At 33.2% G+C, this 144,179-nt stretch overlaps 9 protein-coding genes and 2 long non-coding RNA genes across 12 annotated transcripts; 2 read left to right on the forward strand and 9 right to left on the reverse strand.

Annotated features, from left to right (window-relative positions):
* Positions 1-8,649: 8,649 nt before the first annotated feature.
* On the forward strand, positions 8,650-12,670 carry LOC107610335 (formin-like protein 3). The gene is made up of 6 exons (XM_016312396.3): positions 8,650-9,263; positions 9,532-10,120; positions 10,212-10,701; positions 10,803-10,987; positions 11,112-11,347; positions 11,435-12,670. Exons 1-6 carry the CDS (start codon positions 9,135-9,137, stop codon positions 12,320-12,322), a joined length of 2,517 nt encoding a protein of 838 aa, XP_016167882.2. The 5' UTR covers positions 8,650-9,134; the 3' UTR covers positions 12,323-12,670.
* Positions 12,671-21,377: 8,707 nt separating this feature from the next.
* Positions 21,378-22,023, forward strand: LOC148547116 (uncharacterized). Its single transcript, XM_088495305.1, has 3 exons — positions 21,378-21,548; positions 21,626-21,769; positions 21,976-22,023. Exons 1-3 carry the CDS (start codon positions 21,378-21,380, stop codon positions 22,021-22,023), a joined length of 363 nt encoding a protein of 120 aa, XP_088351431.1.
* A 1,016-nt stretch (positions 22,024-23,039) lies between these two features.
* Positions 23,040-25,084, reverse strand: LOC148547117 (uncharacterized). Its single transcript, XM_088495306.1, has 2 exons — positions 23,804-25,084; positions 23,040-23,654 (listed from the first exon to the last, which is right to left on the reverse strand). The coding sequence occupies exons 1-2, from the start codon at positions 25,082-25,084 to the stop codon at positions 23,040-23,042; spliced, it is 1,896 nt and encodes a 631-aa protein (XP_088351432.1).
* An 11,739-nt stretch (positions 25,085-36,823) lies between these two features.
* Positions 36,824-38,296, reverse strand: LOC107612114 (protein VASCULATURE COMPLEXITY AND CONNECTIVITY). The gene is made up of 3 exons (XM_016313938.3): positions 38,130-38,296; positions 37,454-37,659; positions 36,824-37,267 (listed from the first exon to the last, which is right to left on the reverse strand). Exons 1-3 carry the CDS (start codon positions 38,232-38,234, stop codon positions 37,090-37,092), a joined length of 489 nt encoding a protein of 162 aa, XP_016169424.1. The 5' UTR covers positions 38,235-38,296; the 3' UTR covers positions 36,824-37,089.
* Positions 38,297-42,208: 3,912 nt separating this feature from the next.
* Positions 42,209-42,904, reverse strand: LOC107610334 (basic helix-loop-helix (bHLH) DNA-binding superfamily protein). The gene has a single exon (XM_016312395.3). It carries the CDS (start codon positions 42,902-42,904, stop codon positions 42,209-42,211), a length of 696 nt encoding a protein of 231 aa, XP_016167881.2.
* Positions 42,905-49,992: 7,088 nt separating this feature from the next.
* On the reverse strand, positions 49,993-50,838 carry LOC148547118 (uncharacterized). Its single transcript, XM_088496596.1, has one exon. It carries the CDS (start codon positions 50,836-50,838, stop codon positions 49,993-49,995), a length of 846 nt encoding a protein of 281 aa, XP_088352722.1.
* Positions 50,839-53,861: 3,023 nt separating this feature from the next.
* On the reverse strand, positions 53,862-66,318 carry SDG2 (SET domain protein 2). Of its 2 annotated transcripts, XM_016314286.3 has the most exons (20): positions 65,973-66,318; positions 63,242-65,746; positions 62,782-62,838; positions 60,871-61,998; positions 60,258-60,625; positions 59,646-60,176; positions 59,452-59,552; positions 57,947-58,937; positions 57,748-57,819; positions 57,110-57,220; positions 56,907-57,007; positions 56,587-56,686; positions 56,403-56,498; positions 56,043-56,210; positions 55,824-55,949; positions 55,631-55,684; positions 55,096-55,343; positions 54,899-55,007; positions 54,485-54,787; positions 53,862-54,314 (listed from the first exon to the last, which is right to left on the reverse strand). In XM_016314286.3, exons 2-20 carry the CDS (start codon positions 65,625-65,627, stop codon positions 54,138-54,140), a joined length of 7,227 nt encoding a protein of 2,408 aa, XP_016169772.1. In that variant the 5' UTR covers positions 65,628-65,746; positions 65,973-66,318; the 3' UTR covers positions 53,862-54,137. The 2 variants fall into 2 exon arrangements, with proteins under 2 accessions (XP_016169772.1, XP_088353717.1); XM_088497591.1 differs by having other exon boundaries at positions 55,824-56,210.
* Positions 66,319-72,020: 5,702 nt separating this feature from the next.
* Positions 72,021-72,806, reverse strand: LOC110265650 (putative NAD(P)H dehydrogenase (quinone) FQR1-like 1). Its single transcript, XM_088496877.1, has 2 exons — positions 72,338-72,806; positions 72,021-72,258 (listed from the first exon to the last, which is right to left on the reverse strand). Exons 1-2 carry the CDS (start codon positions 72,562-72,564, stop codon positions 72,021-72,023), a joined length of 465 nt encoding a protein of 154 aa, XP_088353003.1. The 5' UTR covers positions 72,565-72,806.
* A 12,392-nt stretch (positions 72,807-85,198) lies between these two features.
* LOC148547119 (uncharacterized) lies at positions 85,199-87,687 on the reverse strand. Its single transcript, XR_015896915.1, has 4 exons — positions 87,543-87,687; positions 87,390-87,443; positions 87,165-87,302; positions 85,199-85,476 (listed from the first exon to the last, which is right to left on the reverse strand). It is a non-coding gene; the product is annotated as an uncharacterized LOC148547119 (long non-coding RNA).
* A 10,901-nt stretch (positions 87,688-98,588) lies between these two features.
* Positions 98,589-99,374, reverse strand: LOC148547120 (putative NAD(P)H dehydrogenase (quinone) FQR1-like 1). Its single transcript, XM_088496876.1, has 2 exons — positions 98,906-99,374; positions 98,589-98,826 (listed from the first exon to the last, which is right to left on the reverse strand). Exons 1-2 carry the CDS (start codon positions 99,130-99,132, stop codon positions 98,589-98,591), a joined length of 465 nt encoding a protein of 154 aa, XP_088353002.1. The 5' UTR covers positions 99,133-99,374.
* Positions 99,375-111,838: 12,464 nt separating this feature from the next.
* Positions 111,839-114,287, reverse strand: LOC148547121 (uncharacterized). Its single transcript, XR_015896916.1, has 4 exons — positions 114,143-114,287; positions 113,990-114,043; positions 113,765-113,902; positions 111,839-112,076 (listed from the first exon to the last, which is right to left on the reverse strand). It is a non-coding gene; the product is annotated as an uncharacterized LOC148547121 (long non-coding RNA).
* Positions 114,288-144,179: the final 29,892 nt, after the last annotated feature.

Here is a 144,179-nt window from a genome sequence, read left to right on the forward strand (position 1 = left end):
CACTAGGAGTTTGTTTAATTTGGAGGCCAAGAAAGAAAGTAAGCTCTCCCATTAAACTCATCTCAAACTCACTAGTCATGAGTTTTCCAAACTCTTCACACAAGGACTCATTGGCCGCACCAAATACTATGTCATCCACATAAACTTGAACCAGGAGAATATCATCATTAGATGCTTTAATGAATAAAGTTGTGTCTGTGGTTCCTCTTTGAAAGTGGTTTTCCAATAGGAAGGCACTAAGCCTTTCATACCAAGCTCTTGGAGCTTGCTTAAGGCCATAAAGAGCCTTTGAGAGTTTAAAAACATGATTTGGAAAATCTTTATGTTCAAAACCGGGGGGTTGTGTGACATACACTTCTCTATCAATAAAGCCATTAAGGAAAGCACATTTAACATCCATTTGAAACATTTTGAAACCCTTATGGGCAGCATAGGCAAGAAGCAACCTAATTGCTTCCATTCTAGCCACCGGAGTAAAGGACTCATCAAAATCTATGCCCTCTTCTTGATCGTAACCTTGGACCACTAATCTAGCCTTGTTACGAACAACTTGTCCATCCTCACCAAGTTTATTTTTAAACACCCACTTAGTACCCGTAACTTTCTTACCATCCGGATGAGATACTAGTGTCCAAACCTCATTCTTGTCGAATTGAGCAAGCTCTTCTTGCATTGCCTTGACCCAAGATAGATCTTCAAGAGCTTGTTTGACATTGTTGGGCTCCATTTGAGACAAGAGGGCAAAGTTGTTTGGTTCGGATTGCCTTTTGGTGGAGGATCTTGTTGTTACTCCTTGAGAGGGATCACCAATTATGAAGTCATGAGGATAACCCCTCATAGACTTCCATTCTCTAGGCTTCCGAAGTGGTTTTGAGCTTTGATGAGTTTCTGGTGGTATCACTGTTTCAGTTTTTCGTGTTTGCTCAGAAGATAAAACGGAAATATCTCCTTCAATCTGACGAGACAAAACTGGACTGGCAGATTCTTCATTTTGAGCAGATTTGGGATTTTCTTTGCTTGTTCCAGCTTCTTCACCATCTGAATCATTATCTATCACAGCACTAGGAATTAAGTTAGAATCACAAAAAGTAACATGTATGGATTCCTCTATGGTTCTATGCTCTTTGAGATAAATTCTATAAGCCTTGCTTGTGGTGGAATATCCAACAAACATTCCTCCATATGATTTTGGATCAAACTTTCCAAGGTTTTCTTTATTGTTAAGTACAAAGCATTTGCATCCAAAAACATGAAAGTACTTAAGATTTGGAGGGTTTCCTTTCCATAGCTCATAAGGGGTTTTCTTTAACCCTTTTCTAATGATTGTCCTATTCAAAATGTAACAAGCTGTATTCACAGCTTCAGCCCATAAAAATTTAGGAATCTCATTCTCACAAAGCATGACCCTAGTCATCTCTTGAAGGCTTCTATTCCTTCTCTCAACTACCCCATTTTGTTGAGGTGTTCTAGGGCATGAAAAGTTATGAGAAATTCCTAAGTCATCACAGAATTTTTTAAAATCTTGATTTTCAAATTCTCTTCCGTGATCACTTCTCAAATGAGCAATTTTTAAATCTTTTTCATTTTGAATTTTCTTGCAAAGGGTTGAGAAAGCATGAAAGGCATCATTTTTATGAGCAAGGAAAAGTACCCAACCAAATCTAGAGTAATCATCTACCACCACAAGACCATAGTGTTTACCTCCTAAGCTTTGTGTTCTTGTTGGACCAAAAAGATCAATGTGTAACATCTTTAATGGCCTTTTAGTAGAAATTCCATCCTTTGGTTTAAAAGAAGATTTTACTTGTTTGCCTAATTGACAAGCATCACAAGTAAGATCCTTATCAAATTTGATATTTGGAATTCCTCTAACCAAATTTTTCTTAACTAGCTTAGAAATTTGGTACATGCTAGCATGACCCAACTTTCTATGCCATAGCCATTTTTCAGATTCAAGAGATGTAAAGCATGTTACATTTTGTTCTTTTAAGTCCTCAAGAGTTAATCCATACACATTTCTTTTAGCTTCAAATAAAATATCCCTAGTTTTCTCACAAACAACCAAGCATACAAATTTCTTAAAAATAACTTCAAAACCCAAATCACACAGTTGGCTAACACTAAGTAAATTATGTTTCAAACCATGTACAAGAAGAACATCATTTATACAAGATGAAAATTTTTTACCAACTTTCCCAACAGCCACTATTTTTCCTTTTGCGTCATCACCAAAAGTGACAAGTCCTCCATCATATTCATCAAGCTTTATGAAGAAGGTTGTCTTTCCGGTCATATGCCTAGAGCATCCGCTATCCATATACCACATATTTTCTTTACGTTTGGATGCTAGGCACACCTACAAAACAAGCTCAAGTAACCTTAGGTATCCAAATCTTCTTGGATCCTTTCACGTTAAACCATCTCCTATGTCCCAAACCATTGTAATCAAAAACAACTTTGTAAACTTTATCACCAATCATTCTTTCACCAAAAAAACATTGAATGGGAAAATGACCGTTTCGGTTGCATAGCCTACAAAACCTTGGAGTTGCTGTTTTGTTAAAGTATGTGGGATCTTGAAATTTTGTATCATTAGAGGATGAAGCAATGTTTTCAAAATGAGATTTTTCTGCAGATTTATAAAACCCCAGCCCAGCTTTATCATAAAGAGGTTTTTGACTAGCCAAAATTTGATTAAGATTTTCAGAACTTTGAGTGAACTTGGCTAAGTCTTCCTTAAGCTTTTTAACCTCTTTAAGCAACTCTTCATTTCTTTTAAAACAGTCTACATATGAAAAAACAGAATGATCACTTTCACAGCTCCTTATTTGGGCTCTTAACTGCTTATTTTCTTCAACAAGATTACAAGCAGTTTCGGCCTCCCTTACTTTTTCTTTAAGAAAACTGTTTTCAGCTTTAAGAATGGTGATTTGTTGTTCAAGATCTTGGTTATCAAGTAGAAAACATCTTATTTTTTCAGAAAGGTGGTCTATCATAAGATGAAGATCTTCAGTATTAGGGTTATGAAAGACTACCTGATCTATGTGATCTGCCAAAAGACATGGTTGGGACTTGGTCTCGGTTTCCTCATCATCATCATCTGAGTCATTTTCCAAATCTTCCCATAAAGCCATCAGTCCCTTCTTCTTTCCTCTTTTCGGCTTCTCCTCCTTCTTTAACTTGGGACAATCAGATTTGAAATGTCCTAATTTCTTGCAGTTATAACAAGTTACTTTGCTGAGGTCTTTCTTCATTTTCATTGAGCTGCTGCCTTTGCCTTTGAGCTTCACCATTTTCCTGAATTTTTTGGCAAACAAAACAAACTCATTTTCAGAAGAATTATCACTGGATTCATCATCTAGAGGGTTAGTCACAGAAGAAAAAGCAATTCCTTTCTTTTTTGGATCCCTTTTTAAATAGGTATTTTCAAAAGCAAGAATGTTTCCTCTCAAATCATCACATGTCATGGAATCTAAACTACTGCTCTCAGAAATAATTAAGGCTTTTGTTTCCCACTCTTTTGTGAGACATCTCAGCACTCTTCTCACAAGCACAGAATCAGGATATGTAATTCCCAGAGCATCTAAGCCAACAACGATGATGTTGAATCTTTCAAACAATTCATCAATGGACTCTCCTTCCTTCATTGCAAACATTTCATATTCTCTGTTCAACATATCTGTCCGAGTCTTCTTTACAATGGTGGTTTCTTCATGAGTGATTTGTAATTTATCCCAGATTTTCTTTGCCGTTGTGCATCGTGATACCCGTCGGTATTCCTCGAAGCTGATAGCACAGTTGAGCAAGTTAACAGCCTTGGCATTTAGCTCCACCTTCTTCCTATCTTCCTCGGTCCACCTTGCTTCTGGTTTAAGAGAGATTATTCCTTCAGCACTGGTGATAGTTGGAAATTGAGGACCATCCAGAATGATTTTCTAAAGTCTGTAGTCTACTGCTTGCACAAAGATCTTCATTCTCTCTTTCCAATAGGTATAGTTTTTCCCATTGAAAAGAGACGGTCTGTTGCTTGACTGTCCTTCAGTAAGGTTGTAGGACACCAGATTAGAGCCACTGCTTTCTGCCATCTGGATCTTTTCTCCAAGCTGCAAAGCTTGATCTCTTTGAGACCAAGCTCTGATACCAATTGATGGTTTCAGTGGCTAAGAGAAGGGGGGTTGAATCTTAGCCCCCTTTTTGCTTTGTAACACTTGCTGGCCTTTGAGATCACTTTAGGAGACTTTTTGATTTTTGTCTCGTCCCTAGCCACGAGACTTTTATTTTTATCTCGTCACTTGGCACGAGACTTTTCTTTTTGTCTCGTCGCATGGCACGAGATATTTTTTAGTTTGAGCTCCTGTGCAATAGAAACAGAATTGGAGTAGGGAAGAGAGAAAATTACACCCAGATATATCCTGGTTCAGCTGCTAAGTGCAGTGCAGCCTACATCCAGTCTCCATCACAACCATGATAGAATTTTACTATAATCTTCTTGATTACAGACTATAAAGTGCTAACTCAACTTATAAGGGGATTCCCACAGAATCATGAAACACAACATAGATGAACAAAGGAACTCTAAGACATCTATGGCTTTTTCTTTTAATTTTGCACTCTCTGCCTTTTTCCGCTCTATGGCTTTTTCATACAAACCTCACTGTTTGCCTTTTTCTATGAGACTCAAGACATGACAAAATTAAACAGAAAAATACAAAACAGAATACATTGAAGGAGAAGAAAATCTGTAAGCTTAGGTAGCTCTGAGAATCCTGTGCCTTACACTCTCACTGCTTACTTCTAACTCCTTGCTCCAAACAGTGGCTGTTCTCTCTTTTTATAGAAGAGGGAAGCCTCCACTTTTGAAGCCAAAACCCAAGCCAACTTCTTCTTCTTCAAGAAACAGAACCGGTTCGGCCACATAGAGAGAGAAGAGATAACCATGCAAAACTCAACATGCAATTACCTCTAGTCCTTCCTTGGTCACCACTCTTCATCAATCAGAGCTCTCCATCCTTGGCTTGCTCTCCAAGATGGATTTTTGGCCCTTGACGCTTCATGATGATGATGACTTCATCTGCTTCAATCTCTGCCTCTACCATCACTTCGCCACTCTAGCTACTTCCTGTGGTGGTTGATCAGAATCAAAGACAAGCCATGCCTCCAAGAATCTCTTCCTTACTGGCCGAATTTTCTTCCTTCTTTTTGAGCATGAAGAGCTCGAGATTACTTCACCAAATCTAACCATATTTGGTGAAAATCTCAGCCACAGCACGCTTTTATTTTGTTATGTTTTCTTGCCATCATTGTGATGGTCTTGTAGCTTGCTCTTTCTTCAATTTGGTAGCTAAGTTTTGCTTTCATGGTTTTCTGTGTAATAACCGAAGAAGAGAAGCAAAGATGAGAAAGAGGAGAGAGAAATTTGAACACTAGCTAATGGGTAATGATAAAGTGAAATTAAAGTCCAACTTCCCTTGCATAAGGTAGCGTGTAGAGTTACTGAACCCATCAAATCAATTTCTCTCTCTCACATTTATGTTTCCAATGCTAGCAAATTAAATTTGAAATCCATCCAAAATAAAGAAATGGGATCCGTGGGAAAGCATGAGGCAAATGATAACATTTGCTTTCCTGATGGATATTGGATCAAGCATTGGTTCTTGTAGCATCAAAATTAATTTGGGCTTGTAGCAATAATAGCTTCAATTTGGCCCAAATAAAACGCAACATTGTTTCAGCCACTATAATCACAATTAGATTAATATCAAGGCTGAGTGTTCATAGGCATATTGGGCTTGCACCAGAATTTCATTTTCGGCCCAATATTAAAAACCTGCAACAAAATTATATATTAAATGAAAATTAAATTAATAATTTTGTAATTAATTATTTTAATAATGTTTAGTCATCACAAATATTTATTTAGAGTTTTCCAAACTCATCAATTTGTGAATTGAGTTAGGTTCACTTGATACTACTGTTAAGTATTCACCAAATTTGAACCAAATTCGATTCATTTTTGGATCCAAATGAACCTCAATTAAAATGAGGTAAAGAAAAACCGCAGCAACAACAACAATAAAAGAATGACGATTGAGAAAAAAACACGCGATGAAGAAGAAGGAATACGAAAAAGAAAAAGGAGGAAGGCGAAGAAGAAGAAGGAAGAACACGAAAAATAGGAAGAAGGAATGCGAAGACAAAGAAGGAGGAAAGTGAAGAAGACGAAGACGAAGACGAAGAAGAAGAAGAAGAAGAAGCGTTATTGAAACGCGCGTTTGTACACGCGGTATAACGAAAGTGGTTTTTGTTGAGTTTAGACCTGCATACTTGGACTTGGATACAAAAATATTTGGATATGTAGTTCGACTGTAAAAGAATAAAACTCTTTTTAAAATGTCTATTCAAATGTGAAATAAATTTTGTCTATTAAAATTTTTTTTAAAAAAAAATAAATACTTTTTTTCAAAAGCAAATTGGTGCACGAATTGTAAATCACGCTTTTTACAACTCGTACCACTAACCAGCAAGTGCACTGGGTCGTCCAAGTTATACTTTACGTGAGTAAGGGTCGATCCCACGGAGATTGTTGGCTTGAAGCAATCTATGGTTATCTTGTAACTCTTAGTCAGGAAAACAATAAAATAATTCACTTATCAAATTTGATTGCAAAGAATAAAAGGGCAGAACACAAATTATACTTGTATGCACTGATGGAGAATATGTTGGAGTTTTGGAGATGCTTTGTCTTCGGAAATTCTGCTTTCCTCTGTTTTCTGATTCACGCATGCACGTCCTCCTATGGCAAGCTGTGTGTTGGTGGATCACCGTTGTCAATGGCTACCATCCATCCTTCCAGTGAAAAGGGTCCAGATGCGCTGTCACCGCACGGCTAATCATCTGCAGGTTCTCAATCGTACCGGAATAGGATTTACTATCCTTTTGCGTCTGTCACTACGCCCAGCACTCGCGAGTTTGAAGCTCGTCACAGTCATTCAATCCCTGAATCCTACTCGGAATACCATAGACAAGGTTTAGACTTTCCGGATTCTCTTGAATGTTGCCATCAATCTAGCTTATACCACGAAGATTCTGATTAAGAGATCTAAGAGATATTCATTCATTCTACGGTAGAACGTAAGTGGTTGTCAGGCACGCGTTCGTGGAGGAATGATGATAATTGTCACGTTCATCACATTCATTTTGAAGTGCGAATGGATATCTTAGATAGGAACACGCATGTTTGAATGGAAAACAGAAATACTTGCATTAACATTCATCGAGACACAGCAGAGCTCCTCACCCCCAACAATGGAGTTTAAAAACTCATGCCGTCAAAAGGTACAAAGTTCAAATCTAAAATGTCATGAGGTACAAAATAAATCTCTAAAAGTTGTTTAAATACTAAACTAGTAACATAGGTTTACAGAAAATGAGTAAACTATGATAGATAGTGCAGAAATCCACTTCTGGGGCCCACTTGGTGTGTGCTGGGGCTGAGACTTAAGCTTCTCACGTGCCTGGGCTGTTTTGGGCGTTCAACGCCAGGTTGTAACCTGTTTCTGGCGTTGAACTCCAACTTGTAACCTGTTTCTGGCGCTGGACGCCAGATAGCAGCATGGAACTGGCGTTGAACGCCAGTTTACGTCGTCTATCCTTGAGCAAAATATGGACTATTATATATTGCTGGAAAGCCCTGGATGTCTACTTTCCAACGCAATTGGAAGCGCGCCATTTGGACTCCTGTAGCTCTAGAAATTCCATTCCGAGTGCAGAGAGGTCAGAATCCAACAGCATCAGCAGTCCTTTTTCAGCCTGAATCAGATTTTTGCTCAGCTCCCTCAATTTCAGCCAGAAAATACCTGAAATTATAGAAAAACACACAAACTCATAGTAAAGTCCAGAAATATGAATTTTGCCTAGAAACTAATGAAAATAAACTAAAAACTAACTAAAACATACTAAAAACTATATGAAATTAACCCCAAAAAACGTATAAAATATCCGCTCATCACAAATCTAGACAGACCTATATTATCTAAAAGAAAAGTATAGGTAACCAACAATATTTTTGAACAATGATAATTAAAGGGTTAAAAGAGTAAATTAATCTTAAATTTAATTAGTAGCATTAAATTAAAATGTAGTGTATTTTTATTTAATTGGTAGTTGTTCATATCGTTCAAGATGATCATTATTTACCTAGCACCCCCTTATCTAAATATTTTACCACCACCCCTATACATAACTCCTAGTGTCATAGCAGAAGTTATGCTACTTATTGATGAAGTTTTTTAATATTGAAGGAACCCACATAAACAAATATTCCACAAGTCTATTTTTTCCTAATGCGCAAATGAAGTTTTCCCATTCTAAAAAAAAAAAAAGGTAGTAAGATAGAAGTAGAGTGGTAATAACTAAAAAGAAAAAATAAGTAGCAATTTTTGGGATAAGAAGATAGGAAATATAGGGAATGACATATATATCCAATGTCCATTATCCAAATTGTAAATAACAAAAAAAAGACATAGTTCTCCCCACGTCTCGTACGTTAGGACTTCAACTTCCCGCTTTGCATGTTTGTTTCTTGTTTCTTTGTTTCTCTATCTCTATCCTAAGACACATTCCCTTACCCGAAAACAAAACAAACTTTTCCCACAAACTTTCTTCAACGCACATCCTTGAACTGAAACCCTCAATTTTAATCAAAATATATAGCGGAAAAACAATTTTTATCCACCAAAAAATTCAACAGAATCTCAAGGACGCGCTTTGAAGCTCTATTGCTTTAGCATGCATTGCTTCACGTTCGTTGGATTGGTGTTTCACCTTACATACCTTCTAACGTTATAAACAAAATAAAATACATATAAAAATAAGGTTTCATACGTTTGCTCAACTCCATCATCAAATTTTGGCATTCGCGTTTTTCCTAGGATCTAGCTAGGGGCATTCCCTAATTTAATTACCTTGGTGTGTTCTTCAACAAGCAACAAACAAATTTGGAAGCTAATTATTAATAAGGACCTCTTTGACAAGGCTTGTTCTTTTGTCTTTATGAAGAGAGTTGTTGGAGAGGGATTTTTTCAAGCTCAATGAGATGAATTGGAAGTTACACGTTTGTGAATTTGGAAGGAGCAATGAAGTTTACAAGACCTGTTTATGCTGTTTTTTTTGTCTTTCTTCTTTGTACCTTGGCCAAAATCGGCTTTGAAGGGAAACTGTGGAAACCCCAAGAGTTTTATGCAGATCATGGTGTTGTAATTAAGGTATTTATGTTTTAGCATTTTTCTCCATCTTTCCATTTCTTTTTCTTTATGGAAAAATAAAAGTCATGTTTGTGATCAATATTATGAAGAAAATATAGGATGAGATATTATGAACTGTCTTATTCTTTTGTAAGTTAAAATGTCATGCTAGCATTTGTGATGTTTGAAGCATAAATGGTTTAGTCCTCACAGATTCACTGAGGTTCTTGAAGACCTTAATCTAAGATCAACTCAAATATTCTGATGTTTCAATTGTTGGTTAATGCAGGAAGAGCAGGAGTGGATACATTGCAGGAAGGAATTGATAGAGAGGAACAATGATATTAAGGACTATGACTTGGAATCAAAAACAAACTTATTAGATTGCATTACAAGGACACATCCTCCAACTCATGATTCAGAAGAGAAGGAGCTTGATCATGTGTCAGTGTCACAGTTTTATTCCGAAGACAATCGCGGTAGATACTTGCTTGACAAGTTACCTCAGAGTGAGAAGAAACTACCAAGACCTGTTCCTGTTCCATCACCCAAAAAACTGCGTGTCAAGAAGAAGTTTGCCAACTCGCTTCCGCCTAAAGGGATAACACTAAGTGACATTTCTCCTTCTCCAAATTCTCCACCTATAGACTTTTATGTGCTATTTCCACCACCACCAGATTCACCTCCCCCTCCTCCTCCTCCTCAAGTTGATGAGGAGGATAATAGCGAACGAAAGATACCAATTATCATTGGTTCGGTTGTGTCAGGAATAATAATCATAGTAGGCATGCTCTTATGCTATCGTGAGATCAGGAAAAGCAGAAAAGCCTACAAAGATGACAGGCCTTTAACTGTATTAGGCTCAAGTGATGTGTCTGGTACTATTTCTGTGCTGATATATGATGATGAATTGATGATAGTAAAACAATTCATGGTTGCTTCAATCAATGTTTGTTTTTCTTCTTTCAGGTTCAAAGAAGTTTATTGCTTTGGGAAATTCTAATACCAATGAAAATGGTATAATCTATGGAAAGAACCCTTCTATTGTTGGGAATGTTACCACTAGTCCTGAAGATAACAATGCCTCATTGGGTATGGGTGTTGGTGTGGGTTTGGGTGTGGCTGCGGGTGAGGCCTCATCATCAGAAAGCAAGGAACAAGTTCCATTAGGTCCTGCTCCAGAAGGATTAGCCCCTGAGCCGGCAGGGCCACCACCCCCACCACCTCCACCACCTCCACCCCCTGCTGCTGCGCCTCGCCCCCCACCGGCTCCAAAAGCACCTGTTAGGCCTCCACCTGCCCCTCCTGTTAAAATCCTTTCACGGGCACGTCTTAGTAATGTGGAAGAGGATTCTGCGGATGCTCCGAAAGCGAAACTAAAGCCATTTTTCTGGGATAAGGTTGCTGCATCTCCTGATCAAGCAATGGTCTGGCATGAGATCAGAGCAGGGTCATTCCAGTAAGAACATTTTTAAGTCATCTCAAAACCAAGATTTATCATAGATGAGGAAAGTAAAATTGTATTTACCTTTTTTGCTGATCTTGATGACAAATTAACAGGTTCAATGAACAGAAAATCGAGTCTTTATTTGGCTGCAACAACCCCAATAGAAAAGAGTCAACATCACAAGAACCTTCATTACAGTTAATTCAGATTATTGATCCTAAGAAAGCACAGAATTTATCAATTCTTTTACGTGCTTTGAATGTGACTACAGAAGAAGTTGTTGATGCCCTTAGAGAAGGTGACTCACTCTCTAGTCTTTATTTATCATCATATTATGTTCATTTCAACTTTTAGTGTTCATGATATAGCAAGAGTTAGTGCTTTCTGTGTTAGAACATTCTGTAATCTCTTGGTTGAATCAGGTAGCGAGATTCCTGTTGAGCTGATCCAAACATTAATAAAGATGGCGCCAACAACAGATGAGGAACTGAAGCTGAGGTTATTTGATGGAAACATTGCTCAACTTGGCCCTGCAGAGCGGTTTCTCAAGGTCTTAGTTGACATTCCACTCGCTTTCCGACGTCTCGAGTCTCTACAACTCATGCTCACTCTTCCAGAAGAGGTCTCAAGCATCAAGGAGTGCTTTTCAACATTAGAGGTAACTACACTATGATTCAAGCAATATTTTGAATTTGATCACCATATATAGTTATAAGTGCTAACATAGATGTTCTGTGACTAACAGGTTTCATGTGATAAACTAAGAAAAAGTAAGCTTTTCCTTAAACTACTAGAAGCAGTTCTCAAGACAGGAAACAGATTGAATGATGGAACATATCGCGGCGGCGCTCAGGCCTTCAAGCTTGACACACTTTTGAAGCTTTCGGACGTAAAAGGAACCGATGGAAAGACAACACTTCTACACTTTGTGGTTCAGGAGATCATACGTTCAGAGGGAGTAAGAGCTTTGAGAACAGAGAGAGCGAGGCAGAGCAATTCTAGTGTCAGAACAGAGGATTCTGTTGATGATTCCATTGATCAAGAATCAGAAGAACACTACCGAAGACTTGGCCTTAAAGTAGTTTCAGGCCTAAGCAGTGAACTTGAAGATGTTAAAAGGGCGGCAATTATAGACGGCGATGCTCTAACGGCTGCAGTGTGGAAACTTGATCGGTTACTCAGCAAAAGTGAGGAGTTATTGAACAATGATTTGAAGAGCATAGATGAAGACAGCAACTTCAAGCGTTCCCTTGAAAATTTTGTGGACAAATCAAAAGCTCAAGTGTCATGGCTGTCTGAGGAAGAGAAGAGGATCATGGCTGAAGTGAAGGCTACAGCAGATTACTTCCATGGACAAGCAGGGAAAGATGAAGGCTTGAGATTGTTTGTAATTGTTCGCGATTTCTTGGTAATGTTGGACACAGTATGCAAAGAGGTGCAGTTAACAACACAGAAGCCAATGAAGATCTCTCATAAGAAAGAGGCTTCAAATTCGTCGTCGCCGCCAGTATCTCCGAATACTCAGCAGCAGTCTCCTTCTGATCTGCATAGAAGACTGTTTCCGGCCATAGCAGCGCGCAGGATCCATTGCTCTAGTTCAGATGAGGATGAGGATGAGGAAGAGGATAATTAGATTAAGAGGTTGTTATTACCTTGATAGCTTTTCTAGCAAGTTTTATGCATATGCAAGAAGATAAGTCCCCAAAATTCTTGTGCTAAGAATGCAGGGAATTGTATATATCCTAGCTTGTTAGGGATAGCTCATGATCAATGGAAGATGCAAAATGTTTAGTATTGTTGTTCCTCATGAAAACATGCATGAGTGGAAAGGGGGGTTTGGAAGGGACATGGATTAACTTCTTGATTGGTTTCTCCCTTACAAATTTGATGGATCTGGTTGAATGATGCTGCAACCTTTTTCAAGTAGCTAATATTAATTGGAGTGAGCAAAAGCTTCATGATATAAATTCTTAGTGCTCAAATTGACCTTTTATATGTTGTTGATTACTGTTGCTTATCTACAGGATAGTTCAATAGCCAACCTTGTGTCTAACTTTTTAACTATAGAAAATTTTTAGATGATTTATCTGACAAGTATAATTCATCTGTTCTTCTTTTACTTTTTTTTTTCCCTGGTCATTGCATGTTTTTTCAAGTATATCATACAAAAATATCAATTTAGGATATCTGTCAATAATCCTCGTTCAAAATTTAGGATATTTGCACGAGGATTATTCGCAAAAAGCAGAAATTTTTTGGTAAGATTTAACCTTTTTCTAAAAATTAAAATATCTATGTTGATGCTAATATATATAAAAGAAATCTTTTAAAAAATATTTTATTGTGGCGAATTTCAATTTAATCTCTTTGTCATAATTACAGCAAATTTATCGGATGTAAAAGAACGAATCTATTTTTCTATTTATAATTTATAGAAGTTAATATCAATTCTCTATACAATAAATTTTAGCCATCTTATTTATTTTTAATAATGTCACATCGGTATTTCTAGACATACGACGTCTTATGAAAATTAGCCAATCATTTAAAAAAAAAAGAATTAAAAATTGAAAAAAATTCTTATCTATTATTATTGTTGAGTTTGGAAAACTCCAAATTAAGATGATGATCAAATATTATTAAAATAGTAATTAAAAATTATTAAATTGATTTATGCTTCAAATATGTTTAATTAATAATTTCTATGTTACATGCAGATTTTGGTGATTGTACTTAATGCAACTTAAAGTCCAACAATGTTGGCAAATATAATCAGTCTTGTACAAAAATGTTCTTATAATATGTGGCTGAATTATTAGGCAACATAAATTGGGCCAAAAATTTTGGTGCAGTCCAAAATCATAGTGATTGCAAGACCAACAAAGGCTTGGTCCAAAAATTGAAAAGGAAAAAAAAACAAATGCTGCATGCTTCCCACAGACACCAAATCACTCCATGGTTGGAATTCAAATTTGATTAAATGGATTTAATACCTTGGTAACATGAGAGAGAAAATGCAAATGTGATTTGATGGCAATTAAATGTGAGCTACACGTTACAAGGCAAAAAAGAAAGGAAAGTGGGTTTTTAATTGAATATAATTGATTTTAATTCCTTTCTTTATTTCATTTGGAAGCCTTTTTCTTCCTTCTCTCTCATCTCTCTTCTTGCCTTCGGTCACTTCATAGAGAAGAAGATGGAAACTAAGGCAAGTTATCAGAAGCAAAAAGAAGAAGCTAGAAGCAAGCTTGAAGTCATAGTGATGATGGCATCAAGAAAAAGTAAATCAAAGGCATGGTGTGGCTGTGATCTTTGCCACTTATGGTAAGAAGTGGTGAGGAAGTCTCAAGCCTTTCATAACCAAAAATGGAAGGAGATCCATTCGGTCAGAGGAAGAAGATCCTTGGAGGGATCGCTTATCTCAGCTTTTGATCAACCACCACAGGAGGTAGCTACTGTAGCTACGTGGAGGATGAGGCAGAAGTTAGAGCAGAAGAAGCTGTCATCATCAAGAACTCATCAAGGGCTAGGAATCTTTCTTGGAGTGCAAGTCAAGATGGAAGACCCGGATTGATGAAGTTTGGTGCAAAGGAAAGACACAGAGGTAATTGCATGTTGGTTATAGCATTCGGTTTCCTCTCCTCTCTCTCTGGCCGAAGCGGTTTTGGTTGAAGAAGAAGAAGTTTAGCTTGGTTCAACAGTTTCTCATAGCCAAGGTTTGAAGCAAGGAGTGAGAGTGCAAAGCACATAGTTCTCATAGCTACCTAAGCTAACAGAAATTCTTCTCCTTCAATGTTCTTCATTTTGTATTTTTCTGTTTAGTTTTGTCTGTCTTGAGTCTCATGGAAAAAGGCAAGGTTTGTATGAAAAAGCCATAGAGCGAAAAAAGGTAGAGAGTGAAAAATTAAAAGAAAATGCCATAGATGTTCTTAGAGGTCCTTTGTACATCTGTGTTGTGTTTCATGATTCTGTGGGAATCCCCTTGCAAGTTGGGTTAGCACTTAGCAGTTGAAAGCTTGGTAGTGACCAAGTCAAGTTCAGGATTGGGGATTAGATTCTGGACTTGTCCTGGATAGGAAGGGTAGTTCCTAGGGAGAATTGGTGTATGTAATCATGAAGATTATAGTGAAATTCCATCATTGTTGTGATGGAGACTAGATGTAGGCTGCATTGCACTTGGCAGCTGAACCAGGATATATCGTGGTGTGATTATCTCTCTTTCTTCTACTCCATTTCTGTTTCTGCTGCACAGGAGATAAAACCGAAAAATATCTCGTGCCGGGTTAAAAGATAAACCGAAAAAGTCTCGTGGCTGGGTACGAGACAGAAATCAAAAAGTCTCCAGAAGTTGTTTCTAAGACCAGCAAGTTTTAAGAAGCGAAAAAGTGACTAAGATTCAACCCCTCTTCTCTTAGCCACTGAAAACCATCAATTATTATTCAAATAAATCATAAATTACTTATTAAATACAATAAATATACACATTAAAAATATCATAATTGTGTCATTTGAGTTATAGTTTGTTGGCATATTGTATAAGACTCTTATTACTATACTATTTAGTCTGTTTATAAAACATATTACTTAGGACTCTTATTATTATTACTGTATTTCTTAATTTCTTATATCAATTATTAAAAACTCTTTCAAACAAGTTTAAATTAGGCATAATATCTTTTTTATTAGGTACATTTAAATATATCATAATTATAATATTAATTTATAGTTTTATATTATATTTTTAGTATTTTTATTTTAATTCGTTTTTTTAAATATTTGTCTTTAATTATTTAAAAACAAACTCTAGTATAAAAAATTTATGTTTTTTTCTAAAAATAAATAAATTTAAATTTTTGAAACACTAAACTATAATCCAATTCGTATTATATTTTTAGTTGAATAATTATATATAAATTATTAAATAAATATTTTGTAAAACATTTTTAATATAAAAATACTTCAAATTTAATATAAATTTACATAATATTTAATTAATATTTAAATAATATTAAAATATATTATATAATATAATAAATTTATCTCTCTCCAAATTTGTATGGATCTGACTCTAATTAATAACTAAAAATAAACATCATGGTGAAAGTTATACAAGATACCTAAAAGGTTGCATCTTTTCTTTAACTAACACGAATGGCTTGAACATATTGCACTCCAGAAATTATCTCAATTCAACTAAGTATTCTTTAAAAATTGTATAATATTCAGCTTTTTATTATAATAATTTAAAAAAAATTAAAACAAACACATCTAAAAATTATAAATAGATTTAGTATCTTTTTAAAATTAAATACACATTCAAAATACAAACTAAATAAAACTGAAATTTAAAATTTCAATTTCAATTTTAAATTTCTGTTTCAGATTTAATATATTTAATTATTAATATATTACAATTTAAATATACATCCAAAAATCAAATTAGTTAGAATTCAAAATTTTGAATTTAAAATTCTAAAATAAATCTTAAATCACTAGTAAAATCTTCGCTCCGTAAAGATCTAGAGCTGCAGCGCCTCCCCCTCCTTATCTGTGGCCGCTTTCATCTTCTCCCGCGTTGCGCACTCCTCTGCGACGATCTCCTCCTTCGGCGACGCGTACTTCCCCTGCGCACACCCCCGCGCCTCCCCCATTGATGGGCTCCTCCCCGTCCCTGGTCTCCTCGCCCGCACCACGCACAACCGCCCCCTTTTTCCGCGCCTCCCCCTATCTCCTCCCCACGTCGCACTCCTTCTTCTGTCTCTGGTAGTTCTGCTTACAAAATTCTAAAAAAATTTGGTTGAGTTCATTCATGAAGATATGTTATCCCTTTTTTTTCGCTTAATAAAAAGTTATATTTTTTTTAAATTTATGTATAATATTGGAAGTGTCTGTGTTTTTTTCTTTTTTTTTTTTAAATGTATTTGTGATTATAATTTTTTTTATGCACTCATATGTTTGATTTGGGAGTTGTAATGTTAACCTAATTTGGATGTGTCAATACTTAATTTTGGATGTGTTTATGTTGTTCATTATGTTCTTATGTACATATATAAATTTTTTTTACATGAGTTTTGGATGTGTTGATAAAATATTTAGAATGCATTCTTATAATTTTAGATGTGTTTTTGAGTTTAATTTTTTCTGTTCAATATGTAATTTAGAACTACAATGACAATAATTTAGATGTGTTAATACATCATTTTAAATGTGTTTATGTTGTTTATTTAATTTTAGATGTGTTTTTGACATGAGTTTTGAATGTTTTGAATAAAAAAAATAATTGAAGTGAGTTTAATTGATTTTGAAAGCTTCACTGATTTTTTAAAAATTAGTACACGAAAAGTTGTTACGAATTTTATGGTTTGGTTTGCAAAAAATTAATGTATTGCAAGTGGTTACAAATTTCACGGTGATAAGTATTCAAAATAAAAGTAGTTCCTTAAAAATAGGAAATATGATTAATTAAAAAATTAAAATAATAAAATATTAAATTTAAAGGCTGAATTTTGTTGTACAAGTAGTATTTTCCAAATTATCTTGCACACTAATTAAATAAGAAAAATGCTACTTGTACAACAAAATTCAGCTTTTATTCCGCCTTTAAATTTAATATTTTATTATTTTAATTTTTAAATTAATCATATTTTCTTTTTTTAAGGAACCACTTTTATTTTGAATACTTATCGCCGTAAAATTTGTAACCACTTGCAATACATTAATTCTTTGTAAACTAAACCATAAAATTCGTAACAACTTTTCGTGAACTAATTTTTAAAAAATTAGTGAAGTTTTCAAAATCAATTAAACTCACTTCAAAATTTTTTTTATTCAAAACATTCAAAATTCATGTCAAAAACACATCTAAAATTAAATAAACAACATAAACAGCACATTCAAAATTATGTATTAACACATCTAAATTATTATCATTGTAGTTCTAAATTACATATTGAACACAGAAAAAATTAAACTCAAATACACATCCAAAATTATAAGAATACACTCTAAATATTTTATCAAAACATCCAAAACTCATGTAAAAAAACTTATATATGTACATAAGAACATAATGAACAACATAAACACATCCAAAATTAAGTATCGACACATACAAATTAGGTTAACATTACAACTCCCAAATCAAACATATGAGTGCAAAAAAAAAATTATAATCACAAATACATTTAAAAAAAAAAAAGAAAAAAAACACAAACACTTCTAATATTATACATAAATTAAAAAAAATAGAACTTTTTATTAAGTGGAAAAAAAAGGATAATATATCTTCATGAATGAACTCAACTAAATTTTTTTAGAATTTTGCAAGCAGAAATACCAGAGACAGAAGGAGTGCGATGTGGGGGAGGAGACAGGGGGAGGCGCGGGAGAAGGCGGCGGTTGTGCGTCGCGCGAGGGAGGAGACCAGGGACGGAGAGGAGCCCATCGATGGAGGAGGCGGGGTGTGCGCAGGGGAAGTGCGCGTCGCGGGGAGGAGCGCGTCGCCGAAGGAGGAGATCGTCGCAGAGGAGTGCGCAATACGGGAGATGACGAAAGCGGCCACAGATGAGGAGGGAGAGGTGCTGCAGCTCTGGATCTTTACAGAACGAAGATTTTACTAGTGACCTATGATGCACGGACACTGACACGGACACGGGATACGACACGATACGGGACACGCTGACACGTGAATTTTAAAATCTTATAAGACACGGGACACGCATATATATAAAATATAAAGTATTTTTTAGATAAATCGTATTGATATTTTGATATTTTATTGATATTAAAATATAAATTAATTTTTTTTAATTATTTTTAATATTTTATTTTAATTATATTAAGTATTTAAAATATATTGTTATTTTAATAAATAATAATATATACTATAACTAAATTTATTTCAAGAATATATGTTAAGAATAAGACTGGACACGCTGACATGTTATGGTATTTAGGTGTATCTAAGCGTGTCCGGAGAAGAATTTTTTACTTTTTATTAAGACACGGTTGGACACAGCAGACACGCGTGTCGGACGAGTGTCAGTGAGTGTCGTATCCGAAATGTGTCCGACAGGTAGACACGACAACTCAGCGAAGTATCCGTGCTTCATAGCTAGTGATTTAAGATGGTTTAAGATTTATTTTAGAATTTTAAATTCGAAATTTTAAATTCTAACTAATTTAACTTTTGGATGTGTATTTAAATTGTAATATATTAATAATTAAATATATTAAATCTGAAACATAAATTTAAAATTAAAATTAAAATTTTAAATTTCAGTTTTATTTAGTTTGTATTTCAAATGTGTATTTAATTTTAAAAAGACACTAAATCTATTTATAATTTTTAGATGTGTTTGTTTTACTTTTTTAAATTATTGTAATAAAAGACTGAATATTGTAGAAATTTTAAAAGATACCTAGTTGAATTGATTAAATAATTGTGGCTGCGATAAAACCGTAATATGAAGCTGAGCATGCGCCATGAACAAAACACGAAATGCCACCAATATACAAGAAGTGATGGTCTGAGAATCCACAAGAACGTCTTTTTATGGTGGTTTGATTTTGTCCTGAAATGCAACAAGATCATTCCAATAGCAAATGTAATCCTGACCAACAAAAATATGGTTTCAGTGAATAATTGTATACTTATTATATTTTATGTTGGGCCAACACGTCAAAGGTGTCAGTTCCACAAAATACCAGAGCTCAAATCTACTACGGATTAGTCTTTTTTCCTGTGGGATGTTAATAAAAAAAGTGATGAATACAAATAAGGCAAGTCTGAATGAATTGGTATGAAGGTAGAGAGACATTACCATGCTAAAAGCAGGAGAACCATGGAGATTTGCTTGATAAAATAAGCCATGACAAGGCCTTGTCGAGAACAAAAGCAACTGAAGACAGCCAATAAACAGACTATAGCATGGGCTATCCCCAAAAGTATCAATGCAGTGAACCCCATTTGAAAGGCCTTCTGACTTGGTTGTTTACACTCGACTAGAGACAGGTTTACATGGTGACCCTGTTTCTCAAACACAAGTACACAATAGTTATATGTTGATCAAGTATTTGCCAAAATTAATAATATTTGCTAACGGTGTAGCATTGCTCTTATAATAATATTGAAACATACAAACTTATTTTATGTTTACTTTATGTCGTAAGACCGTTACCAAACACAACCTTAAAAAATCTGTGTGTATATATATAGCTTGAAGCATACCTTTTTTTGTGCAATTTCAGCCTGCATGCCAAGAATCCCAGCTACAACATCCATGATTATAATCAGGAGACAAAAGAAAATTCCTGCTATTCTAGTAGGGGCCAATGTTGTGGAAGAATTTAGCTATCTGTTTCTGGTTTGCTTGTCGACAAGTAGTAATTGAAAAATACTATAGTGGAGTGAAAAGATACGTACGGAGCAACAATATTTATATACATGAAGAGTAGGAAGAAGTTGGAACAGGTGGAAAAAGTCTCTTTTGTCCAAACTGTACACTCTAAACTTTAATATACTTTGCGTCACTATAGGTATAAATCTTGTATCTACATCTACATTTATGTAACGCCGTATATTATCCTAAATAATTTGTAATGATTGTGTTCTAAATTTTATTATATTTTGCTTATCCTTTTCTTTCTTTTTGGGTCTTCATGCTTATCTTTTATAGTATTAATTTTATGTTTTATCAGCTTAATATCTTATTTCTTGCTGTAAACACAATTGTAAAATCCAAATCTCCCGTACAAAGATCATTATCTACCCCAAAAAGGGAAAATAAAGAAGGGAGTGTTTTTGATAAATCACTATATTTCCATTGTGATTAACCAAAAAAAAAAAAAGAAAAATTAGCCAGCATAGTGAGAGATATAATGAAAATAAGTCAAAATGGGAAAAAAAATCTATTAAACAATGTAAAGTGATAAAGTAATAAATTAATCATTATTATTAATTTTTTATTTTAGAGAATCTTAATCTTTCAACATGCATTAAATCAGTCAATTAAACAATAATTATATATATATATATATATATATATATATATATATATATATATATATATAAATAAAAGACCAATTCTTTAGTGGCACAAGATTTTGGCAGCTAACCACTACAACAATTTCTACAAATAGCGGCGAGAATTTTGCGGTGATTTTATAATGAATAATGTTGGCAGATATCATGGTGGTTAAGAATGGGATTGCAATTAACTTTATATTTAGCGGCAATTTTGGTGAAACCGCTACAATATGTTACTTATGTTGAATTATTATTTAACTATTTGCAGCGATTTTTTTCCAACCACCACAAAATACATTTAAATACATATTTCAATGTTTTTTTAAAAAAAGAGTAAAGTGTTGTTTTTGTCCCCAACGTTTGGGGTAAGTCCTATAATTGTCCCTAACGTTTAATTCGTCCTATTTTTGTCTCCAATGTTCCAAAAATGATGCAATGTTACCCCATCGTTAATTCCAGTCACAGAACACTAACGGAGATGCCTACGTGGATCCCTTTGTCCACTCTGGCAAACTTTGTCCCTGGTGACCATTACTGAGAATTTGGGAAAAAAATTGGAAATTTAATTTAAAAGGATGTTGAAACCCTAATTTCATCGTGCGTCTCCTGTAGCTTCTCCTTCTCACCATCGCCGTCTCTGTTGAAGTTGATTGCTGAGTCCATGGCTTCGCAGGGCTCCCAGGCGCCGAGTAGTAGCTTTGCTTCAGGTCGAAACAGCAGCCAAGGTCGTCGACGGAGAAGAACTTGTTACTGTGGGGAGAGGCCAGTGCTTGCGACTTCGTCAACGGCAGAAAATCCGGGACGGAGGTTCTGGGGCTGTGTTAACTATGGGGTAAGTAGGAAACTTTGCATCTGGGTATGGCTGTTATTTGGTTTGTTGATTGGGATTTTCTTTTGGTTTTTGCCTAGATTGGAGAAGAGTGTGGGTACTTTGTGTGGGCAGAGTCGGAGCAAGAGCCACAAGTTCCTCGATTGAAAAGAAGAATCACATGCTTGAAGGGTAAAGTGACAACAGTTGAGAGGATGTTGAGAATGGCAGTAGCAGTTGGTCTGGTTGGATGGACATGCGCTATAATTTTGCTGTGTGAAAAATTTTCATCAACAAGAAATGGGAGGTTCTTTTTGTAGTAAGGCTGCAGAAACATAGTGGCTAGTGTAATGTGTTGGCAATGTGTTGTCTGTAATTTGGTGTGTAATGTAACCTGTTGATTGAAATTTTTTGAATGAAAATTTGTTGTTATCCACTTTTATGTGTTTAGTTTACATTCTCATGGTACAAATATGGAGGTAACTGTCAGCAGAAATGATTAAATGAAACAGGGAAATAGAGCAAACATAAAGCATTAAAATCAACCATATGGCATAGATAGGCAATAGTCAGCAACTTAAGATACATACATTCCTAAGTAGATGTCTTAGAACTAGAAATATAAGTCAACATAGATGCTAAACAGTTTTACTATAGTAGCAGTAGCAAAACCAAATTGAAAACAGTTAAACCAACAACCATAGTTCCTAGGCTGATACAAAAGGCAAAATACAAAAGTCGTAACAAGTGAAACAAAGTCATTCCACTTTCTTCCATGCTCTTGGTGGTGTCCTGGCCATGAACCTGAGCTGAGACTGGGTGACCCTCTTCACTGGGCTTGGCAGTACCCTTGTAGTTGTTGGGGCTGGTGCAGAAGCAGTCTGTGAATGATTCACTTTGGCCCTTTTCGAAGCAGCTTGTGATTGTTGGGAGCTCACAGGTGGCTTCCTCTTTGGGTGTGAGGGTGGTTTGTTGTTGCTGCCCCTTTGCTTCCTACTTCCACTATCAGCAGCCTTACCAGAATCTGTCTTGGCAGATAATCTGGAACTTTTTCTGACTCCTTGCCTTTTTCTACCCTTTGAAGTAGAAGTAGCAACATTGTTAACCTGGTGACAAAATAGAAACAGAATAAATAACCAAATACACAATTAGGAAACAGAATAAACACATAATTAAAATTTGTTACAGTTGGATTTGGTGTGACTTTGCGCTTCTTTGGACAACTTCTTTTGTTATGGCCAGAGCACAAACAGTAAGAGCACTTTTGCTGTTGCCCTTCACGAGACAGTCCAGTCCTAGTAGCCTGCTCATCAGCACCTCTTGCCTTCTTCTTCTTTGGCCTCCCAATAGGTTTTCTATAAGTTGGAGGCAACACATCCTCGAACTGAGTTCTGTCCCAAAGGTTTGGCCCATTGACTGGGTAGACAACATGCTGGTAGCAAGAGATGTATGCAGCCTTTTTGTAGTAGTCAGCAACATATGAATCCACATTGAAACACATTTTTCTTATGCATGTCATGGCATGTGCACAAGGAATTCCGGAAAGTTGAAACTTCCTACATGAGCATTCATGATGCCTAAGATCAACCACAAATTTTTCCTTACCCCCTGAATGCTAACCACCTCATATCTATCACGTCCAGCATACACACTCACCCATTGACCACTTAGTTCGGCTTGTTTTTCTACCTTAATCCTAATTCTGGGCAACACATCTCTATTATAAGGCACTATTCTGTCCTTGTTGTCAGCACAACGTTTCATGATGTAAACCCGAATATCCTCTAGCATAGTCACTATTGGCTTCTCCCTAGCCTCAACCAGAACAGAATTAAAAACTTCACACATATTGTTAACTAAAGTGTCACACCTAGGTCTACACTCAAACCTGTGACGACACCAGTATTTTGTTGGAATCTCCATAAGATAGTTGTATGCTCCCTGATCCACCTTCTGTATCTCACTCATCCTCCTTTCCCATTCTTGAAGATAAGTTGCCTTGGCAGCATTCCACATCATTAGCTTCAACTGGAGTCCTGGATATCTCTTCTTGAAATTTGCATACAGATGTCTGACACAAAATCTGTGGTCAACTCCAGGCAGAAGCTCCTCAAAAGTTGGCACCAACCCCTGTTTTGAGTATAAGAAAAGTTGTGACAAAACTTATGAATGTTACATGCTAACTAGAACACTTGTAATTAAGTATCAAACAACATAAAACACATGTAATTAACTAGAACACTTGTAATTAAGTATCAAACAAAATAAAATACATGTACCTTCTGTTGGTCAGACATGAAGGTGCAGGTCCTGATTTTGTCTACTCCTAGGTCATCACACAGGTGCTGGAGGAACCATGTCCAGGAGTCCTTTGTTTCAGCTTCCACAACTGCATATGCTATTGGCAGGATTTGATCGTTTGGATCCCAACCCATAGCAGTCAGTAACCAACCTCCATAAGGTGTTTTCAGAAAACAGCCGTCCAACCCAATTATTGGCCTACAAGCCATAAAACTCCTCCTACAAGCATCCAACATCACATATATCCTCTCAAACCTGGGCCTTAAATCTACCCCTGACACTGGTCTTTCAGTAGCAAATTCAGGAGGCCTCTGAACCTTCAGATGCACTGATGACCCAGGGTTGGTCCTCAGCAACTCATGACAGTAGTCATACAATCTTCTGTACTGCTCCACATATGTCCCCTGCAACTCATCCAGAGCAAACTGTCTAACTCTGGAGGCCTTAGATTTGGTCAACTCCACATTCCATTTTGTGTATGCTTTTCTCATTAGTGTGGTTAACTTAATCTTTGGGTTCTCAGCAATTTTGTTCAAGAAAACCTTACTCAACCACCTTGCATGCATGATTCCAATCTTCAGCTCCCTAGAGCAATTGTGCTTGTTGTTGCAGCTCTTCAACTGCCAACTACGCTCATGCTTCATCTTTCCACAGTATGCATACCAATCACATCCCTCCACACATTCCACCTTAACCCTCTTCAGATCCACCTTTATGAATCTCAAACCCCTGCCACTGCTGACAGCATATGCAGTGGCACAGTCTTTGAACTCCTCCCTTGACACATACAAAGTTTCCACCTCCCAAGTGTATTCACTCATGTTCTTCAACGGCCTGTGTATGGGATACCTCTTTCCCGGGCCATCCTCATCATCACTGAATGGAGTATCCAGGAACTCCTCACTGTTATAACCTGTATCCTCATCACCAAAACCCCCTACAACTTTTTCCTTACCAAGATTTTGTGCAGCTTGCTGTGATGATTGACCATGAGACTGATTGGGTGCAGACTCTTTTTCCCCCTCTTCTGTGATGTTCACATCAACTAAGCCTTCAGCTCCCTCCCTCTCATCATCACTGTCACCAAAATCAAGACTACCAATGCTGTGAGTTGATGCATTCCCAGCAATCGAATCAGAAGTCCATGAGCTTTCACTCCCCCTGGGTTCATAGTCATCATCTTCAGATGTCTCACTCCCCTCCTCATCTTCTTCAACAACATCATCACTCTTTACAACCTCACAGGATCCCTCACTCATAGACCCAACCTCTTCCACTTCAGTAGGCCCATCAGTAGGCCCATCAGTTGGCCCATCAGTAGCTGCCTTTGACCCAACACCAGGGCCATCATACACAACAATTGGGCCAGGCCCAGCTTGATCACCTTCTTCAGCAGGAGCAGTAAGTTGCCCAAGTTGCACAACTTCTCCCACCTCACTTGTCTTGTGCACAACATACACCTCAACCATGTCATCCTTTACTCCAATTCTTGCCATATCCATTGCATCTTTGTCGGTTTTAAGCATAGTGAAAGATATAATGAAAATAAGTTAAAATGGGAAAAAAATCTATTAAACAATGTAAAGTGATAAAATAATAAATTAATCATTATTATTAATTTTTTATTTTAGAGAATCTTAATCTTTCAACATGCATTAAATCAGTCAATTAAACAATAATTATGAAAATTATATATATATAAAAGACCAATTCTTTAGTGGCACAAGATTTTGGCAGCTAACCACTACAACAATTTCTACAAATAGCGGCAAGAATTTTGCGGTGATTTTATAATGAATAATGTTGGCAGATATCATGGCGGTTAAAAATGAGATTGCAATTAACATTATATTTAGCGGCAGTTTTAGTGAAACCGCTACAATATATTACTTATGTTGAATTATTATTTAAATATTTGCAGTGGTTTTCTTCCAACCACCACAAAATGCATTTAAATACATATTTCAATGTTTTTTTTTTTTTAAAAAAACCATCCAGGTATAATCTACTTAAGTACTCACTACTTTTTTCATATGTTTAAATCATTATTACTTAAATAGTAACACTATTTCTAGATTTGTTTTACATACAAAAGTTAATAAATTAAATAAGTTACTTATGTTAACTCATGTGAACAAATTTATCCATAAGTTTTTCTCGTTTACTATATTATCATTTAAATTTGCATTCAAACATAAATATAAAAGAAAAAATTAAAGTCAACGTCTGAATTTATAAAATTAAATAAAGTTCAATTGAGTATAAATTAAATTTAGGCTTCTTCGAAGTTATGCCTTACTAAATCTAAATTAAAAAATTCTAAAAGTAGACAAATATATAAAACTGCGACCCAAACCATTAAATTAAGGGAATCAACATAACTCTTAGAATAAAAAGTCAAAATTTCTCTTCAACTTCGTATTGACCTGACGAAAAATACTTTGTCAAGAATCTATGGCCTTCATGTCTTACAGGATCTGATATGTCATCTCTATATCATGGATTTTTTTCAGATTAAAGTACTTTTTGTAACATATATATCATCTTGCCTTTGTTGGTCTTCTAAAGTTTTATTGTCTTCTTCTGAAACCTTATTGAGATCAAATTACATGGAGATGTCAATTTTAACAGAGGGAATATCAACTAAATTATCTTCTGAATCAGACTCTTTCTCGTCTTGATTGTCACGAATTATTTTACTAGAATATTAAGCTAATATTAAAAATATCAACATGCATATACAAAATAAGTATACTCAGAAAAAATTAAAAACTCCCAAGTCATTAGATAGTAATTTAAAAAAAAAGGATGATAATAAGTTAAGACAATTTTAAAATTAAACACAAATAAACAATAATTATTGGTGCAATGACTTCTATATCAAATCTCAATACTCACCTTCTGCCCCACATTACTTTAATTTTAGCTCTTGAACATGCATGATTTTTTACTGTTACAATCTTAATTAAATTTTTACAATTTATATGCCTTTTTATTTTGACATAATCAAATTATCTTGCACACTAATTAAATAAGGAAAATGCTACTTGTACAACAAAATTCATCCTTTATTCAGCCTTTAAATCTAATATTTTATCATTTTAATTTTTTAATTAATCATATTTCCTATTTTTAAGGAACCACTTTTATTTTTGAATACTTATCACCGTAAAATTTGTAACCACTTGCAATACATTAATTCTTTGCAAACTAAACCATAAAACTCGTAACAACTTTTCGTGTACTAATTTTTTAAAAATCAGTGAAGTTTTCAAAATCAATTAAACTCACTTCAATTTTTTTTATTCAAAACATTCAAAATTCATGTCAAAAACACATCTAAAATTAAATAAACAACATAAATAAAACGTTCAAAATTATGTATTAACACATCTAAATTATTGTCATTGTAGTTCTAAATTACATATTGAACACAGAAAAAATTAAACTCAAATACACATCCAAAATTATAATAATACACTCTAAATATTTTATCAACACATCCAAAACTCATGTAAAAAAACTTATATATGTACATAAGAACATAATGAACAACATAAACACATCCAAAATTAAGTATCGACACATCCAAATTAGGTTAACATTACAACTCCCAAATCAAACATATGAGTGAAAAAAATTATAATCACAAATACATTTTAAAAAAAAAGAAAAAAAAACACAGAGCTTCTAATATTATACCTAAATTTAAAAAAAATAGAACTTTTTATTAAGCAAAAAAAAAAGGATAATATATCTTCATGAATGAACTCAACTAAATTTTTTTAGACTTTTGCAAGCAGAAATACCAGAGACAGAAGGAGTGCAACGTGGGGGAGGAGACAGGGGGTGGTGCGGGAGAAGGGGGCGGTTGTGCATGGCGTGAGGGAGGAGACCAGGAACGGAGAGGAGCCCATCGATGGAGGAGGCGGGGTGTGCGCAGGGAAAGTGCACGTCGCGTGGAGGAGCGCGTCGCCAAAGGAGGAGTGCGCAATGCGGGAGAAGACGAAAGCGGCCACAGATGAGGAGGGGGAGGTGCTGCAGCTCTAGATCTTTACGGAACGAAGATTTTACTAGTGAAGTAGTGATTTAAGATGGTTTAAGATTTATTTTAGAATTTTAAATTCGAAATTTTGAATTCTAACTAATTTAACTTTTGGATGTGTATTTAAATTGTAATATATTAATAATTAAATATATTAAATCTGAAATAGAAATTTAAAATTAAAATTAAAATTTTAAATTTCAATTTTATTTAGTTTGTATTTTGAATGTGTATTTAATTTAAAAAATACACTAAATCTATTTATAATTTTTAGATGTGTTTGTTTTACTTTTTTAAATTATTGTAATAAAAGACTAAATATTGTACAACTTTTAAAGGATATCTAGTTGAATTGATTAAATAATTGTGGCCGCGATAAAACCGTAATATGAAGCTGAGCATGCGCCATGAACAAAACACGAAATGCCACCAATATACAAGAAGTGATGGTCTGAGAATCCACAAGAACGTTTTTTATGGTTGTTTGATTTTGTCCCGAAATGCAACAAAATCATTCCAATAGCAAATGTAATCCTAACCAATAAAAATATGGTTTCAGTGAATAATTGTATAGTTATTATATTTTATGCTGGGCCAACACGTCAAAGGTGTCAGTTCCACAAAATACCAGAGCTCAAATCTACTACGGATTAGTCTTTTTTCCTATGGGATGTTAGTAAAAAAAAGTGATGAATACAAATAAGGCAAGTCTGAATGAATTGGTATGAAGGTAGAGAGACATTACCATGCTAAAAGCAGGAGAACCATGGAGATTTGCTTGATAAAATAAGCCATGACAAGGCCTTGTCGAGAACAAAAGCAACTGAAGACAGCCAATAAACAGACTATAGCATGGGCTATCCCCAAAAGTATCAATGCAGTGAACCCCATTTGAAAGGCCTTCTGACTTGGTTGTTTACACTCGACTAGAGACAGGTTTACATGGTGACCCTGTTTCTCAAACACAAGTACACAACAGTTATATGTTGATCAAGTATTTGCCAAAATTAATAATATTTGCTAACGGTGTAGCATTGTTCTTATAATAATATTGAAACATACAAACTTATTTTATGTTTACTTTATGTCGTAAGACCGTCACTAAACACAACCTTAAAAAATCTGTGTATATATATAACTTGAAGCATACCTTTTTTTGTGCAATTTCAGCCTGCATGCCAAGAATCCCAGCTACAACATCCATGATTATAATTAGGAGACAAAGGAAAATTCCTGCTATTCTAGTAGGGGCCATTATTGTGGAAGAATTTAGCTATTTGTTTCTGGTTTGCTTGTTGACAAGTGGTAATTGAAAAATACTATAGTGGAGTGAAAAGATACGTACGGAGCAACAATATTTATATACATGAAGAGTAGGAAGAAGTTGGAACAGGTGAGAAAAGTCTCTTTTGTCCAAACTGTACAATCTAAACTTTAATATGCTTTGCGTCACTATAGGTATAAATCTTGTATCTACATCTACATTTATGTAACGCCGTATATTATCCTAAATAATTTGTAATGATTGTGTTCTAAATTTTGTTATATTTTGCTTATCCTTTTCTTTCTTTTTGGGTCTTCATGCTTATCATTTATAGTATTAATTTTATGTTTTATGGGCTTGATATCTTATTTCTTGCTGTAAACACAATTGTAAAATCCAAATCTCCCGTGCAAAGATCATTATCTACCCCAAAAAGGAAAAACAAAGAAGGGGGTGTTTTTGATAAATCACTATATTTCCATCGTGATTAACTAAAAAAAGAAGAAAAATTAGCCAACATAGTGAGAGATATAATGAAAATAAGTTAAAATGGGAAAAAAATCTATTAAACAATGTAAAGTGATAAAATAATAAATTAATCATTATTATTAATTTTTTATTTTAGAGAATCTTAATCTTTCAACATGCATTAAATCAGTCAATTAAACAATAATTATGAAAATTATATATATATAAAAGACCAATTCTTTAGTGGCACAAGATTTTGGCAGCTAACCACTACAACAATTTCTACAAATAGCGGCAAGAATTTTGCGGTGATTTTATAATGAATAATATTGGCAGATATCATGGCGGTTAAAAATGAGATTGCAATTAACTTTATATTTAGCGGCAGTTTTAGTGAAACCGCTACAATATATTACTTATGTTAAATTATTATTTAAATATTTGCAGTGGTTTTCTTCCAACCACCACAAAATGCATTTAAATACATATTTCAATATTTTTTTAAAAAAAAAAAACCATCCAGGTATAATCTACTTAAGTACTCACTACTTTTTTTTTAAAACTACATATGTTTAAATCATTATTACTTAAATAGTAATACTATTTCTAGATTTCTTTTACATACAAAAGTTAATAAATTAAATAAGTTACTTATGTTAACTCATGTGAACAAATTTATCCATAAGTTTTTCTCGTTTACTATATTATCATTTAAATTTGCATTCAAACATAAATATAAAAGAAAAAACTAAAGTCAACGTCTGAATTTATAAAATTAAATAAAGTTCAATTGAACATAAATTAAATTTAGGCTTCTTCGAAGTTATGCCTTACTAAATCTAAATTAAAAAAATTCTAAAAGTAGACAAATATGTAAAACTGCGACCCAAACCATTAAATTAAGGGAATCAACATAACTCTTAGAATAAAAAGTCAAAATTTTTCTTCAACTTTGTATTGACCTAACGAAAAATACTTTGTCAAGAATCTATGGCCTTCATGTCTTACAGGATCTGATATGTCATCTCTATATCATGACCTTTTTTCATATCAAAGCACTTTTTTGTAACATGTATATCATCTTGTCTTTGTTGGTCTTCTAAAATTTTATTGTCTTCTTCTGAAACCTTATTGAGATCAAATTACATGGAGATGTCAATTTTAACAGAGGAGATATCAACTAAATTGTCTTCTGAATCAGAATCTTTCTCATCTTGATTGTCACGAATTATTTTATTAGAATATTCAGCTAATATTAAAAATATCAACATGCATATACAAAATAAGTATACTCAGAAAAAATTAAAAACTCTCAAATCATTAGATAGTAATTTAAAAAAAATGATAATAAGTTAAGACAATTTTAAAATTAAACACAAATAAACAATAATTATTAGTGCAATGACTTCTATATCAAATCTCAATACTCACCTTCTGCCCCACATTACTTTAATTTTAGCTCCTGAACATGCATGATTTTTTACTTTTACCATCTTAATTAAATTTTTACAATTTATATGGCTTTTTATTTTGACATAATCAATAAATAAATATATATATATATATATATATATAGTGATTGAGTCAATCATTTTTATTAATATGATAATATATAATATTAAATATTTATGTGAAATCTGTTACACTGGTTAAATTTCTTTGCAGATAAATTTATGAAAACTGCTATATACATAGATGCAGAGCAAACAAATTACTAATCATTAAGTTTATATGAACCTCATATGTTCATGTCTCTTATATCAAACCAAAAACATTAGTAAGGTGACATTTTTCTCTTGGGTCAACAAAGCGTTAAGGTGTTCTAGTTTATCATGTAGTGTGTCTTAGGTAACATGTTTCATGAGTTATTAAGTTTTTCAATACCCATTTTTTTTCTTAACAATGCGACTATAGCTTTTATTAGATATTTGTTTTAGAATTTTTTTTATTTAAATTAGAGTTTTGCTAATATTTGACTAGTAATATCTTTTTTCAAGGTTTGTAAAAATACCTAGAAAATCACAGTACAACATTATACGTGAACTCTCGAATGATGACAAGACTAATGCTGAAACTTAGGGTATTATGGTGAGTGATTGACGTTAACACTTTTTTAGAAAAACTTGTGTTGAAATTAGAAAGCCTTTAATTATATCATTGACCTTTTTGTAACTTTTTCATGGAAAATTATGGGTTTGTGAATTCAATTATAATTCTAAATTAATTCTTTTTATTGAATTTCATTCTAAATGATTTCATCTTGCCTTAAGGTTGGAACAATACTTAGAAGGGCTCAAATATCACGTGAGGAACCATGTGATAGAGCTCCTCTATTTTCGTCCTCAACTAATAGTGTTCCAGCATCCCGTCTTAAGGAATCATTTCGTGCACCACGCAATGATGACGGCTTGCGCCGTCAGGTATAAGTGATGACCCTCAAACTCTCACAGAACACACAGAGACTCGGCATCGCGATGAAGTGGCCGATATACCTTCGGAGGATGAAGATTACGACGTAGAGGCGGATGAAGTTGAGTCGTTTGATGACCACATGGACGACATGTTTGCTACCTAAGAAGCCGAAGGTCAGAACAATGAGAACAAACGCAAAGATACAGATTATTGGAAAGTTACTGTCATTGATAAACTTTGTTTCTCCTATTTTTGTTCATATTTTTTTTTTTAAAATCCTTTACTTCTATGTTTCTTTTGTGAAACAATTATCGTGATTTTATATATATATATATATATATATTTCTTAGAGGACAGCGTGAAAAAAGAGTTTGAGCTTAGTGTCAAGGAGGCTATAATACTTCATCCAAATACAAAGATCATACTCCTAATTTAACAAAGAGTTGCAACCAATTGGATAGGCAGTTGGATTATTAATTTTTAGGGAGTTTGGGTGCTGACTATTTTCAATTTTTCATATGTGAAGAGAGTTGGAAGACAGCAAACAAAGCTAACAAGGAACATGCATACAACATGGTTAAGGTAGATGTTTTAGTTTCGACATATTAAGACAATTTAGTTATCAATTTTTTTAGAGGTAAAAACTTTTCCATGGGTAAATTATATTGCTGGTTAAATTATTGATATTTTGTGTTTCACATATTTAAATCAGCATTTGTATCTTATATGTCATTGCGACTAAATGGCATCTAGATTCTTGTTTTTTTATACCTTTTCATTTTAAACTAGCCTTTCGGTTTTGGTTACTAACAATGACAAATAATTACAGTGGGTCTTTCACTATGAGGATGATGTCTGAGGAAAAATAAAGTGAAAAATTATACAAAAGATAGGAAAGAACTGGAAGGATACAAGACACAACTTATATCATAAGCTTTACAAAAAAACAAAGACTCTTGAGAAAAATGTTAAGCATCACCCATCATGAATAGAAGAAAATCACTAGAAATTGTTCCTTGAATATCGCTTGAAGGAAGAAACAAAGGTAACAAATGGTATTTTTTATTATTTCTCTTAAAACATATATATGTCTACATAAAAGACTCCGTAAATTTTATAATCAATATCACAGTCTCATTTGTATTTGTTCTGTTATTTGTTCATAGAAAAAGTGTAAACAAAACGCTTTAAATCGTTTACACACATACTGGGGGCTCCAAAATATTGACAAGACGAAAAAACGAAAAGGTAATAAATAATTATTTGTTTTAAGATTTTGCTTCATTTTCCTAAATATGGTGGTGTTATTTATATGATTGTGTCGATATCAATGTTATAGGAGAAAGTACAAGGAAGGCCCATTAGTAGAGGAGAGTTATGGATCATCTCTCATAAAAAAATGGCTCCTATATCTATACCGATGCGCGTGTTGTTGGTGTAAGTAATGTTTGAAAAATTTCAACTTCTCTTATTGTATATATCATGCTAATTTTTAATCATTATAATCCTATTTCTTGTATATATGTAGAAAGTAATTGCAAATATTGAGAGTCAAGATAAATCCTCTAAGTAGTTTTCACAAAATGATTCGCTAGCATAAGTTCTTGGAAATGAGCACCCAGGATGAGCTCGTGCCTTAAGGTAGCGTTTGGTGGAGAGACAGAGACGGAAAGACTGAGACTGAGAGACAGAGACTAAGAGACAGGGATTGAAATAAATCTCAGTATTCTGTTTGGTGCAAAATGGGAGACAGGAATTGAAACAAGAATAAAACTCTAATTTAATTTGCACAAAGGGTAAAATTAGAATTAATTAATTGAAATGAAAGTATTTTAGGTATAAAATGTTATTAAAGTTTTAGTCTCCATCTCTAAAAATTTCAGTCCCCTGTGTCCCTACTTTTTTGAGGTACTGAAATACTGAAATTTTAGAGACAGAGACAGAAATTTTAGTACCAGTCTCTGAACTAACAAACATGATACTGAGTCTCAGTCTCTCAGTCTCTGTCTCAGTACCTCAAAACAAACGCTACCTAAGTGTTGGACCATGTCCCTCCCAAGTTTTTGGTAACGCTGCTGCACAACCGTCGAATTCTGGTGTGCAAATTGAAGAGTATCAGAGGACGATTGCAGAATTAAAGGCTGGGGCAGCAGAAGAGAATGCGAACAGACAGACGATGGAGAAGCTTTTGAGATATCTAATCCGACAGCAAGGAGACAATTTGCCACCTGATGTTACTGCAAAGCTGGATTCTTTGGGGAGTACACCGACTTCATCGCGCGCAAGGCCATCTTCTTCTGGCAATCATGACCTGCAGCAAAAATAATGACTTTCAGTCAATGGAATTAGATACTTTTGAATTTAATTTGTTTTAGTGTTTAATGTTTATTTTCTTAAAATTATCTGATTTTAATTTATAAGGAATTGTGCACTTAAGACAATTTCATCATATATATTATGTTTCCGTATATATAATTAAGTTCCTTATGGTATTTTGTTTTTTTATTTTGTTAAAAGTTATTTAATTTAATTAATTTCTAATAAACTAAAGTTGGAAAAACAGACAAAATAAAAGAGGCAAAATAATGAAAAAGTAACCGGAATACTGAATCTGGCGACGGTTCTAAATCGCCGCAAAACGAATGTTGTTTTCGTTTATCTGCTATTTAGCGGCGGTTACAAACCGCCACAAAATTGATAGACATTTTGGCTACCAGCTTTGGCAGCGGATAAAAACTATCACAAAACTAATTCATATTACGCGGCGGTTATTCTAGCCGTTAGCATAAATCGTCGCTAATTGTTTGTCCGCGACTTATCTTTCAGTAGTTATTTAACCACCGTAAAATATTTAGCGACAGTTCAAAACTACCACAATATTACTCCAGAATCGCTGTTAACTGCCAGAAGTGTTATAGTGAACCATGACCATAGGTTGACCCTTCAATAATATGCAACACTTGACATTGATGCTTAGTGTTTGGAAGCGTGTAATCTGACTGAGAAAGCCTATATTAAAGTTAATTAAGTGCATGCGCAGTAACAATTAAATGTTTATTGCGAAGGCAATAACGAAGAAATTTGCAGCTGAAAATTGGATTTTCGTGAGTTGGACTGATTGGATAGGAGAAAAAGGTTTGAAATGAAAAAAATTGTTGGGTAGTTAGTTTAAATTTCAAAAAGGGTGATAATAATATGTTTTCAAGTGTTTCTATATTAGTATCCCATTTATTTAACCATGCCATGCATACGTCCCAAACCAAGAATGCTAAAGAATTATTAGAATATATTATTTTAAATTATCAATTAGTCATCGATATTTAAAAATATAAATTAAAGTATATTGTTAAATTATTAAACTAAAAAAATTAAATTAATAGCTAAAAGTGATGAGCAAAAATAATATTGTCTTCTAACATTTCTTGAATTTAAGACTACTACTATTTGTGCTTCATTTATTCTTTTTAACTTCGAATGGACGAAAATTTTGTATCTCTTTTTTTTCATATTTTCAAAAAATAATATATACGTATAAACATTTATGCTTTTAAATATAAAAAATGATTAATAAAATAAATTAAGACTCTCCGTTATTACAATTTTTTCAATAACTAATGCAAATAAAAAGTTACGAGCTATTCTTAATTACTGGTTAAACATATCATTAGAGCGAAGTTGTTTATTTGTTTGTCTTACATATATTTGACTAACTAAAATTGTTTATTACCTCAATTTATTAATATCACTTTAAATATTTATTCTTAATTTATTTGAATGTTATTAGAACATAAAACTTTAGTTCAACTTAAACAATAATCCAAAATGAGTGAGGATACACATTTTGCTCTTAATTATGTTGTAACATGTAATCTTTGTTACCTTTATCTGGGACGTTTAGTTCAATCTTCAGTGTAGTTACTATCAGCAGCATCCTTCTAATAATACCATTCAAAGTTAACTGTGTTTTTAAAAGATTTTAGAAATTTCGTTTTACACACATATATAAATATAAATAATGTGTTTTTTATATTTAATTTCCATAATCGACATCCAATCATGAATCATGATAAACGACACAAGATTAAAGAAATTTGATAAAGGATATAAATAATTACATAGCCCACTCAAAATAAGAAAATTTAATTTATGTGACAGTTTTTAAATCCTGAAAAGGTTTTACTAAATTAGTAGAAGCTACTTACAAAACGATTATAACAATGTTATCAGTAATTTTTTTTTTAAATGAATCTGTTATATTATTTCAACAAGGAAAAGTATAGGGTACCAACATATATTATCTGCCAACTTATTACCAACAATAATTAATTATTATATTTTAAACACATATATAAAGAGATACATCCAAAAAATATATCTATAAAGACACTTCTATTAAACACAGCCATAAAAAAGATATTTTTATTAGACACATCCACAAAGACACTTCCATTAAATACAATTATAAATAAGAGTTAGCAGAAGTTGGCAGAAATGCTGTTAGTAACGTAGCGGGATTGTTTCAACAATGCCATGCTATTTACCAATGGCAGCATTACCTCTTTCCACGGGTACTCTATCTATCCCTACACGATTGATGGTGAGTCTAAAATTTTAACTACAGAAAATTTTTAGATGATTTATTTGACAAGTAATCCATTTGTTCTTGTTTTACTCTTTTTTTCCCCTAGTGGCCTAGTCATTTTTATCAATAATCCTCATCCTTGAATGAAGATTGTTCAGTATTTCTCTTATTTCTTGAAAATTAAGATGCTAACATATATATAAATAAAAGAATCTTTAAAAAATATGTAAGAAAAAAGTACATTTTATTGTGACGAGTTTTTACTTAATCTCTTTGCTACAATTACAACAAATTCATTGGATATAAAAGAACGAATTAATAACTAAAAATGAATTTAATAGCGAGAGACATACAAGATACCTAAAAAGTTGCATCTTTTCTTTAATTTCCTAGCATGAATGGCTTGGACACATTTGCCATATATATATAGAGAGAGATAAACAAACTCTCATCAAAAGCAATAAAGCACTCGAGAAATTATCTTACACACTACTTAATTAAATGTGGCGGTGGCAGAACCGTAATATAAAACTGAGAATAGGCCATGAACAAAACAAGAAATGCCACCAATGGACAAGAAGTGATGGTGTGAAAATCCACAAGAACCGTTTGAACCGTGGTTTGATTTTGTCCCTATCACCAGCAAGATCATTCCAACAGCCAATGCAATCCTGACCAACAAAAATATGGTTTCAATAAACACTTGTATACTTATTTTATTTTATATTGGGCCGATTTCGACAAAATTGCAAGCTCGACAGATTAGTCCTTAGTATATCATGCCGAGAAATAAACAAAGAAGTGAATACAAATAATACAACTCTAAATCAAGTGGTGTGGAGCTAGAGAGACATTACCATGCTAAAACAAGGCAAAGCATGGAAATTTGCTTGTTTGAAGAAGCCCTATTAATCCCTTGTTGAGAACAAAGGCAACTTAAGCCACCCATTAAACAGACTATAGCATGGGCTAGCCCCAAAAGTATGGCTGCGGCCAACCCCATTTGAAAGGCCTTCTGACTTGGGTCTCTACACTCAAATAGCCACAATTTTAAGTGCTGAACCTGTTTATCAAACACAATCATTGTTGTCTCTTAATTAACATTTACTTCAATGTATTAAAGTAGGTAGTCCTTTAATTTGAATACACTTTTTATATGTTTATAGTAATATTGTGACGTAGAAACTTATTTTGATGAGGTAAAAATTCTTATGATTTTGTATTTTATATTCATTTTGTATCAGTGTTATGAAATTACTCGTTCCAAAAGTTTAAACTGAAAGGAAAAGGTAAGATCTCCTGTTGGGTTTATTTAATTTTTTCGTAAGTCTTTTTTTCCTCTTTTTATTTATGTGATACTTATTTTTTCACCTTTAAAGTTTATCAAAAGTCAAATTCTATATTATAAAATCACTCATTTCAAAAACTTAAATTGATAAGAGAAAGTAACATAAATGATTATATTTCTAACAGACAGTTACCAAATACAACATTAAAAAATCTATATATATAACTATATATCTCACAGCATACCTTGTTTTGTGCAATTTCAGCCTCTATGCCAAGAATCCCAGCTGCAACATCCATGATTATAATCAGGAGACAAAGAAAAATTCCTGTTGATCTAGTAGGGGCCATTGTTGTGGACGAATTTAGCTGTCTGTTTTTGGTTTGCTTCTTGGCAAGTACTAATTGGAAAATAGTATAGTGGAGTGAAAAGATACGTAGGGGGCAATAATATTTATATACATGAAGAGTAAGAAGAAGTTGAAACAAGTGGGAAAAGTTTCTTTTGTCCAAACTGTACAAATAAACTTTAATATGCTTTTGTGTCTTATTTTTTTCTTCTCCGGGGTGCTGGATTCGTTCAATAGAGTGCAAGGAAAGTAGGGTATAAACCAGCTCATAGTATATAGCATGCGTGGCTATAGGTATAAATCTAATATCCACATCTACATACATTTATATACCGCCGTATATTATCCTAAATAATCAGTGTGTAAATTTGTAATGATTGTGTTCTAAATTTTAATACGTGCTTTCTTTATACTATTAATTTATTCTCCTTTTATGGGGTTTGATATTTTATTTCTTGCTAGTTGCTATAAGCACAATTGTAAAATCGATACATCAATTAATAAAAAAAAAAAAAGCGTAGTGAGAGATAAAAATAAAATAAGTCAAAATATATTAAATCAATCAATTGATTAGTCAATTATGGTATGTAACTATGTATATAATAAAAATTAATTATTAATCAATTATAAAATACGTATTTAGCATCTCAAAAAAATTTATTATACTATAATAAATAAGTTTGATTATTTTATTATTATAAATTTAATTATTCTATTATTTTACTTATTTTTTTTAGTTTTTTTCTTCCATTCCATCATTTCTTAAGTTCCACAGGTTAGATTCTTATTTTCTTATTGAGCGAAATTGTCTAAAATTATTAGTTTATAGAGAATTAAAGTGGATTTAAGAATAAATCACGAAATGCTATGGTTCTTAATTTTTTTTTAATTTATTAAAACTAGAATTTTTTTTTTTAGAAAGTCGTATGTATGGTGTGGGAGAAGATCCTTCATATTTTTCGAGATCCACCTTATAATATGGGGTCAAAAAACTAAAATAAATCATTTTAACCTTTAGAAGTTATAAAAAAAATAGATTATCTCTTTCACATTCAAGTTTAATTATATATTTAATAATTAGTTATTTAATTAAAAATATATAAATTAATATGTATGAATATATATAAATATAATTTGAATGATTTTTTTTATACATAATATTTTTGTTAATCAAATGTCATAAAAGTTGCTAAAGTTGCCAATGTGTCTCACTCTCATAATCTCAGGTAAGTTTTTTGTTTTTTCTTTACCATTATTATTGTTTTTTTTTTTTTTTTCCCTATTTAATCAAAGAACCAATGAAATGGCATCACATGACCACGTGAGGTAAGGCATCACCGTTAAAGCCAAGAATATAAGTGAGGTGTCTGTAATGTCGTAAGTAACACTGAACTGTATGTGTTGATGACAACAAATTAGTAAATAACTTTATTCTAAGCGTTATTTTGTGTTATAGTTCTACATTATTATGTTACTTGCATGACAAGTAAATAACTTCGGGACAATAGTTATTAAGTCTTACAAACATTATTTCCCATGTTTGTTAATGTCTAAACATGCAAATTAAAGAATTCTCTAAATTGAAATGTGTCAACTTTTTACATTTACTTTTTTTTTGTATTATTATTCAGCAGAATTTAATTGATAACGAAGATCCAGCCTTATACATATATCGATTTCAAACAAAATTTGAAGTTAAACCTACAAATCTAAACAATAAAATACTTAACTAGCATATACTTCTTTATTTGTTTGCTAGATTTTTATTAGCGAAATGGAGAACTAGCATTAGCTTCTTTTTGGTTGGGGTACACGTAAAACAGCCCATTTCTGACTGTTGGGCCTTCCATATAAAATCATGCCACCTTTATAATTTATTATGTGAGTTTAATTTTGATATGGTAAATAATTTTATATATTTATTTAGTTAAATTTATGTGCTTAAATAATTTTTTAAGTAAGAATGTTAAATATTAATTATTTTTATTAATTTAATAATTCATAATTAATTATTGTGTAAAATTTTTTATTATTAATTATATATAAAAATTAAATTCATATTATATACTTAAAAAACCTTTTTATACACAAAAAGTAATACTACAAAACTCTTAAAAGATTTCACCCAACCAAAATTTTGAATTTCTATATACCAAAATATTGAATATACAAAATCACTAGAGTTTAATTATGATGTATTGATGGTGGTTCAATTCTATTTTTTTTAATGTTCATTTATTAATTATGATGTATTAATGGTGGTTCAATTATTATTTTTTTGAATGTTCATTTATATAATTAATATGAAAATTAATCATTTTTACTGATATAATATTAATTATTTAAATACATGTTTGAAATTATTTTATTTATTAAAATTAATCTTTTAATAAAAAAAAGAAAAAAAAAGAAGGAAATAAGTAAGTCGAATACTAAAATAGGGTCTAATAAATTCAAAAACACCAAGCCACATGATAAATCATTTGTAAATCACTAGCAAAGGAAACAAGATGCTTGGTATAAATTTAAAAAGCAATAAATGAACGAAAAAAATTGAAAAAAAAAAGGTTTAAGTAGGAAGAATAAGAAGGTGTCAGTGATTCAAGTCTTGTAATATCATTAGAAACTGTTGCATAATTTTTTTTTATGGTGACGCTTCAAATAATTAGCACCGGTTTTTAGGAAGAAAAATACTAGTTATTTTTTAACTTTCCGTCTTTATTCAATCTTTTTAAAAATTAATTATTATTTAATTAATTTAAATATTAACTTTTACATATTAGACTATTAATTGTTCAAAAAATCAAAAAAATTATTTATTTTTTATTTTCTCTCTTTTAAAACTTGAATAAAAGAACATATTTAAATAATATCTAATTGATTAGAAAATTATAAATAAAAAAAATTCTAAAACAATTTCCAAATGAACATTTACACATTTTTATTTTTAATATTGGATTAACAATGGTATTTTTTTTTAATTATGAACTCGTGTAGTATTTTTTTTAAAATGTGGGATATTTAATTTAAGGAGTAAAAATCGAACAGTCAAATTTTTAATACAGAAATTAGACCGTCCAATTTTTAAGTACAAAAATCAGATCATCGAATTTGTGTACTCGGACCCTCCGATTCGTGTTTAAAAAATTAAAAAAATTTGGAGTACATCAATTTTTTTTTAATTTTTTAAACACAAATCAGAGTACCCCAAATTTTTTTAATTTTTTAAACATAAATTGAAAAGTTTGATTTGTATACTTTCCAAAATTTAAAAAACACAACAAAAATTACAATGTTAAAATATATCATTCTTCTATCTTAATATCTAAATTTTTTGGCGGAACACTTGAACAGTTTACACTTTGTTCAAAATAAAAAGGATTATATAATTATATTATAATATAAGGAATAGAAACAGGGACGCTTATTAAACAGGAAAATTCAAAACAAAAACGTTGTTTATATAATAAAATTAATAACTAAAATTAATTATTATATATTTATGTATAAATATATATATTTTATAATAATTGTTAATCTTAATTTAGTATATACTTAACATCATTGAAATCAGAGTTATTATATACTTAATTTAACAAATGATTATCCGTGTGAACCGATAGTCACTAACGATTGTAGTAACGAGTAAGATTGTACGGTAATAATTTAGTTGTTATTACGAAGTAATTCTTAACCGCATGCAATAATAAAAAAATCAAACGCACGAGCCACTCACCATGATCATCATGTAAATCTCTAATAAGTCTAACCAAGTAGTATTAACATACGGCACAATACCCCAAGAGAAAGAGACTCTAATTAATAAGTAAACGACAAAAAGAAAATTGAAACGGCATGACAGAAACTGATCGAGAGTGAACACACAGTTAGCAGCAACAAAAAGTTAAAACGACAAAACGGAAGCAGAAGCAGAAGCAGAATAGGAATGACGCCATATTCACACAATCCAAAAAGTTAGTTGAAGAAAGGTTTTGAATCAGACACCATGTTCATGTTGGCGTTCATATTCTGAAGGAGAAGCCTCCGCTCCGAGAGTTTCGTCAGCAACCCTAACTGCTCCATTGAGAAGACGCACAAACCCTTCGACGACATCACCGTCTGCGCCACCGGAGAGTTCACCAGCACCTGCAGCAACTGGTTCCTGTTCAGCCTCTCCAAGTCGCCGAACCCGAACACACAGCCGCCGCCATTGTTGAAGGAGGGTGACGGTGGTGCGTGGTAGGGCATGGATTGAAGAACGGAGACCTGAGCCTGCAAGAACTTAACATAGCTGTAGGCTTGTTCGAAAAGTGTGGCCTGATCCATCTTCTTGTCCCATGGCATCAACTTCTGGAGGCAGCGAGTCTTCTCGCTGAGCTTCTGCCTCCTCTGGCGAGCAAAGTTGCTCTTCGGAGGAAGGGGTTTTGCGCGGAGGGAGGACGGCGGAGACGATGACGATGATGAACACGAAGAGTAGGTGAGGCGGGGGCGTTTTGGGATGAAGTTGAAGTAGGGTTCAAGAGTGGGGTGAAGAGTGAGGTGGTTTGGTAGTTGTGGTTGTGGAGGGTGGTCGGTGAGGAAGGAGAGGAGGGAGGGGTTGAGGTTTAGGAGTGATTGGAGGCTCATTCCTGAAAACATGGGGTCTATGCTGTAGGGCTCCATGGATATCATCAATTGCCAAATTGGAGACTCCAAATTGTCTCTTCATTTATATACATTGGAGAGACACGTGGAGTGGAGGAATTGGATGAGAGGTTAGAGGTGAGGGAATTACCTTTCATATACAGCTGGCTCTCTCTCTCTCATTTAGTTTGTTTCTTTGTTTGTTATATATGTGATGGGCGCTGCTCTGCTCTCCGTACTCATGCATGCTCGTTTCTACTTCTTTTCTTTATATATTTTAATTTCTTACTAGGAGTTTATGGGCGGGGTTTCATTCCCTCCTTCCAATAACATCTTTATTATCTAGCTTCATTACACTTCATTTAATCTCTTTTAATTCTATACAGCAGGTCCGTTACAATATTAATTATATAATAATACATATAAACACAATTACTTTGATTTATTCTTACATAACGAATCCATTCACATATCATTTGAATGGGCATGAGTATGAAATGATTTGCAAAGGAAACGAAAAAAGGGAGGGGGTATATGTGGAATTACGGTAAAAAATATACTTAGAGGCTTGGAATTTGGTAACGAGGATATATATGTGGTGTGTTGATGTTAGCATGGGTGGCTTTACACGTGACGGCACTGGAGACGGCTATATAAAAACCCATATGATCAAGGAATGTTGCACAGCTATGATAATTTTTGTTGTACTAATTCGTGCAATGAATATGTAATTCAATCATATAGCGCTGCCACAGCCGCTCCATTTGTTGTTCTAAAGTGAAGCATGCACTACAGTCTGCAGACAAAATGTCAGAGCAAAAAGAATACACCAATACTCTCATTTTTCGTCTTATATTTACTATCATACCATGCTAGCTATTACCGTTAAATAACACACAGGTGGTACAGGGCAACCTCCTCCAAATCTGTGTATGCCCCAACATAGCATCCCATAGAGATAAAATATGATTGAATTCATACACCAAAAATATTGCCCGACACCATGCTTTTCTAATTCGATAGATATATAAATAGTAAGAACATGTAGGTGGCTTCTAGGGTGGGCCTGCGATTTCTGGTGCTGCGAGAACCAGCTGTTTTATGACATGCCTTAAGCAGATTGGAGTATTTGCCCCCCCAAAAAAAAAGCAGTTTGGGGTATAAGTTGTAGGTATTTTGTGTTGTTTTGTTTTCTACCGGCTAATAAAAAAGTTAGGGATTACCACTTTTTAAGATAATTATCCAAATATTTTCTTAAATTTTGGATCAAATGTATAAATAATTTGTTAATTACAAAAATCATTACCCACTTATAGAAAAAAAAAAGTATTTTTTGTTTTTTCTGTTGCATTTAAAATATTTTTTAAAAAATTTTATTGTTAAAATAAAATATAAAGTATTTACCTATTTTAATTTTCAAAAAATTCTTAACCAGACATTTTAATTTTTAACTAAAATTGATTATACTTTACTCCTTCAATTGATTACTCCCTTAATTGTCAAAAAAAAAGAGGAGAGGATCCATTCCTCTATTCTACTTCGTTGCTCTTCTCGTAAGTTCTCATTTCTTTTTTTTCTTTTTTATTTTATTAATTTCTCTGCATATTTTATATTTTATTAATTTTGAATCTGATTAATATGGCAGTGGAAGGAGAGGTGGAGCTAGTGCAGTATACGAAGATGGTGATGTTGAAGAGAAAGAGAAAGACATTAATTTATGGTGATCTTGACAATGGGTCTTGGTCATAAAATTGGATTATCAGAGACGGCAAAGTTGGAAAATAATTTGAATTCAGGGGCTGAATGTGGCATTTTATCAAATGGAAGATCAGAATTCTTCACAAGTGAATCTCTTTTGAAATTGGATGTTTATAAACTTAAGAATTCTGCTTTCATCAGAGATTAGCATTTAAAAAAAAGAGAAAAAAACTAATTATTTTTTTTATTGCTATTTTAAAAAAGATTGTGGACAAAAAAAGGAAGAGGAAAAAGATGAAGAAGGGAAGGTCTTTCCATGGTCATATGATATGTGAAATAGTGAGCGGAGGATTCTTGTGAATTAGGAGAGTGAGGTTCTTCGTTGGATGCTAGAAGATGAGGAAGAAGATTATAAAAGCACAAAAATGAGGTATTTTTGGCACACAAGAGCCTAGGGATCAATTTGTCCCTTGGATTTGTATCACTTAATGTCCAACTCACCCACTAAATGTTACACGTTGGACAGTTTTGTTAGGATTTAACAAAGCAAAATGGCTCAGGGACCAATACGACTCACGGAATAAAATGTTGGAGACTCGCAGATTAATTAATTTTAGTTGAGACGATAATGTTTGGTATGAAATTTTTTGGAAATCAAAATGAGTAAATACTTTAAAATATATTTTTATTTTTAAAATTTATCAAAAATTTAAAATATGGTCAATTTTATGATACTTATGAGTTGGTGTTTAATTTTTGTCTATATTACTTTTTATGACAAATTTTAAATATTTAAAATTATTTACTTTTATATTTGAGTAAAGTATCATTTTTGTCTCCAATATTTGAGATAAATACTATTTGTGTCCCTAACGTTTAAATCGTCATATTTGTATTTCTAAGGTTTGTAAAAGTGATTTAATGTTATCTTGCCATCAATTACAAATCATGAGTTTTAGTTGGAGTTTTGAAAATCTTTTCTTGAAATTAGAATATAAATGTCTTGGATAGAACCGATGATCCACTCTAAAAAATAGCTCATCAAAAATTGAAACTAATCCCTACAACATTTACATAATTCACTTTTCTAAGGACATAATTGAATCTAAAAACAAATAGTAGGTACAATATTAAAATCGAACACATTCAAGTAAGACCTAATTGAGAATGAATTGATAAACCTAATTAACATCACCGTTCTACCAAATCTTAATGTCCTTCCTCAAAGAAGAGGTACAAACTCGAGAGGCACAGATCAGCAGCGGATGCATCACCGCAAACCATTGGCCTTGGTTCAAGCACATGAAGAACATCGTCGAGAACTCGCTTTTCGCGGAAAAGTTCATCAGTGGCAACGAGGACAAAGCCATCGTAACCTCCTGGACAACTGAAAAGTTTTGTTATATAAATTTTCCATATCTAAAAACTGAATTTCGTTAATTATTTAATATTGACTTCACGGCACGACTACATTAAAGTTAAATGAAACTTTTTTGGATTTAAATAAGACACTTTAAATCTTAAAAGTCAAAACCGGATTAGGCCCAAATGTAACCAATTTAATATTTTATCCTAAAATAAAATTTAAAAATTAAAAAAAAAAACTTTTGATATATTTAAAGGAAAAAAAAGGTACTTTATCAATTGTCGTTAATAAATTTAGAGAATACTTTTACTATAATAACTAATAATTCAATGAGAAAATGATAAAACTTTTTTTATTTAAAAGAATTTAATTTTAATACACTAATAATATAAACTATTTTATATCGTCTTTCAATAACCTCCAACTTTTTAGAATTGACCATTCATGCTAATTGAAATACATGTAAAGTTAGCTTATATTAACATCCATCAAAATTAAATTAAAAAAAACCAATGCATGTGTTTCCGAGTTACATAATCTGACATCAGAAAACTTTTAAAAAAGCAACCAATCACAACATTTGCTCCCTCAAGTCACAAAGGACCAATTTAGACGGCAAAAAATGTATATATATTTATATAGTTTTATTTTTATTCAAAAAAAAAAAAGAGCGAAAATAGAATTGTGTAGCATTAAATTTAAGGCAAAAAAACTAGAATAAACCAAGGAAAGTTACAAATTACCTAAATGAGCCAAAATAAAATTCGTTTCAACAATGAGCCAAATCCTATATTTATATAATTCGAACCAGCATGGTTCGAACTTCATTCAATAATAATTCGAACCAAGGTGGTTCGAATTACATGGAGAGAAGTTAGTTCAAGTAAATCGAACCAAGGTGGTTCGAATTACAGAGAAAGAAACTGCAGCACATAATTCGAACCAAGTTGGTTCGAATTATTGGGGAAACGTTGCATCAAGTAATTCGAACCAGGCTGGTTCTTACACAAAGGCGAATTCGAACCAGTCCGGTTCGATTTAGTGGTAGACAGTGCAGTATATATATGGTTGTAAACGTGAGTTGCTCTCATTAGAGGGTGTAAGATGGCTAGTGAGGAGAGTTTTGTGGTTTTGGTTCACCACAGAGGATCCATTAAGAGAAAAACTCGCTCCGGTGTGAAGTTTACAGATAAGGATCCTCTCTGTATTGTCGTGAAACCAACGACGAGCTATGATGACCTTGTTAGATCTGTGCTGATGAAACTTGGTCTGGAAGGTGCGAAGCGAGTTAAGAAGTTTTTCTATCGCATTCCAATCACTGTCTTGCAGGATACCGTGAAGTATGATTGTTTCACGATTGGTAGTGATGAGGACCTGCAAGTCATGTTTCTATGTCGGAGGCAGTTTCCCGAGGTGAGGACACCAGAGTTGTTGGCAAAGCTGGTTGATGTGGTATCCAACTCAGGGGGTTCGAACCGGAATGCCACCACTGAAGCCGCGGCAGCCGGTTCCAGTTCTAGGCCTGCCTTTGCTTCTTCGTCCGTCCCTGTGTACGAGCCAGCGGTCCACCCAGTCGCCTCCCCGTCTTTTGCTGTTGATCTCAATGATGGAGTAGGCGACGTGGTAGGATCAGTTGATATTCTGCCGAACGCTTTACAGGGAGTTCCACCGGTTGGCGTCGGAGACGGAGTGTTGGGTGATGTAGAGGAGGACGACGTCGAGCCGGATATGATTGAGGATGACAGCGGCGACGAGGTTGGAGCGACTGAGCCTGCATTAGCGGTCGGTGGTTCTAGTTCTGGCACACAGCAGTATCCACCACATTTTTCCTCTTTGGACCTGGATGCCATGAGGCAAGAGGGTGTTGCAGGGCACTCTGTTGGATTCGGAGCTAGAGATGCTGAAGGGACTGCTGGTTTGACAGAGTTCCAGGTTGGTCAGCAATTTCAGGATAAAGATGAGGCCCTGTTAAGTGTGAAGACTTACAGCATCCGGCGAGGGGTACAGTACAAGGTTGTGGAGTCTGATCATTGCCGTTATATGGGCAAGTGTTCTGAGTTTGGGAATGGGTGCACATGGTTGATACGACTGAGTCTGCGGCAGCGCAAGGGCATTTGGGAGGTCAAACGTTACAATGGACCTCACACTTGTCTTGCGACCTCCATCTCGAGTGACCACAGGAGCTTGGATTATTATGTGATTTCGGCGTTTATTATGCCAATGGTTAGGGCTGATGCATCCATCAGCATCAAGGTGCTCCTAAATGCCACGGCAGCACACTTCGGGTTTAGGCCGACTTACAGGAGGGTCTGGATGGCGAAGCATAAGGCAATTGCCCTCGTATACGGTGACTGGGATGAGTCATACAACGAGCTCCCCAGGTGGGTTTTGGGAGTGCAGTTGACGATGCCCGGTACTGTTGCAATCCTACGGACGAGCCCCGTTCGAGTTAGTGGACAAGTAGACGAGTCTCAAGCTTTTTTCCACAGACTTTTCTGGACGTTTCCACCGCTCATCCAGGCATTTCGCCATTGCAAGCCCCTAGTTAGCATTGACGGCACCCATCTGTATGGGAAGTACGGGGGTACTTTGCTCATCGCGATTGCACAGGACGGGAACTCCAACATTCTACCTGTTGCATTCGCACTAGTAGAAGGTGAGAATGCAGAGTCTTGGTCATTCTTTCTCTCCCACCTTCGACAGCACGTGACACCGCAGCCCGGTCTTCTGGTTATATCGGACAGGCATAACGGCATCAAGGCTGCGCTTGAGGCTCCGGACGGAGGTTGGTTACCTCCATCTGCATACCGTGCATTCTGCATTCGACACGTAGCGGCTAATTTTGCCCTTACCTTCAAGGGCAAAGACGCGCGTAGGCTTCTAGTGAATGCCGCATATGCCAAGGCCGAGGTTGAGTTTGATTACTGGTTTGATATTCTTCGGTCTGAAGACCCGGCGATGTGTGAGTGGGCGAACCGGATTGATTATTCCTTGTGGACTCAGCATCGTAATGAGGGACGAAGATTCGGTCACATGACGACGAATATCTCCGAGTGTGTGAACTCAATCCTGAAGGGTGTCAGAAACCTCCCTGTATGCTCTCTGGTGAAGGCAACATACGGAAGGCTTGCGGAACTCTTTGTTCGCAAGGGGAGAGAGGCTGAGGCCCAGATGGGAACCGGACAACAATTCAGTCAGTACTTGGTGAAGTGTATAGAGGCCAACTTGAAGACGGCCAGGTGCTTCACGGTGACTTTGTATGACCGGGATAACTCCGAGTTCACCGTAGCCGAGACCACTCCGACGGGTTCTTTCTCACTGGGTACCTACAAAGTATCGCTTGCCTCTCGGACCTGTGACTGCGGGTACTTCCAGGCGCTTCATTTCCCGTGCCAGCATGCACTTGCATGCTGCGTCTACTCACGGGTTACCTGGTCCTCTTATGTTCACAGCGTGTATCAGATTAGTTCAGTGTTCAGTGTGTACCGGATGGGATTCACACCACCGATACCGGAGGGCTTCTGGCCACCTTACGACGGGCCCACCGTGATTCCGGACCCTGCCAAGAGGCGTGCGAGAGAGGATCGTCCGAGATCCACTAGGATACGGACGAATATGGACGAGGCAGATCCGAACCGGCCAAAGAGGTGTGGCCTCTGTCGCCAACCCGGACACACCCGTCGGAGTTGCCCACAGCTTGGAGGATTGTCTCACACGGGGGGCCAGTAGTAGCGATGTTGTTACTGTTAGTGCTTATTGATTTTTATTTTTCCTGTTACATGTTATGTTAGAGGACTTATGTAATCTGTTGATCTTTTTACCTTCTAGTAATGAAAAAGTTGTTTCTGAATTTGAGTATAGCTAGAAATCCCATAAATGCAAAAGTTGATAACTAAAGTGTTATATGATTCAATAATAATACATATTCACCAATCCACTAGGTAAATACCAGATTTTGAAGTACAATAAAATGAAGAAACAACAAGGAAAAACAGCTCTAAAGTAACAACAGTAGTCCACATGGGTATCATACATGAATGAACCGTAACGTCCAAAATACATGAAAAGTAAATCATCTAAACAAGTGGGAGCCTGTCCCACAACGACGGGGTACCCGTGGCCTCTGACCTCTGCGGATAAACGGCTCCTCATCCTCTATCTCATCCGCGTCCTCATGCGGGGCAGGCTGTGCGGGTGGCGTAAAATGGACAGGTGCGGCAGACGGCCCGGCGACAGACTCTGATGCAGCGGTGTATGCGGAAGGTGGGGTACCTCCCAAACCAAACTGGTCACCAACAGGTGTCGTAGCAGGCTCGTTCAGATTAACATCTAAGGGTGCCTGCGTGCCGGGGGTCTGAGCACGCCTCCTGCCCGGCTCGTCCTCCTGCATGATAGCCGTAATCTCCTCTAGAAACCGTGGACTGCCGAAGTCCGCGTCAAGCGTATCTGCGCCAAGGAAGTCCTGCCACTGTGATCCGGGAATAACCCATGGAGTACCGTCCTGCTGAGGCTGGTCGTCGGCGGGTACTCCAACAAAGTAATGTCCAAAAGGTCCCGACCCAAGTCCAGCGTCACTAGGCTCAGCCCCGTCACCCATCCCTGAGCCATACCACTCACCTCCGTGCACCCCATCCTGGGTACTAACACCAGCAACTGCAGCCGCCCCTGTACCATCCCTGCCCTCGGGCCCATGCTGATCATCGTCATCGTCCTCAAGGTCAGGTGTAGCGGCATGAACCGCAACACGCCCTCTACCTCTGCCAGGCTGGCCTCGTCGTCGACCCCCAGCGGGGCCGGCCTCGTCATCATCTTCCATAGCACGCTCAAGCCACCCCCAGTCACGCTGGCTACGCCGTGTCCCCACGCGAGCTCTCCTCTCAACCCGCCGCCTGTCCGGCACGTCGTCAGGACGATCCATCTCAGGAACTCGCCCAGCTCCCCGCTGTGAGGCCTCAACAGGAATAGCAACGGCTCTCGGATCCCCCAACTGCGGATCCGAAGACAAGAACCTCTTCCCGTGCTGACTCCACCACTCCAGGAACTCATGCGACGGACCAGGGTCAGCAACAACATCGAACCTCAGCACGCTCTCCGTACGAGACTCTCAATAGAGATGCCACTTCTGCAAATGGTGGGGGAACCATCGATCGCCGCCTCTGCCGTCCTTCGACATCAGAAAGTCGATGTTCAGGGCGGGATGTGGACGGGGCTGCTCCCCTCCAAACTGCGGAAGAACCCTATCTATCTGATGCCATTCTATGACGGCAAAGTAGATAAGCGACGTAACAGACCGCCACAGCACCATATGCCGAGGCTCCAAAACCTCGGGATGCACGACCTGAAGTACGTCGGGGCTGCTGTACGGCATCCAGATAAACTGCACCAAGAACTATACAGTGTCAGGGCAACTCATGAACCCAACTCGTAAAGCGTGGTTAAATAAAGAAACTTATTAAGTAACATACTGACCTCTCTAGCCTGCAACCGGTCTATCCAGAGCCTCCACATCTGAACTCTAGGACCATTCTCGCTACTGAAAGGGATGTAACCTGACCACCTGCATCATGCACATGTCTTACCGCTACTTAAATGTGTGCTTAGGGTATCCAATACATTATAAATGAACACGTAGTTATATATAGTAAATTGAAATAGACAAGGCTTAGTACAGTACCTCGAGGCCAATGGCTAGCTGAACGTCTCAAATCATGCAGGCCTAAACCGAGGAAATCGCCAGAAAATCCATGGCTGAAGTAGCTGAAGTGGGCCCGCTAGCTTGATAACATTTTTGTTCGCCACTCGGCACATGCACCGGTACAACCATGCCAGTGCTGTAGAACCCCAGCTGTAGGTCCCCATCTCCTCCAGCCTAGCTACAAACGGAAGCCATCTGATGTGAATGCGGTTGCCGGACTTGTCCGCAAACAGCTGCGTGCCCAACAACATCATGATGTACGCACGGGCATATCGACGCACAGTATCCTCATCAGCTCCCTCCGGGCACTCACCAAAAGTCTCCTGAAACCAGCTGCAGTTGACCGCGTACTTCTGAACCTGGCTAGGAGGAGGTACCACTCCAAGCAACTCCTCGAACCAAACCCAGGCTAGACGGCCACCCTCGATGTATATCTGGAACTCTGATAGGCAGCCGCTGACGTAACGCCCGTCCACTGGCAAACCCAGCTGGTATGCCACGTCCTAGAGTGTGATCGTGCACTCTCCGAACGGCATATGAAATGTGTGCGTCTCCGGACGCCATCGCTCGACGAACGCACTGACAAGGGTCTCGTCCAACCGGAACCATCTATCGTTCAGCCTTGCAAGATGGTAAAGACCTGCCATCTGCAGGTACGGAACGTATCTATCATCGAGGAGCATGCCCTGCTGCCGCCGCATGCTCCTGATGCATCGCTGAGGCTGCGGAAGAAATGAACCGCATTATTAGAACCAACTTAATTACCAGTGACAAACATAATCAACACGATAATTGATAAACCAAAAAATCGTACTAAATATGACCGCTTAAAAATCCAAGAACGAGAACCACTTGCATAAACAACTAACATAAGAAACCAGCATAAACCACTGACATGAAAGATCTAACATAAAACCACCACAACTAAACCGCTAACATAAACCACTAACATAAACCGTTAACGTAAACCACTTACATAAACCACTAAGATAAACCACCAACATAAACCACCAACATAAACCACTAACATAAACCACCATCTAACCCGATGCAAAACCACTAACTCACATGTACCGGTAGAACAAAGTTATTTCCGTACTAACCTCCTCGTTGATGACCCCAGCTATATGGGCAACTCCGTCCAAGCGATATAACCGTGCCGGATCGTCCCCCATCAGCAGAGTATTCCGTTCAGGTCTTTGTCGGAGAGAATCTGGGTCGTTTTCTCTGAGATTTGATGGAGTAGGGGAAGGTGAGAATGGTTCGAATGAGGCTGATTCGAACTCCTTATATAGCGCAATCACTAATAATTCGAACCAGGGTGGTTCGAATTACTAAGAACCCAGCATAAGTGTAATTCGAACCAGGGTGGTTCGAATTACTTGAAGACCTAATTCACCTATAATTCGAACTAGCTTGGTTCGAATTACATGCAATGCTAGTCGAACCAGCCTGGTTCGATTTACCTTCAACTATTTCTTGGTAATTCGAACTGGCCTGGTTCGATTTATTGCTAAATGCAGTTCGAACTAGCCTGGTTCGAATTACATTAAAATACGATTTGGCTCATTGCTGAATCGATTTTCATTTTGGCTGATATAGGTAAATTTGAAGTGATGTTGGCTTATTATGGTATTTTGCCCTTAAATTTATAAAAGTAACATCTTCCGTGTCTAGACACATAGTTTCTTTTCCAGTTTTATAGAACTGATGGACCTGGACCCCCTCCTAAGACAAAGAAAGAAGAAAAAAAAAATGTTGATAAAGTTTCAAAAAAAAGAAAATTTCGAATTCGTAAGAATTCTAATATTTCCGCCAAAGTTTAAAAAAGAAAACTCGAACATAAATGCAATTATTTTAGATATTTTTTTTTCGCAGCAGATAACACTTTATCCTTCAATTATTTAAGATATTTAACTCTCTTTTTGTAAAAAATAACGTAATTCCACTGATGCAAATGTCACTGCATTTCCACCTTAGTACTACCTGAGTTTCCAAACATTATCAGAGGAATATCCATCGTACTAACATCATTCCTCAATCGTTATCAACCACAGGTGACAACTCGATACAAGGACGACAACAGCACCGCAGCGCAGACCCCTTGCAACCAGAAAAGCAACGGAACCAAAAAGTAAAAACCCTAGGAACTCGCAGGTTTCCCCAAAGCCAAACTCATCATCTATTTTCTATTTAGTATTTACCATCTTGGGAGCATTGATTAGGAAAATCACACTCCAGGAGAATAAAGCAATGCCACTAAATTAACCTTTTCTTTTTCCCTGATTTTCATTTCCTGTTACATAAGAGTAAACAATGCCCCTACACCTAAATGAATTAACAATCAAAGGTCAAGAAAACTGTACACAAGAATGACTTAAAAAGGAGTACAAGATATGCCTTTTAACAGACCCACCACACTAAAAGAGGCAGGCAGCTCTGGATGATGAACCACACTCCAAATAATCTAACAACGGTGGTTTCACCGGGCAAGCTCTCTATCACGGAGCCATGCAAAATTTCTAACGATCCCACATGGCCTGGTATATGGCAGGTCTGTGCTTCAACCAATGAACCATCTCCCTGTCCAGTGGTGTGTTATTTATTACAGCATCTAACATTGGGCTACCAAAGAATTTGGGAAAACTTTTGAATGTCCATATCTGGTCCTTGGGCCAAGGTCTCTGCGGTTGCTTCTCCTGTGGATAAATACAAAGAAAGACACATGTTTAATCACCAACAGTGAAGTCAAGATATCACAGAGAAGATCTCAGTATTAGTTTCAAACTCCATTCCTGTTTGTTAATTCCCTAGCAACACATCCTAATAACAAAATACAAGTGTCTAACAGTAAATATTCTGAACTAACCATTCTTGCAAGCATTGATCTTACAGTCCTTGGACCATAAACTCGATGCTTTGATGGCTTCAGAGCCTTGGCATAAAAGGAACTGATGTCTGGTAAAGACAGGCAACCCCTGCTGGCTCTACCAAGGCTACGATCTGGATCCACATTACTCTGATTGTGCCAAAAAATCAACTGTCCTAAACAATAATTTTCACCATATATTTTCCGATACTCCTGAAATCCTGCTCCCAACTTGTTAGCGTACTTGGGACCTAAGTCAAGTGGACTAATATAGACAGGTGGTGAAGTAATGGTTTCATAAGCCTGCAAGACCAGGAATAAACTTTAGATTGCAAAAATAAAATTTAAATTAGAAAGAACTGAAGCTCTACCACAATGTGAAGCTTATTGGCTTTCACAGCATGAAAAGCATACCCGTATTCTAAAGAAGTACTTGGTATATGCGTAAATATGGATTAAGTCAGCAGCAGCATCATGCCGACATTTGTATGTACAAAGAAGATCTCGGACCTCATCCCTCAACCTTCAGAAAGGGAAGAACAACATACTGTCAAGGTTATGAGATCTGTCAGGTAAAATACACAGAAATAGACTTAGTATAACCCACTTACCATAATAGAGACTTCTGCACCTCCTTTTGAATATCTCCAGAACTTGAAGGATCGTGAGCATCGATTTTAGACCTCAGTTCATTCAAGGCATCTTCTTCCACATGAGGAGCAATACACTGAAGAAGCTCCTCAACAAAAGAACCCTCTCCTTTCCAGAGAAAGGAAACAGCTGCTTCAGGACTGATCTTCTCAAGAGGAGGTGGTGCTTTTCGGGGATCACCAAAAATACATCGCATAACATATCTTACCTGTAATATCCCATCAAAATTATCATTATTTTAGCTGGAAAACTACTGATCATCATTCAGATAGTGTACAACATAAGTTGACATCATTGATCTTTTAACTTCAAGATGAAAGAGTGTATCAGTGAGGTAATTGATACAATACTAAGAGATTTGGTATTTAACTTGCTTCTTTATGATCATGTTTACATTTAAAAACTTTCCTCTTAAGAACATTAGAGAGAGAGAGAGAGAGAGAGAGAGAGAGAGAGAGAGAGAGAGAGAATACAGAGAACAAAGTTACAACCAACCTTGTCAAGAGTGACAGCAAGATTCTGAAGCCTTTGGTTGTAGACACCCTCAGCCTGAATCATATAAAGGACAGGATGAGCAGAAGCAATTGTGTGAAGGAAATATTAGCATGAAAAATTAGGAAATGTCATCTCTTAATACTAAAGTGCGCACGCAGAGAGAGAGAGAGAGAGAGAGAGAGAGAAAGCACACCTGAACCTCAGCATCACTCCTTTCAACTTCAAGACATATATCTGAAAAATATTTTCTTTTCTCTTCCAGATTATGCTTTAGAATTTCCTCAGGAAGTTTGGTTCTCTCAAAATTGATGAACCTCACCTTCACCACATCAAATGCAAGGAACATTAATACAAGAAACAAACTGCAAAAACTGAGGAATAATCGTAAGAAGACATATGTTATGAGACATACAAGGCGAGCCGCATATGCAACAAGCCAATCTGGCAGGCCTTCAAGCAAACAGCTTCCTAAACCAGCTCTTCCCAAGTCATTATAGTCCTCTTCCGACACAGAATTCAATTCACATGCTTCTAACATCAAATAATGCCGGTCAAGAATTCCATGCGAGTCCTTCAAAACCTGAGAGGATGGTCAACATATTCCAGTCAATAGGTAGAGAACTAAACCATCAGATCAAACAAAAATATCAATCTACTTGTTACATACTACTGTAACGCCAGCCACAGTTTCATGAGTAACACTATCAACAAATCAAGCATGCTATTAAGCATTAACATCTAAACAGATAGTCAAAATTTTTCAAGTCCAAACCTTTTGGAAAGCCCCTTCACCAGTTAAATTGAGATAGCTCCCCCGGCATACTTGACTTCCACATAAACAAACCGATGCTTCATATTCCTCCTTGCTCTACAGTGAGGTTGAATTCATTAGACAGACGTTCAGAAGATTAATTTATCAATAGGAATTGAAAAAACCAGGAGGCAACAGGACATACCTCTGTCACAGAATTGTAATCAAAAGTGATCTCCTCACCGGGTTGAATTTTACGAACACTATAAATCCCAATTTGATAATGACCGTCAACAGCAGTAACTCTAGAAAACAGCCAACAGATTATATTTACCACAAGTACAATTGAAATTAAAAAGTTTAACAAAATAATTGCATCCCCGCTAAGCACTGTGCTGAAATAGTAGACAAAACACTGAAATAGCAGAATTTTACAAGCAAGAGAACTAGTATCTAGTATCACCACCAGAAAAAGTCACCTAACAGATTGGTAATGATCACATAACATTAATGTGAAAAGCTTACTTGGCTTCACAATTTGGTCGGCAAGAATGGCATATTCGGCTTGCATAATTAGCCTTATGCATGGCATCAACAACGACTAAGTCATACCCATCAGCATCACCCTGTCAGGAGTATTGCAAGATTAGCTAAGCACAGAATGGAAGATGGATGAACCATTCATCTCACTAAATATCACAAAATTGTTACTCAGAATTGACAAGCACCTTTGGTCTCTCGAGGTAGATGTTATAGAATTCAGGTGCCGGATCCTTACTATTTTTCTGCAGAGATCGAATCCCATCTTGTTTCTCAAACCACTTCCACACAGGATAAACCTGTAGAAATAAATTTCAAAATAAATTAAAATGCATCACCATAGATTCGTATAGTATATCAAGACAAGATAGCCTTGTTATAAGAGATAGAATATAGACAATAAAAGCCCATCAATCCAAGTAACATTCTATGCAAAATCTTAGCAGCAGAGGCCTGAATAGTCCAGTGCCACAAGAACACAAGAAATATGGTAATTAAAGGATCTAATACACACAAAATTGTTAGAGTCACATACACTATAGAATTAGCTATTGCCAACTTTTTTAGGTTGCACATGTAGAACACAGAAGTGGCAAATTTTAGAGAATAAGAAAGATAATTAGTTTAAACATAAATCAAGATAGAGAATACAGTACAAATCATATGGACATGAAGATGGATTATTGTTTATATATTGGCATTATCCTGAAAGCCTGCAGTTATGTTAAAGTATGGGCAAGCACAAAGCACGTACAGTTTTTAGATTAAAGAATAGAAAGAAAGAACATGCATATGCAAAATTCCATAAGCATATACAAAGTCCTACCTCTCCCAAAAATTCCACAACAAAATCATCTTCGGAAAAGCCTTCTTCCTTGTTACAAACAACACCAAGTCCCTGCACAGCAATACCGGAAAAAATAGAAATTACATAAACAGGAAAAAAACTGAGTAAACAATGCAGTAGCAGACTATGTAAGGGTACCAATAACATTGTAGTTAAACAAAAAAAAATGTATATGTACCTTCCTATAAGCTACATATTTGTCATCTGGACGACTGTCTATGGCCTTTAGAATACCTTGACACATTTTAACTGTTCGTGCATCACAGCCCTCCTCTGCACATCTTTTAATCTCTTCAATAACAGGCTGCAGAGCATAGCTCATTGGAGTGCTTCCACTTCCAGTAAAATTCCTGACTTGCTTATTCAATGTTCGAAGAAGCACATCTTCTATGAACAAATGCTTGTCCTGAAGGGACCAATCTAACTCCTCAGGCATCGAATCAAGCAAAAGATTATGTGTATAAGGATCAATTCCATACACTTCTTGCTCAATAACTTCATTCCCAAGCTGCTTTCTAGGTTTATAATCCTTGACTTCAGGAAGTTCCATATCTGACTCCTCTGTACCACTCTTTTGTGCACTCAACTTTTCTGCATAGTCATCTGGTAATGAAACCCGCATCTTCCTTTGCACATCTTCCTCATCAGCTACAATGACATATTGATCAATGACTTCATATTTCCGAGTAACAGGGGGAACAAGGCTGGCTTTAGTCATGCGAGCACCCCACTCTCGATCATCAGTTATAAAATTCAAATCTCCCTCCGGTGTGAAGTGTCCATCTCCCCTTGACTCCCCAATTAGATTTTCTGAATGTCCTTGGTCATCACTTTCAGCCTCAGAGGTTGTAGTATCACTGTCACTCTTGCCATCTTCATAAGACCGATCAAGATCATCAGATGTTTCACTCTCTGAGTCCATAGATTTCTTATTCAACTTAGATAAGCGCCTCCTAATTTCCCGATCGGAGGTATATTCCATATTGTCCAATCCATGTGTTCCGTTACTCCTATACTTCCTATCAGTTACCAATCTATTTTTCTTATACTTTGAGGATAGCACATCTCTGTCATGCACAGATATAGAGCTCTCTTCCAACAGCGTTGCAAGCTGAATAAACAATGTGATCATACGATTCATGTCATTAGCATCACCCCGATTCTTTGCCCTGTGATGGATAAGCACACAAATGACCCAACCATTAAACATGAACATTGTTGAAAAACGAAGAACATTAAGCGTGTAAGGTGAAACACCCTTTCTTATGACCTAATAAAGACATGCTAAATGAACAATTCCAAAACAGAGGTAACTGGGTCTCAGGATGTAAAAGTAAGATGTATGTGAAACCGCCAAACAGCATAAAAACTTAAGGTATAACAACAAAGCAGTCATAGAGCTTAGAATTTTACATAAGAACTTCAATGGTAAGAACCAGATTCTGAGAAAATTATGACAAACTATGGTCTATTTTGTTATTTATTTATTTTAAGAAGTCCCTTTTTTTTAGTGAAGATGTTCTTTTGTTTATTATGATTGGCAACATAAGCCAACAGACCCTACTTACTTCATTAAAATGTCTCCAATCATAGTAATAATATATACCCAATTTATCAAAAAAAATAAGAGGGAATTACAATCTCCATCCAAGGAGACAGGAGAATAGAAGAAAGAAAACTTACTTTATAGCATCACGGCACATTCTACTTATGTCCTCCTTGACAGAGCTCAAACCACGGCCAATATAATATCCATTTTTCATTCTAGCCTCAATTTCTGCAACCTGTTAAAAATAAAAGAATATGACAAATTAAATTATGACTATCAAAGGACTTCACAGTAACAGTAACAATGGTTAAAAAAAATATTTCTGTACCTTAGGCACAAAAAAATCACAGGAGTTTGTCTTCATAATTTCTCTCAGTCTTGAAGCAAGGAACTCCTCCATCCTCTTATAACCACTTTCAGACTTCTTAATTGCCCATCGTCTTGTACGAGCATCCCTTGATAGAATGGACGAGGACCTTCTAGCATCATATAGTTTTGACCGCTTGTATAAGTTTCGACGAAACAATTGCTTTGCGGTGTCTCTCTTATCCACACTATCAAAGTAATCCTTCAACTGACCAAAATCATCCATGCCTAAACTGCTGGATTTTGAAACAGATGAAGTTTGATCTGTAATGTGTTTAAGGCTTCTGATTTTATGGGGCTCCTCTAAAAATCGGCTCTTAATCCATTTCACATGGACAAATTTAGGAGTCAGCTCTTCAAACTGGCTGCACCCTCTGATGTCTATTGTAGACAAACCAGGAAAAGAGAGAAGAATTTTCTCAAGTGTGTCGGCCGAAATATTCTTACAACCCATTAGAGTCATAGAACTGATCTTTTCTTTGTCATAAGCATCCTGCAATAAATGATCATATTAGATGATGAGGAACGAGAAAATTCCTGACAATCGGAAAGGCAAAATAAGTATCAAACCTACCATAATGTTCAACAACATGGAGTCAGTGCAGGAGTGACCCAATGATGATAAATTGACATGTCTTGAGACTTCTTTGTAAAAACGTACAGCAGTTCTCCAATGCTTGCAAGTTATTGATGCAAAAACAAGGGACTTCAAATCAGATCTCAGAAAATGGAATATTCTTGCTAACATATGACCATCCAATAAGCCCCAGGTTGCCACCTCAGAGTCAGTAAGACCAATGGCTTCTCCAATGAAAGTAGCATCACCACATAGATCCTCAAACGTGGTTTCATCCTTCTCAATAGTAGGACCATCTTCAAACTCACTGTCTTCCTCACCATCAACCAGCATCCGGGCTCTTTTGGCAGCACGTGCATCACCGTCTAAATAAACATGGCCCAACATAGACACACAAAAATACGAAAATATAACAATTAGCCAAGATGACAAGCAAATTAGCTAGCTAGTGAAGACAACTGAAGTTGAGGAAATATATTCGGCTAAAGGGGAAATAAATGTTCCCAAAAACAACAAAAAAAGGTGAGAAATAAGTGTTGCCACTTGCACTAAAAGGGATGCAACAAAGACAAATAAAGCAAAACCAAGTTGAAAAAGGACTAGTTATTACCTGATTTCCAATAAATTTGCTTCTCAATTTCTTTCTTTGGTTGTCTTGCATTGATCCATGGATCTAAAACCTCATTTATAGCTGCAGCAAACTCCCGACTCTTATATGATTTCATTACCAGTTCATGCAGTTTCCCTCGAGTGTAACCAACAAACTGAGGGTGTATGATGTTAAACAAACTTAGATTTGCATAAGGTTCACCAACACAGACATCCTGAATGTGCTTTGATTGCACTCCAGATGTTGAACTGCTTTCTTGGTGGCTCCCGAGACTAACGTCAGAAATTTCTGTAGCAGAGGTAACAGGAACCCATAGTTTATCACTTTTCCTAAACACACTGCTAAGCTTTTTTATAATTCCTTGATCTACTAAATGCTGCAGTTCTAAAAATGATGATGGCCCTCTTTCACGCCCAGAACCATCAAGATAATACCAGTCCCCAAAATGTAACTGCAAATCCTTAACAGTACAGAGATGATCTTTAGGAACATTAATGAATTCCATGCTACGGCGAGAACCTCGATCACTAGCAGCTTTTGAATGAGAATCCTCTTCAATTGACGATCTCCTGCTGTCACTGCTAGAAGAATGAGGTCGGGTAGACCTTGAATGATATCTATCTTTGCCTCGCGATTTGTGCCGTGACTCAGACATCAATGATCCCTGATCCTTGACGACACATGCATTTATTCTAACCACTGAAAGAACATTTCCTTTCGTTCCTCTAACAAAGGCAGGCTTGCTTTGAGCTGATCTGCTCGCAGCACAGTAATCAACCCGCTCATCAGCACAAAAAGCCCACAAAGGGAGATCAAGTTTCCTGCTCTGAGAAGGAAAATACAAGTCATCTTTATGAGGCCAGCGAGGATCTTCACATCCAGACTTTGGCATTAGGCATAAAGGAAATCCATCATTTAGGACAAATTTCTTCCTAGAATATCTATCTTGGGCATCATCATTCCTCTTCCAATCCCCACCTTTGCATGACCAACGGGAAGAAAACCAGTCATCAGGAGCAGCAAATCCATTATCCTTTTCACAGCACATGCTCATCTCATTATCTCTTGGTGCAATATCAATTTTTGAACCACTATCTTCACTGAGGCTGGAATCATGCCAAGGAAAACCTGAACATAAAAAGTAATAAATAATCTTTCTCACACAGCATGTAACTCTAAAGAAACAACTATTTGCTTTTGACTTCATCCAGTGAACAGTAAAGTACAACTGTACAACCAGAAATGTTTTGTATTTTAAGGCTTATAATTAAGAACAAAAATGAATTTTCAAAATTATATTATCATCAACTCACCATATCAACGGAAATTTGAAAATGCAATTGACATATCCAACCATCATAAGTGACTGAGTTGGCTAGATGCAAATACATTAATCCAACTGGGAGAAAAAGGAATTTCGGGCAAGCATAGCAAAGGGGAAATGAAGCCCAACCTAAATGATAAGCAAATTACTTTGTATTTTAAAACTATCACCAAATGCATTATGTGGAGCATTAAAAAGTTACTAAGAATTCAGGCATAAACTCAAAATGCATTTGCTTGAATCAATATTTCTTCTTATATCTTTTTTCTGGTATATCCCACCAAATTATTTGATGCTGTTGAGTTTCATCAAAAAACACAAAAAGAAATAAATAAACGCTAGAGATTGAGAAACCTAAAATAATAAACCAACATCACCACGTCAATATTGCAATGTATCAGAAAACCAAAACATATTAAAAAAGAATACCAGTAATTTGAATATACCACGCTATCCATTGCTAACAAATCAAAAGGGGGGGGGGGGGGGGGGGGAATAATACAACCTTAGAAGAAATATAAAAAAATAAACAAATTAAATTAAAAGAAAACCGGGTCCGGCTATTAAGCAATTACGCAATTACGTACCTTCACAGTCTTCCAATCCCTCCAATTTTGCATATTCAAAATTCATTTGGAGAGCCTCTGCAAGATAAGAGGAAAATATCACCAACATGGGAAAGATAAGATATTTAGGCGAATAAAGGAAAAGTAAAGATTGACTATTGAAGCTGTGTTTGTCTCAACTAAAAAATTTTACAAAAATAAAAATAAATAAAAAAAAAAAAACCAAAAAAACAAAAACACCCAGAACCCTGAAAAAAGTCACCTTCAAATGCCACGAATACATTTTATAAAATATTCAGAATTTAGGGAGAATAAAAAAATAAAATCTTTAACGCTTTTTTGAAAGAGCAAAACAAAATAGCCTTCTAAATAAACCAGTTTTAGTCTTAAAACTTGAAAATAATATCAACTAGTAAAATAAAAATTTTGAAAATCAGAGACACCAGACGAATACAAGAGTGTCATCCACAAGACAAATTACCTTTTATTGCCTCAAGCTCCATCCCAGGAGTGGCATCATAACCTTCTAACAGACTTCCAACCCTTTCATCAATGTGGAGATCCTCCAACAGTTCAGATGCATGCAAGTTGTCATCAGAGCGCAGCAAAGTGGCTGCCATTTCCTGACTTTGGTCAAGACCAGATTGAAGAACATCTCCAGTATCTGCCAAGAGATTACCAGGAGCTTCTGGAGGATTTACCATCTGAGTAATGGCATCTGACATAATGGACTGAAAAGGCTGAGCCGCCAATGGTGATGACGCATTTTCAACAGTTAACCATCTGTCACTATCTAAGTGCTTAATAAAGTGATCTGACATCAGTACTCCTTCATCAACAAGGACCTTGATGTCAGAGAGTTTAGCAGGACCATTTTCTACGCCACCATAATCAAGGTAAAACCATTTCCCGGATGCTGAATCAGTCACCATAGGGACATGTGGAGGGGTATCACAGATATCCATATCTTCTTCCATTGATGGAAGCTCCTCAGGAACTGGTTCAATGTGAGGAGATTCTTTGCTAATAGATGGGCTGCGGGGCAGCTGTTCACTTGTAGGTTGACTGGAGATATCTTTGTCAGTCGAGTAGTCAGTATTGGGTACATTTCTTTCACTTTGAGATTCTGCAGCAGAACAATTTGACTCCCTCTTGTGCTTATCATCTTCATGTTCCTTAGAATTATATTCTGAGTTAGGCTTTTCACTTTGTAAGGTTTTACAAATTGTTTCTCGATCATTATTTTTTCTATTACCATCAAGGGATGATCCTTCCACTAAATTTGGAGTATGGTCCCTGCGATCATTGGGCCGACCTCTATCCTGTGGTGACCGCTCGGCATGGGGAGGACTTTTGAACTTATGATCATGCTGTCGATTTCGCTCCCACATCCTCTCGTGTGGTGATCTCTCGCGACCATGGGGGGATTTCTCCCTGCTGTAAGGTGATTTGTCACGACCACAGGGGGATGGACGAACTCCCTGTGTAGGACTTTTGAATTTGTGATCATGCTGACGATTTCTGTCAAAATTCCTCTCGTACGGGGATCTCTCCCGACAGTGTGGGGATTTCTCGAGCCTATATGGAGATCTGTCACGGCAAGTCTCCAGCCTATATGGAGATCTGTCACGGCCAGAGGGGGACCTTCGCAACGGAGTGCGATCTCTATGATCATAATACCTGGACTGATCTCGTGGGGACCGGTCAGAATGACCAGGGCTGTGTCCATGCCTGTCATAAGCTTGCCTTGAAGTCACAGAAGATTCATGATTTCTGGAAGAATATTTGTCTACTGATAACTTCGAAGGATTACTACTTCTGTATGGTCGCTCCACAGAGCGGCGAGAATAGTTCTCCGGATAACCATGACGAGGGAAGTCATCAGAAAGCCTCCGACTTTTTAAACTGCCATAATCTCCAAATTGCTTCCTGTCGGAGCTGTCAGAATCATTACTGAGCCTTTTCATGCGAGTCCCAGGATTGTAATCTCGTGAATAATCCTTACCATTGCTGTTTACATTTTTCCCTTCGTCCACAATCTTTGAACTAATCCTCACACTCCTCTGTTGTCCACTCTCCCAGCTGGGAGAACTTTTAGCATACTGTCCCCCGCTTCTGTTAAACTCTTTCTTTCTATAAAAATCATCAGAAGCAAATCTTCCAGAAGGGGGAGTCCGGTCACGTTCGATTTTCCAGGCTTTTTCCCTACCTGGATGGAACCTGCGGATTCTACTGTTGCCATAATCATCCTTGCCCATTTCTCCCTTATACCATCTATCCGGAATGAACTCCCCCTTTTCAATATCATCCTTCATACCTCTCCAGGACCCATATTCACCTTTCTCAGCTTCTCCTTTCCTACCCTTCTCAGGAACCACTTCTCCTCTTTCCGCATCCTCTCTCTCCCATTTTCCAGGAGAATTCTCTCCCTTCTCCAGCTCCCTTGCTTTCCATTTGTCGCTCACGATCTCTCCAGTCTCAATCTCACTCCTCCGCCGTGGCAAAGGTGGAGGTGGCGGAAGTGGCATATCCGGCACAAACTCTCCATTCTCAAGGTCATTTCTTGGCCACTTCAAGGTGCCCAATTCACCCTCTTCCACTTCCTCCTTCTGCACCTTCTCAGCACAAATTTCGCCATTCTCAACCTCGCAAGTCCTCTTGTTTACTCTGTCAGACCCCAATTCACTACTAACCGCCTTGTCTTTTCTCTGCTTCATCTTCTTCTTCTTCTTCCTCCCTCTGGTACCGTCAGGAAGCTTGAGCAACTTGGAACTGAGCACATTATTCCCACCACTACTCTTGCCCTCGCAAAGTGTCTTGTCCATGATATGCTGCAAAGGCATGCACGCGACACCCCCATCGCCCATGGAACTCACCAACTTGAGAACCGAGAAACCCTAATTCTCCCCTCGGCCGGGGCTGTCGATGCTCATGCTTCACAGGCTCGCTTCAGCTCCAATTCAATTCAGGCTCCAATCCAAAAACCCTAAATTGAACAGAACAAAAAAGAACAAGAAAGCGGATCAGAAACCGAAGGAGAAATGTAGGGTTTTATCGAAGCGCAATCGCGAGACGCGAAGACGAAACGAGGGTTAAAAGAGGAAACCTTTGGAGAAGCTGGGTGATTCAAAGCCCACGAAGCTACTCAACGCAAATCTAGAAATCAAAATTGAAAAGATGAAAGGAGAAGAGGATAAGAAGAGGATAATTACCGAAAGAACCGGGAGAGAAGAGACGATATAGATCGGAGGAGAAAACTGTGGTGGTGCGAGGAATGAAGAATATGGCGAGATCGAGAAGTGATGTGAAATTAATTGTGTTTTGCGTTGAAGAAAGAATAGGGTAAATTAAGTGTTTTGTGCTGTTATTTGTTGCTGCTGTTGTTGTTGTTGTTCGTCGTTGGGCCTTGGCGCTTCTTTGGTTTTCTTTCTCTCTTTCTTTCTGCTATGTGTTGTGTGTTGTGTTGTTGGTGTTTCTATCTTATAATTTTTTTTCTTCTTTTTCCGTTTTCTTTTGCTTTCCCCCTGTGTGTTCTTGTTTGTCTCAAGGGCGAAACTTGGCGTTTCATTTATTTTTTTCTCTTATAATATTTGTGTATTTAACTTTTTATATTTATTTATTGGTGGATTAAAATACAGAAATGCCCTTGTAGACGAGGGAATGGCTGCTCAAGTAGGAGGGAGTATTTGCCTATTTGGGATGTCTAATGCTACAGGGAATTAGTCATTGCCGTGTGGGATAGTGTGATATTATTTTGTTTAGTTTGGGTTTGGTCCACTCCAATTAACATGGTTAATGGATTGGGCTAGCCCATTAGTTAATAGTCCATTTCACTCCATGATCCATCCATGCTTAAGCTCCAGGCTTTTCACTGTCCAAAAAAAAAAGCCCCAGCCTTTTATATATCCACATACCGCCTAACCAATATATATATATATATATATATATATATATATATATATATATGAATTTAATTTTAATCCACTATCATATAAATTAGTTTTACATGTATATTTAATTATATAATTATACATCAATAAAATTAATTATTTTTGACATTAATCGTATAAATATAAACGATCATCTAAAAAAATGAATATAATTGCACTACTGTACAAAATGTTTTATACTATGTATCAAAATCAATATACATCCACATATGGGATCCTATTCCCCAAATAGAGTGAATCTTGGCTGACAAAAACTAAAAGGCCATATATATATTTTTTTGGTTTTTTATGAAATCTTTTAATCTAACAGATCAAAAAAAATAATTTAAGGATTTGCTATTAGGTATTGAGTTTTATTATATTATAAAATAAGATTTAAATATTTGCTACTTACTTAAATAGATTAATAAATTAATTATTAAATTAATTTAAATTGTTTAAAATTATATAATTTTAAAGATTAAAATATAAAATAAAAATAAAAATAAAAATAAAAATAAAAATATACCATTGCAAAAAGGAGGAGAAAAAAAGGACCGAAGATATTATATTGGTGAAAATTCAGGTGAAGTCGACTTCACATGAAGTTGATATTTAAGAGTCGTTAGATGAAAATTTAGTCAAATTAATCAAATCATCTAACGACTCTCAGATATCAACTTCACGTAAAGTCGACTGCAACTGAATTTTCACCGATTATATTATACCAACCGAAACGGAAAAAAAAGGACCATAAGAAAAAGAATTTTTGAAAAGAAAAAATCATACGTGCGAGAAGAAAAGAAAATCACACTATTCTTTTCAAGTACGATAACGCACAATTGAGATTAGTTGTGCATGCGTGATGCATGGTTGATATCTATTATAGAAACTGCGGCACTGCTGAAAAATGCTTAGTGAGAAGCTTGGCATAATGCATATAGGCCCTTTTTATCTATCTATCTACTGATAATATATTAAAATTGGTTCTCCTTCAGCCAATAGAAGTGAGGTATCCATTCTTTATAAATCTATTTTCCTACAAAAATAAATACATTTTTTTTTTCTTCTAAGTTTATTTTATAAAAATATTTTTATTATAATTAACTATAAAAATATTTTTATTATAATTAACTATAATTAACATTTAAGTAATAATGTATAATTATACTAATTTAAAAAAATATCTTTATTATAATTATATAAAATTAATATTTAATACATTATTAAATTATTTATCAATTATCAATCGAAAATATTTTTAATAATAATAATAATAATAATAATAATAATAATAATAATATGATAATTATATGATAATGGTACCGGTTAATAATAACTAATTTATATTTCTCTAAATAAATTTATTTTAGAAAAATATCTTTATTATAATTATATTACAGTATTAAAATAATATTTAATGAATAATGCATAATTATACTAATTTAAGAAAAAATATCTTTATTATCTATCTATTTATTCTAATATATAAAAATCAAATTTTGCACTTAATGATGGAACTGATGTGGTCATGTGGCATGCTCTTGAGGTGTTTTCTGATTTATTTCATTTAATTCGTTAAAGCAAATCAATTATAATTAATTAATTATATCAATTAATTAATTTGATTAGACATTTAAATCTCACCATTTATTATAACTTATATAAATTGATTAATTATAATTAATTATATCAATTAATTAATTTAATTAATTATATTAATTATTTAATTTGATTGGAGTAAATATCAAATTATTTAATAAATAATAAATATGATAACTGTAAGATTCCAAGTTTTTAAAAATTAATTTAATAAAATAAAATTTAATTTAGTTATTATTATTATTATTATTATTATTATTTACCTTTTGGTCGAAGCCAAAGAAACAAAGGGAAAGAAAATCTAAGTGTGGTTAGTACATGCATGAATATATATATATATATACCATGAGGACACATGCCACTTTTATTTATTTAACCTATGACACTTGGCTAATATTCATTTAGTTATCATCATCACTTGGCCGAAGCTTGTAAAGGGCAAAAGAAAGAAAATTGGAGACGTGGCCTAATACATATGTATACATGTATAATCATGACACCTAATGAGCTTTAATATCACAAATTTTCACTCATTTCCATTAGCCATAATCAGTTTAATTCCTTTCGACCACCACCGAACATAAACCAAAAGGAAAGAAAAGAAAGAAGGCCGTGAGAGAGGGAATGAAAAACCATGGAATCTTAATCTTTCTGAGTTTGATTTCTTGCGATCCGTAACTTCAATAAAAAATTTAATCCGATAAAAGTGTTCGTATCCTTCTCCTTTACGTGTTGGCGTTATTTTTGTCCGGTAGAAGTTGACGGTGACGTAGCTCCTCTTCCTTTTGAGTTCGGCTAACTGGAGTTCTAGGAAGCACAGACGATTTCTGACGCCTTCTCCTTCAGCAGCTCGGTCAGAAAGCTTCCCCGGAGCTTTCGATAATTTTGATTTCATACGAAGGTAGGGGATTTTGTTTTGAAATTAACTGTTTTTAAACTATGAATGCCATGGAAGTCTAGTGGGTATTTGTAAATAATTTATGATTGTTTGCAATGACTGGATGATGAGTTTGAGTTGTGTTTGTGACTGAATTTGATGAATATGTATTTGATTTCTTGATTGAAAAGAGGTTGAAAATGGTTCAGTTGGGACCCGAAAAAGGGTGGCTAACCCAAAATTTAGGGGAAGTGCTGCCGAAATTTTATTAAATCTGAGGTTTTGTTTGAAAAGTTGTTTTAAAAGATTTGGTTCTGAAAAATTAAATTATTTAAAATATATTTAGTTAAGAAAAGATTTATTCTATTTTAAAGTTTGATTTATTAAGAAAAATATAATGTTTTAAACCCAATCTTTTAAGGAGAGATTTTGTTTTAAGTAAAGATTTGAACTCGGTTTATTAAGAAAAAGAATCTCTGCCACAGGAGAGCAGAGAACAAGGATTTAAAGAATATATTAATTAATGAAATGTCTGCCACAGGAGAGCAGATGTGATATTGTTTGGGCCTTAGTGCCAAATGTAAAGTGGGGACGCCCACACACTGAGAACTGTTTTCCAGATGTACGCTTATTGATTTGGAAAGTCACACTGATGCGGTCTAGCCGTACGACTTAAAGTCACACTGATGCGGCCTGGCCGTACGACTTATAAGCACACTGATGCATCTGGAAAGCCATACCTGGGACTTGTGCCTGGGTAATGTCGGGAGCGGGTAGGCAACCGACACATGAGCTCATGGCCTGCGTTAGGGATAGACATGCATCATATTGATTGCGCATTTGTATTTGGTCTTGTTTTACTTGTTATATTTTCTATGTGTTTGTGCTGCTTGACTTGTTTGTCTTGTTGTGATTTGCTTGTACATTGAATTGAATCTCTTGTTTGCACTACTTGTTTGTGAGTGTATTAAAGTGATTACGAGTTGACATTTGACTGAGGATTAACTATGTGGCTGAGAGACAGAAAATGTGACTAATTTTATATTTAAAATTTGTTTTGAGTTTAGAAATTTAAAGAAAAGTAATTATTTATCTAAAGTAGAAAAAAAAGTATTTCCAAAGGTTTAACAAAATAGTTTTGCTAAGTAAGTTAATTATTTGCATTAAATTCATTACTTTTACGGCATTCCCATTCCCTACTGAGAACGTGTGGTTTGTTCTCACCCCAAAATCTTCCACCCTTTCAGTGACACAGGTTCGAAGATTCAGTTAGAAGATGCAGACGACTAGTAGTTTTACTTGTGATTCCTGTTATTTTTATAGAGTTCCCTCGCCCTTGTTGCTTTAAGTTTTATTTTATCCAGAGGGATAGGTATTGTATTTGAATTTTATTTTAAATTCATTTGTATAGCATTTATTATTATTAATAATTGTGTGATTTTAATTACTAAAAATAATTTTCTGGTATTTTCTTATAAACTGAAACGCGATATCGACCTAAAGGCTCAATAGTAAATTTATAATAAAGGAAGTCAGGTCCGTAACGCCTTACTTTTGGTACGATCATGACATGCTAAAAGTTAGGGTGTTACAATAACGAAATATATGAATTAATTTAATGAGTTTATTTTTCTCAATACCATCTATTTATACAAGATCAAATATTTTTTACTCATTCATTATCTTTTTTCTCTCTCCCTCCCTCTCTCTCGTGCTTAGTATACAATTTTTGTAATTTATTTAATTTTGTTTCTTTTATCTTTATTTATACATTTTATTTTTTTATATTTTTTAAATTTTTTGTTTATTTTAATTGCTTATTATTAGGCGCATACTTTTTTTCTTTTAGATTCTGATTAACAAAAAAGATGTGTCATCTTTACGTTATTTTTAAAATCTTACTATAATTTTGTTTTGTAATATTTTATTTTGTCATGTGTACTTCAATTCATATATATATATATATATATATATATATATATATATATATATATATATATATTGTCTTTTTTTGTGATTCACAATTAATATATACATTGTTCGTGTATGTGGTTTATATATATCACTACAAGAAACGTCATTAAAATCGACGGCCAAATCGACGGCTTAGCCGTCGATAATAATGAAATTCGACGGCAAAATAGACGGCGCAGTTGGTCGCTATAAAGCTTGTCGGTTTTTCAAAATGCTAATAAAATCGACGGCTTTCTTGGCCGTCGATAATAATTTAATAAAATCGACATTTGTTCCGTCTGTAATATGGGTATGAGAATTTTACATCCTTACTAAAATCGACAACATTTCCGTCGATATTATTATTTAAAATCGACGTCTTCTCTGTCGATAATTGATTCAATAAAATCGACGGCCTATGTGTCAATATTTAACTAAATAAAATCAACAACGCTGCTGTCTATAATATGCTTAATAAAATCGACGACGACGCCGTCGATATGAGATTGAATAAAATCGACACAGCTGCCGTCAATTTAATTATTTAGATTTGTCTATTTCAACTTTTAAAAGCGACAACTTTGCCGTCGATTTTAATAGTTATATGTTTTATTTTTTTTTCTATTTTAAAAATAGTAAACCGTTAATACAAATAAACTTTTAAAAATAAAAATAAAATTTATACAGAATATTAGATAACAAGACAAATAAACTTTTAAATATAAAAATAAAATTTATAAATAAAATTTATACTAAATATTAGATAATGAGTTTACAAACTTATCAAAATAATAAATAACCCTCTAACATAAAGACTCAAGACAAGATAAATAACTATTATTATTGTTTAGTTGAATAATTATTATTAATATTGTGTATAAGTATTAAGCCAAGATTTTTTATGCAGCTTGTTCCTTCTTGAGCTTCTTTGTGATGGATGCAAGGTACTTTCCTTGGTGGAATGCTTGGTCCAACTCAAGCTGAGATGGCTGCCTTGAGCTATCACCGGCATAAGTTCTGGCCCCGTATGGGCTTCCACCTTTCACGTTCTCCATCTCAAACATGCCGGCACCAAATGTGTATCCGATCGGAACGAATATCATTTCATGATGCACAAGCTGAGTGATAGCAGTAAGCCTGAAATGTATTGCAAAAATGTCTTAACATTTACCATTTCATGTGAATAAGAAAGTAAAGAGAGATAAGAGGGTGTTACGCTGTCGTCTCTTGTCCGCCGCCCTGGGAACCAGTGCTATAGAAGATTCTGGCAGGCTTGCCTGCAAGCTGTTGTGTCCTCCATAGACCTCCGGTGGAATCTAGGAAAGCCTTAAATTGAGCAGGCATCATCCCGAATTTAGTAGGGAAGCCAAAGACAAAACCATCAGCCGTGGCCAGCTTGTCGGCGGTGATGATTGGTGCATCAGTCTTTGGTGGTGCACCCATCTTACCAAGCACTTTTTCTGGCAGTGTCTCAGGCACCTGTTAGAAAGGGAACATGACACGCCATTTATCTGCAGATGTTGTTTGCTACTTGCAAATTTGCAATTTTATGTTGTGACACAATGCACAGGAAACTTTGGAATATAAATATACATGCCTGCCATATTTTGACCTCAACGCCTTCTACCGAAGCAGCGCCTTTCTTGATTTCTTGTGCTAGCTTCTCAACATGTCCATACATGGAGTAGTACCTACCAAACCACACAACAACTAATATTCAATTCAAGCTTCCAGAATCATGTTCACCAATCCACTTTACTCATAGTGTGCTTATTAGCTGGAAACATAAACCTTTATGTTCTTAGTAGAATTAGTAGTAAACAATGTGTCCGTTAATAACTGAAGCAGGATTTTTTTACAGCATATATTAACCCTGTACTGCCAGCTCATTGAAACAGCAGCAGCAAGAGGAGTATTAGCTATTGAAAGAAATAAAATAACTGAAGCAGCAGCAGCAAGAGGAGTATTAGCTATTAAAATTTTCCATTTAAATCCTTTTTTGAGTTTTAATTAAGGCTATTTTTCATACATAAGGAGTATTAGCTATTGAAATTTGTTCCTCCTATACATAAACACTCGTCCCTTTGGACCAAAATCAAAGTGTAAATGGCAATAGGAAAGTAGTATGAAATCAAGTTACAGAAAAATCAACATAAAGAGAAGAATTTACCAACTCCTACTTGATTCTATTCTTCCATGAAGCAGCAACACATATACAAAATATAATTTATTTAAAAGTAAATTAACAAATTTGCAAACTAAGAATTTACAACTAAAACCTCAATCCGAGAATTTTGAACTTCTATCATCATCAATGTAAGCATCATCGTCATCATAGTTCTCAATGTTATCGTCCTCCTCATTATTTACTTTAGGAACCTGGAGGTCAGCTACTTGAAGTTGTATTATATCAACATCTCCTGACGTAGATGCTAATGATAGTGGAAACTCGGTTTCTGAAATGATCCTAGCATGTGGAGGCTCATCATTTTGATACACCTCGGTTTCAGATTCATTTTGTGCCTCCTCGATTATTTTTCGTGGTTTACATGTAATCACAACCTTCCAATTAGACTTACAGCCTTGTGGATATGGCATGTAATACACTTGTCTAGCTTTTTGCGCAAAGATGAATGGATCGTAACTCCCATATCTCCTAGTGGGTAATACTTCAATTATTTTGTAGTCTTTGTGACTACGCGTTCCCCGAGGCCTGGTAGGGTCATACCACTCACAGTAAAACAAGGTGACTTTTAAACTAACAAGACTTGGATATTCAACAATCAAAATCTCTTTAAGAGTGCCGTACCAATCAGATGCATCATTCCTTCCATCACCTTTAACATATATGCTTGTATTATCTGTCTTCTTTCCAGATGCATGCTCAGGAGTATGAAATCTATACTCGTTAACCTTGAACATACCAACACTCGTGACCCTAGTTTTTGGCCCGAATGCTAAACTCAATAAATGAGGACAAGTTATGCCATTACTGGAATTTTTTATCTGATTTTATCAAACAAAATATAGTATTTAGAAAAACAAGATTTACTTTGACATATTTTGATACAGTCAACAAAATATAAAAACTTACATGCTCATGAAACCATGATGAAAAGTTGGATAAAGAATTATTGCTCTTATGTATCTATTCATATTGACTTCTAAATATATTGACTTCAGGACAATTCAACAAGATATGTAAGTGAACGGCTTTCATTTCCATACTAGTTCAGTGATTTAAAACCACTCAGATGGATAATAAATAACACTACAGTTCAGTGATTTAAAATTTCATCTTCCAATTTTCTAACGATCAAGGAAAGTAATGCATCAAGTTCATGAGTAGTCCAACTATAGGATACCATGTAACTTTCATATATAAACTTTATAGGAAAAAATCGAAAAAATAAATGAACTTTTTATAGGATGTGTGATATTTAATGTGTGGGACGTTTTATTGATATATAATCAATCATCAAAATGGAAGAAGTTGTTTCTGCTTGCAATGAAAATATTATAATCACAACAAAACAAAGTACTCACCAATAACAATTATTTATTTATTTATTTATTTATTCTGACATGAACAATAATAATGGCTTTAGCTTTATTAGTCTTTTACCGTAGCCAATTTTCTAAAAAGATGCAAGTTAATTAGGTATATAGAAAGGGCTAATCTTTAATAACTAATCCATAATAAATCAAAAAAAGCAAATTGTTCAGAAGAGAAGATGTCAACTGTTCAATCAAAACCTGAAAAGCCAAAAATAATTGAAAAAGGATAAGCAACTTATTACCTACAGATAGCTCAAGTTTACAATGAAAAAATAAATTAAAGAAACACATTATATAATTGATCAAGGTAAATAGATTAACTTATATATAAGTGCATAAAGTATATTATCTTGATTCAAATAAAATTAAATCTAGAGATAGATATGAAGAGGTGGATAGGGTGAATCTAATGTGAGAAGAGGTAATATAAGTGAAATTGTGTCAAGGTCCCCTGTCAAATAATCTCTTTACTTTGTGAATGCATGGTGTTGGCCTATATGGGCATACAATAGAAAGCATGTCAGAAATAAAATAAAGGAGAAGCAATTGGAAAAGAAAGGAAGGGTAAAACAAATGAAGTGTAAAGAATAGAAGCAAAATCAAAAAAGAAGGCCTGAGATTGAGACAAGTACTATTTTTTTTAAAATATGGCAATGACAATAGCAATGGGCATGTACTGAAATATTTAATTTTATTATTATAAAAATATGAATACTATTTTTGTTTAGAAAAAAAGAAAAGAGAGAATCAGAAATCACATAAGTATATTGCTAGCTATCCTATTAGCTATCCTATTAGTAGTGAATATAAGTAGTGAAACCTCTTTTTGTCATTACTTCATTATTGCTAGCTATCCTATTAGCTACCACACTCACTACTACTTAACAAATAAATAGTAATGCTGTGACGTTGAGTAATGCTGATCCAGTCACGAGGAAGTTGTGAAGTTAGCATTAACAGTATTACTTTTCATTTTTACAAAGCAACAGGCATTTCTCCGAACATGTGGTGTGCGGAGTTCAAAACAGTAAATTTCAGTTCAATCTAAGTAGCATTCAACCCAGTAATTTCATAAAGATACAATCAACAACAATTTCAGTCCAGAAACACAAGTTTTAACAAACCTAAGCCTAACCAAAATTTCTAAAAACAGAATTAAAAAGCAGTGAAAATAAAGAAAAGAAAGACAGGAAACAGGGGAAGGGAACCTGCATTGATGAAAGGAGGAAGAAGAATGGAGAGGCGGTGGGGTGGTGGTGATGTCGCGGTGGCACAGAAGTCGCCGCCGCTGGTGGTTGCTTGTCGGTGCTTGAAGACGTGGATAGAGGGTGACTCCACGAACAGGGATGTCGCACGCAGGAACGAAGAAATGGAAAAATGGGGAAGAAAGAGAAGAAGGAAGAGAGAGAGGGTAGGCAATGGTGGTCGCCGGTGGTGGTGTCGGACGGAGGCGGTGGTGAAGAGAAAGGAAGTCAACCAAAGAATACCTAGCTTGAATTTGGGGAAGTTTGCGTTTCTGAATTTGGAAGCGGGAGTGGACGCGAGAACATATGTTTTTAGTGATAAAAATCGACGGCATATTTGTCGATTTTATATATTAAATTTACACCGTTCACTCCATTTTAGAAAGCAATTAAGACCGTTCAAATTTATCGACGGCAAAGGTGTCGATATTTTAAATAATAAAATAGACGCTATATTTGTCGATTTTAATATTAAAGAAAACAACACATATGGCGTCTATTATATAGATTAAATTTAGACCGTCCATTTCATTTTAGAGAGTAATCTAGACCGTTCAAATTTATCAATGGCAAGGTTGTCGATATTTAAAATAATAAAATAGACGCCATATTCGTCGATTTTATTTTCGACTTCTGGTTCGCCTTTACCATGACGATAATAGAGAAATAAATTAATGCATTATAAAAACATCGACGAATAGGCCGTCGATTTTAATATTTTTATTTTTAATTATTTTTTTAGTAATATCGACATCAAGCCGTCGAAAATTATCGACGGCAGAAATAGCCGTCGATTTTTGCCGTCGAAAAACACACTTTTTCTTGTAGTGTATATTGTCTTTTTTTTTTTTGTGATTCACAATTAATATATACATTGTTCGTGTATGTAGTTTATATGTTAATGTTTTTATTGATTATCTTTATTACTATCTTTTTTGTGTGTCTCTTTGTTGCTCCTTGTTTTAGTTATATTCATTGATTTTTTTTTGTATTGATGCCTTTTTATTTAAAATATCGTGACAATTTTGAGTGTATGTTGTGACTCATGTGATATTCGTTAATTTAGTGTATCTTTTATAGTATAAATTTATAAAATCTATAGTATGCTATATAGATTATTGTGACCCATGCTCTTTTATAGTATGCTATATAGTATCTTTTATAAAATTATAATATGATATAATATGATATATAAATTTATAATATGATTTATAGTATATTAAAATATTAGGACATTATCATATAGATATTTTTTATTTTTTCATTAGATTTAACTATATAGGATCTTAAAAATTATGCAATTATGTAATTAGTTATTTTTTCATATAATTATTGTATTGATCATTTACATTAGTGAGTCTATTTTTATTATTAATATTTATAAATATGCTCTTATTTGTATAATCTATTGAATAATCTTATTTGTTTAAATTTAATTCTATTGAATTAATTATTCAAGGTGCCATCACTATTTCTATTTTTAAAGAATTTTTTTAATATTATTTAACAATTCTAATAACATAATAACAATTAAAAAAGACAGAACAAAAAAATTTTTAATGTGAAAATAGAACAAAAAGAATAAATTATTTAATAATTCTTTCAAGATATATATGTTTTTTATCGATAATTATTGTAAGGCATGAAAAATTATTAAATTCTAACAATAATTATTAAGGATAAATGATTATTATAATTAAAAATAATGTCAATTTAAATTATATACAAATAAACTATGCCAAATATAACAACTTAAAAGGGTTACTTTTGAAAGAATATAGTTTATAATATTTAATTTTTTACTATTTATTAAAAAAAAGCATAATTACTTAACGATATTTATTTTTTAAATTCATTATGTATACAATTTTATTCTTTTTTTGTTTGACAAAATTTTACTCATGATGGTAATTCTTCTAATGGTGTAAATGTGAAAAATTATATTTTTACTTTTCGATATAATCGATATATTATTAATAATGAATAGTAATTAGCCCCTCATATTTTTAATCAAAGCATTTTAACGATAGTTTCTATTTATAGATATTAATGAATGATTTTTTTTAAATAAAATGCATTATGATTTTAGGTTATTTCATAATTAACAATAATACTTGATTATTTCTTTAAAAATAAATTACATTATGATTTTAGGTTATTTCACAATAATAATTAATGTTCATAATATTAAAATACTCTAAATTTTTTATTTTCTATCGTTAGTAGTTAATCCCAAATTAAAAAGATTATGTTAAATTGTTGAGTAGTCCAAGTATAACCGGAGTTAATTTAGTTTATTTGTTTATTAATATAATCGATCGAAAGCATAAATAATTAGAAAAATAGAATGTTAATAATTACTTAAAATAGATAACAAAATAAGTTATAGGATATTACTTTATTTAAAGTATTAATAATTAAAAGAATAAAAAGTCAGTAATTATTTTTAAAATAAACATTAAATTTAGTTTTATGGTACTAATTTATTTCAGTTGTTAATAAATTTTATAATTTTCAGATTTATATCTACTCAATTTATGTATTTTATTTTATTCTACTTTAACAAAAAATTAAGACGTGTATTTTTTATTATTTATTTAAAAAGTATAGCGAAATGAGTTATATCAATTAAAATTAATTATTAATAATTGATATCGATTAACTGATTATATTAATTTGTAAGATGAATAACGTGTAATAAATGTTGTGAAATTAATTATAATAAATTAATAATTAATAAATAAAAACTAAAAGGGATTTTTTATTTTTTTTTAATGGCTACACGTTTTTATAATTTCACTTTCTCTTTATCCCTTCCTTTCACATTTATTTCTTTTAATTTATTGAACTAAATCAATTATACTAATTATTTGTATTAACTAATTAAGTACTTTTTAATGGGTTATTATAACTATATCTTTAGACCAAAGTTAAAAATATTATAAAAAATATTTTACAAAAATTGTTGAAAAATAAATATTTTTAAAATGTGTCCTTAAGACACAAACTAACTAAATTATTTTTCAATTTAATGTGTTTGATTCATTCAATTGTATTAATTATAACTAATTAATTATGTAATTTGATTTGATTAGGATAAATATTTTATCATTTAATATTTTATTTGATTCATTAAATTACATTAATCATAACTTTAAATATTTAATTTAATTAGAGTAAATATCAAATTATTTTAATTTTTGTTTGATTCATTAAACCAAATTAATTATAACTAATTTATTATTTAATTTGCTCGAGATAAATATTAAATTATTTAATAAATAATATATAAAACAATAAAATAAATAAACTTAATTAATTCAATTTATTATCTTATTATTTTATATATCTTTTTTCTCTTTCTCTATTTTGTACTTCAGAAAAATATTTGTAATTTTTTATTTTTGTTTTTTTATCTTAATTTTGCTAATATTTTTCTATGATTTTATTTTATATTAATTATTTTTTTATTTATTTTGATTAATAATTCTTAAGGATATTATTATTTTATTTAAAGATAATTTAAATTTTTTGTAATATTTTTATAAAAGTTGATTAACAGGTTCTTCTTTAAAATATTTTTTTTAATTTTTTTAACAAGATCGTATTTTGATTTTTCTCTTTCATCCTTTGTATTAATTAATTATATTAATCTTTTATTACAATACATTTTTTATCTACTCCACACATTATCTTTTCTATCTTCTTTTACTTTTTTTAATTGCTCTTTTTACTTTATTTTTAATTATTTATTTTACTTTTACTTCTCATATATAGATTTATTATAATTCATCACATGTTCTTTTTTAATTTAAGTGATTTTTTAGGTTATATTTTACCATTGATGCTTTTATTTTGTTTAGTGTATTTGTTTTAGTCTGTATTTAATATAATAATCTGTAAATATCTATTCTATTATATAAAAATTAAATTTCTGCACTTAATAGATAAAACTGTCGTGGAATATTTCTGATGGTATTTTTCGATTTATTTCTTTTAACTCATTAAATTCAATTTATTATAATTTTTATCAATCAATTAATTGTAATTCAAATTGAATGATTATTTTGTTACGAAATTATTATTTCCTAATCTATTTATGGGCGATACATATATTAATTATAATCGCAAATTAAGCTATTTTATATTAAATGACTTATATAATTGTCATCTCATTTATTATCATAAATGTTGAATTAAATAAGTCATTATTACTTTTGATTTAGAATTAAATGAGAATAAAACAAGAGATGTTATTTTATTTGGCCTTTAGGGTTTAATGGGTGTCACACTTAGATATAAATAGTGACTTCCGAATTTTGGTCTCCAACACATCAAAGCCACATCCGTAACTATTTTCCATAAAAGGAATTGCGATTCAACTCTATCAGGGATACAGAAGGTTTCAAAGAACAAGGGAATATTCTGAGTTTGTACAAATTCTAAATGTTCGAACTTACGATGTTGTTTCAGTTGGTTGTCGTTACGCGAATGACTCTAATATATACGTGTCTAAAGACTAAAATAGATTAAATACTATTTAAGTAATTCATTTCTAATATTGGTATTTGATTAAATTAGTTTTAGATAAATTTAGATTGTTGACTCAATTTATATATTACGACTATTCTTTTTGAATATATTATTTTTATATTTTTTAATATAATTTTTTTCTGATTTTTAAGTTTATTTTCTTTCTTAGATATATGTATCACCTTTTTTTTCTCATTTTATATTTCAGATTAGTAATGTAATTATTAAAAAAATGTATTTAAAAAAATATTAAAATATCACAATTTAAAAAAAAAAAAGAAAAGATACGTAAAAAAAAGAAAAATAAAAAATTAAAACATCACTATTAAAAAGAAAACTGTTAATATACGTATAAATGGGCTGGGATTGAGGAATATATACGAATATAAAAAACAAAAAATTATTGTACGATTGTAGAATAAAAAATAATCATATATATATAATGAAATAATTATAACAAAAAAATAATTAATACATGTGATTTAAATATTTTTAATAATCGGTAACATGGGGTTTAACAAAATATAATTCATATATTTTTTATTTATGTATATGTATATAATTATTTATGTATATGTATATATATTAAGAAAAACTACAGTAATATACACACACATACATATATATATATATAGAGAATTATTTAACAAAATTAATATATATGTATACATAAATAAAAAATTATTATAATTTTTGAAAATTACACATGAACTCTTTTTTTTATCTCAAATAAATTTATTCTAATTATATTACAATTAGTTTATGAATAATACATGATTATATTAATTTAAGAAAATATCTTCATTATAATTATATCAAATCAATATTCAATGCGTTATTAAACTACTTATTAATCATCGATATTTTTAATCATTCTAATTATATCAATTGATATAGTTTTAATTCTCTTTCAACTGCAATAATTTTATTAGGAGATAGTTAATACACACATTAATAGTGACCCATTTAATTTGATATCAATTAGTGGATAATAATAATAATAATAAGGTCTACACAGTATATGCATTATATTTTAAAAAGGTAAAATATATTTTAAAAAAATTAGGATATCAATAATCAACTGTGATTAATATCAATATCAATAATTAATTCTTATAATTATTTTTGTACTACTAAAGGCTACATATAGTATTTTTTTTAGAATAAAAAAGGTTGTGATTCATAATATTTTCGTAAAGTTATATCGTATGGACAGATTAATTAGATAACAAATTGAATTTTAATTAATATATTTTATTTTCTGCTCATATTTTTTCATTAATTATTTTATTTTTATATTTACAGTAAATATTGAATGTAAAAAAGAAAAAAAAATATATTAAATGTTATCTATTTTATTTATTTGGAGTCATAATTAAATTTGATATAATTATAGCAAGTATCTATAATTAATAATAACATAATACTATAATTTTAAATTGTATAATATAATAAAAAATATAGCAATTTATGTATACTTTCTATGTAGTAATAATATTATATATATTTATATATCTCCTCTTTTAACTCTTTCCTAAAAATATTGGCATATAATTAATGTAGATAACATATATATTGAATAAGTATCTCTATTGAATTAATCATAAAGGTTAATAAAATATAATGGCATAAATTTTACCTAATTGTAGCAAGTATCTTCATTAAAAAATTTGCTAATTATTACCGTGTATAATTAGTGTGTGTGTGTATATATATATATATATATATATATATATATATATATATATATATACTAAAACTGGGTTTTTCCCCAACTAGTGAAGGTGACGTGTCGATCTCTCATGACTCCGTTTTCCCTCCAAAATGAAATTTCATATCCTCTATTCTAAATTATTTTATAAAAAATATATTTATTATAATTAATATTTAATGAATAATACATAATTATACTAATTTAGGAACATATCTTTATTTTTAGAAAGTACTATTTTCATGTAATTAAAGCACTCTTCTCTCTTCTAAAATTATTTTTAGAAAAATATCTTTATTATAATTATATTACAATTAGCATTTAATGAATAATACATGATTATACTAATTTAGGAAAATATCTTTATTTTTAGAAAGTACTATTCTCATGAAATGAAAGCACTATTCTCTCTTCTAAAATTATTTTTAGAAAAATATCTTTATTATAATTATATTACAATTAGCATTTAATGAATAATGCATGATTATACCAATTTAAAAAATATCTTTATTATAATTATATAAAATAATCTACTTAATATACTAAAATTGGATTTTCTCCCAACTAATAAAAGTAAGGTGTCAATTTTTCATGAATTTATTTTCTTTTCAAAATAAAGGCACTATTCTCTCTTCTAAATTTATTTTAAAAAATATCTTTATTAGAATTATATTACAATTAGCATTTAATGAATAATGCATAATTATACTGATTTAAAAAATATCTTAATTATAATTATATAAAAAAATAAACATAAATTTATAATTCTAATTGCTATAAATATGATACTAATGTTCATAGTGGTAAATTGATATTGCAATAATTAATTTCTATAATTATTTTTGTACTACTAAAGGCTATAAATATAGTGTTTCTTTGTGGTTAGTGAGTCTAAATCTAAGAAACAAAGCATTTTTTCTAATCTGTTATTCTTTTTAGATTGGGCAATTATTTCTAAAGAGTTTTGTAGGTCAAGTTCAAGTCACATCCCCTCTACGTTTTCTATGTTTGTCCAAAAATATTCGAAGTGGAGCATATAATGAGATCGAATTTCCTCAATTTAGGTTCAATTTTGAAAAATTCGTGCCAACCTTGAAGATACAATTCAAAGATTGGTACTATATTTAAATTTTTTTCTCTTAAATTTTTTGTATTAAAATAATTTTATAACATATTGTATTTTTTCAAAAACTACCGGTCTTTTGGTGCATTAATGCAATACCATTGAAGAGAATAAAAGTCAATTTAATTTGACAATTTTAACAAGAAGATAGTTTGAATTTGTACCGATTCTAAGTATTCGATCTTATGATGTTATTTCGGTTGGTTATTACGAGAATGACTCTAATCTATACGTATCTAAGGATTAGAATAGATTAAATATTATTTAAATAATTTAGTTCTAATATTGGTAGTTGATTAAATTAGTTTTAGAAAAATTTAAATTGTTGTCTCAATTTATATATTATGACTATTCTTTATGGATATGTTATTTTTAAACTTTTTAATATGATTTTTTTAAGTTTGTTTTCTTTTTTGATATATGTATCACATTTTTTTCGTATTTTAGATTAGTAATGCAATTATTAAGAGAAATGTAATTCATCAATAAATTATAATGATTAAAAGTTTAATTAAGATTAACTAACATCTGTTTTGGACACAAGATTGATTAATTAAGTTTAAAACGTGAAAAAGGAAAAAGAGTCACAATACGTGGTTTTGCTTTCTTGCTAATATATAAAAATACGTAAAAGAAAAAAAAATTAAAATATCACCATTTAAAAAAAATTGTTAATCATACATATGAAAAGGGATTGGAGAATATGCATAGATATAAAAAATAAAAAATTATTATTCGATTGTAGAATAAAAAATAATCATATATATATAAAAAAATAATTATAACAAAAAAATAATTAATATATGTGACTTAAATTTTTATATGTACCATTAATATATATATATATAAACAAATATTTAGAATTATTAACAAAATTAATATATATGTATAGATAAATAAAGAAATTATTATAATTTATAAAAATTACACATACGATGACATTAATAATAAAGAATAAAAAATTATTGAATGATTGTAGACTCAAAAAAAATTAATTATGATAAAAAAATTAATTAATATATACGATTTAAATATATTTACATACAATTAATATATATATATATATATATATATATATATATATGGAAATTAGTATTATTTATTATTAAGCATATGATGGTATTAATGGAATAACAAAATCAGTATAATTATTGTAGGCTAAAATAATTATTTATAATAAAAAAATCAAAAAATAATTAATATAGGTGAATTAATATATATGTGTACTTAAATAAGGAAATATTTAAAATTATTTAAACAAAATAAATAAATATATCCTACGAATAAAAAAATTATTGACTAATCGATTAATATATACTGGTAGTATAAATAAAAAACCATTAAATAAAAAAGAAATAGTATGTTTTCAATTTTGGAAATAAAACATAAATAATTATAATATAATAATTTGTTTAATTATTAATATTTATAATTGTTATTCTAAATCATAAATTTAGAGAAAAAAAGTAGATTAATAAAAATAATTAATAACTATATTAGAGTTGATACACATAACACTAGATTAAGAAAAAATAAACATAATTACTACCATTTAAATTAATTTTAGTAAAATAATTTAAAATTATAATTTCAAACTTATCACGTGCATAGTACGAATTATTGAACAATTTATTATCATGTACATTGTAACACCCTACTACACAGTGTTTTACGCTTAAGTCATAGAACAGAGGTAGTGTGGTATTACAGACCTCTAAACAGTAAAGATATACATATAATACTGAAAGAAATAATATACTAGGAGCCTTGAAACAAAATGGAAAAATAAAAATCGTAAAATAAAAAGCGTAACACTCAAGGAATAGGATTACTTGCGTGCTAAGAAACCTAATAGGAACATGATAAAGATAAGCAGAAGAATAAAGGAAAGCCAAGGTAACAGCATAACTAGCCCCTAACTCAGCCTGTGAAGCTAAGGCTGGCCGGAGGATATATATATATATATATATACATATAAACATACTTAAGTATCCCCAAAATACACCAAAACATCAAAGTAAACTCCTAACTCTCCCTAATCCTTTAAGAGGAGCAGCATACATAAGTTACTTGGAGAGTAAGCTAAACAAATATATACATATATACAACCAAAAACCAAAATACACCTAAGGACTACTTTGCTTCCCAAGATCCAGACGTCTAGCGAGGAGCCTCTCGACCTGCATCTGAAAAACAACAATACAATATGGAATGAGAACCGGAGGTTCTCAGCATGGTAAAAGTGCCACGCGCATAAGAAATACGGTCCTGAGAATGCCATAGACAATCCTAAAACTCCGTTATTCAATTATCCAACTTAAGTACTAAACAGAAGCTATAAACAGGGGTAGGTATTCTAAATCTGCCTAACTTACTCAAGTTCAAACTTAACCTAACACCAAACCATTTCCTCCGTTTCCTCCATCCTTTCATCATTCAGAATGCAATAGAAACAAGCAACCAAACAAGTTCACGCACAAGTAATGATCAAATAGTACAACTAGCAAGTATAACAAATAGCAGGTAATATATATCAATTAGGCATACCCAGGAAATGCATAACAATCAATACAAACAAATGCATATGATGCATGCCTGTTCTATGGCTGATGAGGCCCATCTGTCGGTTATCCAGCCAACCCGACAAGTTTGAAAATCTTAGACTGTCCCCCGTCGCGCATCTCCAAGAGTCTATGCATAGAGTTCACATTCAATCATCATATAATCACTCAATGGGACTATCCATACCGGGAATTTATACGTGCCCGGTCACCCTTACGACGTAGGGTCAACAAAGTATCGAGATTCAACCTGGAACACGTGGTGGCGAGCCACGGTTCTTACCCAGGGAAACTCGTATCTCAGATATCATTATTCATAAGCCATGGCAATTATCATCAATACATCATCAAGTATCAAACCTTAACATTAAACTTCATTAACATCCTTATTTTCTTCATAAAAGCCACTATTTACAACTTTCTTCACCTTCAAGTTATCTTGTTTTCCTAGCTTCTTTTATCTACTGGACCTAGAACCATACTTTAAGCCTTAAAGGGAAGAAAATGGAGGTTTAGAAGTGGAAAATTGGTTTAAAAATAGTCAAAACCGGTTTGGTCACCCTGAACTCAGATTTAAACACTAAACTTGCAACGTCCATAACTTTCTCCACAAAATTCCATTTTTCACAAAGTTGGTATCAATTAAAAGCTCTTGAAACTATCTTTTATTTGCAACAAACCATAACCCAATCCAAAATTTGAGGAGAATATTATGGACGTCCAAAGTTCATCAAAATTTGGTTTTAACCACTTTTAACAAAACCTTTTTTTCTCCAACTTAAGTTTCTTACCATTTAAAACTTGCATTGTAAAACCATATCAACTCAATTCATCAACAACCATTACCAATATAAGCTTTAATCAACTCAACCAACCTAGAACATAAAAAATTATCCACTTTTACCTCATACATCAATAACCTTTCCTTTGTTCACATCAATTCTTCACCCATACCAATTCTCATCATATATTTATCAACCTTCCATCAACATATACCAATTAAATGCCATTAACATAAATCAACTCTTCATACATGTTAATCCATCAACTTGATATAACAACCATTTATTAACAATCACCAACCATAATTCATTAATATCAACGTCAATACAACCCATTATAAGCAAGTCCAAAAGCATGAAATTAATAACCTCAATACCTCATAATTCCAATCTATGTTCATCAACAATTTACTCCAACAACATTACAAACTACTCATTAAATGTAATTAACAGTTCAACTTATTCTATGGTTCCTCTAACCTAAGTTTTCACAACACCGTAAATATTAAACGTGCAAAACTTAAACCATACCTTGGCCGATCACTAAGTTCACCCAAGACAGCCTCACAACTCAAAATTACAGCCCCTTCAAGCTCAATCAAACAGCCCCAAACCAAGCTTGATCACCAACAAGCCTCCAACAAGCATCAACATTCACATACACACTACCTAAACCACAATTAACACATCCAAACATAACAACTCAATACCCAAATTCCTAATTCAGAAATTTTATTAGGATTTGAGATCTCTTACCTTTACCCATTGATCCTTGGGCAATACCCACAAGAAATCAAGTCTAGTGGACCCCTAAAACATGAAAATCATCAAGGAATTGAGTTTCTCAAACCTTAAACTCGAAATTCATATACCAGCAGAAATGGAGCTAGGAAAAAGAGATTTACTTACTGTTTTGTTTAGATAGAATTGAAGAGTTCGACAAGCCCGACGCGTGGCCGCAAACGGCTCGTCAATCGGAGCTCCGGATCAAAAGTTATCAAGGTTTGAAGATGAGGTTAGGGTTTGCTTCTTCTTCTCCCCTTCCATGGTTGCATTCAGCGTGTTTGATAATTAAGAGAGGAGAGAGGGGTTCTTTTAAGTGTTTTATGCTGAGTTGGGTTGGGCATTGGGCCCATTTTGGGTCCAATTCAACTGGTTCGGCCCGTTTAGTCCAATCTCGGGCCAAATTCTTTAAAATTGGTATCAAAATTTTCGTTTCGACGAGCTCTATCATATTTTGATATTAGTTTTGCATTTTTAGCTTTCCTAATAAAAATTCAATTTATTAGCTAATAATTTACCGATTTTAGCGGGGTTTACATACATGGCACGAATTATTAAATAATTTCTCATGTATTTTTTTTTCAAAATAAAAATACTATTTTTACTTATAATTATTATTCTTTATCAACTCTTTCATTTAAAAACTAATATTATTTATTAATTTTTTTATTTTTATTCCTCACATTTATTAAAAATTTCTTTTCAATAATTTAGGTATTAATTGTTGTTATTTAATTAACTTATTTTAGGTATTTACTTATTAAAATTTTAGGTATTAATTATACCTCAATTACGGTATTAAGACTTTGAACATAATTTTAATTTAATTTTGTTAGGTATTTAATTATTAAAATATTATATATTAATTATATTCTGTTTACCATGTTAAGCCTTTAGACATAATCCCAATTTAATTTTAGACAATATAAGAAGCAAATATATATATATATATATATATATATATATATATATATATAATATTAAATTAGAAGAGTAGATTTTAATTTTACATAAAATAATATAGTAGATATAGAGTATAAATAAATTTACTTGACAAATATAATTATTCATAGTGTGATATTTTATTACGATAACATATTTTTGTGCATTGACTCATATATATATATATATAGTTTGTTATTTTTTTATTACATGACATATTTATTATTATATTTCAAATTTAGAGTTTCTTTGATCTAACAATGCAGTGAAAGAATAGCAAGCAAAAAAAAATTAAAAAAAAATATGGGAACATTCTAAATATGATTACTGTTAATCTTCTTTTCTTTAGTTTTCAAATATATTATTTATTTTATTTATTTAGAGTAATAACTAAATTTATTATAACTATAGTAAAATTATCTTTAAACTATTAGTATTATTAGTAAATTTTTAAAATGATTGACATATTATTAGTATATATAATAAGCAGTAAATTTCCTTTCATGTTAATTATTTAAAAAATTTATAATTTTCACATAGTCTTTATTCTATTTTTTTCCATGCCTAATGACTATTGACTACGATTCTATTAATAGCATCACATATAGTATATTATACGAAGAGAAAGTGTGAAAAATAAAGACAAGAATTATAAGGCTATAAAAAGTTCCATTCAAGTTTGACAAGAGCAAGATGGTTTACATAGAAATAGTTCTAATAGATGATAAGATTAATTGATTCATTTACTAAATTTTTTCAAGTAATGCTAAGTTCAATTTATAAATAGAGTTTAATTTTGATGCACTGATAGTGTAAAGTATTTTACATAGTCGTGCAATCACATCCGTTCTTTTGGTGACCATTCACGCGGTCAATGTGAAATGTATTTATTTTTATTGATGTGTCATTACGTAATTGGATACACGTGTAAAACTACTTTACAAGCATCAAAATTAAATTCTTATAAATATTTGTAGTTCATATTTTAAGTTAATTTTATAAGTACACCATCTCACAAGTCAAAGACAATTCTTTTTAATAGCTTTGTAAATGCTAATAGCTTTTATATTTAATTTATTTTGCAATATGATAAAATTCATTGTTCAATCAAGAATTATTTGACAAAAATATTTGAGAATGAATTGGTAGAAAGGAAAGTCTATGTCTTCTCAAATTTTGAGATTGAAAAATCAAACGGAATATATCTTCTGACTGTACACACGTGCAAAATATCTTTTAAGATGGAGTCAGATATAGTATATTTGGTCGATGATCGTAAAATTCTGGATAATCATTTTAATTTGCTTGCTCATGCTGATATATTGAAACAACCAAATGAACGATTCTATTTATTTGGTACGTAATTAATTTATATTAACCCACACAAAATTATTTTCCTTTTGATTTTAAGTTTTGCCAAAAAATTGTATAATAGCATCATTTTATCGATAACAAAAATTTTAACAGTTTATTTATGAAAATATTTGAAATTTTATTGTGACTTTTTTAAATGTATATCCTTTTATTAATATACTATTGTTAGTTTTATCGTTTAATATAAAATAAATCAATAAATTCTTTTTATTTTATACACATTCGAAGTTATAATTTCTTAGATTTTTCACTCATTTGTCCTTAATTTGGTACTTTTAATTCAATTTTTTTGTTCAATTAGATGTTATTAGATTCTTGACTAGAAAAGAAAAACTCATATCATGGTCAAAATTGAGAGAAGTGACCAGTACATTGTGATTGATCTTCATAACTTGCAGTATGTAAAATTTTAATATGAATATTTCTTTAGGTTATAATTATGTGTTGCGGTGCAATTTTTTTTCTTTATATATTACTACTTACTCCCTTAATTATCGCTTTCATTCAAAAATGAGAAAAAAAATGTTGAGTTAAGAAATTAACTAAATTAATTAATGATGACAAACATTATTTTTGAGCAAAATAAATAATTAGTGTTGATTAATTATATCTACCTATTAACAAATTGTTTATTGTTGCAGACCAAATGTTAATAGCCTAAATGGAATAAAAGGCATTCAGCAAAGAATATTGGGCTGAAAGCAAAATAAAGAGCCCAAGCAAAAGCAAAGAAAGAAACCAAAGAAATTAAATCGGGCCATGCATACTAATACCCGATCCAAGCCCGAACTGATTTCAGAATTGAAATTCCCTCTCTCCTGCTTAACCAAAAGCAATGTTCTTCTTCCTTCTAATTAAGTCACATCAAGATTTCAGAAAAAGCAAGAAAGAGAAAGAGAAGAAAAGCTTCTTCCATAAGCCATTAACCAAAGAAGCAAGAGAGAGAGAGTTGAAACTTGAAGCACAGAAGCTAAAACAGAAATCCCAAGCTAAATCAAGCTTAAGAAAGGTAATCCATCTCATCTTGCATGCATCAAGATCCTCATCCCTTCTTCCCAACTCTCTGCACTACCCGAAAATGGCTTTGAAGGGAAAGTTGTTTTCTGCCCCATTCTGCTGTGTATCTACGGACTTAATCAAAACTTGGGGACCAAGTTGCATCTCTATGGTTCAGATTTGGTTGACCAGTGGAAAACAATTCTGGTTACTTCTTCATGGCTTTCGGTCAAGTTGGAAAAGTCAGAAGCAAATGTTCTACTTTGATGCTTGAGAAGAAAAAGTAAGCTTGTGGGTTGGTGAAGCTCAAAGCTCAAGGTGTTGACCTTGGAAGAAGAACTCAACCACATGCAAGGAGATATAAGAAGTTTGCTGTTCATTCAGAAACTAAGGAGAGAAAACCAGTGAATAGAGGTTATTGTTCTGAGAAAGCTCTTTGAAGAAGTTCAACTAACTGGACAGTGTAACCTAATCAAAGGTGCATTCCGCCAGTATGAAGAACTGAATCAGAGGCTTGCTAATCTGGTTTTTCGCATAGCACAGAGGCTGTTGATGAAGTCAATCTCCTTCATGTTTTACTGATTGTAATGATCTTTTCAATGTTTATCATTCTGTAATTTCTAGTGAGAAAAGGCATTGTGAGAAAACTCAAGTAAAAGCCATGAGTGAAAAAAGGCTGAGTGAAACACTTGAGAGAAAAGCCTAGAGTTATTTTCAGATTTCTTTAGGTGTGTTCATGTCTTGTATCTTGTACCTGTGAGGTATCCCTTTCTTAGTTGGGTTAGCACTAAGAGGTATAGTTAGGTATTAGCATAGCCAATGTCAAGTTAGGTTAGAACTTGAGTGTGAAAGGATTGGGTCAATCCTGTGTTATTGGTGTATGTAATACTGTTTACTATAGTGAAATTCTTCCATAGTTGTGGAGGAGACTGGATGTAGGTTGCATAGCACAAGGCAACCGAACCAGGATACATGCTGGTGTTAGCTTTTCTCTTCTCTGCTATGTTCTGTTTTTTGATATTCATGAGACAAAAATAAATTGTCTCATAAATTTCCGCTGCTAAGTTAAAACAGAATCAGAATTGCAAATCTGTTCTAAAAGGGTAACAACAGTAATTAAAAGGAAGGCATAGATTCAACCCCCCCTTCTCTAAGCCTACCACAACCTTCAATTGGTATCAAGAGCTAAGGTCTCAAGAATCAAGCTTAACCGCTTGGAGCAAAGATCCAATGGCAAACAATCTGGGCACAACCACAATTGCCTACACCCTCACTGAAGGCCAGTCAAACAACCGGCCACCTTTCTTTAACGGAAAGAACTATTCCTACTGGAAAGAAAGGATAAGGATCTTCATCCAATCCATTGACTACAACTTATGGAAGATCGTTGTGAGTGGTCCCAAGATCCCAACAAAAACAAGTGCTGATGGAGTGGTGACTCCGAAAGAAGAAGCTGAATGGAATGAAGATGACAAGAAGAAGATAGAGCTGAACGCTAAAGCAATCAACCTTCTTCACTGTGCTATCAGCTTTGAAGAGTACCGGAAGGTGTCTAGATGCAAGACAGCCAAAGAAATCTGGGAAAAACTCTAGGTTACACACGAAGGCACTAAACAAGTCAAAGAAACGAGGATTGATATGCTGCGAAAAGAGTATGAGATGTTTAGCATGAAGGATGGAGAAAGCATTGATGAAGCATTTGAGAGATTCTCAATCATAATCAACAACCTTGATGCTATGGGTACAAACTATGCAGAACAAACCTTGGTGAGAAAACTCCTTAGAAGCCTCACAAAAGAGTGGGAAAACACTGCCACTGTCCTAACCGAGAGTAACAACATAAGTCCCATAACCTATGATGAGCTGAGAGGAAAACTCTTTGCCTATGAAGCCACACACACAAACACAGACTCAAAGAAAAAGGGAATAGCCCTCAAGTCACAAATAGAACCGAAAGAGAGTGAGTCTAGTGATGGTATTTCAGATGACGAACTTTTGTTTTTTGCTAGGAGATTTAGAAGGATGATGAAGAACAAAGGCAAACACAAGGGTTCAAGTTCAAAGGAGCACAAGATAGACTTGAGCAAAGTGACGTGCCATCATTGCAAGGAGGCTGGACACTTCAAGTCAAACTGTCCAAAGCTCAAAAAGGAGGACAAAGGCAAGAAGGAAAGGAAGAGAGTACTCATGGCAGCTTGGGAGGATCTTGAGAATGACTCAAATGAAGAAGAAGAATCTGAAGGAGATGACAAAGACTGTTTCATGGCTGGAAACAACAATCTTGATGAGGTAAATTATTATGATTTGACCATTGAGGACTTGCATGTTATTATTGATGATCTCACCTTAAACACCTCAAAACTGCTTGATAAATACAATGGATGCAGATCTGAAAGAGATGTGTTAAGAGCTGAAAATGAATTTTTAAAAGAAAAAGTGAAGGAAACTGAATGTGCTTTGGACATCATTGAAGAAAACAGTTTTCTAAAATCTGAACTTGAAAAATTAAAAGGAAAGCACATCGTGGATCCTTCACATGAGTTAATTGCTGAAAACAAAAGATTAAATGATATGATTAAAATGTTGAATGGTGACATAGCAAAATTTGCTCAAGGTTCTAGCAACTTGGACAAATTACTTGCAAGTCAAAGACCATTGTTTGAAAAATCTGGTTTAGGCTACATAGCCAAGGAAGATGTTGTTTCTAACACATCCTCTATAAAATTTGTGGCTTCTTCATCAAATACCAAATCCATACCAAACAAATCAGGTATCGGATATGTTTCAAAATGTGAAGAAAAATCTGATGAAGAATACACAAATGTAGCTGAGCCTTCACCAAGAACTGGTCCAAGTTCAAACCGGCCAGGTTTGGGTTATACTTCGAAAAATGAGGCTGCTTTCAAGAAACCAACTTTTCACAACAAAACCTCATTCTCGAAAGGCAAAAATATTCAAAAAAATTCTGGTGAAAATGCTTTTGCAAAGAGGAATAACTTTACTAAAAATCAGTTTGTCAAAAGAAATGCATTTCCTCCAAGAACCAGAAAATTTCAAAAATTTAATCATTTCAAGCAATATAACTCACATCAGTTTCAACAACACACACCAGAAAATCATTGTGCTAATTGCAAGAAATTTGGTCACTCATATTGATGAGCGGATATTTTATACGCTTTTTGGGGATAATTTCATATAGTTTTGAGTATGTTCTAGTTAGTTTTTAGTTTATTTCCAGTAGTTTTTAGGAAAAATTCATATTTTTGGACTTTACTATGAGTTGTGTGTTTTTCTGTAATTTCAGGTATTTTTCTGGCTGAAATTGAAGGAGCTGAGCAAAAATCTGATTCAGGCTGAAAAAGGACTGCTGATGCTGTTGGATTCTGAAATTGAGATTAGTTGTGCATGCGTGATGCATGGTTGATATCTATTATAGAAACTGCGGCACTGCTGAAAAATGCTTAGTGAGAAGCTTGGCATAATGCATATAGGCCCTTTTTATCTATCTATCTACTGATAATATATTAAAATTGGTTCTCCTTCAGCCAATAGAAGTGAGGTATCCATTCTTTATAAATCTATTTTCCTACAAAAATAAATACATTTTTTTTTCTTCTAAGTTTATTTTATAAAAATATTTTTATTATAATTAACTATAAAAATATTTTTATTATAATTAACTATAATTAACATTTAAGTAATAATGTATAATTATACTAATTTAAAAAAATATCTTTATTATAATTATATAAAATTAATATTTAATACATTATTAAATTATTTATCAATTATCAATCGAAAATATTTTTAATAATAATAATAATAATAATAATAATAATAATAATATGATAATTATATGATAATGGTACCGGTTAATAATAACTAATTTATATTTCTCTAAATAAATTTATTTTAGAAAAATATCTTTATTATAATTATATTACAGTATTAAAATAATATTTAATGAATAATGCATAATTATACTAATTTAAGAAAAAATATCTTTATTATCTATCTATTTATTCTAATATATAAAAATCAAATTTTGCACTTAATGATGGAACTGATGTGGTCATGTGGCATGCTCTTGAGGTGTTTTCTGATTTATTTCATTTAATTCGTTAAAGCAAATCAATTATAATTAATTAATTATATCAATTAATTAATTTGATTAGACATTTAAATCTCACCATTTATTATAACTTATATAAATTGATTAATTATAATTAATTATATCAATTAATTAATTTAATTAATTATATTAATTATTTAATTTGATTGGAGTAAATATCAAATTATTTAATAAATAATAAATATGATAACTGTAAGATTCCAAGTTTTTAAAAATTAATTTAATAAAATAAAATTTAATTTAGTTATTATTATTATTATTATTATTATTATTTACCTTTTGGTCGAAGCCAAAGAAACAAAGGGAAAGAAAATCTAAGTGTGGTTAGTACATGCATGAATATATATATATATACCATGAGGACACATGCCACTTTTATTTATTTAACCTATGACACTTGGCTAATATTCATTTAGTTATCATCATCACTTGGCCGAAGCTTGTAAAGGGCAAAAGAAAGAAAATTGGAGACGTGGCCTAATACATATGTATACATGTATAATCATGACACCTAATGAGCTTTAATATCACAAATTTTCACTCATTTCCATTAGCCATAATCAGTTTAATTCCTTTCGACCACCACCGAACATAAACCAAAAGGAAAGAAAAGAAAGAAGGCCGTGAGAGAGGGAATGAAAAACCATGGAATCTTAATCTTTCTGAGTTTGATTTCTTGCGATCCGTAACTTCAATAAAAAATTTAATCCGATAAAAGTGTTCGTATCCTTCTCCTTTACGTGTTGGCGTTATTTTTGTCCGGTAGAAGTTGACGGTGACGTAGCTCCTCTTCCTTTTGAGTTCGGCTAACTGGAGTTCTAGGAAGCACAGACGATTTCTGACGCCTTCTCCTTCAGCAGCTCGGTCAGAAAGCTTCCCCGGAGCTTTCGATAATTTTGATTTCATACGAAGGTAGGGGATTTTGTTTTGAAATTAACTGTTTTTAAACTATGAATGCCATGGAAGTCTAGTGGGTATTTGTAAATAATTTATGATTGTTTGCAATGACTGGATGATGAGTTTGAGTTGTGTTTGTGACTGAATTTGATGAATATGTATTTGATTTCTTGATTGAAAAGAGGTTGAAAATGGTTCAGTTGGGACCCGAAAAAGGGTGGCTAACCCAAAATTTAGGGGAAGTGCTGCCGAAATTTTATTAAATCTGAGGTTTTGTTTGAAAAGTTGTTTTAAAAGATTTGGTTCTGAAAAATTAAATTATTTAAAATATATTTAGTTAAGAAAAGATTTATTCTATTTTAAAGTTTGATTTATTAAGAAAAATATAATGTTTTAAACCCAATCTTTTAAGGAGAGATTTTGTTTTAAGTAAAGATTTGAACTCGGTTTATTAAGAAAAAGAATCTCTGCCACAGGAGAGCAGAGAACAAGGATTTAAAGAATATATTAATTAATGAAATGTCTGCCACAGGAGAGCAGATGTGATATTGTTTGGGCCTTAGTGCCAAATGTAAAGTGGGGACGCCCACACACTGAGAACTGTTTTCCAGATGTACGCTTATTGATTTGGAAAGTCACACTGATGCGGTCTAGCCGTACGACTTAAAGTCACACTGATGCGGCCTGGCCGTACGACTTATAAGCACACTGATGCATCTGGAAAGCCATACCTGGGACTTGTGCCTGGGTAATGTCGGGAGCGGGTAGGCAACCGACACATGAGCTCATGGCCTGCGTTAGGGATAGACATGCATCATATTGATTGCGCATTTGTATTTGGTCTTGTTTTACTTGTTATATTTTCTATGTGTTTGTGCTGCTTGACTTGTTTGTCTTGTTGTGATTTGCTTGTACATTGAATTGAATCTCTTGTTTGCACTACTTGTTTGTGAGTGTATTAAAGTGATTACGAGTTGACATTTGACTGAGGATTAACTATGTGGCTGAGAGACAGAAAATGTGACTAATTTTATATTTAAAATTTGTTTTGAGTTTAGAAATTTAAAGAAAAGTAATTATTTATCTAAAGTAGAAAAAAAAGTATTTCCAAAGGTTTAACAAAATAGTTTTGCTAAGTAAGTTAATTATTTGCATTAAATTCATTACTTTTACGGCATTCCCATTCCCTACTGAGAACGTGTGGTTTGTTCTCACCCCAAAATCTTCCACCCTTTCAGTGACACAGGTTCGAAGATTCAGTTAGAAGATGCAGACGACTAGTAGTTTTACTTGTGATTCCTGTTATTTTTATAGAGTTCCCTCGCCCTTGTTGCTTTAAGTTTTATTTTATCCAGAGGGATAGGTATTGTATTTGAATTTTATTTTAAATTCATTTGTATAGCATTTATTATTATTAATAATTGTGTGATTTTAATTACTAAAAATAATTTTCTGGTATTTTCTTATAAACTGAAACGCGATATCGACCTAAAGGCTCAATAGTAAATTTATAATAAAGGAAGTCAGGTCCGTAACGCCTTACTTTTGGTACGATCATGACATGCTAAAAGTTAGGGTGTTACAATAACGAAATATATGAATTAATTTAATGAGTTTATTTTTCTCAATACCATCTATTTATACAAGATCAAATATTTTTTACTCATTCATTATCTTTTTTCTCTCTCCCTCCCTCTCTCTCGTGCTTAGTATACAATTTTTGTAATTTATTTAATTTTGTTTCTTTTATCTTTATTTATACATTTTATTTTTTTATATTTTTTAAATTTTTTGTTTATTTTAATTGCTTATTATTAGGCGCATACTTTTTTTCTTTTAGATTCTGATTAACAAAAAAGATGTGTCATCTTTACGTTATTTTTAAAATCTTACTATAATTTTGTTTTGTAATATTTTATTTTGTCATGTGTACTTCAATTCATATATATATATATATATATATATATATATATATATATATTGTCTTTTTTTGTGATTCACAATTAATATATACATTGTTCGTGTATGTGGTTTATATATATCACTACAAGAAACGTCATTAAAATCGACGGCCAAATCGACGGCTTAGCCGTCGATAATAATGAAATTCGACGGCAAAATAGACGGCGCAGTTGGTCGCTATAAAGCTTGTCGGTTTTTCAAAATGCTAATAAAATCGACGGCTTTCTTGGCCGTCGATAATAATTTAATAAAATCGACATTTGTTCCGTCTGTAATATGGGTATGAGAATTTTACATCCTTACTAAAATCGACAACATTTCCGTCGATATTATTATTTAAAATCGACGTCTTCTCTGTCGATAATTGATTCAATAAAATCGACGGCCTATGTGTCAATATTTAACTAAATAAAATCAACAACGCTGCTGTCTATAATATGCTTAATAAAATCGACGACGACGCCGTCGATATGAGATTGAATAAAATCGACACAGCTGCCGTCAATTTAATTATTTAGATTTGTCTATTTCAACTTTTAAAAGCGACAACTTTGCCGTCGATTTTAATAGTTATATGTTTTATTTTTTTTTCTATTTTAAAAATAGTAAACCGTTAATACAAATAAACTTTTAAAAATAAAAATAAAATTTATACAGAATATTAGATAACAAGACAAATAAACTTTTAAATATAAAAATAAAATTTATAAATAAAATTTATACTAAATATTAGATAATGAGTTTACAAACTTATCAAAATAATAAATAACCCTCTAACATAAAGACTCAAGACAAGATAAATAACTATTATTATTGTTTAGTTGAATAATTATTATTAATATTGTGTATAAGTATTAAGCCAAGATTTTTTATGCAGCTTGTTCCTTCTTGAGCTTCTTTGTGATGGATGCAAGGTACTTTCCTTGGTGGAATGCTTGGTCCAACTCAAGCTGAGATGGCTGCCTTGAGCTATCACCGGCATAAGTTCTGGCCCCGTATGGGCTTCCACCTTTCACGTTCTCCATCTCAAACATGCCGGCACCAAATGTGTATCCGATCGGAACGAATATCATTTCATGATGCACAAGCTGAGTGATAGCAGTAAGCCTGAAATGTATTGCAAAAATGTCTTAACATTTACCATTTCATGTGAATAAGAAAGTAAAGAGAGATAAGAGGGTGTTACGCTGTCGTCTCTTGTCCGCCGCCCTGGGAACCAGTGCTATAGAAGATTCTGGCAGGCTTGCCTGCAAGCTGTTGTGTCCTCCATAGACCTCCGGTGGAATCTAGGAAAGCCTTAAATTGAGCAGGCATCATCCCGAATTTAGTAGGGAAGCCAAAGACAAAACCATCAGCCGTGGCCAGCTTGTCGGCGGTGATGATTGGTGCATCAGTCTTTGGTGGTGCACCCATCTTACCAAGCACTTTTTCTGGCAGTGTCTCAGGCACCTGTTAGAAAGGGAACATGACACGCCATTTATCTGCAGATGTTGTTTGCTACTTGCAAATTTGCAATTTTATGTTGTGACACAATGCACAGGAAACTTTGGAATATAAATATACATGCCTGCCATATTTTGACCTCAACGCCTTCTACCGAAGCAGCGCCTTTCTTGATTTCTTGTGCTAGCTTCTCAACATGTCCATACATGGAGTAGTACCTACCAAACCACACAACAACTAATATTCAATTCAAGCTTCCAGAATCATGTTCACCAATCCACTTTACTCATAGTGTGCTTATTAGCTGGAAACATAAACCTTTATGTTCTTAGTAGAATTAGTAGTAAACAATGTGTCCGTTAATAACTGAAGCAGGATTTTTTTACAGCATATATTAACCCTGTACTGCCAGCTCATTGAAACAGCAGCAGCAAGAGGAGTATTAGCTATTGAAAGAAATAAAATAACTGAAGCAGCAGCAGCAAGAGGAGTATTAGCTATTAAAATTTTCCATTTAAATCCTTTTTTGAGTTTTAATTAAGGCTATTTTTCATACATAAGGAGTATTAGCTATTGAAATTTGTTCCTCCTATACATAAACACTCGTCCCTTTGGACCAAAATCAAAGTGTAAATGGCAATAGGAAAGTAGTATGAAATCAAGTTACAGAAAAATCAACATAAAGAGAAGAATTTACCAACTCCTACTTGATTCTATTCTTCCATGAAGCAGCAACACATATACAAAATATAATTTATTTAAAAGTAAATTAACAAATTTGCAAACTAAGAATTTACAACTAAAACCTCAATCCGAGAATTTTGAACTTCTATCATCATCAATGTAAGCATCATCGTCATCATAGTTCTCAATGTTATCGTCCTCCTCATTATTTACTTTAGGAACCTGGAGGTCAGCTACTTGAAGTTGTATTATATCAACATCTCCTGACGTAGATGCTAATGATAGTGGAAACTCGGTTTCTGAAATGATCCTAGCATGTGGAGGCTCATCATTTTGATACACCTCGGTTTCAGATTCATTTTGTGCCTCCTCGATTATTTTTCGTGGTTTACATGTAATCACAACCTTCCAATTAGACTTACAGCCTTGTGGATATGGCATGTAATACACTTGTCTAGCTTTTTGCGCAAAGATGAATGGATCGTAACTCCCATATCTCCTAGTGGGTAATACTTCAATTATTTTGTAGTCTTTGTGACTACGCGTTCCCCGAGGCCTGGTAGGGTCATACCACTCACAGTAAAACAAGGTGACTTTTAAACTAACAAGACTTGGATATTCAACAATCAAAATCTCTTTAAGAATGCCGTACCAATCAGATGCATCATTCCTTCCATCACCTTTAACATATATGCTTGTATTATCTGTCTTCTTTCCAGATGCATGCTCAGGAGTATGAAATCTATACTCGTTAACCTTGAACATACCAACACTCGTGACCCTAGTTTTTGGCCCGAATGCTAAACTCAATAAATGAGGACAAGTTATGCCATTACTGGAATTTTTTATCTGATTTTATCAAACAAAATATAGTATTTAGAAAAACAAGATTTACTTTGACATATTTTGATACAGTCAACAAAATATAAAAACTTACATGCTCATGAAACCATGATGAAAAGTTGGATAAAGAATTATTGCTCTTATGTATCTATTCATATTGACTTCTAAATATATTGACTTCAGGACAATTCAACAAGATATGTAAGTGAACGGCTTTCATTTCCATACTAGTTCAGTGATTTAAAACCACTCAGATGGATAATAAATAACACTACAGTTCAGTGATTTAAAATTTCATCTTCCAATTTTCTAACGATCAAGGAAAGTAATGCATCAAGTTCATGAGTAGTCCAACTATAGGATACCATGTAACTTTCATATATAAACTTTATAGGAAAAAATCGAAAAAATAAATGAACTTTTTATAGGATGTGTGATATTTAATGTGTGGGACGTTTTATTGATATATAATCAATCATCAAAATGGAAGAAGTTGTTTCTGCTTGCAATGAAAATATTATAATCACAACAAAACAAAGTACTCACCAATAACAATTATTTATTTATTTATTTATTTATTCTGACATGAACAATAATAATGGCTTTAGCTTTATTAGTCTTTTACCGTAGCCAATTTTCTAAAAAGATGCAAGTTAATTAGGTATATAGAAAGGGCTAATCTTTAATAACTAATCCATAATAAATCAAAAAAAGCAAATTGTTCAGAAGAGAAGATGTCAACTGTTCAATCAAAACCTGAAAAGCCAAAAATAATTGAAAAAGGATAAGCAACTTATTACCTACAGATAGCTCAAGTTTACAATGAAAAAATAAATTAAAGAAACACATTATATAATTGATCAAGGTAAATAGATTAACTTATATATAAGTGCATAAAGTATATTATCTTGATTCAAATAAAATTAAATCTAGAGATAGATATGAAGAGGTGGATAGGGTGAATCTAATGTGAGAAGAGGTAATATAAGTGAAATTGTGTCAAGGTCCCCTGTCAAATAATCTCTTTACTTTGTGAATGCATGGTGTTGGCCTATATGGGCATACAATAGAAAGCATGTCAGAAATAAAATAAAGGAGAAGCAATTGGAAAAGAAAGGAAGGGTAAAACAAATGAAGTGTAAAGAATAGAAGCAAAATCAAAAAAGAAGGCCTGAGATTGAGACAAGTACTATTTTTTTTAAAATATGGCAATGACAATAGCAATGGGCATGTACTGAAATATTTAATTTTATTATTATAAAAATATGAATACTATTTTTGTTTAGAAAAAAAGAAAAGAGAGAATCAGAAATCACATAAGTATATTGCTAGCTATCCTATTAGCTATCCTATTAGTAGTGAATATAAGTAGTGAAACCTCTTTTTGTCATTACTTCATTATTGCTAGCTATCCTATTAGCTACCACACTCACTACTACTTAACAAATAAATAGTAATGCTGTGACGTTGAGTAATGCTGATCCAGTCACGAGGAAGTTGTGAAGTTAGCATTAACAGTATTACTTTTCATTTTTACAAAGCAACAGGCATTTCTCCGAACATGTGGTGTGCGGAGTTCAAAACAGTAAATTTCAGTTCAATCTAAGTAGCATTCAACCCAGTAATTTCATAAAGATACAATCAACAACAATTTCAGTCCAGAAACACAAGTTTTAACAAACCTAAGCCTAACCAAAATTTCTAAAAACAGAATTAAAAAGCAGTGAAAATAAAGAAAAGAAAGACAGGAAACAGGGGAAGGGAACCTGCATTGATGAAAGGAGGAAGAAGAATGGAGAGGCGGTGGGGTGGTGGTGATGTCGCGGTGGCACAGAAGTCGCCGCCGCTGGTGGTTGCTTGTCGGTGCTTGAAGACGTGGATAGAGGGTGACTCCACGAACAGGGATGTCGCACGCAGGAACGAAGAAATGGAAAAATGGGGAAGAAAGAGAAGAAGGAAGAGAGAGAGGGTAGGCAATGGTGGTCGCCGGTGGTGGTGTCGGACGGAGGCGGTGGTGAAGAGAAAGGAAGTCAACCAAAGAATACCTAGCTTGAATTTGGGGAAGTTTGCGTTTCTGAATTTGGAAGCGGGAGTGGACGCGAGAACATATGTTTTTAGTGATAAAAATCGACGGCATATTTGTCGATTTTATATATTAAATTTACACCGTTCACTCCATTTTAGAAAGCAATTAAGACCGTTCAAATTTATCGACGGCAAAGGTGTCGATATTTTAAATAATAAAATAGACGCTATATTTGTCGATTTTAATATTAAAGAAAACAACACATATGGCGTCTATTATATAGATTAAATTTAGACCGTCCATTTCATTTTAGAGAGTAATCTAGACCGTTCAAATTTATCAATGGCAAGGTTGTCGATATTTAAAATAATAAAATAGACGCCATATTCGTCGATTTTATTTTCGACTTCTGGTTCGCCTTTACCATGACGATAATAGAGAAATAAATTAATGCATTATAAAAACATCGACGAATAGGCCGTCGATTTTAATATTTTTATTTTTAATTATTTTTTTAGTAATATCGACATCAAGCCGTCGAAAATTATCGACGGCAGAAATAGCCGTCGATTTTTGCCGTCGAAAAACACACTTTTTCTTGTAGTGTATATTGTCTTTTTTTTTTTTGTGATTCACAATTAATATATACATTGTTCGTGTATGTAGTTTATATGTTAATGTTTTTATTGATTATCTTTATTACTATCTTTTTTGTGTGTCTCTTTGTTGCTCCTTGTTTTAGTTATATTCATTGATTTTTTTTTGTATTGATGCCTTTTTATTTAAAATATCGTGACAATTTTGAGTGTATGTTGTGACTCATGTGATATTCGTTAATTTAGTGTATCTTTTATAGTATAAATTTATAAAATCTATAGTATGCTATATAGATTATTGTGACCCATGCTCTTTTATAGTATGCTATATAGTATCTTTTATAAAATTATAATATGATATAATATGATATATAAATTTATAATATGATTTATAGTATATTAAAATATTAGGACATTATCATATAGATATTTTTTATTTTTTCATTAGATTTAACTATATAGGATCTTAAAAATTATGCAATTATGTAATTAGTTATTTTTTCATATAATTATTGTATTGATCATTTACATTAGTGAGTCTATTTTTATTATTAATATTTATAAATATGCTCTTATTTGTATAATCTATTGAATAATCTTATTTGTTTAAATTTAATTCTATTGAATTAATTATTCAAGGTGCCATCACTATTTCTATTTTTAAAGAATTTTTTTAATATTATTTAACAATTCTAATAACATAATAACAATTAAAAAAGACAGAACAAAAAAATTTTTAATGTGAAAATAGAACAAAAAGAATAAATTATTTAATAATTCTTTCAAGATATATATGTTTTTTATCGATAATTATTGTAAGGCATGAAAAATTATTAAATTCTAACAATAATTATTAAGGATAAATGATTATTATAATTAAAAATAATGTCAATTTAAATTATATACAAATAAACTATGCCAAATATAACAACTTAAAAGGGTTACTTTTGAAAGAATATAGTTTATAATATTTAATTTTTTACTATTTATTAAAAAAAAGCATAATTACTTAACGATATTTATTTTTTAAATTCATTATGTATACAATTTTATTCTTTTTTTGTTTGACAAAATTTTACTCATGATGGTAATTCTTCTAATGGTGTAAATGTGAAAAATTATATTTTTACTTTTCGATATAATCGATATATTATTAATAATGAATAGTAATTAGCCCCTCATATTTTTAATCAAAGCATTTTAACGATAGTTTCTATTTATAGATATTAATGAATGATTTTTTTTAAATAAAATGCATTATGATTTTAGGTTATTTCATAATTAACAATAATACTTGATTATTTCTTTAAAAATAAATTGCATTATGATTTTAGGTTATTTCACAATAATAATTAATGTTCATAATATTAAAATACTCTAAATTTTTTATTTTCTATCGTTAGTAGTTAATCCCAAATTAAAAAGATTATGTTAAATTGTTGAGTAGTCCAAGTATAACCGGAGTTAATTTAGTTTATTTGTTTATTAATATAATCGATCGAAAGCATAAATAATTAGAAAAATAGAATGTTAATAATTACTTAAAATAGATAACAAAATAAGTTATAGGATATTACTTTATTTAAAGTATTAATAATTAAAAGAATAAAAAGTCAGTAATTATTTTTAAAATAAACATTAAATTTAGTTTTATGGTACTAATTTATTTCAGTTGTTAATAAATTTTATAATTTTCAGATTTATATCTACTCAATTTATGTATTTTATTTTATTCTACTTTAACAAAAAATTAAGACGTGTATTTTTTATTATTTATTTAAAAAGTATAGCGAAATGAGTTATATCAATTAAAATTAATTATTAATAATTGATATCGATTAACTGATTATATTAATTTGTAAGATGAATAACGTGTAATAAATGTTGTGAAATTAATTATAATAAATTAATAATTAATAAATAAAAACTAAAAGGGATTTTTTATTTTTTTTTAATGGCTACACGTTTTTATAATTTCACTTTCTCTTTATCCCTTCCTTTCACATTTATTTCTTTTAATTTATTGAACTAAATCAATTATACTAATTATTTGTATTAACTAATTAAGTACTTTTTAATGGGTTATTATAACTATATCTTTAGACCAAAGTTAAAAATATTATAAAAAATATTTTACAAAAATTGTTGAAAAATAAATATTTTTAAAATGTGTCCTTAAGACACAAACTAACTAAATTATTTTTCAATTTAATGTGTTTGATTCATTCAATTGTATTAATTATAACTAATTAATTATGTAATTTGATTTGATTAGGATAAATATTTTATCATTTAATATTTTATTTGATTCATTAAATTACATTAATCATAACTTTAAATATTTAATTTAATTAGAGTAAATATCAAATTATTTTAATTTTTGTTTGATTCATTAAACCAAATTAATTATAACTAATTTATTATTTAATTTGCTCGAGATAAATATTAAATTATTTAATAAATAATATATAAAACAATAAAATAAATAAACTTAATTAATTCAATTTATTATCTTATTATTTTATATATCTTTTTTCTCTTTCTCTATTTTGTACTTCAGAAAAATATTTGTAATTTTTTATTTTTGTTTTTTTATCTTAATTTTGCTAATATTTTTCTATGATTTTATTTTATATTAATTATTTTTTTATTTATTTTGATTAATAATTCTTAAGGATATTATTATTTTATTTAAAGATAATTTAAATTTTTTGTAATATTTTTATAAAAGTTGATTAACAGGTTCTTCTTTAAAATATTTTTTTTAATTTTTTTAACAAGATCGTATTTTGATTTTTCTCTTTCATCCTTTGTATTAATTAATTATATTAATCTTTTATTACAATACATTTTTTATCTACTCCACACATTATCTTTTCTATCTTCTTTTACTTTTTTTAATTGCTCTTTTTACTTTATTTTTAATTATTTATTTTACTTTTACTTCTCATATATAGATTTATTATAATTCATCACATGTTCTTTTTTAATTTAAGTGATTTTTTAGGTTATATTTTACCATTGATGCTTTTATTTTGTTTAGTGTATTTGTTTTAGTCTGTATTTAATATAATAATCTGTAAATATCTATTCTATTATATAAAAATTAAATTTCTGCACTTAATAGATAAAACTGTCGTGGAATATTTCTGATGGTATTTTTCGATTTATTTCTTTTAACTCATTAAATTCAATTTATTATAATTTTTATCAATCAATTAATTGTAATTCAAATTGAATGATTATTTTGTTACGAAATTATTATTTCCTAATCTATTTATGGGCGATACATATATTAATTATAATCGCAAATTAAGCTATTTTATATTAAATGACTTATATAATTGTCATCTCATTTATTATCATAAATGTTGAATTAAATAAGTCATTATTACTTTTGATTTAGAATTAAATGAGAATAAAACAAGAGATGTTATTTTATTTGGCCTTTAGGGTTTAATGGGTGTCACACTTAGATATAAATAGTGACTTCCGAATTTTGGTCTCCAACACATCAAAGCCACATCCGTAACTATTTTCCATAAAAGGAATTGCGATTCAACTCTATCAGGGATACAGAAGGTTTCAAAGAACAAGGGAATATTCTGAGTTTGTACAAATTCTAAATGTTCGAACTTACGATGTTGTTTCAGTTGGTTGTCGTTACGCGAATGACTCTAATATATACGTGTCTAAAGACTAAAATAGATTAAATACTATTTAAGTAATTCATTTCTAATATTGGTATTTGATTAAATTAGTTTTAGATAAATTTAGATTGTTGACTCAATTTATATATTACGACTATTCTTTTTGAATATATTATTTTTATATTTTTTAATATAATTTTTTTCTGATTTTTAAGTTTATTTTCTTTCTTAGATATATGTATCACCTTTTTTTTCTCATTTTATATTTCAGATTAGTAATGTAATTATTAAAAAAATGTATTTAAAAAAATATTAAAATATCACAATTTAAAAAAAAAAAAGAAAAGATACGTAAAAAAAAGAAAAATAAAAAATTAAAACATCACTATTAAAAAGAAAACTGTTAATATACGTATAAATGGGCTGGGATTGAGGAATATATACGAATATAAAAAACAAAAAATTATTGTACGATTGTAGAATAAAAAATAATCATATATATATAATGAAATAATTATAACAAAAAAATAATTAATACATGTGATTTAAATATTTTTAATAATCGGTAACATGGGGTTTAACAAAATATAATTCATATATTTTTTATTTATGTATATGTATATAATTATTTATGTATATGTATATATATTAAGAAAAACTACAGTAATATACACACACATACATATATATATATATAGAGAATTATTTAACAAAATTAATATATATGTATACATAAATAAAAAATTATTATAATTTTTGAAAATTACACATGAACTCTTTTTTTTATCTCAAATAAATTTATTCTAATTATATTACAATTAGTTTATGAATAATACATGATTATATTAATTTAAGAAAATATCTTCATTATAATTATATCAAATCAATATTCAATGCGTTATTAAACTACTTATTAATCATCGATATTTTTAATCATTCTAATTATATCAATTGATATAGTTTTAATTCTCTTTCAACTGCAATAATTTTATTAGGAGATAGTTAATACACACATTAATAGTGACCCATTTAATTTGATATCAATTAGTGGATAATAATAATAATAATAAGGTCTACACAGTATATGCATTATATTTTAAAAAGGTAAAATATATTTTAAAAAAATTAGGATATCAATAATCAACTGTGATTAATATCAATATCAATAATTAATTCTTATAATTATTTTTGTACTACTAAAGGCTACATATAGTATTTTTTTTAGAATAAAAAAGGTTGTGATTCATAATATTTTCGTAAAGTTATATCGTATGGACAGATTAATTAGATAACAAATTGAATTTTAATTAATATATTTTATTTTCTGCTCATATTTTTTCATTAATTATTTTATTTTTATATTTACAGTAAATATTGAATGTAAAAAAGAAAAAAAAATATATTAAATGTTATCTATTTTATTTATTTGGAGTCATAATTAAATTTGATATAATTATAGCAAGTATCTATAATTAATAATAACATAATACTATAATTTTAAATTGTATAATATAATAAAAAATATAGCAATTTATGTATACTTTCTATGTAGTAATAATATTATATATATTTATATATCTCCTCTTTTAACTCTTTCCTAAAAATATTGGCATATAATTAATGTAGATAACATATATATTGAATAAGTATCTCTATTGAATTAATCATAAAGGTTAATAAAATATAATGGCATAAATTTTACCTAATTGTAGCAAGTATCTTCATTAAAAAATTTGCTAATTATTACCGTGTATAATTAGTGTGTGTGTGTATATATATATATATATATATATATATATATATATATATATACTAAAACTGGGTTTTTCCCCAACTAGTGAAGGTGACGTGTCGATCTCTCATGACTCCGTTTTCCCTCCAAAATGAAATTTCATATCCTCTATTCTAAATTATTTTATAAAAAATATATTTATTATAATTAATATTTAATGAATAATACATAATTATACTAATTTAGGAACATATCTTTATTTTTAGAAAGTACTATTTTCATGTAATTAAAGCACTCTTCTCTCTTCTAAAATTATTTTTAGAAAAATATCTTTATTATAATTATATTACAATTAGCATTTAATGAATAATACATGATTATACTAATTTAGGAAAATATCTTTATTTTTAGAAAGTACTATTCTCATGAAATGAAAGCACTATTCTCTCTTCTAAAATTATTTTTAGAAAAATATCTTTATTATAATTATATTACAATTAGCATTTAATGAATAATGCATGATTATACCAATTTAAAAAATATCTTTATTATAATTATATAAAATAATCTACTTAATATACTAAAATTGGATTTTCTCCCAACTAATAAAAGTAAGGTGTCAATTTTTCATGAATTTATTTTCTTTTCAAAATAAAGGCACTATTCTCTCTTCTAAATTTATTTTAAAAAATATCTTTATTAGAATTATATTACAATTAGCATTTAATGAATAATGCATAATTATACTGATTTAAAAAATATCTTAATTATAATTATATAAAAAAATAAACATAAATTTATAATTCTAATTGCTATAAATATGATACTAATGTTCATAGTGGTAAATTGATATTGCAATAATTAATTTCTATAATTATTTTTGTACTACTAAAGGCTATAAATATAGTGTTTCTTTGTGGTTAGTGAGTCTAAATCTAAGAAACAAAGCATTTTTTCTAATCTGTTATTCTTTTTAGATTGGGCAATTATTTCTAAAGAGTTTTGTAGGTCAAGTTCAAGTCACATCCCCTCTACGTTTTCTATGTTTGTCCAAAAATATTCGAAGTGGAGCATATAATGAGATCGAATTTCCTCAATTTAGGTTCAATTTTGAAAAATTCGTGCCAACCTTGAAGATACAATTCAAAGATTGGTACTATATTTAAATTTTTTTCTCTTAAATTTTTTGTATTAAAATAATTTTATAACATATTGTATTTTTTCAAAAACTACCGGTCTTTTGGTGCATTAATGCAATACCATTGAAGAGAATAAAAGTCAATTTAATTTGACAATTTTAACAAGAAGATAGTTTGAATTTGTACCGATTCTAAGTATTCGATCTTATGATGTTATTTCGGTTGGTTATTACGAGAATGACTCTAATCTATACGTATCTAAGGATTAGAATAGATTAAATATTATTTAAATAATTTAGTTCTAATATTGGTAGTTGATTAAATTAGTTTTAGAAAAATTTAAATTGTTGTCTCAATTTATATATTATGACTATTCTTTATGGATATGTTATTTTTAAACTTTTTAATATGATTTTTTTAAGTTTGTTTTCTTTTTTGATATATGTATCACATTTTTTTCGTATTTTAGATTAGTAATGCAATTATTAAGAGAAATGTAATTCATCAATAAATTATAATGATTAAAAGTTTAATTAAGATTAACTAACATCTGTTTTGGACACAAGATTGATTAATTAAGTTTAAAACGTGAAAAAGGAAAAAGAGTCACAATACGTGGTTTTGCTTTCTTGCTAATATATAAAAATACGTAAAAGAAAAAAAAATTAAAATATCACCATTTAAAAAAAATTGTTAATCATACATATGAAAAGGGATTGGAGAATATGCATAGATATAAAAAATAAAAAATTATTATTCGATTGTAGAATAAAAAATAATCATATATATATAAAAAAATAATTATAACAAAAAAATAATTAATATATGTGACTTAAATTTTTATATGTACCATTAATATATATATATATAAACAAATATTTAGAATTATTAACAAAATTAATATATATGTATAGATAAATAAAGAAATTATTATAATTTATAAAAATTACACATACGATGACATTAATAATAAAGAATAAAAAATTATTGAATGATTGTAGACTCAAAAAAAATTAATTATGATAAAAAAATTAATTAATATATACGATTTAAATATATTTACATACAATTAATATATATATATATATATATATATATATATATATATATATATATATATATATATATATATATATATATGGAAATTAGTATTATTTATTATTAAGCATATGATGGTATTAATGGAATAACAAAATCAGTATAATTATTGTAGGCTAAAATAATTATTTATAATAAAAAAATCAAAAAATAATTAATATAGGTGAATTAATATATATGTGTACTTAAATAAGGAAATATTTAAAATTATTTAAACAAAATAAATAAATATATCCTACGAATAAAAAAATTATTGACTAATCGATTAATATATACTGGTAGTATAAATAAAAAACCATTAAATAAAAAAGAAATAGTATGTTTTCAATTTTGGAAATAAAACATAAATAATTATAATATAATAATTTGTTTAATTATTAATATTTATAATTGTTATTCTAAATCATAAATTTAGAGAAAAAAAGTAGATTAATAAAAATAATTAATAACTATATTAGAGTTGATACACATAACACTAGATTAAGAAAAAATAAACATAATTACTACCATTTAAATTAATTTTAGTAAAATAATTTAAAATTATAATTTCAAACTTATCACGTGCATAGTACGAATTATTGAACAATTTATTATCATGTACATTGTAACACCCTACTACACAGTGTTTTACGCTTAAGTCGTAGAACAGAGGTAGTGTGGTATTACAGACCTCTAAACAGTAAAGATATACATATAATACTGAAAGAAATAATATACTAGGAGCCTTGAAACAAAATGGAAAAATAAAAATCGTAAAATAAAAAGCGTAACACTCAAGGAATAGGATTACTTGCGTGCTAAGAAACCTAATAGGAACATGATAAAGATAAGCAGAAGAATAAAGGAAAGCCAAGGTAACAGCATAACTAGCCCCTAACTCAGCCTGTGAAGCTAAGGCTGGCCGGAGGATATATATATATATATATATATACATATAAACATACTTAAGTATCCCCAAAATACACCAAAACATCAAAGTAAACTCCTAACTCTCCCTAATCCTTTAAGAGGAGCAGCATACATAAGTTACTTGGAGAGTAAGCTAAACAAATATATACATATATACAACCAAAAACCAAAATACACCTAAGGACTACTTTGCTTCCCAAGATCCAGACGTCTAGCGAGGAGCCTCTCGACCTGCATCTGAAAAACAACAATACAATATGGAATGAGAACCGGAGGTTCTCAGCATGGTAAAAGTGCCACGCGCATAAGAAATACGGTCCTGAGAATGCCATAGACAATCCTAAAACTCCGTTATTCAATTATCCAACTTAAGTACTAAACAGAAGCTATAAACAGGGGTAGGTATTCTAAATCTGCCTAACTTACTCAAGTTCAAACTTAACCTAACACCAAACCATTTCCTCCGTTTCCTCCATCCTTTCATCATTCAGAATGCAATAGAAACAAGCAACCAAACAAGTTCACGCACAAGTAATGATCAAATAGTACAACTAGCAAGTATAACAAATAGCAGGTAATATATATCAATTAGGCATACCCAGGAAATGCATAACAATCAATACAAACAAATGCATATGATGCATGCCTGTTCTATGGCTGATGAGGCCCATCTGTCGGTTATCCAGCCAACCCGACAAGTTTGAAAATCTTAGACTGTCCCCCGTCGCGCATCTCCAAGAGTCTATGCATAGAGTTCACATTCAATCATCATATAATCACTCAATGGGACTATCCATACCGGGAATTTATACGTGCCCGGTCACCCTTACGACGTAGGGTCAACAAAGTATCGAGATTCAACCTGGAACACGTGGTGGCGAGCCACGGTTCTTACCCAGGGAAACTCGTATCTCAGATATCATTATTCATAAGCCATGGCAATTATCATCAATACATCATCAAGTATCAAACCTTAACATTAAACTTCATTAACATCCTTATTTTCTTCATAAAAGCCACTATTTACAACTTTCTTCACCTTCAAGTTATCTTGTTTTCCTAGCTTCTTTTATCTACTGGACCTAGAACCATACTTTAAGCCTTAAAGGGAAGAAAATGGAGGTTTAGAAGTGGAAAATTGGTTTAAAAATAGTCAAAACCGGTTTGGTCACCCTGAACTCAGATTTAAACACTAAACTTGCAACGTCCATAACTTTCTCCACAAAATTCCATTTTTCACAAAGTTGGTATCAATTAAAAGCTCTTGAAACTATCTTTTATTTGCAACAAACCATAACCCAATCCAAAATTTGAGGAGAATATTATGGACGTCCAAAGTTCATCAAAATTTGGTTTTAACCACTTTTAACAAAACCTTTTTTTCTCCAACTTAAGTTTCTTACCATTTAAAACTTGCATTGTAAAACCATATCAACTCAATTCATCAACAACCATTACCAATATAAGCTTTAATCAACTCAACCAACCTAGAACATAAAAAATTATCCACTTTTACCTCATACATCAATAACCTTTCCTTTGTTCACATCAATTCTTCACCCATACCAATTCTCATCATATATTTATCAACCTTCCATCAACATATACCAATTAAATGCCATTAACATAAATCAACTCTTCATACATGTTAATCCATCAACTTGATATAACAACCATTTATTAACAATCACCAACCATAATTCATTAATATCAACGTCAATACAACCCATTATAAGCAAGTCCAAAAGCATGAAATTAATAACCTCAATACCTCATAATTCCAATCTATGTTCATCAACAATTTACTCCAACAACATTACAAACTACTCATTAAATGTAATTAACAGTTCAACTTATTCTATGGTTCCTCTAACCTAAGTTTTCACAACACCGTAAATATTAAACGTGCAAAACTTAAACCATACCTTGGCCGATCACTAAGTTCACCCAAGACAGCCTCACAACTCAAAATTACAGCCCCTTCAAGCTCAATCAAACAGCCCCAAACCAAGCTTGATCACCAACAAGCCTCCAACAAGCATCAACATTCACATACACACTACCTAAACCACAATTAACACATCCAAACATAACAACTCAATACCCAAATTCCTAATTCAGAAATTTTATTAGGATTTGAGATCTCTTACCTTTACCCATTGATCCTTGGGCAATACCCACAAGAAATCAAGTCTAGTGGACCCCTAAAACATGAAAATCATCAAGGAATTGAGTTTCTCAAACCTTAAACTCGAAATTCATATACCAGCAGAAATGGAGCTAGGAAAAAGAGATTTACTTACTGTTTTGTTTAGATAGAATTGAAGAGTTCGACAAGCCCGACGCGTGGCCGCAAACGGCTCGTCAATCGGAGCTCCGGATCAAAAGTTATCAAGGTTTGAAGATGAGGTTAGGGTTTGCTTCTTCTTCTCCCCTTCCATGGTTGCATTCAGCGTGTTTGATAATTAAGAGAGGAGAGAGGGGTTCTTTTAAGTGTTTTATGCTGAGTTGGGTTGGGCATTGGGCCCATTTTGGGTCCAATTCAACTGGTTCGGCCCGTTTAGTCCAATCTCGGGCCAAATTCTTTAAAATTGGTATCAAAATTTTCGTTTCGACGAGCTCTATCATATTTTGATATTAGTTTTGCATTTTTAGCTTTCCTAATAAAAATTCAATTTATTAGCTAATAATTTACCGATTTTAGCGGGGTTTACATACATGGCACGAATTATTAAATAATTTCTCATGTATTTTTTTTTCAAAATAAAAATACTATTTTTACTTATAATTATTATTCTTTATCAACTCTTTCATTTAAAAACTAATATTATTTATTAATTTTTTTATTTTTATTCCTCACATTTATTAAAAATTTCTTTTCAATAATTTAGGTATTAATTGTTGTTATTTAATTAACTTATTTTAGGTATTTACTTATTAAAATTTTAGGTATTAATTATACCTCAATTACGGTATTAAGACTTTGAACATAATTTTAATTTAATTTTGTTAGGTATTTAATTATTAAAATATTATATATTAATTATATTCTGTTTACCATGTTAAGCCTTTAGACATAATCCCAATTTAATTTTAGACAATATAAGAAGCAAATATATATATATATATATATATATATATATATATATATATATATATATATATATATATAATATTAAATTAGAAGAGTAGATTTTAATTTTACATAAAATAATATAGTAGATATAGAGTATAAATAAATTTACTTGACAAATATAATTATTCATAGTGTGATATTTTATTACGATAACATATTTTTGTGCATTGACTCATATATATATATATATAGTTTGTTATTTTTTTATTACATGACATATTTATTATTATATTTCAAATTTAGAGTTTCTTTGATCTAACAATGCAGTGAAAGAATAGCAAGCAAAAAAAAATTAAAAAAAAATATGGGAACATTCTAAATATGATTACTGTTAATCTTCTTTTCTTTAGTTTTCAAATATATTATTTATTTTATTTATTTAGAGTAATAACTAAATTTATTATAACTATAGTAAAATTATCTTTAAACTATTAGTATTATTAGTAAATTTTTAAAATGATTGACATATTATTAGTATATATAATAAGCAGTAAATTTCCTTTCATGTTAATTATTTAAAAAATTTATAATTTTCACATAGTCTTTATTCTATTTTTTTCCATGCCTAATGACTATTGACTACGATTCTATTAATAGCATCACATATAGTATATTATACGAAGAGAAAGTGTGAAAAATAAAGACAAGAATTATAAGGCTATAAAAAGTTCCATTCAAGTTTGACAAGAGCAAGATGGTTTACATAGAAATAGTTCTAATAGATGATAAGATTAATTGATTCATTTACTAAATTTTTTCAAGTAATGCTAAGTTCAATTTATAAATAGAGTTTAATTTTGATGCACTGATAGTGTAAAGTATTTTACATAGTCGTGCAATCACATCCGTTCTTTTGGTGACCATTCACGCGGTCAATGTGAAATGTATTTATTTTTATTGATGTGTCATTACGTAATTGGATACACGTGTAAAACTACTTTACAAGCATCAAAATTAAATTCTTATAAATATTTGTAGTTCATATTTTAAGTTAATTTTATAAGTACACCATCTCACAAGTCAAAGACAATTCTTTTTAATAGCTTTGTAAATGCTAATAGCTTTTATATTTAATTTATTTTGCAATATGATAAAATTCATTGTTCAATCAAGAATTATTTGACAAAAATATTTGAGAATGAATTGGTAGAAAGGAAAGTCTATGTCTTCTCAAATTTTGAGATTGAAAAATCAAACGGAATATATCTTCTGACTGTACACACGTGCAAAATATCTTTTAAGATGGAGTCAGATATAGTATATTTGGTCGATGATCGTAAAATTCTGGATAATCATTTTAATTTGCTTGCTCATGCTGATATATTGAAACAACCAAATGAACGATTCTATTTATTTGGTACGTAATTAATTTATATTAACCCACACAAAATTATTTTCCTTTTGATTTTAAGTTTTGCCAAAAAATTGTATAATAGCATCATTTTATCGATAACAAAAATTTTAACAGTTTATTTATGAAAATATTTGAAATTTTATTGTGACTTTTTTAAATGTATATCCTTTTATTAATATACTATTGTTAGTTTTATCGTTTAATATAAAATAAATCAATAAATTCTTTTTATTTTATACACATTCGAAGTTATAATTTCTTAGATTTTTCACTCATTTGTCCTTAATTTGGTACTTTTAATTCAATTTTTTTGTTCAATTAGATGTTATTAGATTCTTGACTAGAAAAGAAAAACTCATATCATGGTCAAAATTGAGAGAAGTGACCAGTACATTGTGATTGATCTTCATAACTTGCAGTATGTAAAATTTTAATATGAATATTTCTTTAGGTTATAATTATGTGTTGCGGTGCAATTTTTTTTCTTTATATATTACTACTTACTCCCTTAATTATCGCTTTCATTCAAAAATGAGAAAAAAAATGTTGAGTTAAGAAATTAACTAAATTAATTAATGATGACAAACATTATTTTTGAGCAAAATAAATAATTAGTGTTGATTAATTATATCTACCTATTAACAAATTGTTTATTGTTGCAGACCAAATGTTAATAGCCTAAATGGAATAAAAGGCATTCAGCAAAGAATATTGGGCTGAAAGCAAAATAAAGAGCCCAAGCAAAAGCAAAGAAAGAAACCAAAGAAATTAAATCGGGCCATGCATACTAATACCCGATCCAAGCCCGAACTGATTTCAGAATTGAAATTCCCTCTCTCCTGCTTAACCAAAAGCAATGTTCTTCTTCCTTCTAATTAAGTCACATCAAGATTTCAGAAAAAGCAAGAAAGAGAAAGAGAAGAAAAGCTTCTTCCATAAGCCATTAACCAAAGAAGCAAGAGAGAGAGAGTTGAAACTTGAAGCACAGAAGCTAAAACAGAAATCCCAAGCTAAATCAAGCTTAAGAAAGGTAATCCATCTCATCTTGCATGCATCAAGATCCTCATCCCTTCTTCCCAACTCTCTGCACTACCCGAAAATGGCTTTGAAGGGAAAGTTGTTTTCTGCCCCATTCTGCTGTGTATCTACGGACTTAATCAAAACTTGGGGACCAAGTTGCATCTCTATGGTTCAGATTTGGTTGACCAGTGGAAAACAATTCTGGTTACTTCTTCATGGCTTTCGGTCAAGTTGGAAAAGTCAGAAGCAAATGTTCTACTTTGATGCTTGAGAAGAAAAAGTAAGCTTGTGGGTTGGTGAAGCTCAAAGCTCAAGGTGTTGACCTTGGAAGAAGAACTCAACCACATGCAAGGAGATATAAGAAGTTTGCTGTTCATTCAGAAACTAAGGAGAGAAAACCAGTGAATAGAGGTTATTGTTCTGAGAAAGCTCTTTGAAGAAGTTCAACTAACTGGACAGTGTAACCTAATCAAAGGTGCATTCCGCCAGTATGAAGAACTGAATCAGAGGCTTGCTAATCTGGTTTTTCGCATAGCACAGAGGCTGTTGATGAAGTCAATCTCCTTCATGTTTTACTGATTGTAATGATCTTTTCAATGTTTATCATTCTGTAATTTCTAGTGAGAAAAGGCATTGTGAGAAAACTCAAGTAAAAGCCATGAGTGAAAAAAGGCTGAGTGAAACACTTGAGAGAAAAGCCTAGAGTTATTTTCAGATTTCTTTAGGTGTGTTCATGTCTTGTATCTTGTACCTGTGAGGTATCCCTTTCTTAGTTGGGTTAGCACTAAGAGGTATAGTTAGGTATTAGCATAGCCAATGTCAAGTTAGGTTAGAACTTGAGTGTGAAAGGATTGGGTCAATCCTGTGTTATTGGTGTATGTAATACTGTTTACTATAGTGAAATTCTTCCATAGTTGTGGAGGAGACTGGATGTAGGTTGCATAGCACAAGGCAACCGAACCAGGATACATGCTGGTGTTAGCTTTTCTCTTCTCTGCTATGTTCTGTTTTTTGATATTCATGAGACAAAAATAAATTGTCTCATAAATTTCCGCTGCTAAGTTAAAACAGAATCAGAATTGCAAATCTGTTCTAAAAGGGTAACAACAGTAATTAAAAGGAAGGCATAGATTCAACCCCCCCTTCTCTAAGCCTACCACAACCTTCAATTGGTATCAAGAGCTAAGGTCTCAAGAATCAAGCTTAACCGCTTGGAGCAAAGATCCAATGGCAAACAATCTGGGCACAACCACAATTGCCTACACCCTCACTGAAGGCCAGTCAAACAACCGGCCACCTTTCTTTAACGGAAAGAACTATTCCTACTGGAAAGAAAGGATAAGGATCTTCATCCAATCCATTGACTACAACTTATGGAAGATCGTTGTGAGTGGTCCCAAGATCCCAACAAAAACAAGTGCTGATGGAGTGGTGACTCCGAAAGAAGAAGCTGAATGGAATGAAGATGACAAGAAGAAGATAGAGCTGAACGCTAAAGCAATCAACCTTCTTCACTGTGCTATCAGCTTTGAAGAGTACCGGAAGGTGTCTAGATGCAAGACAGCCAAAGAAATCTGGGAAAAACTCTAGGTTACACACGAAGGCACTAAACAAGTCAAAGAAACGAGGATTGATATGCTGCGAAAAGAGTATGAGATGTTTAGCATGAAGGATGGAGAAAGCATTGATGAAGCATTTGAGAGATTCTCAATCATAATCAACAACCTTGATGCTATGGGTACAAACTATGCAGAACAAACCTTGGTGAGAAAACTCCTTAGAAGCCTCACAAAAGAGTGGGAAAACACTGCCACTGTCCTAACCGAGAGTAACAACATAAGTCCCATAACCTATGATGAGCTGAGAGGAAAACTCTTTGCCTATGAAGCCACACACACAAACACAGACTCAAAGAAAAAGGGAATAGCCCTCAAGTCACAAATAGAACCGAAAGAGAGTGAGTCTAGTGATGGTATTTCAGATGACGAACTTTTGTTTTTTGCTAGGAGATTTAGAAGGATGATGAAGAACAAAGGCAAACACAAGGGTTCAAGTTCAAAGGAGCACAAGATAGACTTGAGCAAAGTGACGTGCCATCATTGCAAGGAGGCTGGACACTTCAAGTCAAACTGTCCAAAGCTCAAAAAGGAGGACAAAGGCAAGAAGGAAAGGAAGAGAGTACTCATGGCAGCTTGGGAGGATCTTGAGAATGACTCAAATGAAGAAGAAGAATCTGAAGGAGATGACAAAGACTGTTTCATGGCTGGAAACAACAATCTTGATGAGGTAAATTATTATGATTTGACCATTGAGGACTTGCATGTTATTATTGATGATCTCACCTTAAACACCTCAAAACTGCTTGATAAATACAATGGATGCAGATCTGAAAGAGATGTGTTAAGAGCTGAAAATGAATTTTTAAAAGAAAAAGTGAAGGAAACTGAATGTGCTTTGGACATCATTGAAGAAAACAGTTTTCTAAAATCTGAACTTGAAAAATTAAAAGGAAAGCACATCGTGGATCCTTCACATGAGTTAATTGCTGAAAACAAAAGATTAAATGATATGATTAAAATGTTGAATGGTGACATAGCAAAATTTGCTCAAGGTTCTAGCAACTTGGACAAATTACTTGCAAGTCAAAGACCATTGTTTGAAAAATCTGGTTTAGGCTACATAGCCAAGGAAGATGTTGTTTCTAACACATCCTCTATAAAATTTGTGGCTTCTTCATCAAATACCAAATCCATACCAAACAAATCAGGTATCGGATATGTTTCAAAATGTGAAGAAAAATCTGATGAAGAATACACAAATGTAGCTGAGCCTTCACCAAGAACTGGTCCAAGTTCAAACCGGCCAGGTTTGGGTTATACTTCGAAAAATGAGGCTGCTTTCAAGAAACCAACTTTTCACAACAAAACCTCATTCTCGAAAGGCAAAAATATTCAAAAAAATTCTGGTGAAAATGCTTTTGCAAAGAGGAATAACTTTACTAAAAATCAGTTTGTCAAAAGAAATGCATTTCCTCCAAGAACCAGAAAATTTCAAAAATTTAATCATTTCAAGCAATATAACTCACATCAGTTTCAACAACACACACCAGAAAATCATTGTGCTAATTGCAAGAAATTTGGTCACTCATATTGATGAGCGGATATTTTATACGCTTTTTGGGGATAATTTCATATAGTTTTGAGTATGTTCTAGTTAGTTTTTAGTTTATTTCCAGTAGTTTTTAGGAAAAATTCATATTTTGGACTTTACTATGAGTTGTGTGTTTTTCTGTAATTTCAGGTATTTTTCTGGCTGAAATTGAAGGAGCTGAGCAAAAATCTGATTCAGGCTGAAAAAGGACTGCTGATGCTGTTGGATTCTGACCTCCATGAACTCAAATTGGATTTTATGGAGCTACAGAACTCGAAATGGCATGCTTCCAATTGCATTGGAAAGTAGACATCCAGGGCTTTCCAGCAATATATAATAGTCCATACTTTGCACAAGGATAGATGACGTAAACTGGCGTTCAACGCCAGTCCTCTGCCCAATTCTGGCGTCCAGCGCCAGAAAAGGATAAAAAACTGGAGTTGAACGCCCAAACTGGCACAAAAACTGGCGTTCAACTCCACAAATGGCCTCTGCACGTGAATTGCTTAAAGTCTCAGCCCCAGCACACACCAAGTGGGCCCCAGCACACCAAGTGGGCCCCAGAAGTGGATCTCTGCATCATCCATCATAGTCCACTCATATTTTGTAACCCTAGGCTACTGGTTTAGTATTTAAACAACTTTTAGAGACTTATTTTGTATCTCATGATATTTCAGATCTAAACTTTGTATTCTCTGACGGCATGAGTCTCTAAACCCCATTGTTGGGGGTGAGGAGCTCTGCTGTGTCTCGATGAATTAATGCAAGTATTTCTGTTTTCCATTCAAACACGCTTGTTCCTATCTAAGATGTTTATTCGCGCTTAACTGTGATGGAGGTGATGATCTGTGACATTCATCACCTTCCTCAAACCACGAACGAGTGATTGACAACCACCTCCGTTCTATATCCGATTGAATGAGCATCTCTTAGATTCTTTAATCAGAATCTCCGTGGTATAAGCTAGAACTGATGGCGGCATTCATGAGAATCCGGAAAGTCTAAACCTTGTCTGTGGTATTCCGAGTAGGATTCAAGGATTGAATGACTGTGACGAGCTTCAAACTCCTGAAGGCTGGGCGTTAGTGACAGACGCAAAAGGATAGTAAATCCTATTCCAACCGGATCGAGAACCAACCGGTGATTAGCCGTGCTGTGACAGAGCGCGTGAGCGTAGTTTTCACTGGGAGGACGGAAGGTAGCCATTGACAACGGTGATCCACCAACACACAGCTTGCCATAGGAGGACGTGCGTGCGTGAACAAGAAGACAGAGGAAAGCAGAGATTCAGAAGACAAAGCATCTCCAAAACTCCAACATATTCTCCATTACTGCACAACAAGTAACCTTTAATCCATGCTCTATTGTTTATTCGCAATTCAACTGATAAACATAATTGACTTCCTGACTAAGATTTACAAGATAACCATAGATTGCTTCAAACCAACAATCTCCGTGGGATTCGACCCTTACTCACGTGAGGTATTACTTGGACGACCCAGTGCACTTGCTGGTTAGTGGCACGCGTTGTGAAAATTGTGATTCGCAATTCGTGCACCAAGTTTTTGGCGCCGTTGCCGGGGATTGTTCATGTTTGAACAACTGACGGATTATTTTGTTGCTTAGATTAGGAAAAATCTTTCTTTTTTTTGGTTTAGAGTCTTTTATTATTTATCCCTTGTTAAAATACTTTAAACTTATAGCTCAGTTATTTAGAACGTGGTGTTTATGTTCATGATAATTGGCTATCATTTTTTTTAAAACCTTTTTCAAAAATAATTTTTCTATTAAATCCTGTGCCAAACTTTAAGTTTGGTGTTTTCAAAAATAATCTTTCTTAAAATTTTTGAAGGTCCCATAACTCATTTGGCTAGAGCGTTAATCTGTGTTCTTGGTAATTGGGTTAGAGTCTTTTATATTCTTTTCAAAACCTTCTTTTTCATAAATAATATTTTCTCTATTAAATTTTGTGCCAAACTTAAAGTTTGGTGTTTTCTTGTTGATTTCCCTTTGGTTTTCGAAAATTTTGGTTTGGTTTTCTAAAAATTTTAAGTTTGGTGTTCTTTCTTCATGTTCTTGTGTTCTTGTGAGTCTTCAAAGTGTTCTTGAGTTTTCCTTGTGTCTTGATCTTAAAATTTTTAAGTTTGGTGTTCCTTGGTGTTTTCCCTCCAAATTTTTCGAAAACAAGGAGCATTAGATCTAAAAATTTTAAATCTTGTACTATCTTATTGTTTTTCTCTCTCCTCACTAAATTCAAAAAAAAAAAATATATCTTTTCAAAATATCTCTTCTAACTTCCTAACTTCTTATCTTTTCAAAATTTGTTTCAACTAACTAACTAACTTTTTGTTTGTTTCTTAACTTTTTCAAAACTACCTAACTAACTCTCCCTCTCTCTAAATTTCGAAAATATCTTCCCTCTTTTTCAAAAATTTCTTTTTTATTAACTAATTAATTTCTTTTTTTTATAAACGAAAAAAAATTTTTTTTTAACTTCAAAATTCAAATTCTTTTTAGTTATTTTATTTAAGTATTTACTTCTTATAAAATAAAATAAATAAAAAGATAAATCAGTCCAAGTTATATCCATAGATCCATCATGGACATAAGTGGAAATGAACAGTCCAGGAGGACTCTGGGGTCATATTCTAACCCCTCTACTGCTTCATATGGGAGTAGCATCTGCATACCCTCCATTGGAGTCAGTAGCTTTGAGTTGAATCCTCAGCTCATTATCATGGTGCAGCAAAGTTGCCAGTATTCTGGTCTTCCACAGGAAGAACCTACAGAGTTTCTGGCACAATTTTTACAAATTGCTGACACAGTACATGATAAGGAAATAGATCAGGATGTCTACAGACTATTACTGTTTTCATTTGCTGTAAAAGATCAAGCCAAGAGGTGGTTAAATAACCAACCTAAGGCCAGCATAAGAACATGGAAACAGCTGACAGAAAAATTCCTGAATCAATATTTCCCTCCAAAAAGGATGACACAGCTAAGGCTGGACATCCAAGGCTTTAAACAAGGAGATAATGAATCTCTTTATGATGCCTGGGAGAGATACAGAGAGATGCTACGAAAATGCCCCTCTGAAATGTTTTCAGAGTGGGTTCAGTTAGACATCTTCTACTATGGGCTTGCAGAAGGAGCTCAGATGTCTTTAGATTACTCAGCTGGTGGATCTATCCATATGAGAAAGACAATAGAAGAAGCTCAAGAGCTCATTGATACAGTTGCCAGGAATCAACATCTGTATCTAAGCAGCAACCCTTCCATGAATGGAGAGGTTAAAACAGTAACTGCTGAATTCAGTACTATAAAACAAGCTGCTGAATTCAATCAGCAATTAGATTTTCTAACAAAGCAGCTAGCTGAATTCAAAGACAGGTTACAGGAGACAAGGATAGCTAATATACATATGGACGAACAGTTTAAGCAAACAAAGCAGCAGCTATCAAAGCAAATAGCAGAAGAATGCCAAGCAGTTCAATTAAGAAGTGGGAAAACATTAAATACCCCACCTCAAGGCATCAAAAATTCAAGAAATGAGCGACCCACCAAAGATTCACCTGAGGACAGTAAGAGCCCAGGGAAAAATAATTCTGGCACTAAAACGCCAGAAAATGGGTGGAAGGCTGGCGCTGAACGCCCAGACCATGCCCAAAACTGGCGTTCAGCGCCAGAAACAAGGCAGGATTGGCGTTCAACGCCAGAAATGGGCAAGAATCTGGTGTTGAACGCCCAAAGGGGGCATAATCCAGCGTTGAACGCCCAAAATGGGCACATTTCTGGCGTTCAGGCGCCAGGAACAGACAGTGAGTTGGCGTCTAACGTCACTCCAGCTTCTGACTCTGGTACTCAATTGCCAGTGAGGGATCAGACACACACAAGTGCTGATAACAACCCCTCTAAAAAGGCTTCTTTAACCACTAAGGTTGAGGAATATAAAGCCAAGATACCTTATCCTCAAAAACTCCGGAAAGAGGAGCAGGATAAGCAATTTGCTCGCTTTGCAGATTATCTAAGGACTCTTGAAATAAAGATTCCTTTTGTAGAGGCACTTGAGCAAATACCTTCTTATGCCAAGTTCATGAAAGATATCTTGAGTCATAAAAAGGAGTGGAGAGAAACAGAAAGAGTTCTCCTCACTGAAGAATGCAGTGCAGTCATTCTGAAAAGCTTAAAGACCCTGGGAGTTTTCTGATACCATGCATATTGGAAGGTGATTGCACCAAGACAGCCTTATGCGATCTTGGGGCAAGCATCAACCTAATACCTGCATCCACTATCAGGAAGCTTGGCTTAACTGAAGAAGTTAAACCAACCCGGATATGTCTCCAACTTGCTGATGGTTCCACTAAATACCCATCAGGCGTGATTGAGGACATGATTGTCAGAGTTGGGCCATTCGCCTTCCCCACTGACTTTGTTGTGCTGGAAATGGAGGAGCACAAGAGTGCTACTCTCATTCTAGGAAGACCCTTCCTAGCAACTGGACGATCCCTCATTGACGTCCAACAGGGGGAAATAACCCTGAGAGTCAACGATGACGAGTTCAAGTTGAACGCTGTCAAAGCCATGCAGCATCCAGACACATCAACAGACTGCATGAAAGTTGACCTTATTGACTCTTTGGTAGAAGAGATCAACATGGCTGAGAGTCTCGAATCAGAGTTGGAAGACATCTTTAAAGATGTTCAGCCTGATTTGGAGGATTCAGGGGACATGAAAGAGCCTCTGAACTTTCTTCTGAAAGAGGAAAAACCTCCTAAACCAGAGCTCAAGCCACTGCCACCATCCTTGAAATATGCATTTCTAGGAGAAGGTGACACCTTTCCAGTGATCATAAGCTCTGCTTTAAATTCACAGGAAGAGGAAGCACTTATTCAAGTGCTAAGGACACACAAGACAGCTCTTGGGTGGTCCATAGGTGACCTTAAGGGCATAAGCCCAGCTAGATGCATGCACAAAATCCTATTGGAGGATAATGCCAAACCAGTGGTTCAACCACAGAGGCGGCTAAATCCAGCCATGAAGGAAGTGGTGCAGAAAGAGGTCACCAAATTACTAGAGGCTGGGATTATTTATCCCATTTCTGATAGCCCCTGGGTGAGCCCTGTTCAAGTCGTCCCAAAAAAGGGAGGCATGACAGTGATTCATAATGAAAAAAATGAACTGGTTCCTACAAGAACAGTTACAGAGTGGCGCATGTGTATTGACTACAGAAGGCTCAATACAGCCACCAGAAAGGATCATTTTCCTTTACCATTCATAGACCAGATGCTAGAGAGACTAGCAGGTCATGATTATTACTGCTTTTTGGATGGCTATTCAGGCTATAACCAGATTGCAGTGGATCCCCAGGATCAAGAGAAAATAGCATTCACATGTCCATCGGGAGTGTTTGCTTATAGAAGGATGCCATTTGGGCTATGTAATGCGCCTGCAACCTTCCAGAGATGCATGCTCTCTATTTTCTCTGACATGGTGGAAAAATTTCTGGAAGTCTTCATGGATGACTTCTCAGTATATGGAGACTCATTCAGCTCCTGTCTTGATCACCTGAAACTTGTTCTGAAAAGATGCCAAGAAACCAACCTAGTTTTAAACTGGGAAAAGTGTCACTTCATGGTGACTGAAGGAATTGTTCTTGGGCATAAAATCTCAAACAAGGGAATAGAGGTGGATCAAGCAAAAATAGAGGTAATTGAAAAATTACCACCACCTGCCAATGTTAAGGCAATCAGAAGCTTTCTGGGGCATGCAGGATTCTATAGGAGGTTTATAAAGGATTTTTCAAAAATTGCAAAACCTCTAAGCAATCTGCTAGCTGCTGACACGCCATTTGTGTTTGACACAGCATGCCTGCAGGCGTTTGAAACGCTGAAAGCTAAGCTGGTCACAGCACCAGTCATTTCTGCACCAGACTGGACATTGCCATTTGAGTTAATGTGTGATGCCAGTGATCATGCCATTGGTGCAGTATTGGGACAGAGGCATGACAAGCTTCTGCATGTCATTTATTATGCCAGTCGCGTTCTAAATGATGCCCAGAAAAATTACACAACCACAGAAAAAGAACTACTTGCAGTGGTTTACGCCATTGACAAGTTCAGATCATACTTAGTAGGATCAAAAGTGATTGTGTATACTGACCATGCTGCTCTTAAATATCTACTCACAAAGCAGGATTCAAAACCCAGGCTCATCAGATGGGTATTGCTTCTGCAAGAGTTTGATATAGAAATAAGAGACAGAAAAGGGACAGAGAACCAAGTGGCTGATCATCTGTCCCGGATAGAGCCAGTGGAAGGGACGTCCCTCCCCTTTCTTGAGATCTCTGAGACGTTCCCTGATGAGCATCTATTTGCCATTCAGGAAGCACCATGGTTTGCCGATATTGCAAACTATAAAGCTGCAAGGTTCATACCCAAGGAGTACAATAGAATACAAAAGAAGTAATTAGTTACTGATGCAAAGTACTACTTGTGGGATGAACCCTATCTCTTTAAGAGATGTGCAGACGGAATTATCCGTAGGTGTGTCCCCAGAGAGGAAGCACAGAGAATCCTATGGCATTGCCACGGATCTCAATATGGAGGCCATTTCGGAGGTGAGCGAACAGCCACCAAGGTCCTCCAATGTGGCTTCTATTGGCCCACACTCTATAAAGATTTCCGAGAGTTTGTACGTAATTGTGACAGTTTCCAAAGAGCTGGTAACCTGCCTCATGGTTACGCCATGCCTCAACAAGGGATCTTGGAAATAGAGTTGTTTGATGTATGGGGAATTGACTTCATGGGACCTTTCCCACCATCATACTCAAACACTTATATTCTGGTGGCAGTGGATTATGTATCAAAATGGGTTGAGGCTATTGCCACACCCAACAATGATACTAAAACAGTGCTGAAGTTCCTCCAGAAACATATTTTTAGCAGGTTTGGTGTCCCTAGAGTACTAATCAGTGATGGGGGCACTCACTTCTGCAATAAACAGCTTTACTCTGCCATGGTTCGGTATGGAATTCGCCACAAGGTGGCCACTCCATATCATCCACAAACCAATGGGCAAGCTGAAGTCTCTAATCGAGAATTAAAGAAAATCCTGGAACGGACAGTAAATACCCGTAGAAAGGATTGGGCACGGAGCTTGGATGATGCACTGTGGGCCTACAGAACAGCATTCAAGACCCCTATAGGGACCTCTCCATACCAACTGGTGTATGGTAAGGCATGTCACCTGCCCGTGGAACTGGAACATAAGGCCTACTGGGCAACCAGATTCCTAAACTTTGATGCCAAATTAGCTGGAGAAAAACGATTGCTCCAGCTAAATGAGCTAGAGGAATTCAGATTCACAGCTTTCGAAAATGCCAAGCTTTATAAAGAAAAATCAAAAAAATGGCATGACAGAAAGCTGTCATCTAGAATCTTTGAACCAGGACAAAAAGTCCTGTTGTTTAACTCTAGACTCAGGCTATTCCCCGGGAAACTGAAATCCCGGTGGAGGGGACCATACGTGATTACATGTGTGTCACCATATGGGTATGTGGAGCTTCAAGATATTGATTCTGATAAGAAGTTCATTGTCAATGGACAGAGAATCAAGAATTATCTTGAAGGCAACACTGAGCAAGAATGCTCAAGGCTGAAGCTAGATTAAAAGCTCAGCAAGGTCCAGCTAAAGACAATAAAGAAGCGCTTGCTGGGAGGCAACCCAGCCATGGGGCAACAATCCTCTAAGCATTTTGCCCTATTTCTATCTTTATTTTTTATATAGAGTTCATTGACAACAAGGTAAATAATCATTTACAGAAGACCTCGGCACACAAAACAGAGTAAAAGAGCTCAATGGCAAGAAAACGCCAGTAAAGGGGCATTTTGGGCGTTCAACGCCAGAAATGGCCACCCACTGGGCGTTGAACGCCAGGAATGGCAGGAACTGGGCGCTAAACGCCCAGGAGATCAGCATTTGGGCGCTGAACACCCAAAACAGGCAGTGTTTGGGCGCTCAAACGCCAGGAGGACAGGGAGGAGCCAAATCCAGTAATCCCACACGTATTTCCATTCTAATTTATAATTTTATGATTCAATACATGATTTTATTTACATAAACATGTCAAGAACCCTGATTTCTAAAAATCCTACCCTCAGAATATCAAATGTATCTTAATTCATAAGCACACACCCTCTTTGCAAAATCAATCCAACTCTTTTCAAATCTTTTCCAAAAACAAATCTATCCTTTTCACCCTAAAATCTTTTCAATATCTTTTTCATATTATCTTTTTTCAAAAACCCGGATTTATCTTTTTCAAAAATCTATCCTATCTTTTCAAAATCGAACTATATCTTCTATCTTATCTTTTTCACTCTAAAATCTTTTCAATATCTTTTTCATACTATCTTTTTCAAAAACCCAGATTTATCTTTTTCAAAAATCTATCCTATCTTTTCAAAATCAAACTATATCTTCTATCTTATCTTTTTCAACTCAATCTTTTTATCTTATCTCTTCCAATTTTTCGAAAATCCACCCCCCACCCCTTTAAATTGGGTTCGGCCTCCCCCCTCCTCCATCAACAAGTGCACCTCGATCTCCTTCTATCCCTCTCCTTTCTTTTCTTTTGCTTGAGGACAAGCAAACCTCTAAGTTTGGTGTGTTTATCCGAGATCACTAAGATCATGGCTCCCAAAGGAAAACAATTCACTCCAAGAGGCAAGAAAGAGAGCGTTCCAAAACCACTTTGGAATCAAGGGAAGTTCTTATCTAAAGAACATTCAGACCATTATCTTAAAGTAATGGGTCTGAGATCAGTGATCCCGGAAGTGAGATTCGATCTGAAAGAAGATGAATATCCGGAGATCCAGGAGCAAATTCGAATCAGGAACTGGGAAGTCCTAGCTAATCCTGAAACGAAAGTAGGAAGGAACATGGTCCAGGAGTTCTATGCTAATATGTGGCAGACTGATAAGCAAAGACTATCTGGAACAGCCTGCTACGAATTTCGGACCATGGTCAGGGGAAAGATTGTTCATACCACCCCTGACAAGATCAGAGAGATATTAAAGCTACCGCAGCTAAAGGATGATCCAGACTCCTTCAACAGGAGGATGATGAGAGCAGACATTGGCCTGGATAAGATTCTAGAGGACATCTGTATCCCTGGAGCCAGGTGGACCACCAACACAAAGGGCGTCCCAAATCAACTCAAGAGGGAGGATCTCAAACCAGTTGCCAGAGGATGGCTGGACTTCATTGGGCGTTCTCTGTTGCCCACCAGCAACCGTTCTGAAGTCACAGTTAAAAGAGCAGTGATGATTCATTGCATCATGATGGGAAAGGAAGTGGAAGTTCATCAGCTGATTTCAACAGAGCTCTATAAGATTGCTAACAAAAATTCAAGAGAGGCCAGATTGGCTTATCCAAGCGTGATTTCTCTGCTCTGCAAGGACACTGGAGTCAAGATGGGAATAACTGAATATATCCTAATTGAAAAGTCAATCACCAAAGCATCAATGGAGAGACAACAAGCACAGGAGGAACATATCAAGAAGAGAGCATAGGAATTCCTCCCAGAGATTCCTCAAGCGGAATATTGGGAATATCTTGAGACGTCTGTCACCAAGATACAGGAAGCTATGGAGCAAATAATAAAACAACAGAAGGAACACAGTCAAATGCTGACCCATATGCTTAAAGAACAAGAGGAGCAGGGACGTGACCTAAGGGAACTGAAGCGCCAAAAGTCTTCTGTGATACCAAGCCTCCCAAGGATCAGAGGAACTCCCATACCCCCAGAATAAAGGTTGTTAATTTCCAATTTCTGCCTTAACTCTGTGACAGTGTCCTTATAAAAAGTTTACCTTAGAAGTCATATAATAGTAATTAGTATCTATTTGATTTTATCTCCAATTAAGCTATAGTTTATTTTTCTCATCATCATTAAACATGAATAAAATAGTAGATCTTTTGAATAAGAAGCAATAAAATTTCGAGTTTAATAAAAGAAATTCTAATGGGTTAAATGTGGTGGCAATGCTTTCTGTCTTCTGAATGAATGCTTGAACAGTGCACATGTCTTTTGAATTTTTTGTTTAAGACTGTTAAATATGTTGGCTCTTGAAAGAATGATGAACATGAGACATGTTATTGATAATCTGAAAATCATCAAAATGATTCTTGAAGCAAGAAAAAGCAGCAAAGAACAAAGCTTGCAGAAAAAAAAAAAAAGGGAGCAAGCAGAAAAAGCCAAAAGCTCTTAAAACCAAAAGGCAAGGGCAAATAAAAAGGATCCCAAGGCTTTGAGCATCAGTGGATAGGAGGGCCTAAAGGACTAAAATCCTGGTCTAAGCGGCTAAACCAAGCTGTCCCTAACCATGTGCTTGTGGCGTGAAGGTGTCAAGTGAAAACTTGAGACTGAGCGGTTAAAGTCAAGGTCCAAAGCAAAAAGAAGAGTGTGCTTAAGAACTCTGGACACCTCTAATTGGGGACTTTAGCAAAGCTGAGTCACAATCTGAAAAGGTTCACCCAGTTATGTGTCTGTGGCATTTATGTATCCGGTAGTAATACTGGAAAACAAGGTGCTTAGGGCCACGGCCAAGACTCATAAAGAAGCTGTGTTCAAGAATTATCACACTGAACTAAGAGAATCAATAACACTATCTGAATTCTGAGTTCCTATAGATGCCAATCACTCTGAGCTTCAATGGATAAAGTGAGATGCCGGAACTGTTCAGAAGCAAAAAGCTACTAGTCCCGCTCATCTAATTAGGATCTGAGCTTTAATCAAAAACTCTGAGATATTATTGCTTCTCAACCTATTAGTCTTCTATTTTATTTGTCTAGTTGCTTGAGGACAAGCAACAGTTTAAGTTTGGTGTTGTGATGAGCGGATATTTTATACGCTTTTTGGGGATAATTTCATATAGTTTTGAGTATGTTCTAGTTAGTTTTTAGTTTATTTCCAGTAGTTTTTAGGAAAAATTTATATTTTTGGACTTTACTATGAGTTGTGTGTTTTTCTGTAATTTCAGGTATTTTTCTGGCTGAAATTGAAGGAGCTGAGCAAAAATCTGATTCAGGCTGAAAAAGGACTGCTGATGCTGTTGGATTCTGACCTCCCTGCACTCAAATTGGATTTTCTGGAGCTACAGAACTCGAAATGGCATGCTTCCAATTGCATTGGAAAGTAGACATCCAGGGCTTTCCAGAAATATATAATAGTCCATACTTTGCACAAGGATAGACGACGTAAACTGGCGTTCAACGCCAGTCCTCTGCCCAATTCTGGCGTCCAGCGCCAGAAAAGGATAAAAAACTGGAGTTGAACGCCCAAACTGGCACAAAAACTGGCGTTCAACTCCACAAATGGCCTCTGCACGTAAATTGCTTAAAGTCTCAGCCCCAGCATACACCAAGTGGGCCCCAGCACACCAAGTGGGCCCCAGAAGTGGATCTCTGCATCATCCATCATAGTCCACTCATATTTTGTAACCCTAGGCTACTGGTTTAGTATTTAAACAACTTTTAGAGACTTATTTTGTATCTCATGACATTTCAGATCTAAACTTTGTATTCTCTGACGGCATGAGTCTCTAAACCCCATTGTTGGGGGTGAGGAGCTCTGCTGTGTCTCGATGAATTAATGCAAGTATTTCTGTTTTCCATTCAAACATGCTTGTTCCTATCTAAGATGTTTATTCGCGCTTAACTGTGATGGAGGTGATGATCTGTGACATTCATCACCTTCCTCAAACCACGAACGAGTGATTGACAACCACCTCCGTTCTATATCCGATTGAATGAGCATCTCTTAGATTCTTTAATCAGAATCTCCGTGGTATAAGCTAGAACTGATGGCGGCATTCATGAGAATCCGGAAAGTCTAAACCTTGTCTGTGGTATTCCGAGTAGGATTCAAGGATTGAATGACTGTGACGAGCTTCAAACTCCTGAAGGCTGGGCGTTAGTGACAGACGCAAAAGGATAGTAAATCCTATTCCAACCGGATCGAGAACCAACCGGTGATTAGCCGTGCTGTGACAGAGCGCGTGAGCGTAGTTTTCACTGGGAGGACGGAAGGTAGCCATTGACAACGGTGATCCACCAACACACAGCTTGCCATAGGAGGACGTGCGTGCGTGAACAAGAAGACAGAGGAAAGCAGAGATTCAGAAGACAAAGCATCTCCAAAACTCCAACATATTCTCCATTACTGCACAACAAGTAACCTTTAATCCATGCTCTATTGTTTATTCGCAATTCAACTGATAAACATAATTGACTTCCTGACTAAGATTTACAAGATAACCATAGATTGCTTCAAACCAACAATCTCTGTGGGATTCGACCCTTACTCACGTGAGGTATTACTTGGACGACCCAGTGCACTTGCTGGTTAGTGGCACGCGTTGTGAAAATTGTGATTCGCAATTCGTGCACCACATATGCACAATGCTTCATTGAAAAGAGAGTTGTGGGAAACAAAGTCTACAATGTTATTTGTGATTTCAATGCACTCGGGCAACCGAGATGGATTAATTTCAAAGGATCCAAATTAATTTGGATACCTAAGGCTACTTGAAACTCATCATGCAGATTTGCCTAGCATCAAAGAACAAAAAGGACATGTGGTACATGGATAGTGGATGTTCAAGGCACATGACTGGAAGGTCAACCTACTTCATCAAACTAAATAAGTATGATGGAGGTTTTGTGACCTTTGGAGATGATGGTAAAGGTAAAATCATTGCTGTTGGAAAAGTAGGTAATGAGCAATCTACTTTCATTGATGATGTACTTTTGGTTTGTGGTTTAAAGCACAATCTTTTAAGTATAAGTCAGCTGTGTGATTTGGGATATTTAGTTGTTTTCAAAAGGCTTGAATGCTGTGTTGTCAATGAAAAGACAAATGAAGTGATGTTTGTTGCCAAGCGTTTCAATAATATGTATGGACTTACTCTTGATGAACTAAAGAATCAAAATGTAGCTTGTCTTCACTCTAAAGAATCTGAAAAGTGGTTATGGCACAAGAGATTGGGCCATGCAAGTATGTTTCAAATAAACAAACTTGTAAAGAAAGAATTAGTAAGAGGTCTTCCTTTGATAAAGTTTGACAAAGACATCACTTGTGATGCTTGCCAAATGGGAAAACAAACAAAAAGTTCTTTTAAACCAAAGGAAGACATCTCTTCTAAAAGACCACTTGAGTTGCTACACATTGATTTATTTGGTCCAACAAGAACTCAAAGCCTAGGTGGTAAACATTATGGTTTAGTAATTGTGGATGACTACACTAGGTTTGGTTGGGTTTTATTTCTTGCACACAAAAATGAAGCCTTTTCGGCCTTTGAACCTTTTTGTAAGAAAATTCAAAATGAAAAGGATTTGAAAATCTCTTCTATAAGGAGTGATCATGGAACTGAATTTGAAAATAATTTGTTTGAATCCTTTTGTGAGGAATTTGGAATATCTCACAACTTCTCTTGTCCAAGAACACCACAACAAAATGGTGTTGTGGAAAGAAGAAATAGAAGCATACAAGAGATGACAAGAGCTATGCTTTGTGAGAGCAATGTTCCAAAATTCCTTTGGGCTGAAGCGGTTAACACAGCTTGCCACATTTTAAATAGAACAATCATAAGGAAATTTTTGAAGAAAACCCCTTATGAACTTTGGAAAGGCTACCCACCAAACTTAGATTACTTGCACATCTTTGGATGCAAATGTTTTGTTTTAAATAACAAAGAAAATTTGGGAAAATTTGATCCAAAGGCTTATGAGTGTTTGTTTGTAGGATATTCCACAACTAGTAAAGCATATAGGGTTTATCATCAAGATGCTAGAATTATTGAAGAGTCCATACATGTTACATTCTGTGATACTAACTTGGTGCAAAGCATTTTGGAAGATGGTGATGCAGGAAATCAAGCTCAAAATGAGGATGAAACTGCTCAGAATCATGGAAAAGAAAATTCCGGACAATCTGAACCAGAAACAGCAAACGCTGAAAATTCAAGAGACAATTCCATTTTGTCTCATGAATCTGAAGGAAATTCTGCAGACAGCAGCACACAGAATCCCTTGGTGACTGAATCTGCCTCCAAGTCCACCAGACCTCGTGAATGGAGATTCTTGAAGAATTATCCTGAGGAATTTGTCATTGGGGACGTCTCTCATGGAGTGCAAACTAGGTCTTCCACTAGAAAGGCAAATGAAGGTTCAAACATTGCCCTTCTTTCACAAATAGAGCCTCAAAACGTCAAGGAAGCCCTTAGTGACCCCTCTTGGGTTAAGGCTATGGAGGATGAGCTTCTTGAGTTTGAAAAGAACCAAGTGTGGATGTTGGTTCCAAGGCCAAATGGAAAGAAAGTGACCGGCACCAAGTGGATATTCCGGAACAAGTTGGGAGAAGATGGTAGCATTGCAAGGAACAAGGCAAGGCTGGTGGCACAAGGATATGACCAAGAAGAAGGAATTGACTTTGATGAATCCTTTGCCCCTGTTGCCCGAATGGAAGCCATAAGACTTCTCTTAGCTTATGCTGCATTTTGTGGTTTTAAACTATACCAAATGGATGTGAAATGTGCATTTTTGAATGGTGTGATAGATAGAGAAGTTTATGTGGAACAGCCTCCTGGTTTTGAAAATAAAGAGCATTTTAATCATGTTTTCAAACTATCTAAAGCTCTCTATGGTTTAAGACAAGCTCCTAGAGCTTGGTATGAGAGACTTAGCTCTTTTCTTTTGAAAAATGGTTTTCAAAGAGGCACCACTGACACAACTCTATTCATCAAGAACTCTAATGATTCTTTTATTCTAGTCCAAATATATGTTGATGACATTATTTTTGGATCAGCAATTGAATCCCTTTGTTCTGAATTTGGAAAACTCATGACAAGTGAATTTGACATGAGTATGATGGGTGAACTTAATTTCTTCCTTGGGCTGCAAATTAAACAAACTGAAAAAGGTATTTTCATTCATCAAGAGAAGTATGCCAAGGAATTAGTTAAGAAATTTGGTATGGAAAATGCCAAACCCATGGGAACTCCCATGCATCCTAATTCTAAATTAGATAAGGGAGAAACTGAGAAAGATGTTGATGAGACTAGGTATAGAGGAATGATTGGTTCTCTTATGTACTTAACTTCCTCTAGACCCGATATTGTGCAAAGTGTTGGATTGTGTTCTAGGTTCCAATCAAAACCAAAAGAGTCACATCTTTCTGCAGTTAAAAGGATCATTAGATATGTTCATGGCACATCCAATTTTGGTCTTTGGTATCCTAAGATTGATGATTTTTCTGCAGTTGGTTATTGTGATGCAGATTTTGCTGGTGATAGAGTTGATAGAAGGAGCACTTCTGGTTTATGTTGCTTCCTTGGGAAGTCCTTAAATGTATGGTCAAGTAAGAAGCAACCCACAGTGGCCCTTTCCACTGCAGAGGCTGAGTATATAGCTGCTTCTTCTTGTTGTTCTCAGCTTTTATGGTTAAAAACACAGCTTGCTGATTACAAATTAAAGGCTGAAAATATTCCCCTGCTGTGTGATAATATGAGTGCCATTAATATTTCTAAAAATCCAGTTTTGCACTCTAGGACTAAACATATTGAAGTGAAATTTCACTCAATAAGAGAACATGTACAAAAAGGGGATATTAGCATTCAATTTGTTAAATCAGAGGAGCAATTGGCAGATATTTTTACAAAACCATTAGCTGAGGATAGATTCTGCATGCTTAGGACTTGTCTAGGAATTTTGAGTTATGATTCCTTGTTTGAAAAATACTGATGTATTTGCTGGAGCTTTTTGTCTCATAAACAGGTATGAGACAATTCTGGGCAGGTGATGAACGTTTCCCTCAAGTCAACGTGTTCTGGGCTTGTTTCAAATGAATCTCAATTTGGGCCAACCTCAATATTCAGATCAAGAGTGGTCCAAATGTGTTTCATTAATTTCTTATCACCTCAAGGCCCAAATATGAATGTTACAATCTTGTGTGTTAGTTTTTGATGACTTATGTATTTCATGAAAGGTTTTCAATAAATGTTTTGTGGCCCAAAAGATTTTCAAGAGGATTTAATTTTGGCCCAAAAAGGTGTTTCAGGTTAATATTGTTGTTTTTAAAAATTTTAAAATTAATTTTTAAAATCAAATAAAATCTTTCTTGAATGAGGTCATGTCTTTTCAAGTCTTTTCAAATGGTGATGCAGTTGCATGGTTTTGGAAACTTGCTTTTTGGGTACGGTTACCAACACTCCCTCTCTTCCCTCCATAACTCCTTCTCCATCACTTCGGTTTTCACCACTACCCTTACTACTCTCTCCTCTTCTTAAATTGAAACTAACCAAATGAGGAAGAAAACCATTGCAAAAAGGGCTCCTCGTGAGAAGGTTTTCAAGCTACCCACAAAGCCATCCACTCGCTCTCAAGACCGCACCTTTACCCCTTCTCCTTCTCCTCCTACCTCTCCTCATCGCTGTGACCCCATGGCTCGGACCAAAAACACTCCAAGGTTTCCTGCCTCTGCCAAGCCGACGCCACCACCAAAGGCCACACCTTCCAAGCCTGGCATCTCAAAACCTAGTTCAGAAAAGCCTGGCTCCTCCAAAGGCAAACATCAGGCGACTGAGGAACCCATACCCGAACCATCTCAACCAAAATCCAGGTCGGTTCCAATGCGCTCTCAACGAGGTAACACTCGAGTCCCTCTCCAGAATATTAAAGAACCAGACATTGGACCTTTTGATCACAAAGCTCACTTTTTGACTTCTCATTCGAACTATAACCCTTATAGATTCAAATCTGCCATGAACAATGCTTTTTATGAGAAGGTTATCCAGTATCGTACCCTATGTCCCTCTTTTCTCGCTGATTTGCCATCTTTGAAAAGAAAAGGATTTCCTTTTGTTGATAACTTGATTTTTCTGGACTGGAATAACCTTTTTGATATCAAAAAACCTGTTTATCCCTTGTTGGTCAAAGAGATTTATGCAAACATGACTTATCATGAGGGCACTGCTCATTCGTATGTCAAGGGCCGAGATATCGTTTTAAACAATGAGACCATCAGTGATGCTTTGAAGTATACTGATGTTGGGCCCTGTGCCTACACGTCAGTTAAGTGGGATGAAGGAGTTGGTGTTTCTTACAATGATGCCCTGGCTAGTATTTGTGAACATATCTCTTTAATAGATGGCATTACACCCACTCACAAAGCCCTAGGATATGAGCGTGCTCAACTGCACCGAATAGTCAATCATATTATTCTGCCTCAAAGCGGCTCATATCAAAGGGTTTCCTACACTGATACTCTTGTTTTATATGCCCTTCTCACCAAAACTGAAATTTCATTTGCATATTTGATGGTTAGATACATGTTTGACTCTGTTAGAAGTGAAAAGGACAAAACTCTTCCTTATGGCATGTTTCTGACTTGTATTTTTGAGTATTTTGGTGTTGACTTGACCAATGAGAAATATGAAAATAGACATTCATATCTAAAGGGAGGTGGTTCAGTGAAACAGCAAAAAGGACCAACTCGATCTGAGAGAGTGGTTCTAGATGACGATGATGAAGAGTTCATTCCAGATGATTCTACTGCTCCGTCCACTGAGGGTACTTCCATTTCCACTGGGAAGAAATCCACTCTGCTGAATGTGGTCAGGGATGTTGCTCAAGAGTTTGTCTCTCAATCGAACCACTTGATTGAATTGAGCAAAGAGAAAAGGAAGCTGGCTAGCAAGCATGAGAACTTCCTGAAGAAGTCAAGGGATAGCGTGGCTGTACTGATGACCTTCATTGATAACCTTCAAAATGATGAAGATGCTGCCACTGATGTTGAAGAGGATGCTGTTTCGGAAGGGAATGGTTCTGATGCCTAGGATTTGTCTCATAAAAACTGCTGCTGCTCTCTTTTTGTCTCATGATTTCTGCTTCTTTTGCTACTTTTGAACTATTTCTTTTTGGATGACTGTAATAACTCTTACTATTGATGCTCTTTAGACAGCTTAATTAGTACTTTGATCTGTGCTCTAACTCTTTTCTGCAGGATCCAAGACTTTGTTTTTGTTGCTCTTATCCGCCCTTGATGACAAAAGGGGGAGTAAAATAGCAATAGGATAGGATAGTAGATCCTAGTACTAGTACTTGTTACTTATTTTTGCTGCATTAATACTTGTTTCTCACATGCTGAATCTGTTTGCTGATGGTAATAGCTTGATGTTGGGCTGATTATGTGATGTTGCTCATTTGATATCCCTTGTACAAGATATATTGTACATAACTCTTTATTGTGCTTCCTTTAAGTACAATGTGAAACAGGGACAAAGAGGAAAGCATAGATTCAGGGGGAGCAACATAAAATCAAAGGGAGTTTTCTAAATCTAACTCAAACTTACTTCCTTTTGATTATTGCTTAAATCATGTTTGTCATCAAGGGGGAGATTGTTGAGTTAAGAAATTAACTAAATTAATTAATGATGACAAACATTATTTTTGAGCAAAATAAATAATTAGTGTTGATTAATTATATCTACCTATTAACAAATTGTTTATTGTTGCAGACCAAATGTTAATAGCCTAAATGGAATAAAAGGCATTCAGTAAAGAATATTGGGCTGAAAGCAAAATAAAGAGCCCAAGCAAAAGCAAAGAAAGAAACCAAAGAAATTAAATCGGGCCATGCATACTAATACCCGATCCAAGCCCGAACTGATTTCAGAATTGAAATTCCCTCTCTCCTGCTTAACCAAAAGCAATGTTCTTCTTCCTTCTAATCAAGTCACATCAAGATTTCAGAAAAAGCAAGAAAGAGAAAGAGAAGAAAAGCTTCTTCCATAAGCCATTAACCAAAGAAGCAAGAGAGAGAGAGAGAGTTGAAACTTGAAGCACAGAAGCTAAAACAGAAATCCCAAGCTAAATCAAGTTTAAGAAAGGTAATCCATCTCATCTTGCATGCATCAAGATCCTCATCCCTTCTTCCCAACTCTCTGCACTACCCGAAAATGGCTTTGAAGGGAAAGTTGTTTTCTGCCCCATTCTGCTGTGTATCTACGGACTTAATCAAAACTTGGGGACCAAGTTGCATCTCTATGGTTCAGATTTGGTTGACCAGTGGAAAACAATTCCGGTTACTTCTTCATGGCTTTCGGTCAAGTTGGAAAAGTCAGAAGCAAAGGTTCTACTTTGATGCTTGAGAAGAAAAAGTAAGCTTGTGGGTTGGTGAAGCTCAAAGCTCAAGGTGTTGACCTTGGAAGAAGAACTTAGCCACATGCAAGGAGATATAAGAAGTTTGCTGTTCATTCAGAAACTAAGGAGAGAAAACCAGTGAATAGAGGTTATTGTTCTGAGAAAGCTCTTTGAAGAAGTTCAACTAACTGGACAGTGTAACCTAATCAAAGGTGCATTTCGCCAGTATGAAGAACTGAATCAGAGGCTTGCTAATCTGGTTTTTCGCATAGCACAGAGGCTGTTGATGAAGTCAATCTCCTTCATGTTTTACTGATTGTAATGATCTTTTCAATGTTTATCATTCTGTAATTTCTAGTGAGAAAAGGCATTGTGAGAAAACTCAAGTAAAAGCCATGAGTGAAAAAAGGCTGAGTGAAACACTTGAGAGAAAAGCCTAGAGTTATTTTCAGATTTCTTTAGGTGTGTTCATGTCTTGTATCTTGTACCTGTGAGGTATCCCTTTCTTAGTTGGGTTAGCACTAAGAGGTATAGTTAGGTATTAGCATAGCCAATGTCAAGTTAGGTTAGAACTTGAGTGTGAAAGGATTGGTTCAATCCTGTGTTATTGGTGTATGTAATACTGTTTACTATAGTGAAATTCTTCCATAGTTGTGGAGGAGACTGGATGTAGGTTGCATAGCACAAGGCAACCGAACCAGGATACATGCTGGTGTTAGCTTTTCTCTTCTCTGCTGTGTTCTGTTTTCTGATATTCATGAGACAAAAATAAATTGTCTCATAAATTTCCGCTGCTAAGTTAAAACAGAATCAGAATTGCAAATCTGTTCTAAAAGGGTAACAACAGTAATTAAAAGGAAGGCATAGATTCAACCCCCCTTCTCTAAGCCTACCACAACCTTCAAAAAATAAGATGTACACTATGAGATCAATTTACAATCCAAATACTTGATCATCTATGTGATCACCAAGCAACCGAATACATAATTTATTCTCTAACACTACAAAAAATTCAGGTAAAAACGGCGGTTTTTTTTGGTATTTACGGCGGTTTGAACCGCCATTAGTGGCCATTATTACCAATAATGGCGGTTTCCTAAAGCGACGTAATTCTGGGCGTCATTCTGGTTATTACGGCGGTTTTTTGAAAACCGCCACAATTCTCTGGGTTAAAACGGCGGTTTTTGAATAGGTTAAAACGGCGGTTCAAACCGCCATTATTTTCAAGGTTAAAATGACGGTTTTTGGATAGGTTAAAACGGCGGTTTGAACCGCCATTATTACTCTGACAGAGTGGCATTTTGGTTGGTTAAAACGGCGGTTCAAACCGCCGTTATTTCCAGGGTTAAAATGACGGTTTTTGGATAGGTTAAAATGGCGGTTTGAACCGCCATTATTACCCTGACAAAGTAGCATTTTGGTTGGTTAAAATGGCATTTTTGAACCGCCTTTTTTACCCTGACAATAGCGTTTTGGTTGGTTAAAATGGCATTTTTGAACCGCCGTTTTATCCTGACAGTGACATTTTTTATCGTTTAAAAAAACAATTTTTACCGTCATTTTTATTGCATTAAATAAATGTGATTAAAATTTCACAATAGCAAAAAATCATAATCCATAAATGAAATATTATATAACTCATAAACAAAAGATTAATATAATATATAATTTTTATTATTGAAAATCAAAAGTAATAACTCCTATACAAAATCTTGTCTTACTAAACTTACCAAAATACAAGCATTGCAATAACAATGAGAGCGAGGACGTAATCGTGGAAGTTATAGAGAAGGCGGCGCCAAATCGCAGAAGTTCGCTAATGGCAGTAACAATGTTGCCTGTGGCGGTGAGGTGATAAACAAAGCAGCAAGGAGATGATAGGCGATGGCTAACCTTCAGATCGAAGCCAGAGCAAGATCGTAGAAGCTCATTGAAGGCAGCGGCACGATGTTGATAGGTGTCGCGAGGGGATGAGCAGTGGCAGGGAGATGAACGATGGTGGTGAATTAAGCGGCAGCAACAAATATTCAGATCGAAGCCAGATCGAGAACCAGATAGAAGCTCGATGAAGGAAGCAACGATAGCGTTTCTTGCAGCGGCGAGGAGATGAGAAGCGATGAGAGGATGAATGATAGCGAGGAAATAATTGGCAGCGACGTGAGGTGAAGGACAATGGCGTGAGATGAACGGTGGAAAAAGATTAGGGTTCATCATTTACATTACCCACAAACTTCTCATATATGCAGCAACACATCATCCAAATTAAAAGAGAAACTAAAAATGATAGGGGCGGTTTTAAACCGCCAGAATCAACTAAAACCGCCACAAAAATATGAAAATTCTGGTAGAGACTAAAAACGCCGAAATTGGCAAAAAAAAAAAAACGGCAATTTTGTGTAACCGCCATAAAATTATTGCCATTTTAATAAACTTTTTTTGTAGTGTAATATAAATTTTAACAAAGACATTGGTAAACATATTGGTTTCGCATTTATTTATGTTATATTTGTAATGATATTATATCTATTTTTATCAATATATTTTTTTAAAAAATATCGTTAGTGTTAGCACATTATGTATTAAATAAATTAAATGATAGAAACACGTAACTATTTTTTTCAGTCAAGATTAAGTAAAATGCTGTAATTTAAACTTGTAATATCAACATATTAATAGTAAAATGAAGAAAAAAATGTAATATTATATCAAAAAAATTTTTTAAATCATAATTGTAATTTATTATTGAAATCATAATTTAAATATTTTAAACAGGATAATTTCATTTAGAGAATTCATAATTCAAACATAATTTTTATACACTTAATAGCTACATTCGAGTTAATACATTTAATATTATATTTTTAAAAACACGAACAATGCACATCATATTATTTATTTATTAATTAAATTATTACAATTCAAATTAATTTTTAAAGAATAATTTAAAATTATAATTTCAGTTTTATCACGTGTATGACACGGGTTATTACACTTGTATAAGGATTAATAGTGAATTGTTACAATTATTTATCATCTAGAAAATTCGTACTTCAGATATAGATCTTCTTCTGTTTATTTTTTTTCATACCTAAGGGCTACTAACTACGATTCTATCAACAGTGTTACCTATGGTACATTATGTAATGAAAAAGTTTGAAAAATAAAGGCAAGAATTATAAAGTTATGGAAAGTCACATCCAAATTTGACAAGAACAAGACAACTTACATAGAAATGGTTCTCATGGATGATAAGGTAAGTTGATTATTTTCCATGATTCTTTCAAGTGATGCTAGGTCCATTTTATAAATATTTTTTGTTCATATTTTAAGTTTATTTGATAAGTAAACCCTTGCACGAATAAAAGATAGTGCGATTTTATAGATTTATAAGTACTAATAGCCTTTATATTTAATTTGTTTTATAATGTGATAATAGCCAATATATTTATTGGTGGATTTAACTATTACTATATTATTTATTATCGCATTCAATATATATATCTGATTTATTGAAGAAAGTAAATTATTAAAACTGATTAATAACTATTTTAGAGTTAATCCAATTAACACTAAATTAAAAAAAGAAACAAACAATGCATAATGTAACATGTTACTTTTTTATTAATCAAATTATTATAATTTAAATTAATTTTAAAAAAATAATTTAAAATTATAATTTCAATCTTATTACGTACATGATACGGGTAATTACAATTGTATATTGAATAACTCAGCATCAAATGTCTATCAAAATCCATTAGCAAATAAGGAAATTCTTTTTGTGTGAGGAGTAAATTTAGGTAAAGAGTGAAGATTTTTATATAAGTTAAAAAGAATATATGTATCACATGTATATCTTCGTTTTTCACCAAAATTTCCGTTTTCACTGTAAAATTACCCAATAAATAAATATATTGACAAAGATGTCAAGCACTGATTCACCCTTGTATAATTAAGATGTCACGTACTTGAATAGAGCATGAGACACTACTTTTTTGGACCCAAAAAATATATATGTTCTTGTAGAGGTTGGCCAGTATATAATTCGTTCATTAATAAATATTTGCAAATTAAATATTTTGTTGGGATGAGTTATAGGTTGGCAAGAAGAGAATAAGGGAGTGAATACCTGCAAAAAGCACTCTGACACTTAAGTTAGTATGTAAATAATAAATTTTGCAGAATGTAATGAATTAAATAAATATTTTACCTCTCTTTTATATTTTAAGTTGAAGTATTGGCAGTTATACTCTTGAATAATTCGCATTAATAGAGAATAATAACATATCAAGGCGTTACAATATTTTTTTTGTGTTCGTTATTGATAACTGATCTATAACGTATACTGCCGAATTATGACATTAAGGACGAGTTATAACGGTCATATCATAGCCCCAATCTTGGCCTGACTATATTTTGATAAAGTAGGTTGAGCTTTTTAGTTATAGCTTGGTAGTATGAGTTATAGGTATGGAACCCC

This window comes from Arachis ipaensis, chromosome B8 (assembly GCF_059453495.1).
Source record: "Arachis ipaensis isolate K30076 ecotype BB chromosome B8, ASM5945349v1, whole genome shotgun sequence".
Lineage (NCBI taxonomy): Eukaryota > Viridiplantae > Streptophyta > Magnoliopsida > Fabales > Fabaceae > Arachis > Arachis ipaensis.

Excerpts from the sequence above, each read along its gene's own strand:
- LOC107610335 (XM_016312396.3), top strand. The coding sequence starts at position 9,135 with ATGAAGTTTACAAGACCTGTTTATGCTGTTTTTTTTGTCTTTCTTCTT. Across the intron at positions 9,264-9,531 it reads ATCATGGTGTTGTAATTAAG|GAAGAGCAGGAGTGGATACA; the intron begins GTATTTATGTTT and ends TGGTTAATGCAG. Across the intron at positions 10,988-11,111 it reads TGTTGATGCCCTTAGAGAAG|GTAGCGAGATTCCTGTTGAG; the intron begins GTGACTCACTCT and ends TGGTTGAATCAG.
- LOC148547117 (XM_088495306.1), bottom strand. The coding sequence starts at position 25,084 with ATGAGTGAGGGATCCTGTGAGGTTGTAAAGAGTGATGATGTTGTTGAA. Across the intron at positions 23,655-23,803 it reads TCATGTCTGACCAACAGAAG|GGGTTGGTGCCAACTTTTGA; the intron begins GTACATGTATTT and ends TACTCAAAACAG.
- LOC107610334 (XM_016312395.3), bottom strand. The coding sequence starts at position 42,904 with ATGATATCCATGGAGCCCTACAGCATAGACCCCATGTTTTCAGGAATG.
- LOC110265650 (XM_088496877.1), bottom strand. The coding sequence starts at position 72,564 with ATGGGTGCACCACCAAAGACTGATGCACCAATCATCACCGCCGACAAG. Across the intron at positions 72,259-72,337 it reads GGCGGACAAGAGACGACAGC|GCTTACTGCTATCACTCAGC; the intron begins GTAACACCCTCT and ends AATACATTTCAG.
- LOC148547120 (XM_088496876.1), bottom strand. The coding sequence starts at position 99,132 with ATGGGTGCACCACCAAAGACTGATGCACCAATCATCACCGCCGACAAG. Across the intron at positions 98,827-98,905 it reads GGCGGACAAGAGACGACAGC|GCTTACTGCTATCACTCAGC; the intron begins GTAACACCCTCT and ends AATACATTTCAG.
- LOC148547118 (XM_088496596.1), bottom strand. The coding sequence starts at position 50,838 with ATGGATCGTCCTGACGACGTGCCGGACAGGCGGCGGGTTGAGAGGAGA.
- LOC148547116 (XM_088495305.1), top strand. The coding sequence starts at position 21,378 with ATGGCTTCGCAGGGCTCCCAGGCGCCGAGTAGTAGCTTTGCTTCAGGT. Across the intron at positions 21,549-21,625 it reads GGGGCTGTGTTAACTATGGG|ATTGGAGAAGAGTGTGGGTA; the intron begins GTAAGTAGGAAA and ends GTTTTTGCCTAG. Across the intron at positions 21,770-21,975 it reads TGGCAGTAGCAGTTGGTCTG|TTTACATTCTCATGGTACAA; the intron begins GTTGGATGGACA and ends TTATGTGTTTAG.
- LOC107612114 (XM_016313938.3), bottom strand. The coding sequence starts at position 38,234 with ATGGCCCCTACTAGATCAACAGGAATTTTTCTTTGTCTCCTGATTATA. Across the intron at positions 37,660-38,129 it reads CTGAAATTGCACAAAACAAG|GTTCAGCACTTAAAATTGTG; the intron begins GTATGCTGTGAG and ends TTTGATAAACAG. Across the intron at positions 37,268-37,453 it reads CTTTGCCTTGTTTTAGCATG|GATTGCATTGGCTGTTGGAA; the intron begins GTAATGTCTCTC and ends TTTGTTGGTCAG.
- SDG2 (XM_088497591.1), bottom strand. The coding sequence starts at position 65,627 with ATGGGCGATGGGGGTGTCGCGTGCATGCCTTTGCAGCATATCATGGAC. Across the intron at positions 56,499-56,586 it reads ATTACAATTCTGTGACAGAG|AGCAAGGAGGAATATGAAGC; the intron begins GTATGTCCTGTT and ends ACCTCACTGTAG. Across the intron at positions 54,315-54,484 it reads GATCAATGCTTGCAAGAATG|GAGAAGCAACCGCAGAGACC; the intron begins GTTAGTTCAGAA and ends ATTTATCCACAG.